The following is a 142,569-nucleotide window of genomic DNA, read 5'->3' as shown; positions in this document are numbered from 1 at the left end:
TGGTCCAAGTGATTCAACACACTCTAAGATAACTAAGTTTTTACTTCTCCCTCCACATTTTATGTATATGATGTCATGTTTTTCATCTTTTTATTTTGTGTATCCCATGACTAATTTTTGTAGATATAATTGATCTTACTACTTTTGTGTTTTAACCTTCATACTGGCTGTATGTGTGATTAACCTACCACCTTTACTGTATTTTGCTTTTACCTATGAAATTTTTTCCTTTCTTAATTTTTTTGCTTCTACTCATGGCCTTCTTTTTCCATGTAAAAAATTCCTTTTGATGATTTTTTTGGGGGGAGCGCCTGGGTGGCTCAGTGGGTTAAAGCCTCTGTCTTCGGCTGAGGTAATGATCTCAGGGTCCTGGGATTGAGCCCCGCATCGGGCTCTCTGCTTGGCAGGGAGCCTGCTTCCTCCTCTCTCTCTGCCTGCCTCTCTGCCTACTTGTGATCTCTGTCTGTCAAATAAATAAATAAAATGTTTAAAAAAAAAAACAATTTTTTTTCCTTTATTCTTATTAGGCTGGTTTAGTGTTGATGAAATTTAACTTTTGTTTTTCATCTCTCTCTCTCTCTCTCTTTTTTTTTTTTTTTTGGTTCCTATCCTGTTTATCTCTCCTTCTATTCTGAAACTTTCTAGATAGAATATTCTTGGTTGTATTTTTTTTTTCTTTCAGCACTTTGACTGTATCTTCTACTCCTTTATGGCCTTCAATGTCTGCTGAAAGACCAGCTGATACCAACTTAGTTCTTGATTGAACCAGAAAGGGGAAACATTTTCTGATATGAAAAAAATACAATCTTTTTTTTTTTAAGATTTTATTTATTTATTTGACAGAGAGAAATCACAAGTAGGCAGAGAAGCAGGCAGAGAGAGAGAGGAGGAAGCAGGCTCCCTGCTGAGCAGAAAGCCCGATGTGGGGCTCGAACCCAGGACCTGGGATCATGACCTGAGCCGAAGGCAGCGGCTTAACCCACTGAGCCACCCAGGCGCCCCGAAAAAAATACAATCTTAAGCTGCTATGATTCCCTTTTAAATAATTTTCAGCATTCTAAAAAAAATATGAGACAGGCAAAGAAGCAAAAAATGTAACCAATAAATAAGAAGAAAGGAACCAATATACGTAGACCCACAAACAGACCCACAATGTATTAAAGAAGATAGAGAAAACAGTGGGCCAAATTGGTGGAAATTTGGAGATTTCTACAGAGAAATGGAATATGAAAAGAAAAATCATGTGGACATTCCAGAAGTGAAAACTTTGACATCTGAAATTAATAATTCATTGCACAGCTTTCATAGAGATTGGACACAGAAGACAGAATTATTGAACTTGAAGACAGATTGATAGAAACTCCTCAAATCAGCATAGAGAGAAGGAAAGAAAGAAAAAAGAAAGGAAGAAAGAAAGAAAAAAAGAAAGGAGGAGAGATGAAATGGCAGATTGTGATTAATCTTATGAAGTCCTCTGCACCATATGATTGTTTAAGCACATGCATGATTTTTTTTTAAATGGGTGCAGTGCTCGCCTGTCCGATGAGGGGTTTTGTTGGACCTCAGTGTCCACACTGACCCTTGCACTCATTGCACAGGGTGATGGGAGGGGAAAGGACATAGGCTAGAAACCAGAAAACCTGGACTTCATGCTTAGCTCTCCCATTGACTTGCTGTGTGATCTGGGTTTGCTTAAAACTTACTTTCCTGGCCAAACCCCATGGAGTCCTCAGAAGGGCTATAGCTAGGACCAGGCCTAGCCCAGCACCTGCCAATGGAGCCTGACAAGGGGCAAGTCTGAAACTGGCTAACGATTGATCTATTCTAAATATTGACAGAGCCCAAGTAATACCATTGCCCAACCATACATGACTTCTCTCCTTCACCTGCAACCTGGCTCCATGTCACAGGGGACAGAACAGAGACTTTGAAGCTTACCACAAGTTCCACCTGACTCCCCCATTAGGGACAATTTAGGGAGTCCCTCTGAGTCTCTTTCCTCCTCATCAATATGAAGAGAGTCAGTAGTACCCTCCCTCCCAGTTGCTGTAAGACCACTGCCATCACAAGTTTAGCTAAGTGAGGGTGATCAATACAGCTACCCTCATCCCTGCCCTCAGGCTGCAGCCTCCCCTGAGACAGCTGGGGTTGGCTAGCCATCTCTTCCCTGGGGTCCATCTCCCTGCTCAGTTTTCCCTGGCTTCCCTTGGGAGTTGGTCCATCTATTCCTGAACTTGTGCCCACCAGTTCACAAGCCCCACCATCCTGCCACCTCCCTCCATCTCTCCCTGGTCCTCTTGGCCTTAGTTTAGCTAGCAGTTTCCCATCTGTCCTTCCACCCCTGCTCTGCCCCTGGTTAAGCTGGGTGGAGGACTCCTTAGGTGGCAGAAACCCCAACTCCTCAGCCCAGCAACCCCAAAGCAGGACTCTCTGCACATGGCTGGCTTCCACTGGAGTACTGAACTCCCACTTTCATAGATGACTTAGCCTGTGCAGAACACTCCCATCTCTAAAGAAGTTTCAGTTACTGTGACCCTCAGTTCCAAACTTTGCATGAAGGAGTAAGGACAGAAGGGGAGGGAGGAGCTCACTGATACCTCCAGGGACCCTGCAGATTTTTATTTTGTTTTATCCTTACAATCACTAGGGATATAGTGGATATGAACCCAAGTTCTTAGATGAGGATATGAAGGTTCCGGATAATGCAACAAGTCTTGGGCACCAACTGGGATGTATCTATGGCATTACATATGAAATGAGCTGGGAAGCTGTTGCTGGTTTTGCAGTTATTGTTGTTCATTTTAAAGTACGAACTTGTTTAAATTGGGAACTGTCTGTTCTTTAAAAGTTTGATAGAGGGGTGCCTGAGTGGCTCAGTGGGTTGGGCCTCTGCCTTCAGCTCAGGTCATGATCTCAGAGTCCTGGGATTGAGCCCCGCATCAGGCTTTCTGCTCAGCAGGGAGCCAGCTTCCCCCTCTATCTCTACTTGCCTCTCTGCCTACTTGTGATCTCTCTCTGTCAAATAAATATAATCTTTAAAAAAAAAAAGTTTGATAGAATTCACAGGCACAAAACAACACGTGACTGAGGTTTGGAAGGGGAGAAGGATGGCTTTCAGCACCACTTCAGTTTTCTTCTTATGTTTTCAGGAATGTATCTATTTCATTTATGTTTTCGAGTTTATTAGATTCTAGCAAAACAGTTCTTAATTCCTTCTCCTTGCTATTTTTTTTAATTTATTTGACAGAGAGAGATCACAAGTAGACAGAGAGGCAGGCAGAGAGAGAGAGAGAGAGGGAAGCAGGCTCCCTGCTGAGCAGAGAGCCTGATGCGGGACTCGATCCCAGGACCCTGAGATCATGACCTGAGCCAAAGGCAGCAGCTTAACCCACTGAGCCACCCAGGCGCCCTCCTTGCAATTTTTTTAAAAGATTTTATTTATTTGACAGATAGAGATCACAAGGAGGCAGAGAGGCAGGCAGAGAGAGAGGAGGAAGCAGGCTCCCTGCTGAGCAGAGAGCCCGATGCAGGGCTCGATCCCAGGACCCTGGGATCATGACCTGAGCTGAAGGCAGAGGCTTTAACCCACTGAGCCACCCAGGCACCCCTCTCCTTGCTATTTTATTTTTTATGAGATATAATTGACATTTAACATCATATTAGTTTCAGGTGTGCAAAATAATGATTTATTATTTGTATATATTTTTAAATGATTGCCACAATAAGTTTTGTTAACATCCATTGCCATAATTACAAATTTTGTTTTCTGTGAGGAGAACATTCAAGATCTACTTTCTAGCAGTTTTCAAATACAATACAGTATTATTAACTATAGTCACCATGTTGCACACTACATCCTCAAGGCATATTTATTTTATAGCTAGAAGTTCGTGCCTTTTGACCTCCTTTACCCATTTTTTCCATCCCCAAAATCTCCTACTCTGGCAACCACCAATCTGTTTTCTGTATCTATGAATTTAGTTGGTTGGTTGGGTGGTCCGTTAGTTAGTTAGGTTCCATATATAAGTGAGAAACTACAGTATTCGTCTTTCTTTGTCTGACTTATGTCACTTAGCATAGTAACCTTAGGGTCCATTCATGTTGCACAAATGGTAAGATCTTCTTTTTTTTCATATTTTCATATGTTTATTTGCCATCTATATGTCTTCTTTTTTAATTAACATATAATGTATTATTTGTTTCAGGGGTACAGGTCTGTGACTCATCAGTCTTAGACAATTCACAGCGCTCACCATAGCACATGCCCTACCCAGTGTCCATCACCCAGCTACCCCATTCTTCCCACCACCCTCTTCTCTAGCAACCCTCAGTTTGTTTCCTGAGATCAAGAGTCTGTTATGGTTTGTCTCCCTCTCTGGTTTCGTCCCACTTCATTTTTTCCTTTCTTCCCCCATGATCTTCTGCCTTGTTACTCAAATTCCAAATATTAATGAGATCACATGATCATTGATTTTATTGACTTATTTTGCTTAACATAATATCCTCTAGTTCCATCCATGTTGTTGCAAATGGCATGATTTCATTTTTGATGGCTGCATAATATTCCATTGTATATATATACACCACATCTTCTTCATTCATCTGTTGATGGACATCTAGGCTTTTTCCAAAGTTTGGATATTTTGGACATTGTTGCTATAAACATTGGGGTGCACATGCCTTTTCAGATCACTACATTTGTATCTTTGAGGTAAATACCCCGTAGAGCAATTGCTGGGTCATAGGGTAGCTCTATTTGCAACTTTTTGAGGAACCTCCACACTGTTTTCCAGAGTGGCTGCACCAGCTTGCATTCCCACCAACAGTGTAGGAGAGTTCCCCTTCCTCTGCATCCTCTCCAACACCTGTCATTTCCTGACTGGTTAATTTTAGCCATTCTGACTGTGTAAGGCGGTATCTCATTGAGATTTTGGTTTGTATTTCCCTGATAACCGAGTGATGTTGAATACTTTTCCATGTGTCTGTTGGCCAATTGGATGTCGTCTTTGCAGAAATGTCCGTTCATGTCTTCTGCCCATTTTTTTATTGGACTATTTGCTCTTTGGGTATTGAGTTTAAGTCCTTTATAGATTTGGGATACTAGCCCTTTATCGGATATGTCATTTGCAAATATCTTTTCCCATTCTGTTGGTTGTCTTTGGTTTTGTTGACTGTTTCCTTTGCTGTGCAAATGCTTTTTATCTTAATCAAGTCCCAATAGTTCATTTTTGCTTTTGTTCCCTTGCCTCCAGCAATATATCTAGTAAGAAGTTGCTATGGTTGAGGTCAAAGAGTTTGTTGCTTGTGTTCTCCTTAGGATGTTGATGGTGTCCTATCTCATATTTAGGTCCTTCATCCATTTTTAGTTTATTTTTGTATATGTTATAAGAAAGTGGTCCAGTTTCATTCTTCTGCATGTTGCTGACCAGTTTTCCCAGCACCATTTGTTGAAAAGACTGTCTTTTTCCACTAAATATTCTTTCCTTCTTTGTCAAAGATTAGTTGACTATATAGTTGTGGGTCCATTTCTGGGTTTTCTATTCTGTTCCATTGATCTATGCGTCTGTTTTTGTGACAGCACCATACTGTCTTGATGACTGCAGCTTTGTAATAAAGCTTTAAGTCCAGAATTGTGATGCCTCCAGCTTTTCTTTTTCAGAAGTGCTTTGGCTATTCAGGGTCTTTTGTGGTTCCATACAAATTTTAGGATTATTTGTTCTAGCATGGTGAAAAATGCTGGTAGTCTTTTGATAAAGATTGCATTAAACGTGTAGATTATTTGGGGGAGTATAGACATCTTAACAATGTTTGTTCTTCCAATCCAAGCTTTTCCATTTCTTTGTGTCCTTTTCAATGTCTTTCATAAGTGTTCTCTAGTTTTCAGAGTTCACATATTTTACATCTTTGGTTAGGTTTATTCCTAGGTATCTTCTGGTTCTTGGTATAATGGTAAATGAGACCAATTCCTTGATTTCTCTTTCTGCTGATCCATAATTAAAATGCAACAGATTTGTGTGCATTTATTTTATATCCTGTGACTTTGCTGAATTCATATATTAATTCTAGCAATTTTTTGGTGAAGTTTGTTGGTTTTCTACACGGAGCAACATGTTGTCTGTAAATAGTGAGAGTTTGACTTCTTCCTTGCTGATTTGGATGTCTTTTGTTTCTTTTTGTTGTTTGATTGCTGAGGCTAAGACTTCCAATAATGGTTAAAAAGTAATGGTGAGAGTGGCCATCAGTTTTTCCCCATTGAAGATGATATTAGTTGTGGTTCTTTCATATGTGACCTGCATGATGTTGAGGTATGTTCCATCTATCCCTGCTCTGTTGAAGGTTTCTATCAAGAATGGGTGCTGTATATTGTCAAATGATGTTTTGGCATCTATTGAGAGGATTATATAGTTCTTATCCTTTCTTGTAGTAATGGGGTGTATCATGATTGAATTGTGAATATTGAACCACACCTACAGCCAAGAAAAATCCCACTTGATTGTGGTGAATAATTCTTTTAATGTACTGTTGGATTCAATTTGCTAGTCTCTTGTTGAAAATTTTCGCTGTTCATTGTTAATGTTGGCCTGTAATTCTCCTTTTCAGCGGAGTCTTTGTCTGATTTTGGAATCAAGGTAATGCTGGGCTTGTAGAAGGAGACTGGAAGTTTTCCATCCATTTCCTTTTTTTTTTTTTTTTTTAACAGTTCAAGAATGGGTATTAACTCTTTAAATGTTTGGTCCTGGGAAGCCACCTGGTCATGCACTTTTGTTTTCTGGGAGTTTTTTGATTGCTGATTCAATTTCTTTGCTGGTTATGGGTCTGTTAAAATTTTTATATCTTCCTATTTCAGATTTGTTAATTTGGTAATTCTAGGAATTTGTCCATTTCTTCCAGATTGATCAATGGCTATAATTTTTCATAATATTCTCTTATAATTGTTTGTATTTTTGTGGTGTTGGTTGTGATCTGTCCTCTTTCATTTGTGATTTTATTTATTTGGGTCCCTTCTCTTTTCTTTTTATAAGTCTGGCTAGAGGTTTGTCAATTTTATTAATTCTTTCAAAGAACCAACTCCTGGTTTTGTTGATCTGTTTGTTGTTGTTTGTTTCTGTATAATTTATTTCTGTTCTTTTTTTTTTAATTTTTTTTAAATTTTTTTTAAAATTTATTTCTGTTCTAATCTTTATTATTTCCCCTCTTCAGCTGGCTTTAGTCTATATTTGCTGTTCCTTTTCCAGCTTCTGTAGGTGTAATATTAAGTTGTATATTTGAGAGTTTTTTTGCTTCTTGAGTTAGGCCTATTTTGCAGTATACTTCTCTCTTAGGACTATCCTTGCTGCATCTCAAAAGTTTAGGATGTCATATTTTCATTTTCATCTGCTTCCATACATTTTTTAAAAATTTCTTCTTGGGGCGCCTGGGTGGCTCAGTGGGTTAAGCCGCTGCCTTCGGCTCAGGTCATGATCTCAGGGTCCTGGGATCTAGTCCCACGTCGGGCTCTCTGCTCAGCAGGAAGCCTGCTTCCCTCTCTCTCTCTGCTTGCCTCTCTGTTTACTTGTGATCTCTCTCTGTCAAATAAATAAATAAAATCTTTAAAAAAAGAAAAATTTCTTCTTTAATTTGCTGGTTGAGCCATTCATTCTTTAGTAGGATGTTCTTTAACTTCTGTGTATTTGTGGTCTTTCCAAATTTTTTCTCGTGGATGACTTCAAATTTTACAATCCTGTGGTCTGAAAATATGCATAGTATGATCTCTGTCTTTTTGTATTGTTGAAGGCAGATTCATGACCCAGTATATGATCTATTCTGGAGAATGTTCTGCGTGCACTTGAAAAGAATGTTTATTCTGCTGCTTTAGGATGAAATGTTCTGAATATATCTGTTAAGTCCATCTGGTCCATGTGAGTTCTCTCTTTTAATTGGTAAGTTTAACCTAATTATATTTATCATTATTTCCAACTCATTCCATAGTTTCCATTAACTATACTTGCTTCTTGTCTCATTTTATAGTTTATGTTTGTTTTGATTTACTTTTTGTATAAGGTGTGAGACTTAGATTGGGTTTCATTCTTTGGCCTACAGATGGTCTACAGTACCAGCTTCATGTGTTGAGAAGTCTCTCCTTCCTCCATTGAATTACTTTTGCAGCTTTGTCAAAAATCAGGTGCCCATAGTTGTGTGTTTAATTTATATCTAAGTACTTCATTTTCTTTCCTTTTTAAAGATTTTATTTGTTTATTTGACAGACAGAAATCACAAGTAGGCAGAGAGGCAAGCAAAGAGAGAGAAAGGGAAGCAAGCTCCCTGCCAAGCAGAGAGCCCGATGTGGGGCTTGATCCCAGGACCCTGGGATCATGACCTAGCCAAAGACAGAGGCTTTAACCCATTGAGCCACCCAGGCTCCCCTAAGTACTTCATTTTCTTTGGGGTGGTTGTAAGTAGTATTGTGTTTTTAGTTTTGATTTGGACATGTTCATTGTTATCATATAGGAATGAAATGTATTTATGTGTACTGCTTATTTATTTTTAGTCTCCTTTTTTGTTTTCTGTTGGACAGATGCAGTTTTCTTGGGTGTGTTTAAAAGATGTACCTTTGTTCTTGTTTTGTTTGCCTTTAGGGCCATTTCCAGAGACTTTAAATGTTTGTTTGTTTGTTTTTTCATAATTTTCACTAGTTTCACTATGCTCCTCATGCTGTCATGCCCAACTTTTCTCATCCATGCTAGTTAACTGTCTTTATGGGAAGCTCACCTTGTGCAAAGGCATCCAGCATGCTGTCACTCTCTCAATCCATTATGTCCCACTACAAGTGTCAGGGATGCTGGCCCAATGCACTAATTGGGAGGTGGTTCCAACTCTGGGCCTGTCTTCCTCCCAGTTCCTAGCTGTGCCATCTACCCCTTTCCTGGGTGTGTTAAGAGATGAATCTTGCAGGCCCCTTCTCGGGCACAGCTCTTCTCTTGTGGTTGAATATGGATAACTCCATGGGTCCTGGTATCTCTCTGGTGTGTGATTAGCAGCTCTGGTCTGACAAGCTGGTTATAATCACAAGTCAAGGTCTCCTTCACTATTGACTCACTCGTGCTATCCTTTCTGAGATTGCTGCCTGAGGCTTGGAAAAAGTGCCTATCCAAGCAGAAATGGCCCTTAAAGACCATCTGTCTCGTGGTTTTTAACCTCAGTTACACTTTTAAATCACCTAGGGAGTTTGGGGTGCCTGGGTGGCTCAGTGGGTTAAGCCGCTGCCTTCGGCTCAGGTCATGATCTCAGGGTCCTGGGATCGAGTCCTGCATCGGGCTCTCTGCTCAGCAGGGAGCCTGCTTCCCTCTCTCCCTCTCTCTCTCTCTGCCTGCCTTTCTGTCTGCTTGTGATCTCTCTCTGTCAAATAAATAAATAAAATCTTAAAAAAAAAAATAAATCACCTAGGGAGTTTTTAAAATATCAATGCCTGGGTCACCTACTCTAAATCAGTTAATTAGAGTCTCCGAGGGCGCAATTCTAGCTAGATGCCTGTGAAAGTTCCCCAGGAGGTTCTAATGGACAGATGGGCTTGAGAACCACAGCTTTCATTTAATCCCTTTATTTTATGATGCCCAGATAAGAGAATGACTTGGCCAAGGCTACACAGAGTTAGATTCCTTTGTATGACTTTCAGCTAATTGTCTCAGCTTGTCTCACCTCTATCCCTTTTTATTGGGTACATCCTTACTTCTTTCTCTGTCTCATCCAGTCATTCTTAGAAGGCTGGGTCAAGACAGAACCTCTTGCTTACTGTTGTTCATGATTGTGTGAAATTGTCCTTAAACAGCTTCCCCAACTACACTGTGAGCTCGTGCTAAGCTGAACCAACACCTTCTGAGTCTCTGGCTACTTCCTCCACTGGATTGATAATAGTCTCTACACCCAGCAGGTGCTCAACACAGCTGCTCTCCAAGAACAGCAGAGAACAGACAGGGCCATAGGGGTTTGGGAGTCAGACTTAGACTTGAATCCTGATTCTACCATGTAAACCCTCCTGAACTTCAGTTTCCTCCTCTGTAATATGAGTTCAAAACCTCTGCCTTCATTGTTGGGTTGACTGTAAAGCTCTGGCTTCCAGATCTCTGTTTTGTGTGGGCTCCTTCCAGGACCCTGGGAGGGGCTCTCACAGTTTCATAGTCACATTTTTTATTCTTCTTCATATAGAGAGCCCCCTCCAAATGCTATCAGCCCAAGACCTCACCAAACTTGGATCTACTCCTCCCCACCCCACAGAGCTGCTCTGGAAGTTAAATAAGATTGTGTTCCTAAAGTGTGGGAAATGCAGTAGACGCTCCACAAATGTTACTTCTCTCCAGAACAGCCCAGAAAAATGATGCAAAGACAGAACTGTAGCTGATGTGCATGTCACATGTCTCTTTTAATGTCTCAAATATTCCCATTCAGCAATCCAGCCCCCATTCCACAAGTGGCCTCTGGGTTCAGACACAAGTCTGAGGGATGCTAAGGTACCTGGTTCTCAGGGAAGGCCTCCTCAGCTCTAATGTGGCCATGGATCCAGTCAAGGTAGCGGCTAACTTTTGTGTAAATGCCATAATTGTGGAGGCGCCCGCAGCCTTCGCCCCAGCTCACCAGGCCCACCAGGAACCAGGTGCCACGGAAAGATGCAACCATAGGCCCCCCACTGTCACCCTCACAGGCATCCCGTGAGTCCCCAAGGATGCCTGCGCACAGCATGTTCTCAGAGATCATGTTGTGCATGGCCTGGATGCACTCATTGTGCGGGGCCACAGGGATATTGATGAAATTGAGGACGAAGGTGCGGTTCCTTTTGGTCTCACTGCGATAGCCCCAGCCGGTCACCACGGTCTCCTGCCCAACCTGAGTGAGTTCACGCTCTGCAAGGCCACTGTCTGGGAGGCAGATGGGCACGATGGTCTGTGAGAGGACAGCGGGCTGGGCCAGGCGGAGCAGTGCGATGTCATTGTCCGTGGTGCTCTTGCTGTAGTTGGGGTGGATGAGGATCTCCTTGATGTCCACATCCATCTCCCACTTCTCCCAGCGCCGCAGGTCATACTCCCCTGTGGGGCAGAGGAGCAGTTAAGAGCAGTTTGGGGCTGCCAGTGGGCCCACACCTGGAGTGGTCGCTGTTTCTCCCAGGCAGTTACGAGTGCCGTAAGACTGTGCTTCATATCCCTGCCAGTGGTAACAGCTGGGATGTCAGTCCTAAAGGGGCAGAATTCTGGCTGGAATTTAATACTCAATTAAAGCAAAAGTCCCAGATAGAGCAGTGAGGCCTGGCAAGTAAGCAGCCGTGGGTAGTCAGTATGGCAGCCTAGAACACAGATCAGATCCACATAGGGAAGTGGAGGGACACAACTCTTCTAGCAGTGCTGGCCCAAGAACAAGGTAGTGACAAGCCATGATGGGGACAGGGCCAGAACAGCAAGACCCAGAGAGGACCCACGGGACACAGGCTCTGCCAGGGAAGATCTGGATCACATGCAAGGGACAAGATCCTCTCCAGCAAGGCTGATGGCTCCTGGAGTGGCAGGGGCAGTGCAGGGAGCTGGGAATTCTAAACTGAGTGCCACTGGAGGCCACAGGCCGTTGTTCATGCTGGAGGCAATTGTAGAGAATATGAATTTGGTCATTCTCAATATATCTTTTCCTTCTTTTCTGCATGAACAGTGGAGAGTCCCCTCCAGAAATTGGTAGAGCAGGGCCCAGGCTTGTGGCCCTGGATTACTACAGGGAAGCAGCCGGGAAGATGCTGGGGCCTCTGCTGCTCAGCTCTGTTCTGTCAGTCATATGAAGCATGGCCCTGAGCCCAAGCCATGTGGATGCCTTGTGGATCTCCGCACCTAAGGTGCCAGAGGCCCACACACACAGCCTGTTCATGTGAGTGTGAAAAAGAGGCGAGGGTATGTGTGTGTGTGTGTGTGTGTGTGTGTGTGTGTGTGTGTGTGTGTGTGACATCCCCTCACTCTGCAAACATGTGTATGTAAGCACTTGGGCACCAGATTGGAAGAGAATCCCCTACCTGCAGAACAACAGGTGCCACTGTATCTAAAATTCCACAAGAGTAGCTGGGGGGAGCACACAGGCCTCTTCTCCCCAGACACCTTCCAGGGGACTCAAGCAGCCTCTTGCTCAAGCACCCCAAAGACGAGGGTCCCCAAAGCTCACTAAGGCCTCTGGTGGCCCCCTCCTGCCTAGCCCCAGCCCGCACCGAGCCTGACGATGAGCTTCTTAGAGTCCTCCATGCAGTGGGCAGCTGTCAGCACCCAGGAGGTATGGATGAGCACTGCCCCACAGGCCAGCTTCTTCTTTGAGTCCAGCAGGATCACCTGGAATGGGAGTAGGCAGTGACATCACAACACTACCTCTGACAGCTCCAAGTCCGGGCCTACAGTTCTTGGCACAGCCACAGCATGGTTCTCAAGCCTGAGGCACTGGCTGCATTGGTCAGTTTTTCATGGACACAGCATAGACTGATGGTCCCTTGCTGGCATTTTCTGTCTTACAGAGTTGGACTGTTGTAGGGCATCTCCTTGCCTCTGCCCATGCTATTGCTACAGTTATCCTTAGCAGCACCCAGAAAGTTCTGCTCACCCTTGAGACTTAGGCTGGGACTCAAGTCCTCTAAGAAGCCTTTGAAGCCTCAAGGTTGTATTGAGTATCCCCCTCAGGATTCCATAAGCCCCTATGCCCCTGGCCATCCTGGCCTTGGTCCCACTGAGTGGCTATTTTTATGGGCCTGACCCTCGCAGGATCTATGAGCTCCCCAAGGCCTGCCAATCTTCTGCTTATTGATTTTCTGTACCCCTCCCTCCCATCCAGTGCCTGGGACCATTTAAAGTATTAGTTCCCATGGTAAGGCTGGAGAGGTATTTCAGGGTCAACCCAAGCAAGACCTCTGTCATAAGCCAGGCCTTGGCCTAATGTACCACCAGCAGCACATGATCTTTCCAGCTCTTTGTTAAAACTATAACTCACCTTCCTGCACATCTGCCCCCTGCCCCTGTGCCCAGTTCACCCTGCCCCAACCACTAATCTCCCATCAGGTACCCCTGGATTTCCCTTAAACTGCTTCGCCATTAGCACTGCCCCCCACCCCAAGTGAAGGCAGCATTTCCTCTCACCATCTGTGCATTCTGATCAGGAACTCCCAGTAGGGGCTCAGAGATTCCTGCCCCAACTGCAGAACAGCTGCTTCTCATCTCACCTGCCAGGGGCTCTCTCCCCATTTGGTCTCTTTCCCATTGACGAGCCTTGGATCTACTTGGTCAGTTTGGTTTGTGTCCCGTTTCAAGTGCTTGCGCTTCTTCTCCAGTCGCTTCCCTGGCTTCCCACAAGGGAACTTCACTGAAGATAGGGGAAGCAAGTGAGTTCCTGCCAGGCACTACTCCCCAAGACTGCCCTCCCATCTTTGTCTACTTCCTGCCTGCAGGCTAGTTTGCTCCATTGTAGGGTTAAAAGGCTAGGCACCCAGTTCTAGTAACCTGCAAATCCCCTTGCGTTAGTCAGTCAGTCAGTCAACAAACAGTGCCACCTAATGGTAAGAGCCAGACCAAGCAGCATCACTACCTATGTGTGTGTCCTTGGACAGGTTAAACTTCTCAGAGTTCAGTATCTGCTCCTCCAGAAGTTGCTGGGAGCAGTCCCTGAGGTACATAAAATAAAGTCTCATGCTGGGATACCACCAAGCTCTTAACACAAGTAAGAAATTATGGGGAGGAAGTGGTGGGCATTCCTGGGGAGCCCCCAAAGTAGCTCTGAGCACCGTTGTGAGGTCCCCTGCCAAGAGGAGAGAGAATAGGACAGAGAACCAAGGGCTGGGAGGGCTTTCAACATCTGCTCATGATGGACCATGCATGCTAGGTTGAAAGATTTAGACTTAGGATAGTTGATGGGCAACCATCAGCAGGAGAATTGCATAGTGGCAGAGAATAGAGACAGACAACAGCAACAAAATTCCAGAAGCTAGACATGGTAACTAACTTGGCTGACTGAGAAAGCAAAAACCTTAGCCAGTAATACAATTCCAGCAGCAGACTGCTTTTTATTACAGAACCATCCTGAATCCTCAGTGTTTCTGAAGGACACAGTGTAGGCTGGGACTACAGACAGGAACGCTGAGTTTAGAAATGAAACTGCCAAAGCCCTAGTCCTCTGTCTCAGGCCCCCAGTGGCTTGGCTCCTCTCTCATCCCTGAAAAAGACCACAGGTGCCTTCTCTGCACAGGGTGAAACAGAGACTGTGAGCTGGGCCTCCAGCCACAGGGAAGAGTGACATGCAAGGCTGGCCAGACGGAGTCACGCAGATATCTGCAGACTGGGCAGATGCCAGCTCCTCTTCTCTACTCTGCTCCAGGGGGGCTGGAAGGCAGGCTATGCCCAGTCAAACGTGAACCTGGAGAATTCCTCTCAGGAAGCGGCCTGAGGAGCTGGGCAGTAGGGATTCTACCAGTGACCTGGGTTAGTGACCTGGGCCTTCTGATGGCCTCTTAGAAAGCCTTTAGGCCAACTGGTCCACAGGCATTTCCTTGTAAGTTCCCGTGAATCATTATTTCAAAATAAAAAGTTAGACATTTCTTCCGAGCAAAAGGGTTGGAATATAACATTGTGGAAAGTTCCCTGAAAGAACACAAAGCCAAGTCAAAGAGATGGAAAACAGAAGTGATAATAAACTTAGAGAAGCGATCCCAAGGAGCGGAGATCTGAGTAATGGGAGGTCCCAGAGGTGAGAATAGAGACTGCAGTGGGAGGATATCAAAGAAATAACTAAGGAAATGTGCCTGAGGCAGTAAACAGGAATTTCCACATGAAAAGTTTCCATCAAGGGCATTGTACAACGAATGACAAAAGACCCATACTGGGAAACAATCTGCTGAAATTCATGATAAGAGTTGTAAAATTCTCACTTCTAGGACATATACAAAGTTGATAAAAATTAAAATGTTTTAAGAAGGAAAACAGAAGGGCGCCTGGGTGGCTCAGTGGTTAAAGCCTCTGCCTTTGGCTCAGGTCATGATTCCAGGGTCCTGGGATCGAGTCCCACATCGGGCTCTCTGCTCGGCAGGGAGCCTGCCTCCTCCTCCTCTCTCTCTCTGCCTGCCTCTCTGCCTACTTGTGATCTGTCAAATAAATTTAAAAAAAAAATCTTAAAAAAAAAAAAAAAAAAGAAGGAAAACAGAAAAGAAGACAGACTCAGGGTTCCTGTCTCTCCTCAGAGAAGCCAGAGGTAAAAGGGGAGCTGGGATGCCAGGCTGGACGAGGTGTCTTCAGAAAATAAAGTCATCCAAGGTGGATGGAGGAAGATGCTGGAGGCCTGGCCCCCAACACCCACTCAGAGTTTGGGAGATGAGCTACATATGGGCTCATGCTCCTCCGGAAGTTGTCTCCAAGGTGAGCTGGGGAACCTGGAGGAAGGCAGGCAGGAGAGGGAAAGCGACCCAAGGGCACCCACACAACTCCCAGGCTGACTGCACTACCAAGCACCCTGTCGGTGCAGGGGCGGCCCGTCTCCTCACCCACTCTCTGGAAGCCTCTCGTGCCGCCCCCACCGCCGGTTTTGGGGGCGCTCACCTGTGGGCTCGCACTGCAGGTGGTCGTCCCCCAGCTTGTAGCCCGGCGCGCAGCCGCAGCGGCGCCCGCCCTCCTCCTCCAGGCAGTGGTGAGCGCAGCCGCCGTTGTCCACCGAGCAGTTGAAATAGATCACCTCTGGGCGGACAGGGGAGGAGGCGCCAGGAGGGGGTGGCACGGCGCGTTCCGGCTCCCGCCCCGCCCCCCGGGCTCCCAGGAACCCCGTCTCCCGACCCCCACCCCCCCTCCGCGGCCGGCTCTCTCACCGCGCCTACAGAAGCGACCCTCCCAGCCCCCGTCGCAGTTGCAGCCGAAGGCGCTAATGCCGTCGATGCACTTGCCGTGCCCGCAACACGGGCTGTCGCACGGGTGCTCGGAAGGTAGGGACGCGCACTGGTCCCCGTCTGCGACATAGGAGGAGGGGCGTCACTGGTGCCGCCAGCGGGGGGGCCCCCCAAGCCCCGCCCCGTCCCTACAAAGGCTCAAAAAACCCGGGTGGGGGGGGGGCAGGGGCACCACAGCCTGGGGTCTAGAGCGCACTCACCGACGTACTTGGTCCAGTAGGCCAGCTGTGGAGAAAAGGGACAAGGTCAAAGGCCTCAGCCCATGTATAAGCATATAGGGAGCCCAGGGGCTGCCCCCTGAGTCTGGCCCAGGTAGAGCGGGGGAGGGAAGGGCTTCTGGACAAAGAGGGGTCTACCCCTGCTTGTTGCCAGCCGCTGGTGCAACTGCCCCCTGAGGAGGACCACACTCCTCCTTGCCCCCTGCTGCCCATCTCCAAGCCACATCCCAGGCACCACCACCCCGCGGTGCAGCTGGAACCCTGCTTTCTTTTTTTTTAAAGATTTTATTTATTTGTCAGAGAGAGAGAGAGGGAGAGAGAGCAAGCACAGGCAGACAGAATGGCAGGCAGAGGTAGAGGGAGAAGCAGGCTCCCCGATGAGCAAGGAGCCCGATGTGGGACTCGATCCCAGGACGCTGGGATCATGACCTGAGCCGAAGGCAGCTGCTTAACCAACTGAGCCACCCAGGCGTCCCTGGAACCCTGCTTTCTGTACTGCCTGCTACAGCAACAACCTTTACACTGGAAGCGACCCAAATCTCCCACCCAGCTGCTCTGCCTCCTTCCAGCCTCTGTCACTCTCAGGCTTTTCTGGACCTCTCATGCATGTGGTCTTTCCCTAAGCCAGTGTTCTCAAAGTGGAGACCTTGTTGGTTAGACTTGGATTGCTGAGAAGATCTGCTTGTCTGACCAAGTCCCTGTTGCTGCTGCTGCTGCTGGTCTGGGACCACCACACCAGAGAACCACGGCTGGATGCCTACAACATCAAACCCCTCCCTGTAGCAGTGGCTCTGCCCTGCTGGGCCTGGGAGACCTTAGGGTAAGGTGCTCAGATTGTGGCTGCACAAAGTCATTTGGGCGTCTGTCGAGGAGGTTGTTTGGGAAAAGAGCCAGTGGGGATCTAGGCAAGGAGGTAGCAGATGAAAGGGCAGACCAGAGTTTCCCACCCTAGTCTTGGAAGCCCTGAATAATAAGGAAGGGCATCCTTATAGACCTTATAGACCTGGACCCCAGGTAGCAGCACAATTTCTTGTCCTAGTAGCTCAAGTAAGCCCTTGAGATGGACTGGGTCTGAGCCTTTTATCAAAGAGCTACCTCCCTTACCAATCCATCCTTCTGCCTCAGGGCTGCCACCCTGGGGCCCCGGCAGCCAGAGAGGATGTGGACTTCCCCTCTGATCCCCTGAGCAATCAGATTTTGCCTCTTGAGAATTTGAACTGAGGCACAGAAGGAGTGTATGTAGACAGACATCAGGGAATCTTGGGTCACACACCCCCTGATAGGCAGATGTGTGGCTGGAAACAGAGAAGGCAGGATTTTGGTCACAGAGAACAGGGGAGGCAGGGGCCAGCTATGGGCAGAGGGCGGGCTGAACTTCCTCCAGTGGGGTTGTTGGGAATCCAAGCCTAAGATTTCCCCAAATTCCCTATTCCTGGAGCTAATTGCAGAGTTCTGTTCCTTGTAGTCATGTGTGACCTGACCAAGACTGTAGGGCCAGCATCCTCTTCATTTCACTCACCCTCCCCACTCCCTAGCAAGCTGAATGGAGAAGGGACTGTTGCCCATTGCCTCCCCAGACTCCCAGGAGGGCCTCAGCAGTGGGGCCCTAGCTTGTTCCTCCAGACCCCTGCTGGCCACCAGCCTGCCCCTGAGGCTCGTCCTCTGCACCCAGCCAGATGGCCTTACTGTGTAATCCACATTTTGGAAAATCTCCTGGGCCTCCTCGAAGTCACAGATCTCCTCTATGCACTCCCGCTCCAGGCTGCCTGGCCGGATCTCCTCTAGGAAGGAGTTGGCTCGCTTGCGGATCCGCAGAACCTGGTGGGCGCTCTCGCTGCTGGAGAACACTGAGTCTGGTTGGGGGGTGGGGGGAAGCTCATTAGGGAGAGGGGTCTAGGGTGGGGGCTACTCTGCAGTGAGCCCCAGGAGATATTTTTGTCTTGAGCCCTCAGGACTTAAAACTCCCCTGCTCCTCTGCTCTCTTCCTCCACACACAGCAGATGGCCAGCCTGGGAAGACAGGAGACTTGGCCATTCAGAGGACATGTGCTGGACAGACAGTCCTCCCTTTGGACCCAATCTGACCTCTGTGTGACCTTGAGCCAGTGCCTTTGCCTCTCTAAACTTCAGTTTAGTTGTACAAACATGAGGATGAGGTAATGGTGTCAAAGAGCGCAGTGCCTGACCTAGAAATGAGCACTCAGTGACACATGTTGGCGGGATGTTGTTATTACCAGGACTGCAAATGTCACTCTGTCTTGCTATTCTCCCAGTACCCCTGTGCAACCCTATCTTGCACCGTCCCGAGTATCTCCCCCCTCCCCACTCCTACCCCCATTGACCTCTCCTTAGTGGAGCATTTCCCCTGCCTTCCCCTCAGGGGCAGGGCAGACCTGGAAGACAGCAGACCTGTGCCTTAGGCTCTGAGAGATGTCTGTTGGGTATAGCTGGGATGGAGGGACCAAGTAAGGGGAGTGAGCAAGACAGGCAGGAGGAGGCAGTGCAAAGTCCAGGAAAGGAAGGCATCTGACCTGAGTCTGGATACAGGAGCCAAGTGAACCACAGGTAGGAGTGGGGACACCCCAGGCAGACAAGCAGCTCAAGACGGGGCTCAAATGCCAACAACAGCTGGTGTGCCTCAAGGAGACTGGGGCGGGGGGGGGGGGGCGCTGCTGCAAGGCACGGGCAGCTCTTTACCCCTCAGACCTCCCCATGCACTCTGGCTTCCTCCTGTTGGCTGGGGGTCAAGGGGGGGAAGGGGTGAAGCTGGGCAGTCACCATACATGTGCCTAGGAGTAGAGGCTGCCCTGTGGCAGTGTGGTTGCTGGCCAGTCCTGGCTTTCAGCTTTCGGGCTTTCACAGTTAAGGAAGTGAGTGGGTGGAGGGGAAAGACCCAGGGGACTCTGGCCCAGTCCCAGACTGGAGGTAGGAACTTCATGACATGCCCCCTGGGGCTCCTTGCTGTCACCACAGTACTCTGCCATCACAGTCCCCCCACCCCTGCCCAGGGTGGAGGGGTGGGGGCGGGGGCTACTGGATTCAAGTAGCTGGCCTGTAGGGACTGTCAGGTTGCTCCTCCCCATGGTGCCTCTCCTGTCACTCTGAGGCTCAGAGGATATGCTGCAAAGTATGAGGGCCTTGTGTGGGGCCTTGTGAAGACCCTGATGATCCCAGGGAAGGACAGTGGCCTTACCGGGAGGAACTGGTGTGCCGGAAATTCCCCAGATGATCACCAACAGTAAGAGGCTTGCGAGCTGCCACATTCTGGAGTTGCTGCCACCTGTCTGAGGAGGACTTTTGAGCTTCCAGCAGCCCCACCAGCCCCTGCTCTGCCTGCCACCCTTGCCCCAGATGGGAGCTGACTCCCAGGGCCGGGGCTTGGGGGGTCCTTGTTCACTACCCAGACAGCTACTAGCCCCTCAGTGTCCTGGCCTGTGTGGGGCTAGGATCACAGCAGCTGCCCAGCATCTGAGGGATGAAGAGAAAAGGTAGAAAGGACACAGATTCCTGGGGAAGATCAAAGGGACTCAACACAAAAGGGCCATAGCAGGTACCCTCTCTTGCCCTGTTATTTGAGGATCAGGGGGTGGTGACTTTGCTGATCTAAGGGCCAGGCTAAGAGTCGTAACTAATATTTATCAGACATTTATGGTATTTTTCAAACAACTTATACGTAGTTCAGAAAGCAGGCCACCAAGTCAACCACTTGGTGCAAATCCCAGCTCCGGGACACCAACACTGGGCAAGATACCTAACGGCTCCATGCCTCAGTTTCCTGGTTAGAAAAACTGTATTTCTGCCTTATAGTAACCCCATGAGAATTAAATTAATTAATCCACATAATACTCTTAAAACAGGGTTTGTATACAGCAAATGGGAATATTGGGAATATTGGCTTTTATTCTCTCAGTTAAAGCTCACAATGCCTGCGAGTGAGGTGTTAATGTCTTCACCCCATTTAATAGAAGGTGGTCACATCAAAGCTTAGAGGAGAGAAGGAGCTTACTGAAAACCCACAACTGGGACCTGACAGAGCTGGGACCCGAGCCCAGTGTCCAGGCCTGGAATCTTAACCCCTGCCCCAAACTACCGGGTGCCCCACGAAGCCCCAGAAGTACTCCTGTGGGCTGGAAACTGAGGAGCAATCCCTCCACCGCCTCCAAGCCCAAGCAGCAGGCCTGCTGGCCCCACCCGCAACCTCCCCCACTCCATCTGACCTCACTTTCTGCCTTCACTGACCCCCCACCCCCTGCCGGAGGCTGTTTGTGATGTTTGTTTGAATCCGACACCCTAGGTTTAGAGGAGGGGGTAAGGTGGGGAGTAGGGGGAGTCCTGGGCTCCAAGCTGCCCTTATGATGTCCCAGGTCCCTGGCGGCCCTCAGACCATTTCCACTCGCCTCCAAGTCTGGGAAGAAGGCCCGTGGGAACTGTGGCATCCAGGCCTGAGGAATGCCAGCCAGCGCCCTGGCCCGGCCTGTGGCAGAGCCCTGATGTCCCGTTAGCCCAAGCTCCAGCCAGCTTCTGGAACCCTGGCTGGAGCATTCAACCTTCACATCTGCTGTTCCCACCCCCGTCCCCCCTCACAGACCTGCCATGAAGGGGCCTTACTGGGGTGGGCCAGGGAGAGACTGCAAGGTCGCCGTCCCGCCGCCATGACAGCCTGAACCGCGTGTGAGTTAATCCATAACCTCAAATATTTGCTTGGCCCTCAGTGCTGAGACCTCCCCCTCCACAGATAAACAAACAGGCTCCCAGCTCCTGATGGCCCTGTTTGCCCAAAGCCCACTTTTGTCCACCAATTGGTGCCATCCAGGAGGGAGGGCGGGAAGGGATGGGCAGTGTAAAACTGTCTACCGATGTGGTCTCATTTTGGCCTCAAAGGTGGCTGGCTGTAGGAGGGACATCATGGTTGTGTTGCAGATGGGGACATTTTTACCCAGAGATACTAGTTTTCCCCAGATTAGCACTACTGGCGATGATTCTGTATTTCACCAAATCTAGGATGCCATTAATTATAAGATGCACCTATTTTATGTGGCAGAAACACTGTCAGTTACACAGGGACACTGTATCCTGATTTCCAATTTTCACTATGAAAAGACACCCCGCTCTGGGTCCCTCCCATGTGAGCACTGGCCACTGAGCTCCACCCTGGGCTCCAGTAGCTCCTGTAGCTGCCCCGCACAGCAGCGTGTGGCTGCTCCTGGAATCTCTACTTTGTAGATAAGAACACTCAGAAATCTCTTGTTAGTTGCTCAGATTCACCAAGCTGCTGAGTGGCAGGCCTGGCGTAGACTCAGGTCTTCCTGGCACCTCTTGGCCACCTTTGTAAACAAGTGAGAAAAACAAACCGGGTTCTGGAAAGGCTGCTGTCAGTCCATGGCTGGGATGCTGGGAATGAAAAGGGCAGAAGTACAAGGTCCAGCCTGAAGCCTTGGCACCAGTTCTTGAGTCTGTTGACATTTATGAGGCATCTTGCTTCCCTGGACCCACTGTGTAGGATCCACACCTATTTCCTCCCTACGGCACCTGCTCTTCCGCCCACCCTCACCCCTCCCCACCCAGGGCTTGACCACACCCCTCAAAGCCGGACCTCCTGCAGGGGTCATATGACCCTGTCCTGCTGGCCTCCAGGACTGTCCAGGAAAGTCACCTGACCCAGGGGTCAACCCAGTTCTCTACCCCAGCCCCTAGTAGTAGGGTCTGGATGCCCTCATTCCACAGTGAGCACTGGACTGGGAAGATTTTGAAGCCAGGGCCTGGGCATCCATGTTTGGGCCTAAAGCAGAGGAAGCTGATGAAGAGGAAGATACAAACTCAGGAGAGAGGCTGAGAGAGGAGAACTTAGACACTCAGGAGGGGGAGGGAGTGGCAGGGGCAGGCCCCTACCGTCCAGAGTGAGCACATCCTGGCTTTAGGCTCATGAGGGTCCCCTAGACCCTCCTAGAAACCCCCTCTTTCCTTAAGTTCCCTTAAACTGACTGGGGCAGCTTGCATTTCTTAGGACAGGATATCTCCTCCAGAGGCACAGCACCTTCCCTGGGCTGTGGGGCTACAGGCCCACAGCCCCCCGAGAAGGCAAGAGGATTGGGGAGACATCAGCGCGAGCTGGGGTGGCCCAGGAAGGCTGCCTGGAGGAGGTGGAGCTACACCTAGAGGTCAGAGAGCAGGAAGGACCCTGGGAACAGAGGAAGGCCCCTCAGGAGGGGAGGGAGTGGAGGCACAGGAGACAAACAGCGGCGGAAGCATTGCAGCAGGGAGGGGTAGAAGAGAGGGAGAAGGAAATAAAGGAGTATGGCCTGTGGAGTGGAGCCTCCAACAAGTGGGGAGCCAGTAGCTGTTTTTGGAGGGTCTGTGGCAGCTGCCTCTAGAAGGGGACATGTGTTCCTCAGAACTCAGGCAGGAAGCCCAGAGACCATGGGCATGACCACACAAGAGGGGCAGCTCAGCAGCCGAGGACCTTGTCAAATACCTCCAGCACCCATGTTCTTGTGCTAGGTGGCCTCCCAGTAAGTCCAAGTCCAAAGCAGCTAGTGGTCTGGGCTCTCCTCACTTCCACTTCTCTTCCTGATACCCCCTTCTCCTCCGTGCCTACCGAGTGCAAGGTATGGTGGCTATTCACTGGGACTCCGTCCTCCTTGCCTTCCCCACCAAGCTCCTCACCCACCACCTGCTCCCCAGCTGGCACTGGTGGTCAGTTCCATGTGATGTCTACATAGGTTCACACGCTGGTCCTGAATGTGGATGAGAGACTCTGCCTGAGGCACCCACATCCAAACCAGCCCTGACGCCCAAAGCCTGACCCCCTGAAGAGCCAGGGCAGCTGCAGTGGGAGAAGTGACCAGTGCCAGGGGTGGGCTCATCCCTTGAAGGCTGGCCAGAGCGGGGCAGGATGGTTCCTCTTGCTGAACTATTCATGCTTGTTGGCCAGCTGGGCACTGCAGTAGGGGTGCCTGCTTCAGGCCTCCTTGTTGGCTGGCAGCTCAGGGAACCAGAGTCATCTCTCTGAAGCAGGGAGGGCCCCCTCCAGCTGTTCCCCAAGTTTGCGCTGGCTGAACAGTTGCCATCCCCGGGAGAGTGCTGCCGGGAATCCCCGTGTCTGGGCTCACTGGCAACAGGTTTCTAGCAGGGGCCACTGCCCTGGTCCTCCCAGTTCGGTCTGGGCTGCTGTTCCAAGGGATGGCCTTGCCTGGCTTGGTGGCCGCTGCTGGTTTGCCTTGTCTGACGCTGGGGTGTTCCTTCCCAGTTGTGAGTCACCCTGTTGAGCCTGACTTTCTCCCTATGCCAGAGCAGGACTTTGGCGTCACAGCCAGCCATGATTCAGAGAAGGAAGGCCGTCCGTGCGCAGGGAACTGACTGCATTTGTGAGAACGTGGGCAGAGGAATAAGAAGCAAAGGGGTGGGGTTGGAGGTGAGGTGGGAGGAAGAGGACTTTGGGGGGGCTACAGAAAGAAAGCCAAAAGCAGGAGATGTCATCAAGCAGTGGGGGATTCAGAAACCTCACTTTTGTTGTCAGGCTCACACAAGTTTATTGTTTTTAAACTTTTATTTATTTATTTATTTTTAAGATTTTATTTATTTATTTGAGAGAGAGAGAGACCCAGCAGAGTGAGGGGCAGAGAGAGAAGCAGACTCCCCGCTGAGCAGGGAGCCCAATGCAGGGCTCAATAAGGGGCTCGATCCCAGGACCCTAAGATCATGACCTGAGCCAAAGGCAGCTGCTCAAGTGACTGAGCCACCCACGTGCCCCTCACATGGGTTTAAAAACTTCAACTTCTTTCCTTCCCTCAGCCTCAATTTTCCACACCTGTAAAATGAGAACAATAACTGTATGCACTCCAGGCTGATGTTATGAGGATTCAATTAAATATTTTCTATAAGGTGGACAGAGACTTAGGTAATCAACCAGTGGCAATGTCCTCTCTCGGCTTCCCAAGTATCCTAGAGAGGAAGCGAGGTGCCACCTGAAGCTTTGTTTTGATCAGAGGCCTCCTGGGGTGGGGAGGCAGAGTATGGGTACCCCTTCCCCTTTGTGAATGCCTGTGAGGGCTTGGGAGAGGTGGACCAGGAAGGGGAGAGGGGCCAGCTGCTGTCTGTACAGCTACAGGCTCAGACTCCGAGTCCAAGGCTCCTGCACTCCCCCAGGGCTGGGGTGTGCTTTTACCCAGCACTGGCCCCCACTCTCGAATCCCAAATAGAATCTCATAGATCCTGGGCTACCTCTCCTTATCAGAGCGGTGGGATGGAGGGCTCACAGGACTGTGGCTGGTGCTCACCCCAGGCCAGCTCCCCAGGGTCTTATCCATTCTCTCTGCTGGTGAAGGCCTGGAGCTGCTTCCCTGGAGGCCAGGGAAGAGAGAAACCAGCGGCCCTGGGGAGCCGCCCACCGTACCATACCATACCTGGTAAGAAGTGCAGGTGGGTGCATGCAGCCAAGGTCAACAGCACAATGACTCATTGACTTTTTTTTTTCTTCTCAAACCAGGTTTGAGGAATAATGTGCATACAATAAAATTGGCTTTTTAAATGTTCAGTTCTGTTTGTTTTGACAAATGTATGTAGTAGTGTAACTACCACCACGATTATGACTATGGGACATTTCTGTCACCCTCAAAAGTTCCCCGGTGCCCCACCGCCACCCTGGCAACCACTGATGTGGTTTCTGTTGCTTCTTCTAGAATGGCATATAAATGGAATCCTACAGCATAGAGCCTTTTAGGATTGGCTTCTACCACTCACCAGAGTTTCTGAGATTCCTTCACGTGGATGTACGTATCAGTAGTTTCTATAGCTGAGTAGTTTCCATTATATGGATGTACCACAATTGGTTACCCATTCACCACTTCTTGGCTATTATTAAATAAAGCTTCTGGAACATTAACGTACAGGTCTTTGTGTGGATATGTTTTCATTTCTCTTGGGCAAGTCTCCAGGAATGGGACTGCTGAGTCATGTGGCCAGTACATTTACTTTTATTAAAAAACAAAAACAAACTGTTATGTAAAGTGGCTGTACCATTTTGCATTCCCACAAGCAAAATATGAGTGGTCCAGTCATTCTTCATCCGCACCAGCACTTGCGTGGTTAGTGTTTTTGTTTCATTTTGTTATTTTGGGCTATCTTAATAGGTGCGTGGTAGGATCTCATTTCATTTCCCCAATCACTAATGATGTTAGACATCTTTTCGTGTGCTTATTTGCCATTCATATACCCTCTTTGGTGATGTGTCTGTTTCAATATTTGGTCTATTTTTTTAAATTGAGGGTTTTTTTAAAAAAAAGATTTTATTTATTTATTTGAGAGAGAGAGAGCGCACGTGCGCACAAGCAGGGGGAGCAGCAGACGGAGAAGCAGGCTCCCTGAAGGGACCCCAATGTGGGACCCAATCCCATGACCCCGAGACCACGACTCAACCTGAAGGCAGACACTTAACCAACTGAGCTACCCAGGCACCCCTAAAATTGAGGGTTTTTTAAAAAAGATTTTATTTATTTGGGAGAGAGAGAGAGAGAGCACAAGAGTGGGGTGTAGGGCATAAGGAAAGAGAGAATCAAATTCCCTGGTGAGCAGGGAACCCAATACTGTCTGGATCCCAAGGACTCCGGGATTGTGACCTGAGCTGAAGGCAGATGCTTAATGACTGAGCCACCCAGGTGCCCAGATCCTTTGCATTTTTATACACATTTTAGATTCAGCTTGTCAATTTCTTTAAAACAAAACAAAAAAATCTTGCTGGGATTTTGAATGGGACTGAGTCGATTCCATGGAACAATCTGGAGAGAAGAGACATCTTACTGGTTGGTCTTCTGAACTGTTAGCCTGGAATTCCCATTTAGGTCTTTGTTAACTTGTCTCCCCAATGTTTGGTAGTTCTTAGAATATAGATCTTGAACATATTTTGTTAAATTTATCCCTACTTATTTTATATTTTTTAAAAATGCTATTGTAAATGGCATTTTACATATTTTAATTACAATTATGTGTTGCTAGTATATAGAAATACAACTGATAGTTTTATACTGAGACTTACTTTTTCAGTTTTATTGAGATAAAACTAACATATAACATTATATTAGATAAAGGCATACAATATGCTTTAATATATGTATATATTGCAAAATGATTACCACAAAAAGTATAGTTGGTATCCATCACCTCACATAGTTACATTTTTTTTCTTGAGAATTTTTTCAATATACTGTCTGCATGACTTTCATAAATACAATACAGAATGATTAGCTACAGTTACCATGCTGCACCTTACATCCCCAGAACTTATCTCTAACTGGAAGCTTGTACCCTTTGACCTTCTCCCCTCACGCCCCCCACCTCTGGTAACCACTGATTTTTTTGTCTGTTTTTTAAGGATTTTACTTATTTATTTGTCAGAGAGAGAGGGACAGAGAGAGAGAGAGTACAAGCAAGGGGAACAGGTAGAGGGAGAACCAGGCTCCACACTGAGCAAGGAGCCTGATGCACGACTCGATCCCCCTGGGATCATGACCTGAGCAGAAGGCAGATGACCCAGGCGTCCCTACTAATCTGTTTTTGAATCTATAATGAACTCATAAATTTTTTGGTTCTACATGTAAGTGAGATCATACAGTACTTATCTTCAACTTATTTCTTGATTCCCTGGGGTAACTGACCCTCCAAGTTTGTCTGGGACTATTCTGATTTTAGCCCTTAAAGCACGTCTGGTAAACTCCACCCTGGGATGAGAAAACTCCCAGTTTTTAGGGGAAAGGTATAAAACACAAAGGTGAGCCCCAAAAGAGGGGCTGAAAGCAACACTGGTTTTAGTACCAAATGGACCCAGGACTTTCCCTAGTCCCTGTTGCTGACGATGACAGCCGTGATGGGCAGTTTGTGATCACTCATCATCCGTTATTACACCACCTGATGACTTATAAAGTGTGCTGTCGTCTGGAGGACGGAATATCCACTTTGCCTGTGGATTCACCATTGTGCTTTGTATCTAGACAGTACTAGTTTAATTTTTAACATGATAAATATTGCGACCATGTTTTTTTAAAAGTTCAGCTGATGAACGCGAGCATGATTATAATACCAATGCCAGCATGCACCAGACGCTATGGTCATTTAGAAAGCTAAACGACTGTGTTATTTCGGTGGCAGCTAGATAACACATACAATGGTGTTAGGGCTATAAATCATCAAAAAGGGGATCCTGGACCATATGCAGAGAAAAATTGGGGATTTGGCATGGAGTGGGGGAGGCTGGGGGAAGGGGGGCAAAGAAATGTAAAAGCACATGAAGAAACTGATTCCCACAGGTACCCAAGGAAACAGGCCAGTACTTCTAACTTAATCAAAATGTTTTTTGTTTTTTTGGGTTTTTTTGACACCAGTTCTCAGTTGAAGACCACTGAATTAGCGTGGGCCTACCGGATGGGTGAATATATTGCTCCTTTGATTGCTCTGACACTGAGAAAGTTACATGTCCTCAATCATACGCTGTACCTGAAATATCTTGTAGGTGGACCGAAGGTGAAATTTTGATAACAGATGTGTTGGCCCTTTATAGTGTGTAGAGCTGGTTCTGTCAGATCCTACCAACAATCATACTTTCTACAGGTTGCCAAGGTTGTCCAATCATGGCAATAAAGAAATGTTCTCCCGCCTCTCAAGCACTTTGATTTGAAAAGTGGAGCTCCAAATGGTCTTTTTGATTTCTGTGAGGATTTTATTTATTTATTTTTAGATTTTATTTATTCATTTGACAGACAGAGATCACAACTAGGCAGAGAGGCAGGCAGAGAGAGAGAGAGGGGAAGCAGGTTCCCCGCTGAGCAGAGATCCCAATGCAGGGCTCAATCCCAGGACCCTAAGATCATGACCTGAGCCGAAGGCAGAGGCTTAACCCACTGAGCCACCCAGGTGTCCCTCTGTGGGGATTTTAATGAAACTTCAGAAAAAATTTCTGAAGTATCGATGATATACAAATACAAAGGAGCCTTTGCTCACCCATCTGTACTTGCACTTGAAAGTGCAAGTGTAGGGGCGCCTGGGTGGCTCAGTGGGTTAAAGCCTCTGCCTTCGGCTCAGGTCATGATCCCAGGATCGAGCCCCCCATTGCATCGGGCTCTCTGCTCAGCAGGGAGCCTGCTTCCTCCTCTCTCTCTGCCTGCCTCTCTGCCTACTTGTGGTCTCTCTCTGTCAAATAAATAAATAAAATCTTTAAAAAAAAAAAAAAGAAAGTGCAAGTGTAAATTTTTGCAAATTCTTATCAGTCTATGAACGCTTACCAAAGAAAACGAAAAGATCTTACCTGCTAAGTGTCCTGCACACCTTGTATACCCATGGCCCAAGGGGTTTGGTTTGCTTCCTGTGAGACTGAGGCCTTCCCAATGACAGGTTTGTTCATTTCTCAGTTTCCTCAAAACGTGCAAGAGACCCCAATGAGCTATTTGATGTTCTAGAAATAGAAGGAGACAGTCTCCTTTAGACATGTGCCTCCAAGAGGCTGTCGTCCTTGCCAGCCATAAAAGAGATGGTAAAAAGTTAGGCTATCATCAAATCATATTTTCAAAGTGTAGTATAATTTGAAAATAATATTGAGAATGAGAAGGGAGACAAGGATTGCATTCTAATGGACATCTACGAATGGTTCTTCCAAAACTGATGATCTTTGAAGAGACCAGAAGGATCCTGAAAAAGGACGATCTGATGGCACCTGAGTTGTTCATTGTTCTGTGTAGGAAATAACAAAAACCCATGTAATAAAAATTGACTGGTGACATAAAACAAAATGTCACCAGAAGAGGGACAACCGATTTAAACAGGACTTTCTCACTTCTTTACTAAGACTGGAACTTATCTGTGATTCAAATTTGATATCACGAGTTCAAATACCTCTGTGCTTTAAAGCCATTTTCTCTGAGATACATATAAATACGATAGAGAAAGAGCGCTTTATGACACCCAGTGTGCTTCAAAATGTTTACAAAGGATGAAAGTTTAGATGTTGAATTTACTGATGGAAAGGAGCTAACAAAAAGCTGTTCTACCAAAACCAGCCTATAGCTACAAAGAGGATGGGCCTTTTTGGAGAGCGGGAAGCTAATCCCTACAAGTCTAAAAACCTGCTGTTGTTAGTAAGATCCTAAGTATTCCATGCTCAAATAATTTTGTTGAGAGAATCATTAGCTTGATGCCATTGCATTGGACTGACAGCAGGAATTAGTGTTAAGTGGACTTAATAAGAGCAGGACTGCAAGTCAAAGAATTTTATGTTTGGCCATATTTAGTTTCTTCACTACATCAAAGAAGGTTTCCTAAAGGCTACAGGCAAGGAAACAGAGAGGTAAAAATCTCCTCTGCATCAATGACAGAAATGTCATTTTTTTTTATTTTTATTAAATATTGGTACTATGTTTAATTAGTCCTACTGTATTTACATTCTCTTAGAAAGTCTTACATGTATGTATCTTAATTTTTAAAGACTTTATTTTTGTAGAGCAGTTTTAGGTTCACAAAAAATTGAGGGGAGTGTACAGAGATTTCCCATATACCCCCAACACCCCACACGTATAGACTCCCCATCATCAACATCCCCAACAGAGTGTACATTTGTTAAAACTGATGAACCTACATTAACACATCATAATTAGCCAAAGCCCGTAGTTTACATTTGGGTTTGCCCCTGATGTGGTACATTCTGTGGGTATGGACACATGGATGGACACCATCCATCTTTACCGTGTTATACAGAGGATTTCCACTGCCCTAAATTCATCTGTGCTTCATTTATTCCTGCCTCCCATCCCTGCCCCAACAACCCTGGCAACTACTGATATAGATATATATATATATATATATATATATATATATATATTTTTTTTTTTTTTTTTTTTACTGTCTCCATACTTCTGCTTTTTGCTGAATGTCATGGAATCATACCATATGTAGCCTTTTACATGTATGTATCTTAATACAAATTTTAAGTATCCAATGAGTTAAAATAAATTGCAGTACCAGAAAACAGAAACATTACCTATTTTTATATTTCTTTCTCACAAAGTAGTCCTACTAATTATTTGTCATGTTCATTACTAATCTTAATGTTCTGTTTAAATAATAGCATTTATGTAACACAAAAGTAAATAATACAGAATATAGAATTTTCAATAAACACCTATTTTTCATATTTAATGATATAATTCTGACATATATGATTTCAAATAAACCTTTTCATATTTCTAGGTTAAAGCAACATATACACATGTATGTGTGTAATTTTTAACATATTATTATGGGTTTTGGGAGTCTGGCATGGCTGTGTCCCAGGCTGGATCTCTAAAGTTGGTCACGCGAATATTTGTCCCACCTCCTCCTCCTCTGCCTGGGCTCTGTTTAAGCCAAGGGATGCAGAGCCCACGAAGACCTGGCCGCTGTTCTCAAGGGGCCCACAGTCTGGTGATGAAGCCAGACCCAAAACAGGCCGGCAGAGAGCAATACCGAAGGTGCCAGCACGTAGCCTCCCCCAGGTAATCCAGCCCGGAGGAGGTCTTCAGAGAAGGCTTCCTGGAGGAGGTGGGCCTCGGCTGGCGCGTGGAGGCGAAGGAGGACGGGGCCGGGGGTGGCGGTGGTGGTGCTTGGAGTTCAGAGAGAGGGCGTGCGAAGAGCAAGGCGGAGCGCGGCACTGGGGCCTCTCTGGCAGGTGAGCGGCCCAAACGGACCTGCAGAGCTGGGTCTCCCTCTGGCCGCCCCTCGCGCCCCGCGTCCTCCAGGCGGTCCTCTGTCCCGCTCCGCAGAGGTCGGAAGCCGGAAGGGCCGCTCCTGCGGCTGCGCGTGCGCTCGGGTCCAGAGCAGGGCCTCCGACACCGTTGCCAGCACTCCCGGCGCCCCGCCGCCCCCCGCGGGCGTCTGCTGGCAGCTCGCCTCCCGCTGAGTCAGCCTGTGAGTCAGCGCCCCCTGATTGCGCGGGCCCGCCGCGTCTGGGCGAGGCGCAGGGACGCGGGGCGGGGGCGGGGGCTGAGAGGGAGGGGAGGAGGAAGAGGAGGGGTCAGCTAGGAGCGACGGGGGTGGAGGGAGGGAGGGAGGGGAGAATGGGCCCTGGAAGAAAGAGTGGAGAAAATAGGGGAAGAGAAAAGGGAGGGGAAAAGGAAGGAGGGAAGGAGGAGTAATGGACAGGCGGAGGAGGAGGCGGGGGAGGCAGGAGGGAGGGAGATGGGGAGGAGTGGGGAGGAGTGGGGAGGAAGGGCAAGGTCCAAAGTAAGGGTTCCAAACCTTTGGCCTGCAGGGCAAATTTGGCTTGTCTTCTGTTTTTGTTCAGCTGAGGAGCTGAGAATAGCTTTCAAATTTTGTAACTTGGAAAATACAAAGAGACGAACATTTTGTAACAAATGAAAATTATTTACAATTCAAATTTCAGCGTCCAGGAGTTTTTTTGGAATGCTCATTTGTAATTTCTGTCCATTACTGCTTTGCAGAACAGCAGAGTTGAGCAATTATGCGAGACTGTATGGCCCCCAAAGCCTAAAGTGTTTACTACCTGTACCTTTCCAGGCTTGCTGCCCACATTCCAGGGGGTGCTCAAGTCCCTGGCTGTTAAGGAGGCAATTCTTTTTTGGAGAGCACGGCCTGTGGAGGGGGAGGGGATGCCGGGCCTCAGGCCTGATGCGGGGGTTCCCACCCTGGGGAGCCATTCCAGCTCTGCTAACCCTTACCCAAGGTTTTGTCATGACGCAGTAGAGCCCTCCTTACTTGCACCCCAGGCCACCCTCTGTCGTGGCTGAACTTCCTCCACTCTGGGGCAGGGAGCTACTCACTGCAGCCTGGGGACCCAGGTTTGTCCCACACCATCTTTGGGAGCCTCCCCGCCCCACACCTCCGTGTGGTGTGCTGGGGGCCCATGGGACCAAATACTCACTCCCAGCTAAGTGGTTGTTGCTCCTGGTTACCCATTAACCATCTAGTCCTTCCACATGGTTTCAAGGAAGTCAGGTCTGCACAGTTATTGCCTTGTCGCTCCCGGGAACGTGACAAGCCGGATCACCTGCACCCCAAGGCAAACCATCCTGGTGATCCAGGTTCTGGCCTGATGCCAGTTGTTGCTTAAGGCAGTGTTTTTGAAACTTTGTTTTTTTTTTAACCTCAACCCCCAGTAAGAAATACATTTTACATTGCAGCAAAGTTTCACAAAACTATTTACCCCTATTACATGTGATGCCCTCTTGCCAGTATCTATTCCTTTTCTGATTTTTGGAAATGATGATCATGAAACATGAAATTGATTGTATGAACTGCTAATGGGTTGCAACCAGCAATATGAAAAACATGTTTGATGGTATCCAGACATATCTGTCTTTTCTCTTTTTCAGTACAAAGCACAACAGCAGAAAAGGGCCTGCTTCACCTGTTGGCAGAGGCTTCCTGCCTCTCAGTCTTCTTGACTCTCCCTTTCACCCTTGACCTAAGACAAAGCCCTCAACCTGCAAGAGCAATAAATCTGCATACCTGTTTCTACCCTGTGGGTGCATTGAATCTTGGTAACCACTCCCCTAAGGTGGGGAGGACAGGAGGGATTGGGGATAGGAAGAGGATTTACTCTTCACGCTACTTAAATGCTGTGAATTCTGTCACATACATATTACTTCATATTTTTTATTTAAAAACATTTTGAGCCTATAGAAAGGTATCTGGAACACAAGAAACCATCCTGGGTCTGCAATAAATTCATGCATTCTACCTTCCTCCCACTCCTTTCTCCCTGCTCCCTCCCCACAGACCTCTGCAACCCACCCCCACCCCTCCTCCACCCTAGCATTTCTCCCTGGGAGCGAAGGATGCTTTAGAATGCTTAACATTCCCCAAGGTGGGCGGTGCTAACAACTGATAAGTCAGAATTCCTTTTGGAAGTTAGTTGCCACTTCAGGGGTGCCTGGGTGGCTCAGTCGGTTAAGTGTATGCTTTCCACTCAGGTCAGGATCTCGGGGTCTTGGGATCAAGCTCCCCAACCCCCCAGGGCTCTCTGCTCAGCAAGGATCCTTCTTCTCTCTGTCTGCCAGTCCCCCTGCTTCTGCCTGCCAGTCCCCCTGCTTCTGCTTGCTCTCTCTGTCAAATAAATATTTTTTTTTAAAGGAAGTTAGTTGCCATCCTGTAGACTGTCTACCAACATGCAGTCTTTTTAGACTTACAAAAAAGTTTCCAGTATAGCACCCTCTGCTCAGATTTCCCCTAATGTTTGCCACAGGAGGACCAAAGCCAGGGGATTAACAATGATATAACACTGTTCACTCAGCTACTAGCCTTATTTGGATTTTGCCAAACGTCCCAGCAGCATCCTGTTTCTGGTCCAGGATCCCATTCGGAATCCCACATGGCATTTAGTTGTCCTGTCCCCTTTAGCTCCCACCTGGGATAGTTCCTCAGTCTCTCTGTGCCACTGCAACACTTGGGCCAGTTATACTGTAGGAATAGAGCTCCCTGTTTTCTCCTTCCTCTATTGAAGTTATGCATTTTTGGCAAGAATACCACAGAAGTGATGCCCTTCTCCGGATGCCCTATCAGGTGGTGCTGATGTGTCTAAACTGCTCATAGTAATTTTGATCACCTGGTAAAAGTGGTCTCGAGGAGGTTTCTCCACTGTGAAGCCATCTGTTTTCCTTTGTCATTAATAAACGTTCTGTGGGGAGATGCTTTATGACTATATAAATATCCTGTTCTCTCATACTTTTTCCCACTAATTGTAGAATCCCTTGATGATCCTTGTTTGCAACAGTTATTGCTGTGGTTTTTACCAAATAGTGATTTTTCTATTTCTGCTATTCTTTCTACATTAATGGGAAATCTACTGTAAAAAGGAACTCTTTCCCCCATTTATTTACTTAGTGCATTGTATTTACATCTTTATGGATGGTCTCTTAGATATTTCATTCTGTGGGTTCTAATCCATTACTCTTCTTTTTTGCTCAAATTGTAACAGATTTGGCAGTTGGGAGCTCCTCTAAATTGGCTTCTGTGCTCCTTGACATGCCTCCATCATTCCTGGAGCACTTCCTTACTGTGTGGCACAAGATGACCCAGGCTTCTCTGGTATTTTCCCTGCCCTAGCCCTGGAATCAGTCATTTCTCTAGGAGCCCTGGCTTGTTTTATTGGAAAATGGTATTTAGGAATTAGGATCTAGGCACAAATCAGATTTAATTTGGTTAAATGAAAATGCAAAACTGGATTGGCCTTCGGAACAGCTTGGGAAGGAAAAGGGCAAGCTGTGCAGGTCTGAGGGAGGTGGTGAGAGGTGGGGACACAAATAGTGGAGAGAGAGTGGGCAGAGAGAGCAGAGTGAGCCAAGGCAGGGAGGGCAGTGTGACTGTTCAATCCTTTGCTGGGAGTACCTGTGGGAAGCATGGCCTCCATGCAAATAAGGAAGGATTCAGAAAGAAGCCATCAATAAAACAAGAAAAGGCAGCCTACTGAATGGGAGAAGATATTGTAAATGATCTATCCAATAAAGGATTAATATTCAAAGTATATGAAGAACTTACAGAACTCAACACCGGAAGGAAAAAAAAAAAAAAAAACACCATAAAAACCCAAATAATCTGATTTAAAAATGTACAGAGGACTTGAACAGACATTTCTCCAAACAAAAATACAGGTGATCAACAGACACATGAAACGGTGCTCCAAATCACTGATCATTAGGGAAATGCAAATCAAAACCACAATAAGCTATCACCTCATACCAGAATGGCTCAAAAACTCAAAACACAAGACTCAAAAACACGAGAAATAACAAATGTTGGTGAGGATGTAGAAGAAAGGGGACCCTGGTGGTGGTAGGAATGTAAACTGGTGTAGTCATTGTAGAAAACAGAATGGATTTTCCTAAAACAATTAAAAACAGGATTACCATAAGATCCAGTACCATATGATCCAAATACCCACTACTGGATATTTACCCAAAGAAACAAAAACACTAATTAGAAAAGATACATGCATCCCTATCTTTATTTTAGCACTATTGACAATGGACAAGATACAGAAGCAACCCAACTGCCCGTTGATAGATGAATGGATAAAGAAGATATATTACATATATACAATGGAATATTAGTCAGCCATAAAAAGAATGAAATCTTGCCATTGGTGACAACGTGGATGGATCTAGAGGGTATTATGCTAAGTGAAGTACGTTAGAGAAAGAAATACCATATGATTTTACTTATGTGTGAAATAAACAAACAAAGAAAAAGCAGAAATAGACCCATAAATACAGGAAACAAACTGATGATTGTTGTGGGGTGGAGTGGGCAAAATGGGTGAAGGGGGTGGGAGATACAGATTTCCAGTTATGGAATGAGTAAGTCATGGGAATAAAAGGTACAGCATAGTGCATATCACCAATGGCACTGTCACGCATTGTATGGTGACAGATGGGAGCTATGCTTGTGAGCATATACAGACTTACAGAATCACTATTTTGTACATCTGAAACTAAAGTCCCATTATGTATGAACTGTACTTCAATTTAAAAAAACAAGGAGAGGTGCCTGGGTGACTAATTTGGTTGAACATCCAACTCTTGATTTTGGCTCAGGTCATGATCTCAGTGTCCTGTGATCAAACCCCGTGTCGGGCTCTATACTCACGAGGGAGTCAGCTGGAGAGTCTCTCCCTCTCCATCTGACCCTCTCCCCTCTCTAAAAAATAAATAAATACATCTTAGGGGTGCCTGAGTGGTTCAGTGGGTTAAGCCTCTGCCTTCAGCTCAGATCATGATCTCAGGGGATTGAGCCCCGCATCGGGCTCTCTGCTCAGCGGGGAGCCTGCTTCCCCCTCTCTCTCTCTGCCTACTTGTGATCTCTCTCTCTGTGTCAAATAAATAAATAAAATCTTTTAAAAAATAATAAATAAATACATCTTGAAAAAATAAAAAAAAAAAAATCAAGGAGCACTAGGGCGACAGCAGGGATATGCACCTGGGGTATGCACCCGGCACCTGGAGTTGGGAGGGAGAGGATCACTTTTCATTTTTGTCTTTAACAGTGTCTGTGTTCATTGTTTCCTTTTCTGAAATGGAAGAACAATGAAAGGGGCGCTGATGGACAGTGTAGTGGGGTTCACCCAACGCAGACGGGTCTTTGCATGGGGGGCCAGCCACTTTGTAGTTTCAAATGCTGAAATCCTTGGGGCTGAGAGGGAGTGTGGCTTTCAAACTCCGCTGCTTGTCACCCACCACAAGAACTACATCTTATAACATGTTCTAACATATAGACACATAAATTCAACTTAAACCGATATCCACAAGCTGTTTTCTATTCCAGGAAGGTTATTTTCAGCTAGTTTGATTCCACAACATACTAATGAATGGATCCAAACCTGCAGTTTGAAAAACACCCCTCCAGGCCAACCTCTTATTGTACAAACAGGGTAACTGAGGTTCTAAGTAGGGAACTGAGTGCCCTAAATGCTGTGGCTTTTCAAGAGGACCTTTTTACTTACGACCTTTCAAACAATGCTACATTTGTATAGCTACTGGGGGGGAAATAGGTCTGGATAATGAGAGTAGATGTTTTGAAAGTGTGAAGAGTCAGATGAAATTGGGCTAAGGGTCTTGAACCAGGACTTTCTGGCCTTATTCAATAAGCCCAAATGCCTCACGTTGGAGGCCATAGGCTCTTTGAAATAAAGTAAATGTTTTGTCATTCATCTGTCCCTTCACGACTTACTCAGCAAAAGCTATGAGAAAGTACTACGCAGAGGCAGGCTTGTAGGATGAAAGTGTGTCTTGCTCTCAGGGTGCTCTCAGTGTCCTTGGGAAGCCCACAGACAAGCCCCCAGAGAGGACCTTGCGGTAAGAGATGTACAGGGTAGGAGTGGGGCAGACTGAGGATTTGGGGCCCTGAGAGTAAAGTGATGGGAAGGACAAGAAGGGGTTGGAGACACAGAGGCTCCATGGTGGAGGGCTTCTTTGCCTGCCACCCCATGGAGTTTAAACTTCATCCTATGGGCAATGGGAGCCTGTGACATGCTCTGAGAAGGGGAGTGACCTGGCCAGATTTGCATCCTTTACAATGATTCCTGTAGTCATGGGAAGCTGGTGGCCAAAATCTGACACTGCAGCTCATGTAGGCCACCTTAGGAGGTGACCCAGGTCGAGAAAAAGGGAGCTAGAGTTTGCAGGGAACAGCTGACAGCAAGAGCAGGCCAGCTGAGGTATGAAGGCAGCTTTGTACCCCCTGCCCCGCCCAAGTGCAGAGACCATGCACACTTTTCTAAAGACATGGCGCTGACATCAGAGAAAGTTCTCAGACCCTCTAACCTAAGGGACTGCCCTAGAGAATCACACCAGCCCGCACCCCAGAACTCAGTCCCTGAGTCCCTCGGTTGGAACACAAGGTGGGGTGTTAACAGTGAAAAGACATACAGTGCACTGTCCTGCAGAGACCTGGTTTCAAAAGTTCCTCTTCCACATACAAATTAGGTGACTTTAGGAAAGTTGGTTAACTTTGCCTTGGCTTATGTATAATTTCCTCATTGTCCGATGCGGGAGACAGGGGTAAGTGTGGATGAGTTAATGTGTTTGAGGTCTGTTGTAAACCCCAGTGAGGAGTCACTCTCATAATCTTTTAAAGATGAGGTGGTCAAGGTCAGAGAGGTTAAGTTACTCGCCCAAGGCTACCCAGCTGGTGGAACTAGGAGCCCAGCGGTGGTCTGACTGTATTCAGGCTGTGTTCTTCTAGAAGCTGGCGTTTCTCCATGCTGGGATCCCACAGCAAGCAAAGCCCTGCAGCCTGCACCTAGCCTGAAATGATGCGACTATTAACCTAATCCTGGGGGGGCCAGAGTGTATAACGATGAGTCACCCTGAGCAGCTCCAACAAAGAGACCCCCTCCTCCCCAGCCAGCACTTGGGCTGAGACCTGGTTGCCAAGCAACAAGACATAACATATATAAATACAACCCAGTCTCTCGCTGTAACAGTGAGGCCTATTTCTTACACTGCTGTCTTCCCCTTACTTTTGCCCTCTGTCCTGGCCGCCTTCCCTGCAGCTTCTCCCGGAGCAGTAGGTTTGATCCTCAAGGGAAGAGCTTCCAGATCAGAGTGAAGGCAGACTGCAGAGGCAGATTCCTCAGGGTGAATGTGGAGTTCTGCCTGGGCGACAAATGGGACAAGGCTGCGCAGGGCGGGGTGGGAGAGAGGTGCAGAAGGTGTGGGTGGTGGCCACAGACGGGATGGTAAGGGCGGCGGTAGCTGAACAGGACTTCCTGACGTTGAGGCAGGAGCATGGCAGAAGGAGGCACCTCAGATAGGGGTGTATGCCCATTTCCTCGGGGCGGGAGGGCCTTCTGCTGCTCTTGGTGCCCCAGTGGTGGAGACAGCCTCCTGTGTGGGTCTCGTGCCATCTCCTCTCGAACCTTTGCGTTTCTCATTCCACCTTGCATTACCAGTTTAGCTGCCGAATATCTTGGGAGGGTGGCTCCCCTGGGAGGGCCTCTTGCCTATGCACTTGTCCTCCTTGTGCCCAAGACAGTGTACATGGTAACAGATATTATTTTAGGACTCCTTTTGTGGTCAGGCAATGAACTTGGCACTGCATATAGATCATCCTAGTAACCCTCACAATGATACTATGGCGTTGGTATTATTTTTTCATCAGTTTTATTAGGCTTAATTTACACATAATAAAATGTACCATTTTTACCTGTACAATGTGATATTTTGACAAATTGATACAATGTTGTAGCCAGCATTGTGGTGTTCATGACCTAGAACATTTCCATCACCCGTCTGCAGCCTGTCTTCTTCCCTCGGCCCCTGGCAACCACACTGACACCAGAGTTTTACCTTTCCTAGACTTTCATTGAAATGGAAGGCAGCTATGCTAACCACCATACCACCAACGTGAAATGGAATAATGCCATATGTAGTCCTTTGGTGAAAGTCTTCTTTCACTTACCATAATGCTTTTGAAATGTTATCATTGTTTTGGTCCTTCATTAGTCCAGCTAATGAATATTTGGGCTGTTTCCATTTGGGGGCTATTATGAAAAAAGTAGCACCAAACGTATATGTACAAGCATTTCTATAGATGTGTTTTCGTCTCTCTAGGTGTGGAACTGCTGGCTCATTCAAAAGATGAAAGACTGAAGCTCAGAGAGGTTAAGAAACTTGCCTGAGCGGATGGACATACCTTGGCAGAAATTCACAGCCAAGCCTCACCTCAGTGGCAGGTGGTCGCCCAGAGGAAATAGGTATTTTTTTAGTTGAAAGTACTTCTTTGGGGCGCCTGGGTGGCTCAGTGGGTTAAGCCGCTGCCTTCGGCTCAGGTCATGATCTCAGGGTCCTGGGATTGAGTCCCGCATCGGGCTCTCTGCTCGGCAGGGAGCCTGCTTCCCTCTCTCTCTCTCTCTCTGCCTGCCTCTCCGTCTACTTGTGATCTCTCTGTCAAATAAATAAATAAATAAAATTAAAAAAAAAAAAAAGAAAGTACTTCTTTGGCCAGTAATTCCTGTAGTAGTGCATACCTGGGTTGGATTCAGCTATATTCCGGCTCTAAGCTGGCAGAAGCCGCCTGACGCTCAGCACAAGCTGCTGAGTGCATGGGGGCATAGGTCACGCTTCGGAGGCATTTCAGCAGGTGACTTCTATAAGCCTGGGTGGCAGGACTGTGAGCTGTTTTGTTTTCTGAAGGTGTTTGCCAGCCATCTCCACTCTGAAAGGGCTGTTTTCTCTAAGTAATTACTTGAGGGGAGAGACTTTGAGCGGAAGCACTGTGCTCCTCACCAGGCTTGTAACCAGTGGTCTGAATATCCATTGTGAATGTCTTGAGTCTGTCCTCACTTTCACAACTGTTGGTTGTTGGCATTTTTCTGAAAGGGAGGGCTTTCCCTTCTTCCTCATTTAAGTTTAGAACACTGTGCCTCATGAATGATTATGTGGGAGATAATCCTTTATTATCATCGCTTTCATGTTCCACACGTTCCAGATTTGGCCCTAATTAACCCCCTGACGCTGACTCTGGTGTCCTTTCCACACATGTACAATGCCCCAGTCTTTTGTACTTCTGCAACAGCCCCAGTCCCTTTTGGTAAAGACTGGCATTCAGAAACCTAGACTGAGACACTAGATAGACTCACTGTGGCTGGGATATCCCACTTCTAGGCCTCCTCAGGCTACAAGGTTTAAAGGCAGCAGGGTTATGTAAAGGCAGTGCTGTGAGACTAGATTTATAAGTGAGGGCTTGGCAAAATCGGGCACCAGGTTCTAAGGGAATCTACAGTAGGTGGCAGGTCCATTGCATGGCAGAACCCTGGCCAAGCCAACCAGGCAGTGACGTTTCTCTGCTCAGAAATCCCTCCACAGGGGTGCCTGGGTGGCTCAGTCATCACGTGTCTGGTTTCGGCTCAGTCATAATCCCAGGGTCCTGGGATCAAGCCCTGCATTGGGGTCCCTGGTTGGTGGGAAGCCTGTTTCTCCCTCTCCCACTTGCCCTGCTTTCTTACTGTGTTCCCTTTCTTGCTGTCCCTCTGTCAAATAAATAAATAAAATCTTAATAAAAAAGAAAAGAAAAGAAATCCCTCCACAAATTTCTTGAAGTTTGAGGCAACAACCTCAAGGGTTGAGGGGGCAGGTAACATCTTTTAGTGTTTCTTGCTTTGGCATGAATAACTTTCAGGGCAGAGGACATGATAGGCTGGTTCTTTTTCTTTTTCTTCTTCCTTTTTTTAATATTTTATTTATTCACTTGAGAGAGAGAGAGAAAATAAGAGTAGAGAGGGTCAGGGGGAGAAGCAGACTCCCCACTGAGCAGGGAGCCTGATGTGGGACCGGATCCCAGGACTCCAGGATTAGGACCAAGCAGAAGGCAGTTGCCCAACCAACTGAGCCACCCAGGCGCCAGACAGGCTGGTTCTTAAGGATGGCGGTGGAGGGCCAGGGAGTGGCAGGGGAAGGGTGGTCTTAGCGGCTCCAGAAGATACACTGTGTTTCCAGTGGTGACAGAAAACTACCCAAGTTCTCTGGGCATGGCCCCTCTGCCATGCTCAAGGCTGATGGAGCAGCTGGCTCATGAGAGTCTGATCAGAATGAACTCCAAAATTAGAGGTGAGGACTCATAATATGGGGCCACCATCTCAGAGTCGGTCTCCCTGAAAGTAACTGCCTTCTGGTGTGTTTGGGCACCCTCCATTCTCAAGGGGCTGCTGGCTCTACAGTCTACTGGGGCAGGTGTGGCGCTGGGCCTCTCACAGGCAGCAGTGGGGGCAAGGCTTTCTGTTTCCAGTGGCTTTCACATGCCTTGCCCCACTGGTGTCCAACACAATCCTGTCTTCTGTTCAGTGAGCCAGACCAAGAGGGTCAGGCACCAGTTCCGGCCAACTCCAATGTTCGTGGCTGAGCCTGGCCAGAGCCACAGGCTTGGCCACAGTAGGGCAGCCAGTGTTTGAGAGCACAGGGAACCCCACTCTCTGAGACAGGTCTGAGCAACCACAGCAGTCTGGAGGGGCCGAGGGGTCAGTGGCACTGCCGTCTCTCAGGACACGGATCCTTCTCCAGTGCAGCTCCAGACAGGCTGGCCTCTGATGAAGAACCAGACCTTCAGATGAAGAAAGAATGTCATCCCTTTGAGCAGACTTGCAGGAACCAGCTATGAAAGGAGCTGCAGCACACTGGGCTGAGGGGCGTCATAAGCCAGAAGGATGGAGATGAATAATTCTTCCCTGGTGTCTGTTGGTATCAACACCCACGATGGCTGATGGCGTACCTGGCTCTGAAAGGGAGCTTGGGGGTGCCCGGAGGGAAGGAAGCCAGTGGTTTCACCTGGGGCCAGTCTGAACCTGGAGGGCAGAGCCCCAGGTGCTGGGAGGGGCAGCTGAAGGCAAGACAGGGCGTGGTACCCTGTGGTAGTAGGCAATCAGGGAGGGGCTCTGGGACCTGGCATTAGGCAGGAACCCAGAGATACCAGGCGCTGGGGAGGGCTGGACGCTGGACTCCTTTCAGGGCTGCTCCATTAGGTGGCCCAGCAGCCTGGTAACAGCAACCCTGCTTTTCTCTGCCACATTTTCCTATGCAAAAGAGAATATGAATAGGAATATACATATGAAATGAGAATGTGCAAATGAGAATACTCATTCCCATGACGTTCTCTTGGGATGTTTGTGAGAAACACCAATAAAACACAGTGAAGAGAGTTGGGAAGAGGCAGAGAGAGAAGGAAATAAGAGGAACAGGAAGATAACCAGACAATATGAACAAGAGAAAGGGAAGAAACATATTCCTCATTCTGCTGTTGAGACACAGAGATTGGAGGCAACAATGGGCCATTAGGGGGGCTGCAGCGGTGGAGGCCACTGGGAGGCCCCAAGCAAATGGCCAACTTCTCAAAAAACCTAATTTACTATAAAGTCTTAGAATGTGTTTAGCTCAGATAACCCATGTGATTTAAACATCTCTAGGACCTTTTCCAAAACAGAAAGTTCTCCCCCAGTAACAGTCCGTAATTTCCTTTTCCACTGTATCATGTCCTATCTAACACCACGATGAGGGCTAAAGAAATGTGAAAGGGACAGTCATCTCTTGGATGAGTTTCACTTCTCAGATTTCAATTAGCATCAGTGTCTCATGTGGTCTGTCATTTTGTTGTAAATACCAAGGGCAAAAAAAAAAATCTCTATTATGTTCCCTGGCAGCCAAGAAGCTGTCCTTAGCTCTCTATTCATTATATGAACATCTTTCATTAAAAAGAAATTAGAATAAAAGTTAAAATTAAAGTATACATACCAGCTATCAAATTTGTAATTATAGCAGAAAGAAAGTAAAACTACTTAGGTTGCATAAATGAAAAAAAGTAGGATATAAAATTGCATTATAGGATTGCAACTGCCTAAAACTACCTAAAAATGTATAAAAGCAAAAAATACCATCACAACAAAGATCTTTGCAGGGAGAAAAGACTGAATGGGAATAGCTATAGATGGAATGAGAGGGTTTTCTTCCTTGTGTTTCCCACATTTTCCATCAATATGTGTAACATAATGGAAAATACGCAATACACAATTTCAAAGAGATACAGGTAATAGTAACTGATAAAGGAAAGAATTAGAGATAACCAAGATCACGGAAAATTCAAGACAAACCTCTGGGGGAAATCTTGTCATATGGCCTCTTTCCACACTCAGAAAGTTGCTTGGGCGATCCCAAACAGCGGAAATCCCAGAAATGATTTTTCTTGGCTTCCGGAAGTACTGTGGATTTTTATCAGGAGCTTTACCTTACTAATGTTTTGCTTTTTGACACAGCAAAGTGAGTGTCCACCCCAACTGCCTTGGGGATGATGATGACAATAATAAAAAATAAATAAAAATAAATAATAGACTTACCATGGATCATTTATTTATTTATTTATGTTTAAATTTTTTTTTAAAGATTTTATTTATTTGACAGACAGAGATCACAAGCAGGCAGAGAGGCAGGCAGAGAGAGAGGAGGAAGCAGGCTCCCTGCTGAGCAGAGAGCCCGACGTGGGGCTCCATCCCAAGACCCTGAGATCACGACCCGAGCCGAAGGCAGAGGCTTCAACCAACTGAGCCACCCAGGCACCCACCATGGATCATTTATACAGCAATGGTATACCTACAGGGTCCTGTTCTAGCTCCCCAAGTCACGGCTCTCCATGTGCTTCCCAGGGAGACACGATTGGCTGCCAGGCAACAGTCACCTGTCCCTCAGCTCTTGTAACCTCTAGCCTGGGTTTGTGGTCAGACGTGGCCTGGCAGTGTGCTTAGCCCTGGGGCACACCTCATGTGGGCTGAACTCATCATGGTAGTGCTGACTCCTTTGCAGACACAGGAAAGGTGCTGGCCCAGCACCAGTCAATGAAATGCTCTCAGGAGGAAGTTCAGCTACCAGTGACAGACACTTACTCCCTCCTTATGTCAAAGTACAGAGCCCTGTGGTACAGACTGGGATGGGGGTTGTGTTTCTAACACTTCTGTGTGTGGCCCCTTGTCCTCATTCTCCAATACAGCCTAGAAGGTATTCCAGGATGGAGAAAGGGATGAAGACAGAGAAGCCAAAGCAGTTGTCTCTTGAGGAAGGGTCTCTCAAGGTTCTTGGATGGACACTTCATTGATTTCCCTTTTACTAGTACCTAGTCACAGGACCACATTTAGGTGCAAGGGAGGCGGTTTATTATAGAAGGTCTATTGCTCAGCCAAAATTTGATTTTTATGGAAAAGGCAGAATGAACTCAGGGGCACCATTAGCAGATTTTTAGCAAGAACAAAAGGGGCAGTCTGCTGGATGGCAGATGTGAGATTGCCCTTAGTGAAGAGAATCACAAGCACACTTAGCCTCAGATTTTTGTTTTGTTTTGTTTTTATTTAAATTCAATTAACATAAAATGTATTATTAGTTTCAGAGGTAGAATTTAGTGATTCACCAGACTTATATATTACCCAGTGCTCATTACATCACAGATTTTGGTTTCTAGTGTTATTCTCTAATAAGAGAAAACAGAACTCCATGGAGAATGGCTGATTCTAGGACTGGGGTAGAAATATTCAAGATGAGTCTGGCACATTTGGTAATGCCAGAAAGTAAGGAAGTACTCAAAAAGTAGGAAAAGCAAAGAAAATCCCACAATTGTGGGGAAATGTCAAAGGGTCACAGGAACCAATGGAAAGAACTCCAAATGGCCAAATCTGGAACAATTTGAGCAACAAAGTAAATATATTATATTGGATTACAACCCAAAGTGTAAAATATCTGTAAGTCCATATTAATATAAATAAATTGATTGCATAAATAATAACTGAGAGAAGATACACATTTTTTATGGAGAATTCCAAGGAATTTATATATATACTCTGCACTTTTAGGAAGTGAAACACAACTCCCCACTCCTTAGGTGGGAGCACTGTGATTTCCTTTCAAAGAGCACAATATGGAAAGTGGGGGGGAGAAAAGAGTGTGAGAAATCTGACAAGTGAGGATTTAAACAGGCAACCAAGGTCAACCTCAACAGCCGTAAGTCATGCTGATGATGCGTACCCCTGATAGGTTGTGATAAGAAAGGCATGCTACCTCTGTGATAGTCACCCTCAAATTCATAACCCTAGGTTAAGCATGAGAAAAACATAAGACACACCACAGTGAAGGAAAAGTTTACAAAATACCTGACCAGTGCTTCTCAGAACTGTTAAGGTCATCAAAAACAAGGGACATCACAGTCAAGAGGAGCGTAAGTCAACAGGAGGACCGAATATAAAGTGGGATACTAGATGGCATTCAGACACAGAAAAAGGACATTAGGTAAAAACTATGGAAATCTGAATGAAGTGTGGACTTCAGTTAATTACAATTTATTAATATTGGTTCCCTAATTTGACAAATGTTTCAGATATTAATAATTGAAACTGGATGTGGGGTATATGGGGACTCTCTGTACTATCTGCTCAATTTCTCTATAAATATAAATCTGTTCTAAAAAATTAAAAGATTATGAGAAAGAGAGAAACAGAGAGTGAGAATGAATATATGAATCCTTCCCCTTTCCTGGGTAGGATGCCAAGCTATTTGGAGGTGAGGAATTCACCTCTGACAGCAGAGATGACAATTCATGGCCTAACCAACTTGGGCCCCTCTATTGGGTTTTCGCTATATAAGAAAAGAATCTTCTATAAGAAAAGAATCTTCGCTTTTCAAGCTGTTTTGGGCTAGGTGTTTTGATCCTTGCAGCTGAATGCATCCCAACTGATAGTCCTCAGATCACTTCCTCAGCTACTGCTGTGGTTTAGATCTTTATCTCCTTACTCAAGATCTTTAGCCTGCTTAAACACCTTTCCTTCCTCATCGGTTGCTCTCTTCTCTGGGTTTACCCCCTGGCTACATTTCTCCCAATATCCCAAGGCCAGTGATTCCTACCCTTCCCAGGACAGGGCTATTCTCTTATACTTCCAAGCTTGTGTACACTTGAGTCCTTCTGCCTGGAATGCCCATTCTTCCATCCTGATTCCTCCCAGCAAATAACTTCCTGAATTTAAGTTTCAGCTCACCATGTGTGACGGGCAGGATTCTCATATGTCCCTGAAGATCCCACTGGTAAAGATGGCCTGCATAGGGCGCCTGGGTGGCTCAGTGGGTTGGGCCACTGCCTTCTGCTCAGGTCATGATCTCGGGGTCCTGGGATCGAGTCCCGCGTCGGGCTCTCTGCTCAGCAGGGAGCCTGCTTCCCTCTCTCTCTCTCTCTCTGCCTGCCTCTCTGCCTACTTGTGATCTCTCTCTGTCAAATAAATAAATAAAATCTTTAAAAAAAAAAAAAAAAGATGGCCTGCATAGCCCTTGGTACTGTGAATATAATGAACTATACTTCTATGATTAGATTATGCGGTATGACATATTGATTTTTTAAAAAAGATTTATTTATTTTAGAGTTTTATTTATTTATTTAGGGTGAGGGGCTGAGGAAGAGAGAGCCCCAAGTAGACTCTACACTCCGCGTGGAGCCTCACACAGGTCTAGTCTCATGACTGAGCTAAAACCAATGGTTGGATGCCCAGCTGACTGCACCACCCAGGCACCCAACACAATTGATTTAAGAACAGGTTATCTGGGAGGGGCTGATTTAATCATATGAACTTTTTAAAAATCAGAGAGTTTTCTCTGACTGGTAACAAAAGAGGAAGTCAGGCAGAGATTCAGCATGTGAGGGGGATTTGATTTTCAAGAAATTCTCTGTTGCTGGCTTTGAGAACAAAGGGTGGGGTCACATGGCAAGGAATGCGGGAGGCCAGGGTGGGGGGGAGCTCTAGAAGTTGACAGCAGGCCCTGGCTGATTGCCAGCAAAGAAATAGGGACCTCAACTCTACAACCACAAGGAAATGAATTCTGCCAACAACAAGAATGAGGATGGAAGTAGATCTTCCCCAGAACGTCCAGGTAAGAACCAGCCCAGCTGATGTCCTGATGATACCGAACAGAGAACACAGCCATGATGCCATGCAAAATCTGACCTACGGAGCTATGAACTACTAAATAGGCGTTGTTTTAAGCCACTAAGTCTGTGGCAGTTGGTTATGCAGCAATAGAAAACTCATATACCATGCCTCTCCTCTGAAGTCTTCCCTCACTCCTCAGCGCACCTGTGACTTCTCTCTGCTGCTGGGGCACCTCATACACAGCTCTGCTACCGGGCAAGTCATTATTATAATAATCCACTTAGCAGTCTGCCCTCCTCACAAGATTCCAGAGTTCCTGAGAAATGTTGGAATCTATCACTTCATCATTGCGATCTCTGGCACAGAGCAAGAAAGCAAAAAAAAAAAAAAAAAAAAAAAATAGTGGTTAAATGAAGTTTCATCAAGAAAAAAAATCCCAAGATCACAATTTGTAATCATATATACTAAAATCGCCAAAGATGCAGGAGATTTAATGTCTTAGCAAGAGAAAAAGTCACCAATGTAAAAAGAGAATGGAGAAAAAAAAGTGTTAATATTCGTGTAGGGCTTTTCTGAGGAACCAGATGTGAATGAAGTCTCCAGGTAAGTTGATGAGGGAAGAAGTAAGCAGAAGTATGAGGAAAAATTCATCTCTACATTACTTAGTAAACAGGTATTTATTGAGTGTCTGCTATGCAGTCAGGCCAGGAACTGTGGAAAACAATACAAGATTTAAATCTTGCCCTCAAAAATACTAAGAACTCCTTTCTGTGGCATATCAGGCTTAGAATGTTAGAATCAAAACACTTAAAAACCTTGACTTTGGGGTGCCTGGGTGGCTCAGTGGGTTAAGGCCTCTGCCTTCGGCTCGGGTCGTGGTCCCAGGGTCCTGGCATCTAGCCCCACATCAGGCTCTCTGCTCAGCGGGGAGCCTGCTTTCTCCTCTCTCTCTGCCTGCCTCTCTGCTTACTTGTGATCTCCATCTGTCAAATAAATAAATAAAAAATTTTAAAAAACAACAACAAACCTTGACTTTATGTGTACTTAAGCTTTAAAATCCCCTATTTTCTAAACAAGTGGGAGCAAATTGACTTTCTGTTGAGCTCTGAATTTTTTTTTTTAAGATTTTTTTTTAAAATTTATTTATTTGACAGACAGAGATCACAAGTAGGCAGAGAGGCAGGCAGAGAGAGAGAGAGAGAGGAGGAAGCAGGCTCCCCATGGAGCAGAGAGCCTGATGCGGGGCTCGATCCCAAGACCCTGGGATCATGACCTGAGCCGAAGGCAGAGGCTTTAACCCACTGAGCCACCCAGGCGCCCCTGAGCTCTGAATTTCTGAGGTCCTTTGGTATTGGCCCTTCTTTGTGTTGGCTGCCTAATTCTCTGCAGAGCAGATGAACCATTATCAGCTCAGGCTGATAGTCATTTAGGTTGTTTTGAGGCTCTCTCTCTTACAAACACCTGTCAAATAACAACTTCACTCCTGTGCCTTTTACATCTCTGTGAAAGGGTCTGTAATGAGAATTCGAGGAAGGGGACTCAGATATTTTGTTACTACACAACACTCTCTCCCTCAGTTCCTGCCCCACGGATGCTAGCTCCCTTGAGGAGCTAGGACTCCCTAAGTTGGAGCAGTTGCTCACCTCCAGGCCTGGTGGGTGTGGCTCCCATCTCTCACAATTCAGTTGCTCGAATGGAAATGTGGTCTGGAATACGCAGGAAGGGGTGAGATCCATAATGTACCGAGAAACCAAGTAGACGCTGAGCGAGGGAAAAAATGGTACAGGAAGTTGTAAGGGGGGGAGTACTTGAGGAAAGAAGAGGTGGGGCGGAAAAGATGTTTCCTGGGTCAGAGTAGCGTGGGCTAAAAACAGAATACAGGTCACTTCGCGGTGGACCTCCAACGCCAACACGATTAATTTGTGTTTTACCCTGTGGGCGATGGAGAGTGAAGGAAGGAATTAGTGAAAAGAGATTCAGGTTTCAGATTATGCTACTAGCTCGAGGGGTGGGGTGTCAACTCATCTCTGAGCTGTTTCCACATGTGTTAAACTGGGAAAGTAGTACTTGCTGGACCGACCTAGAATGGTGATAGGAACTAAACAGAGAACAGCTGTAAAACTTAGAAGGCCGAGCCCGGGTGTGTGTTGGGGGGGCGTGGTTTACTGTTAGTTGACAAGCTGACAATAATTTCTAAAGTCCTTCAGTAAAAAATTCTGGGGGTGCCTGGGTGGCTCACTGGGTTAAAGCCTCTGCCTTCGGCTCAGGTCATGATCCCAGGCTCCTGGGATGGAGCCCCGCATTGGACTCTCAGCTCAGCAGGAAGCCTGCTTCCTCTCTCTCTGCCTGCCTCTCTGCCTACTTGTGATCTCACTCTCTGTCAAATAAATAAATAAAAACTTAAAAAAAAAGAAAAAAGAAAAAAATTCTGCAATGAAGTCCGAAAATCAAGAGGCAGATGGCTTGTTGCCTGCAAACAACATGCTACGGACTCAGAGTCGCTCGCAGTCTTTCATTGCTCTGCTGCTCCGCGCCGGGCTCAAAGCCCACGCAGGAGACACTCCCCTGGGTTTGCTTGGAAGTCTCCCGCGCCGAGGAGTCCCGCAGAAGGTGGGGGATATAGACGCGCGTGCGTGTGCCCGGCGCACCGGGACCCGAGCCGCGGCTGGGAGATAGGGGCGGGGCTCGCGCCGGGGCTGACCGGGGCTGGGAATCCCCGCACTGCCCAATGCTGCGGGAAGCAGAGCGTGTGTGGGCGCAGCCGGCCACTGCGCAGGCGCGGGAACGGTCCTCTCGGCCTGCGTGCGGCGTTGCAGGCTGGGCGCGCGCGCCCGTGGCGGGTTCCGCTCCCGGCGGGCGGAGGGCTGCGCGCGCACAGGCGAGCCGTCCGTGACGTGCGCCGCGCTACGCCCGACGTCACGGGTCCGTGTGTAGTGGCGGCCCGCTGCCCTCAGCGGCAGCGCCTGACGAAAGTGGTGCGGCCGCTGGGTGCGGTGTTCAGGGGTCGTGCGGCGTGCGGCGGCTACGAGGGCGAGGACGACGACGACGACCGGCAGGCCCGGCACCTCCAACCGCGGAGTCGCCGCTCCTGCCCCTTCTCCGGCCTCTGGCGGCGCCCGGCCCACGGCTTCCTCCTTTCCTGCTCAGCTTCGCGCGGGCCTCGGGGCCGCGGCGGCTAGAAGTACCGAGGGGAGCCGAGAGGCCCTGGTCGGCCGCGACCGTCCACGCGCACTCCACCCCGCCCGGCGCGGGCTCCATGTGAAGGAGGGATCCGGCCCGCGCCAGACTCCTCGCGCGCCCCTCCGGCCCCCGGGGGCCCGCGGCCTCCCCCGACAGGGGGGCGCGGTGACAGGCCGCGCGGGGGCGGAGGGGCGGGCTCGGAGGCAGTGGCTGCCCCTCCTCGGGCCTGCGGCTCCCTACGTCCCCGCGGAACGGCCGGTACGTGCTTGTGTTTGTGTGGGGCGGGGGCCGTGGCGGGCCTGTGCGCGGCTCCCCAGGCAGGGATTTCGCTAGGTGGTTGTCCTCCGGGTGGAGAGATTTCGGGGGTCCCTGCATCTTGTCCTGAACCGCAAGTCTGAGCGCAGTAGACTGCTGGGCTGTGTAGCTGTCAGACACGTACTTTGCATGGATTTTAGAAGGAAGATTGCAGGCTGCCCTCTGGGAGAAGTGTTACATGCAGTAAGCGAAAAAGTGCTTGTCTTTGCACTGTCACACTGTGATAATCTACTGATTGGGAAGGGGGGGGGTATGATTTTTCAAGCTTTAGGATTTACCGTTCGGCCGGCAGTTGTCTTGCTTTGTCTGACTTCGTCTTCTCAGCACAATGAGGTCGGTAGGGATCTCCCCATTTTACAGATGAAAAATTGAGTCTCGGAGAGATTAGGGAATTTGCCCAAGGTCATGCAGCTGGTAATTTGGGAAGCCTTATTTCCCATATATGTATTTTCTGTAGGACTGTATTTTTGAGTCTTGAAAAAAATTATGTGAGGAAAATGAGAGTTGGAGAGTTTCTTCCTAGGAGTAAATTCTAAACGTAGGTATATTTAGCTTTCTTGTACTTAGGCTGTTCAGTGTGTTTTGCTGCAGTTTAGCCAAATAATTTTCTTGGCTTTTTTTTTCTTTTTAAAAATTACTTTTATTTTTATTTATTTTTTTTTAAAGATTTTATTTATTTATTTGACAGACAGAGATCACAAGTAGGCAGAGAGGCAGGCAGAGAGAGAGAAAGGAGGAAGCAGGCTCCCCGCTGAGCAGAGAGCCCGATATGGGGCTCGATCCCAGGACCCTGGGATCATGACCTGAGCCGAAGGCAGAGGCTTTAACCCACTGAGCCACCCAGGCGCCCCTAAAAATTACTTTTAAAAGGTGGCGCCGGGCACCTTTACCCGTTTGCAGTAAAAAAAAAATTAACAGAACAGAAAAAAGAAATTAACTTTTATTAAAAAAAGAAATGTAATAAAATTAAAAAAGGATGACACAAAAAAATAAATATAATTGGTAAAATGCATATTTCCTGAAAAGTTAAATTTTACTTGTGCAGTTTGTTCGACAAATACAGGGAACTCTCAGTTAGGTTATTAGCTTGAGATTTCCTTATTGCAAAACTTGTTGCTGACTTGTGTGGCAATGGCTGAACATACTTAGTAATTGGTGCAGTCTTATGCAATATTTCTGAGTTATCAAAATTAGTGAGTAGAATATAGTAGAAAGTTATCTTGTAATGGTGTGATTTTTTTTCCCCTTTCATTGGTGTGTGGTGACTGATAAGTGCTTATAAACCAAAAATTGTCATTTTAGCATTGGCTCGTATTATTTCTTTGATTATCGTTAGGAAAAAGGGTATTTCTTTTTATAGAAGAAAATATTAATAGATTCCTTTGAATAGCGGAGGCTTAATGTATAGTTAGAAATGTTTAAGGAATGTATCCAATTACAGTACTGATTTTCTCCAGTATATTATCAGGTTTAAGAAAATTTGTAGTTGAATATTTTTGTGTTGTCTCTGTGGTGAAAAGGTCAAATTATAGAGTCGACAAGTGGTTAGTTCATAGATTGATTTGTTTGGTTAAAATGTGAACTATTTTGAGTCCTGTTGATTTATATTGACTGTGATACCATTATAGAATGGTTATCTTGGTGTGATACCCATGTGTCTCTTTTGAGAGAAGTAACTGTTAAAGGCTTATTTTTAAAAATTGGATTACATTATGGACTGAGTCTATTAATGGATCTTTCATTTTTAGTTCACCTTGCTGCTACCAAAGCGGTAAACTGTGCTTAATAGATGCTGTGTTAAAATGAAGCCACGTTAGGGTCCTGACAGCTTTGGTTTTGGGTTCATCTTTTTTTCCTTTGTAGAACTGGAGCTCTCTGGGCTCCTTCGTACCCTCCCCCAACTTTTTTTTTTTTTAATATGAAATAATTTCAAGCATGTAGGAAATTGCTAATAGAGTGAATCATGATCCTTTAGATTCAGTATTGACATCTTGTATTTACTTTATCTGTAAATATGTGTGTATTATTTTTGGTTCAGCCATTTGAAACTAAGCTGTAAACATTATGACACTTTATCCCTAAAAATGTCAGCATACCTTTCCAAAGGTGGACATTTCCTAACATAGTCAAAATACCATTATTGTTAATTTTTTTAGTTCATACTTTCCGATCAGTAATTAGTTCTTAGTTTCTTAATTGATAATTCCTTAACGTAACCTAACATTCATATTTAAATCTCATATTTAAATCTCTCTATGTATGCTGTTTGGTCATTTATGATTTTTTCACACCCAGTCACACCAGACAAGATACAAGATTTATTCACTGCATTTGGTGGTTAAGTCTCTTTGATCTCTTTGAATCTAGAACAGTTTCACCTCCCCCTTTTAAAATGAAGTTGCTTTTTCTTTTTTTTTTAAGATCAAGCCAGTGGTCTTATAAAATGAGTTACATTTTCTATTTGTCTGATTCCGAAACACCCCCCCCCCACCACCAATAGTGTCATTTAGTGTGTTCTTATGTTCCCCTGTATTAGTTAACTGTAAGCTAGCTTTAAAGGCTTGATTAATTTCAAATTAAATATTTTGGGCAAGAATAACCCTTAAGTGATACTGTGTAGTTCATATTGCTTCCCATCAGGTCATATACTGTCAAGTCCCATTATTTGTGATGCTGAGTTTGATCACTTGGTTATGGGGGTTAAGGTAAGGTTTATTTTCCCCACTGCAGTTAGCAATCTGTGGCATGATAAATTAGCACTGTAGTGCTAGCTGTTCCCCAATAATCTGTCACTGAATAGTTGTAGCATATATTGCTGACTCTTGTTAGGCTAAACTTTTGAATTTCAGTGTTACTCTTTTGTTGGTATATATATAGAAACAAAAATCACAGGAATTATAAAATATCCTATACAACTATATTAATCAGATTCTGATTTTGTGGGTTTAAAAAATTTTTAATCATTAATTAAAATTTATAAATTAACATTTTTAGTTGTGAATTCAAGGTATCTCCTGTTATGAATTTAAAAAAACCAAAACTGGCTTCTGAAAAATGGGAAAAACTCAATGCCTCTCTTTTCCTGGACTCTCACTGAAGGAGTGTGTTTAAGTTTTTCTTAGTCAATATTTGTTGACAGACAAAAATAACTAGAAATATAGTAAAGGAAGAATGGATTTACTAAAAACATTTTGAGAAAATCTCAATTTTCTGGTATAATGCAAGGAGCACTGGATTGAGGGTCAGAATATCTGAATTCTAATTGTAATTCCACCACTGTAAAGTTTAAGAATTAAAATTTTTTTGACTTCACTTAGTGTTCTCATTCAGAAATGACCAAGTTAGTAAACATTTATGAATTGATTTTTATTGAAATATAATTGATACACAGTATCCTATTAGTTTTAGGTGTATATCATAGTTATTTAATATTTTTTACATTACAGAATGATCTCCACAATAACTATAGATACCATTTGTCACTTTACAAAGTTATTATAATTTTGTTCGTTATATTCTCTATGCTGTATATTACCTTCCTGTGAGTTATTTATTTTATGAGTACTGTGATTTCTGATAATGAGGTATGTTGGCTACATTTAGAGGTGAACCTCATTTTAATTAAGCCAGGTAGAAATAAATCAAATATATGTAATATAAAATTGAATTTATTTCCCAACTAATTAACTGACATTTAATAGGTTATTATTATTATTTTTTAAGATTTTATTTATTTATTTGACAGACGGAGATCACAAGTAGGCAGAGAGGCAGGCAGAGAGAGAGGAGGAGGAGGAAGCAGGCTCCCTGCTGAGCAGAGAGCCCGATGCGCGGCTTGATCCCAGGACTCTGGGATCATGACCTGAGCTGAAGGCAGAGGCTTTAACCCACTGAGCCACCCAGGTGCCCCAGGTTATTGGTTTTTAAAAAAATTCTTTTACGTTACTGTTTTAGAGAAGTTTTGTAATAGGATTTACTTAAGTTACGGATTCTCTTATTAAAAATATGATTTGGGGCGCCTGGGTGGCTCAGTGGGTTAAGCCGCTGCCTTCGGCTCAGGTCATGATCTCAGGGTCCTGGGATCGAGCCCCGCATCGGGCTCTCTGCTCAGCAGGGAGCCTGCTTCCTCCTCTCTCTCTGCCTGCCTCTCTGCCTGCTTGTGGTCTCTCTCTCTGTCAAATAAATAAATAAAAAATCTTTAAAAAAAAAATATGATTTAGGGGCACCTGTGTGGCTCAGTTGGTTAGATGTCCCAATTCTTGATTTCCTCTCTGGTTGTCTGCTTGGGAGTCTTATCTCTCCCCCTCTGCCTCTTCCTTTCCCCTCCCCCACAGTTGATGGGTGCTTGCAGGGAAGAGTGCTTTTATCTCTCTCTCTAAAATAAATAATCTCTTTAAAAATATGATTTAATTCATTAAACAGTTTACATGAAGTTTTTTCACACCTTTTTGTAAGTCAGGATGAACTGTATATATAGAAATGAAGAATCTTTCCCCTTATTCTCAAGTGTTGTGTGAGGTATAGCTTTCTATCTGTACGCATACTTAGTTTATAAGAAACGCGTCTGTATAGTTTTTTGTTTTTTGCCTTGTAGATCCCTGGGATTTATTGGGAATATTGGTTGACTGTATTTTTTATGATGTTAATCATGAATTGGCTTTGTATTTTGTATTGTTGTCAGTTTATTGTTACTTAACTCTTAGATTGTTGTTTAATTTTTTGGTTACACTTTGTCTTCCCAACTGCCAGGATAGGGTAGAATTTTTGGAATCTTTTCTCTGACTTGCACACTGCCTTTCTTCTAAGTGCTGAAGAGTGTTTTGTTTGAGATTCATAGTACCATTAATTTTATAAGCATTATGTGGTTTATAAATTTTGGGAGGTTTTTTTTAAAGGTAATTTTCCCCATTTGTACAGTTAGTGATTTGTGTGGACTTTAATTAATAATTACTAATTAAAAAATAGGTTAAGATATGATTTTATCAGCATTCTTTGGTAATTCCCAAATTAAGTCCCCTCATCACCACTACCTCTGAATGCTCCTCAAGCACACTGCACCTGCTTCTACCATGGTACTCACCACATAGTTCTATAATTATTTCCTTGTCCTCTATTAGGAAGTTAGCTCTTTCAAGGACAGAGGCAGTGTTTTGTTGATTTTGGTGCACCTAGATGCCTGGAGCCAAATGTTTATTGAATAAATACAGAATTGACAGACAGAAGGGACCTCTTTTCATAGTGTCCTAAGATTCTTAAAAGGTGGTGCCTACCTAATCACTGATCATTTACAAAAGGTTTCTTCTTAATTTGTTGGTTGTTTTCTTTGTTCTCCTTTGTGGTATTGTTTATTTAGCAAATATAAGCATTTTGTACATTCTAGGCACTGATTTAAGATAGTCACTTAATCCCTGTTAACAACCCAGTGAATTAGTTACTATTATTATACTCCTATTACAGATTATGGAATTGAAGCACAGAGATAGTAACTGGCCCATGTTCACACTTCTTGTGCTTGGTGGAGGTGGAGTTTGAATGCAGGCAGCCTAGTTCCACAATCTGTGCTCTTAACAATTGCACCGTGTTGCCTCTCTGCTTTATCAGGGCAACCAGAAAATTAGATTTACTCGCCAGAGTACTGTCATTACCATTCATGGAGTGCCTGCTATGTACCAGGATGGGGAAAGCATTTTAGAAGACCTTGAAGAGGAGACAGTACTTGAAATGAGTTAACATTAGTAAACTCTACAGAGTTATTGAAAAAATTAAATATAGAAAACATAAAGAAGAAAAAATTAGTAATCAGTAAAGAGTTTGTACTTGGGAGTTAGATCTGAATATGAGCTCTGCTGTTTATCCTTTCTATGTCTCATTTATGTGTAAAATAGAGATAATGGGACTTGTAGGTTTGTCATGAGGTTTAAATGAGATAATATGTTTAGTATAGGGCCTTGCATATAAAAAGTTTTCAAAAAAATTGCCCATAGTTCACTTAGGTTATGTCTATTTTAATGTATGTAGAAACCATTCTTTTTGATGTGATTAGGAATGGTGATGGTTAGTTTAATTTTTAAAAAATATAAGGGGAATTAAAAATGACACATTTTTATTTTAAATATTTTATTTAAAAAAAAACATGGATATGTAATGAAGTCTGAGTTATGTGATCCATCTAGAATTGTATGATTATTCACTTTAGTCTTTTACAGTTTATTCACCTATTCTCACTTTAACAATAGTTTTTTTGAAATTAGCCTTTGAGTTTTTCCAAACACTCAACTTCATTTTCATGGAAACAAAAACTGTCTTCACAGTCACAATTTCATTGGTTTATATAATATTTAAACTGTATAATTATAACAAATACATAAACATATTTGATTCTTGGTATGTTGATGAGTGCAGAAATGTACTGGTTTGATAAAAAATAAGCTTAATTAATATTGAATGTTCCAATATTTTATCGGAAGACATTATAGAGAGGTAGAGAGTGTTGGTTAATTTGCCAAGTTGGTTTGTTAAGGAGGATGGATAAGAAAATGTTGATTCATTGCCTTCTATTTCTGAGTTCATGGATGTATGTATTATATAGATATTTAAGTGAATAGAGAATGTAGATTGAAAGCTAATAGTCATTATATCTCAATTTTATCTCAGTTCTTCCACTTCTTTCCCCCCCTAATCTGTGTCTTTGTTTTTTCTTTGTATTATGGTTCTTTGGCAATGTGTATAGTTTTCAGGTTTCCATTCTCCATCCTTCATGTTTGTCATAATTTCTCAGTATTTTCATCTCTATTATTTTACTTAGCATTCTAGGAGAGCTGCTTGTATTTGACACAATGTGGTTGCATAACCACATTCACAGTTCTGTTCTTTTGCCCTCCAATGTGTACTAAAAAATATTTTTCATCTAATGAGTATTTCTGTAGTTGAATTTCTATTATCTTGGTAATCCTTGGTCTTTCCCATTTCCCCCCCCCACTCACATCCTTGTTTTGGATCTCAGCCTGGTCTTTGCTTTAGCTTTTGTTTATGTTTCATAAAGGCATGTCTGTCTTCTGGCATTGAGGATATCACACAATTTTCTACAAATTTCAGACTGTATCTTGAGAGGAAGAAGTAACATTTGAATGTCTGTTACATGCCAGAAGCCTTACACACATTAATTTTATAGTAACCATGGTAGATCATATTCTGATTTTTACAGGCAAAGAAATTGAGGCTTAGAGGTGTTAAGAATCTTGTTCATAGTTGGGGATTTTGCTTTGCTCTTCTAGTTAGAGCAAGGGTTCCTTAGCCTTTCTCAGCCTCCACATTGTTTACATGAAGCATTCTCCTTGGAAGTCGCTTCACTGCAATTTTCTGGGGGTAGGGCCAACATAATTTTTGGAAAATACACTCAACTACAGATACTATACTTAACCTCTCATTCTTTATAATTGTTAAATCAGAGATTTCTGATAAATATTTGGGTAAATCTGAATGATTTCTTTGTATTAAGCATAATTTTCAGTGGAATGAGAATAAACTGGTCCATTTTAAGTAAATGGTATAGGGAGTATGTTAATATTTCTGGTATCTAGGAGAAGTGATTTGAAAGAGTTTAATGCACTTGGTCAGAGAATTGAGAAAGAGGATGAACATGAAGAATTTTCAGTCTAGTTTTAAATTAAGTTTTAGATTATCATTCTGAATAGGCTATGAATAATAACCCTCAAAATCAGGGGCTTAAAACAAAGATTTAAAAAAATTTTTTTTATTTTAAAGATTTTATTTATTTATTTGACAGTTCACAAGTAGGCCGAGAGGCAGGCAGAGAAGGGGAAGCACCTGGGGCCAGTGTCCTTCATTTCCCAGAGCCTTACTCCCACAGCACCTGCTCATTGTTCTGAGTCCCTGCCAGTGGCCCCTCTCTCTGCTGGCTTCACCAGCCCCTTTGTGTTTCCAAACTTGGTTTTATAATTACAATTATAAATTGTAATTGATGCGGGGCTTGATCCCAGGACCCTGAGATCATGACCGAGCCGAAGGCAGAGGCTTAACCCACTGAGCCACCCAGGCATTCCCAAAGATTTATTTTTTGCTCATGGTGTGTGTTCACTAAGGGTCAGTTGGACTGCTTCTGCTCAGTAGTGTAATCCTTACTTTGAATCCCACTTTGAATCCTTATTTTGGGGCCTCACTTGCTAGTAGCTACTATCTGGAACATATCTGGTTGCCATAGGTAAAGGAAAAATACACTGTAGTGTGTTTTTCCTTTATATTGTGCTTCCTGGGAAGGAAATTTGTTTGTTTGTTTGTTTGTTTTATCCTTCTAGGTTCTTTGGTAAATTGCCATAAGACTGATAAACTGAATTGCGTACGCGAGCCACATTAGAATATGAAACCTACAGGTAGTCAGGCAGTTGAGGCTTATGCTGTCCTGAGCAGAGGAGAAGGGGTAGGGGGTCTGATACTTCAAAGTGGGGGAGGAAGACAACAATTTATGGGAAGATGGTAAGAGCAGATGTTTGATAAACATGTTTGCCATGCTTTGTGCAGACAGTGGGCCAGAGGGGAGGAATTTGATCTCCAGGTCCTGCTAGTTCCCTTGCAATTACCATGGCTCCCCATATTCTTTGCAGTTATCTCTGGTGATAGTTTAGATAGACTGGCCCTCTATCTAAATTCTTTTAGGCAGTTAAGGGGAGGTAAAAAGCTCTTCATTAATCTTTTGGGCCTTGATTAACTTCAGTTCAAACTAATCCACATGCCAAAGTGGTATATTTGGAGGGGGCTTGTTCTGAACTTCTTCACACTCAATACTTTGACACCTCTTGTCACCAGAAATGTGTATGTGGGAGGGGTTTCCACACCTTTAACAATTCTGTAGTACCAGCCAAAGAAACTGTCAGATTCGACAGGTTAAGACTGCCCTCCCTTCAGACCCAGTGGCAAGGCTAGGTAGTTGCCTGTGCTTTAGACCAATGGGCTATAAATCAGAGGTTTCCATCTTTGGGATTTTTTGGGTTCGGTAAATTTGCAAGAGCAACTCACAGAATTCTGGAAAATATTAGATTACTGGTTTATTATAAAAGGGTATAACCCAGAAGCAAGCAGATGGAAGAGATGCATAGGGCAATGGTTGGGGAAAGAAGGAGGCCATGGAGCTTCCATCTTTTCTTCCAGTGCCACTCTTCCAACATTTCTGAGTGTCTGCCAACCCAGAACTTCTCCAAACCCCATTCTCTTTGTTTTTTAATGGAGGCTTCTTACCTCGGCATTTGTAGTTGACCTTAATCTTTTGCTCCCTTTCCCTCCCTAAAAGCCATGGCAAGGAGCTCAGAGTTCCAGTCCTCTAATCACATGGTTCCTCTTGGCAGCCAGCTTCCATCACTAGGTGCTTTTCAAAAGTCATCTCATTAATATAAACTGAGGTGTGGCCTAAAGGTATTTGTTATGAACAACAAAAGACCTCTACATTATTCTAGCTACACCTATGATGAGTATATCATAAAGTACAACTTGTTGAATCAATGTAGTATTCACCTGAAATTAAGGTAACATTGCAAGTCGACTATATTAAAAAACAAACAAACAAACTTGGTTTTTCTGAGCTCTTTGCCAGAAATGGGGACAAAGACCAGATACATATTTTTTTTTGTTATAAATTACAATCTCATACCAGGACAGAAGAAAAATAGAATGTGTGAAAAGCATACTCTGGCTTTTAAAGCTTTTACCTGGGAGAAACATTCACCACTTCAACTCATATGTATTGGCCAGAAGTCTCATGGCTGTATTTGAATTGAACAGGGTGGAAAAGTTCAATATTTCCAAATACCCAGAAGGAGAACATCAAGTATTTGTGAACATCTCTACTGCAGAAGCAGTGCTGTGGAAAACTGTTCAAAAATTATTTTGGGGAATTTTTTTTTTTTTAAGATTTTATTTATTTATTTGACAGACAGAGACCACAGGTAGGCAGAGAGGCAGGCAGAGAGAGGAAGGGAAGCAGGCTCCCCGCTGAGCAGAGAGCCCAACGTGGGGCTCGATCCCAGGACCCCGGGACCACGATCTGAGCCGAAGGCAGAGGCCCCAACCCACTGAACCACCCAGGCGCCCCTATTTTTTGGGAATTATTAACAGGAGCCGATGGAAAAAGTATGAATTGATTTTGTTTTTTTATAAGTTTTTGGGAACAGATCTATAGCTTAAAATGAAGTCAGTTTATAACTGCTTCTGTGCTGTTATTTAATAATTGCTAAATGTTCTCAAGTCATATTCTATTTTAGATTTGATCTAAAGATGCTTAATTATCATTATTTGATGTTTGTGATTACTATAATTAAGTTTGACTGACTTGGCTGCATTTTAATGGTATTTGTGGAGGTTTTTTTTTTAAAGATTTATTAATTTATTTTAGAGAGAGCATGTGCAGGAGGGGTTGTGGAGGGGCAGAGGAAGAGAGAGAGAGAATCTTAAGCAGTCGGAGCTGAGCATGGAGCCTGACATGGGGCTTGATCCCTGGACCCTGAGATCACTACCTAAGCCTAAAATCAAGAGTGGGATGCTTAATTGACTGAGCCACTCAGGTGCTGCTCCCTTTTTTAAAAAGTAGGCCCTATGCCCAGCATGGAGGCCCATGTGGGGCTTGAACTCGTGACCCTAAGATCAAGATCTGAGCTGAAATCAAGAGTCAGAGGCTTTGGGCGCCTGGGTGGCTCAGTGGGTTAAGCCTCTGCCTTTGGCTCAGGTCATGGTCTCAGGGTCCTGGGATTGAGCCCTGCATCAGGCTCTCTGCTCAGCAGGGACCCTTCTTCCCTCTCTCTCTGCCTATCAAATAAATAAATAAAATCTTAAAAAAAAAAAAAGAGTCAGAGGCTTAATTGACTGAGCCACTCAGGCACCCCTGTGGAGTTTTAATACAAAAATTTTTTGTTTTGTTTTGTTTTAATACAGCAGGAAATGAGACTAATGTTTCTGATTTAAGGGGAGATTAACATCTTGATTCATGTGATGGCTTTAATGTATTTTTAAATCAATTTGGGCATTTTAAAATAGCCTGTAGACTCCTTTTTAAAATTAGTAATATTATATGACATATATTTTATATATAGTTTGATGTACCCTTCTTAATACATAAGATATATATCATATATATAATACATAAGATATATCATATATATGATAGATATATATCATATATATAATACATAAGATATATCATATATATGATAGATATATATCATATATCTTATGTATTAATCATATATAATACATAAGATATATATCATATATACATATATATGTATATATATACATATATATACACAAATATATACATATATACATATATATACATATATATATACATACATATATACACATATATATGATATATATCTTATGTATTAAGAAGGGTACATCAAACTATATATAAAATTCCTGAGTTGCTTAGAACTAAAAGGAAACAAAAGATGTAGAAGGTAGCCCAGCCTTAGTGTTGATAAAAATCTGCGTTGAGAGATGGTGTGATGTTAACCATCTAGTCTGTAAGCAGTACATGGCTGCATTCTAACAACTTCACCCCTAAACCCACCTTGTCCCTGTTTATATAATCTTGTCTCATGATTTGGGAAAGGGTAGATTAGTTTTGCGTTCTGAGACCATGTAATGTGTATTATTAATTAGTATTACAGAGTTTGCCTGTAGTCATGGACTGTTGCATACTGCCTTACTATTGAGAGGTTTACTCAGGGAAGTGCCAGAGGGATTTCTTGCTAGAGTTTTCCTGAAGGGAGTACCACAAACTGTATTCCATACTGTTTGTTGAACACTGATGGTAAGTAGGAAAGCCCAAGTTCAGTCTCAAATCTGACATTAATTAGAAATAGACTGTGACAGAGGGCTTCAACATTTCTGAATTTGAAAAAGTTGCCTCGGTGATTTCTTAAGGACCTGACTAGCCTGTGAAACCCGTAACATAATAGAAAATAGTAGAGAATCAAGAGATTGAAGTTCTTCTGCTTGAGGCGGTTGTTAAGATAACAATTGTCCAGGGAAGATTTGTTATAGGGCAGCATCTGGAGCATAAAGAGCTCTCTTTAAGTGTGACTAATTTGTCAGAATGAGATCTCTTAAAGTTATGTTATAGCTGGATACCTTGAGTTGGACTTGACGTGTAGTAGGTTTTCAGTAAAATGCTTGTTGAAAGAGTGAATGAATCACTTCAGAACTAATGTGATAGAAATCAGAATCATCTGTGGACAGTTTAGTGATAAAATCCAGCATAGTAAACATTGATTCCTAGAAAATAACAAAGAACTGAATTATTTTCATGTTATGAATAGGGAACCAGGACTTTGGAGATACTGTAGCTGAAAAGGGAGGGAAGATTTTTTGGAAAGGGGGCAGAAAAGTATTGGAAAAATTATACATTCAGTCTTTAATGCCCACTAGAAATTTTTAAATAATTTATGGATATATTGGGATAAGCCCAAAATGATTACAGAAAAGAAAAAAAAAAAGAAGAAGAAGCTTCCCCACTTCCCAGTGGAAAAAACATTTGGGACAAACCACACATCAACAAATATTTTTCTTCTCAGAATCCTTCCATATCCTTGTTCTTTGTTTCTCCATCTTCACATCTCCGACCAGAGCATAGACATACCTAAGTGTTCTTAGCTTATTTTGTTCCTAGTTAATAAATTGATACTAATATGTTAATCTGATACCCACTCTAGTGTTTTCTGTCATTTAAATCTTGCTTTTTTTGTAAATGGGAGGATCAAATAGGGAGATATGGTTTCTTTTTCTTTTTTTAAAATATTTTATTTGAGGGTGAGTGAGAGAGCATGAGCTCTTGAGCATGGGGGTGGGGGTGCAGAGGGCAGGGGAGAAGCAGGCTCCCTGTTGAAGAGGGAGTCTTTACTCAGGGTTCAATCCCAGGACCCTGGGATCATGACCTGAGCTGAAGGCAGACACTTAACTAACTGAGCCACCCATGTGCGTCCTGATTTCTTTAGAATAAGGGACACTTCAGCTTGTTTGGAAGCAAGGATGGGCAGTGTAGAACAATAAAAGAAGGCTTGGTGCCTGGGGGGCTCAGTCTTTAGGCATCTGCCTTCTGCTTGGGTCATGATCCCAGGGTCCTGGGATTGAGCCCCGCTTTGGGCTCCCTGATTGGTGGGAAGCCTGCTTCTCCCACCTCCTCTCCCCCTGCTTGTGTTCCCTCTCTTCCTGTGTCTCTAGCAAATAAATAAAATCTTAAAAGAAGGCTTGATTAGAAGCTGTGAAAAGACCAAGTGACCTAGATTTGGTTATGCAGGAAGATTTCAGAAGGAAAGTTTGCAGAGATTTCTTGGTCATTGAATTGGGAGGAGGCTTGGGGCAGCTGGCTGGCTCAGTTGGTGGAACATGTGACTCTTTTCTTTTAAATTCAGTTAATTAACATAGTGTATTATTAGTTTCAAAGGTAGAATTCAGTGATTCATCAGTCTTACATAATACATAGTGCTCATTACATCAAGCATGTGATTCATGATTTTGGGGTTGTGAGTTCAAGCCCCAAGTTGGGTATAGAGATTACTTAAAAATATCTAAATGGGAGGCGGTTCAAGTGGTTGCATTAGTTAGGGTTCAGTCAGGGAAGGAGAACTGCTATTATTAGGGAATAAGAGATTTGTGAAAGGAGTAAAACCTTACACAGTTGTGGGAGAAACTCAGAAAGCAGAGTTTTTAAGAGGGAATTGGCAGATCAAAATCAGTCATCAGCTTTCTTAAGCAGTGGTACAATGGGTAAGTGAGAGTGTAGATAAATCTGAGGAGTCTGGTATGCCAGGTGGTGGAGTAGAACCATATACTAGAGCTGGTGGAAAGTCTGTGGAAAGCTGTTGCCTCTGCATAGCTACCTCTTCTGTGGTTTCCAGTCAGGTTTTTGGTGGTGGACCTGCGGGTGCTGTTTGGTCAGCAAGGTGCAATCAAGAAGAGCTTGTATGCAGAGCAGGGGAGAGCAGACACATGGTGGAATCTGCTGGCAACTCTGTACCTGTTTATCTAACCCTGATCTTCAGAGTAATTTCCTCTTCTGGCCAACTCTAACGTGGAGCCATATGGGAAGGGGATTCTGGGAAATGTAGTTTAAACTTAACCAGGTTGGCATAATACAAACTGCCACAGCAGTTGATTGTGGGGTGGGTGGGGAACTACAGTGTGGGCTGTGATCTAGGTTTATGCTGCTATAAGAGAGCAAGTTCTTTAAATTTTCCAAGACTTTTTCCATCTCTCTGAAGTGGGGAGATAATATCTACCTTATGGGGGTGTTCTGAAGATTAAGTAAAATGTTTGAAAACATTTAGCAGAGTGTAGGCACAGTGCAAGCTATTATAACAGTAGCTTTTATTAAAGTAGTAATTAGTAGTGAGAAGGGAAGAGTATATTTTGTTTTTGTTTTTTTTAAGATTTTTTTTTTTTTCATCAGAGAGAGAGGGAGAGAGAGCAAGCACAGGCAGACAGAATGGCAGGCAGAGGCAGAGGGAGAAGCAGGCTCCCCGCCGAGCAAGGAGCCCGATGTGGGACTCGATCCCAGGACGCTGGGATCATGACCTGAGCCGAAGGCAGCTGCTTAACCAACTGAGCCACCCAGGCGTCCCGGGAAGAGTATATTTTGAAAGGGGAAGGGAGAAGTGCAGGAAAGAGAGATGGATGGTGAGAAGAATAAAGTAGAAGACATGGTTCCTATATTTCAGCATGTTGTATGTAGTCTGGCTGCAGGGACACATGTACACACATAGACGAGTTAGGAAGCTATAATAGGAAATAATATCCTTTAAGGAGGATGGTTCTTTGTCGTGGTGAGTGGAGAGATAGCAAGTGCTGTCATGCTAGTGTATTTAGGTTAAGTGGTAATGTATGTGAAATGCCTAATATACTTAAAAAAAAAGAAATGCCTAGCATACTGTCAGTGCAGAGAGGATAATTATTTTCCACTTCTTTCGTTTATAGAGGGAAAGATGACTGGATGAGGGCGATAGGGAAGGCTTAAACTGAGTCTCTAAAAGATGGTTTGAGCAGGTAGAAAAAAGAGAGGAAGCATTTCAGAAGATATAAAAAGCATCAATAAGGGGTGCCTGGGTGGCTCAGTAGGTTAAAGCCTCTGCCTTCAGCTCAGGTCATGATCCCAGGGTCCTGGGATCGAACCCCACATTGGGCTCTCTGCTCTGTGGGGAGCCTTCTTCCTCCTCTCTCTCTCTGCCTACTTGTGATCTCTGTCTGTCAAATAAATAAATAAAATCTTTAAAAAAAAAAAAGCATCAATAAGACATGTAGCCCTTTATGAGGGGCGCCTGGGTGGCTCAGTGGTTAAAGACATGTAGCCCTTCATTAGCACAACTCAGTACCTGTTGATTCCTACTGTTTGCTTTTGGTAGTCTGTTAGTAATTTCTAGAGATTGTCTCTGTTTGCTCCTGCTTGAGTCAGTTCCTTACCTCTAGGCCATCAGTTTAGTGAGGGCTGTGGGACCACACTGTGCTAGTTTGGTGACACTTAGTAATTCAGTGGGTAATTGGAGGGAGGGATGGTCAAGGGGCAAGTTTCCAGAAAAAGACTATTATGATGGATGAATAACTTTAATCAGTCTCTTTGTTGTATTTCCTATTTCCCTGTTATAATTCTACCTTGTTCTTTTTTTTTTTTTTTTTTTTTTTTTTTTAAAGAAAGACAACATGGGCAGGGTGGGGTAGTTGTGGTGGGCAGGGAGGGGGAGAGAGAATTTTTTTTTTTTAATTTTTATTTATTTATTTGAGAGACAGAGATCACAGGTAGGCAGAGAGGCAGGCAGAGAGAGAGTAAGGGAAACAGGCTCCCCACTGAGCAGAGAGCCTGATGCTGGGCTTGATCCCAGGCACTGGGATCATGACCTGAGGCTAAGGCAGAGGCTCTAACCCACTGAGCGACCCAGGTGCCCCTGGCAGGGAGAGAGAATCTTAACACAGAGCTTGTAGTGGGTCTTGAGCTCAGGACCCTGAGATCATGACCTGAGCCAAAACCAAGAGTCTGGACTCTTAACTGAGTTACCCAGGCGCCCAGTAATTCTACCTTGTCCTGTTCAGTTCCTCGAATTAATCATTTTAATCTTGTTTCATACAATTAATATTTGTCTAGGTTTACCACATTTGCCAGGTTTTTTTTTTTTTTTGCTAGCATTTGTTCTCTTGGAATCACTTCCTTTTTTCTTGAAGTATATCCTTAATTAAGGATCTTTTGGTGGTAAATTATAATTGTTTGTTAGAAATCTTTAGCTCTTGTTCTTGAATGATATTTTAGTTGTGCATGAAAATCAGAATTGGCAGTTATTTTTCCCTCAGCATTTTGAAGATACCATTCCATTTAGTTTCTGCCCTATAATCAGACATAGAAGGCTGTATGGAGGTTTTATTAATGATAATGTATTTTATTGTGTCGTTAGTATATACTTGACTTTTGAATGGAAATATTTGTGTTGGTTTTCTTTTTCTTAGTGTTTTAATTTAAAAATTCATCGAGTAGTGGGGTGCCTGGGTGGCTCAGTTGGTTGGGTGTCCAAGTCGTGGTTTTGGCTGAGGTCATGATCTTAGGGTCAGGGAATTGAGCCTTGTAATGGGCTCTAGGCTTGGTGGTGAGTTGGTTTGGGAGTCTTTTCCTCTGCTTCCCCCTTTGCCCCTTTCCTGCATGCATACTCTCTCTCAAATAAGTAAATACTTTTTAAAAAAAGATTTACTTATTTATTTGAGAGAGAGAATATGAGCATGAGAGTGAGGGTGGGGCAGAGGGAGAGGAGAGACAGTCCCTAGCATACTCTGGCTAAGTGTGCAGCCTGACCCAGGGCTTGATTCTGCAGCTCACAAAATCACAACCTGGGTCGAAACCAGAGTAGGTTGCCCAGCTGACTGAGCCACCCAGGTGCCCCTAAACAAATCTTTAAAAAAATAATTCACTGGGGCACCTGGGTGGCTTAATTGGTTGGGCGATTCCCTTCAGCTGAGGTCATGATCCTGGAGTCTGGGGATCAAGTCCTGCATCGGGCTCCTTGTCCAGTGGGGAGTCTACTTTTCCCTCTGACTTTCCGCCTCTCATGCTCTCCCTCTCTCATTCTCTCTCAGATGAATAAATAAAATCTTAAAAAAAAATAATTCACTGGGCCACCTGGGTGGCTCAGTGGGTTGGGCTGCTGCCTTCGGCTCAGGTCATGATCTCAGGGTCCTGGGATCGAGTCCCACATCGGGCTCTCTGCTCGGCGGGGAGCCTGCTTCCCTCTCACTCTCTCTGCCTGCCTCTCTGCCTACTTGTGATCTCTGTCAAATAAATAAAAAATAAAATCTTAAAAAAAAATTCACTGAATATTTATTGAAAATCTTAGGAATGTCAAAGGGATGAGTATAATAAGCCTTTAAGCAATTTTTGTAAAAAAGATTTTGTTTGACAGACAGCAAGAGAGGGAACACAAGCAGGGGGTGTGGGAAAGGGAGAAGCAGGCTTCCCACTGAGCAGGGAGCCTGATCTGGGGCTCGATTTCAGGACCCTGAGATCATGACCTGAGCCAAAGGTAGAGGCTTAGGGAGCCACCCAGGTGCCCCACCTTTAAGCAGTAATACAGTTTTAGTTGTTTACATGCCCCAATTTCTAAAATGTTTGCCTACCTTCTCTGTTTTAGCATTGAATATATAGATAAACTGGTCATTATTTCTATAATTATGGAGCTTCATTTTGGTGAAAGTAAGGCAGTCACTATAGGGTGACTATACAATTTATTATCCATATTATGCTACTTTTGAGAGTGAAAGGAGACTGTGTTGTTAATTATCCTGGGGTGGGGCGCCTGGGTGGCTCAGTCATTAGGTGTCTGTCTTGGGCTGGGGTCATGGTCCTGGGGTCCTGGGATTGAGCCCTGCATCAGGTTCCCTTGCTCAGCAGGCATCCTGCTTCTCCCTCTGCTTGTGCTCTGTCAAATAAATAAATAAAATATTAAAAAAAAAATATCCTGGGGCAACAAGTAAACTGGGACTTTCCTTAGCAAACTGGGATGTATGGTTTACCCTACCTGTATGCAGATGAGTACATTACAGGCAATATGTACGAAGTATCATGAGAATGTTATAAATAATAAAATTAAAAAATAATATTGAATATGAAAACATAAGTAGTAGTATATAAATATCCAAATACTGAAGTTATATTTAATTAACGATAGCAGAAACACTTTTGTGTTCCTAGTAATGAAGCCTACCTTGATGTCAGCTTAGCCCAATTGAAAATATGACAAAAGCCACATTTGGCAAAAAATTTTAAGAAATCTCAAAATTGGATACATAGGAGACCATGCCCAGAAATGGAGGAAAATGGGGTGCAAGTGCTTATAGTGGCAATTAAGTTAACTAGAGAAGGTTTTCTGAATAAATTGTTCTGAGATGCATATTAGTAGGAACTCCTAAAGAGAGGGGAGAGATGGGCATTCAGGGAACAGGCAGAAGCCAGGCACCAGGAAGGTGGGATCTGTCAAGTCATTTGGGAAAGGCAGGTATTTGGATTGACTAAGATGTGTGCTGTGTCATGTTGTAGTTTTAAGGAGAATAAGATTTGAGATTAGTTTATTTAAGGTATTGCTAGTGGGCTTGCCATATATACAAAGTGCTTTTAGGTCCTGTGGGAGATATGAAGATATGTATGTAATATTTCTTGTCCTCAAGGAGCTTATTGTAATGAAGACACAGCCAGGTGCCCACATACAGCCTTTTTACAAAGCATGAAACAAAAAGGATTATGGGAATTAATTTGATTTAAATATCTAGCCTTGGAGTTTTATGTTGGAGTTTGAGAGGTACTATGTTTGATATTATTTGGTAGTTTTGATTTATATTATGAGCAACAAAGTGTTTAGCTCCTATTAGCAGAATGAGTATGTTTGATATAATCCTATTTTGACCATAACCCTGGTTGTGATTTTATTGTACCACTGTTAAAGTATTTGCCTTTCTAAGCTTTGGAAAAATTTTAGAATTTTAAAAAGACATTTCATCATTTTCATAATTCAGGTGATCAGTGAAGGGAGCATACACAGTAGGCATGTATTAAATGTTGGTTGAACAAATGAACAAATGAAAGACAATATAATGTAGCATGTAAGAGTGAGTGCGTTCTGAACAAGATTGTCTGGGTTCCAGTGTTGAACTTTTTTATTATTTTTTTGGGTGTTTACTGTGCTCTGGTATTTTTCTGGTAAGTGCTTTACAAAAACTTGACTCAAAACTTACAGTAGTCATATGAAGTGGGTACAGTTACTTTCCCCATTTTACATTTAAGGAAATGGGCACCAAGAGCCATTATTATTATTATTATTTTGTCAGTGAACCATTGAGTAATGTTTTTGGAAAATCAGTTATCAGTCTTTTCTTTCTAGTGCCTGATAGAAATATCAGGGAATGACAGCCAGAATGCAAATTATCTTATCTACATCAGCCTGTAGTGATTTGAGAAAAGCTTGAGTTCATTAGAGTTATTGATTTAAGAGTTACCCTCTTCAAGGTAATCTAATGTAGGAAAGAAATTAAAGTTTGTATGCATTTAAAATAAATGTCCAGGTATTCTCAGTACGGTTTAGGAAGTAAGAGAAAAAAAATTTAAGTATTTCAAATTATTTTTAACAAATGTTTATATAATTATTACCTTATGCCAGGCCCCTCTAAGCACTATATAGACATTAACTTGTTTAATTCCTATGGCAATCCAGTGATGGTATTATACCCAGTATACCAATAAAAGTCTTTGTATTATAGATGAGGAAAGTAAGAGAGTATGAGTCATTTGCCTAATGTCACACAGCTAGTGAGTGGCAGATGCAGATTTCAAACCCAGGGAATTTGGGCTCTGCAGTTTGAGGTCTTAACCACTGTGTTTGCTGTTCTTTTTTTTTTCCCTTCTTTCCTTTTCGTAGTTTTGTTTTTATTTAAATTATAGTTAGTTAACATACAGTGTAGTATTAGTTTCAGGAGTAGAGTTTAAATGATTCATCACTTACATACAACACCCAGTGCTCATCAAAACAAGCGTCCTTAGGGCACCTGGATGGTTCAGTCAGTTAAGCGTCTGCCTTGGGCTCAGGTCCTGATCCCAGGGTCCTGGGGTCCTGGGATCCAGCCCCACATAGGGCTCCCTGCTCAGGAGGGAGCCTGCTTCTTCCTCTACCCCCCCACTCAGGTCTCTCTCAGCCTACAAATAAATAAATAAAATCTTAAAAAAAAAAGTGTCCAGGGGCGCCTGGGTGGCTCAGTGGGTTAAAGCCTCTGCCTTTGGCTCAGGTCATGATTCCAGGGTCCTGGGATGGAGCCCCGCATCGGGCTCTCTGTTCAGTGGGGAGCCTGCTTCCTCCTCTCTCTCTCTCTGCTTCTCTGCCTACTTGTGATCTCTGTCTTTCAAAATAAATAAATAAAATATAAAAAAAAAGTGTCCATAATTCCCATCAAACATTTAACCCATCCTCCTGCCTACCTTCCCTCCAGCATCTCTTAGTTTGTTTTCTGTAGTTAAGAGTCTCTTTTATGGTTTGCCTCTCTCTCCTTTTTTCCTATGTTCATCTGTTTTGTTTCTTAAATTCCACAGGAGTGAAATCATATGGTATTTGTCTTTCTTGTAGTTTGCTTAGTGTAATACTTTCTACCTCCATCCACATGATTTCACATGGCAAGTTCTTTTTATGGCTGAGTAATATTCCATTGTGTGTGTGTATTTTTATATATATATATATATATATAAACACACACACATATAAATACATATACAAATTATAAATACGTATACAAATATACAAATTATAGAAAGACCCCAAATGTCCACTGGCTGATGAATGGATAAAGATGATGTGATATTATATATATATATATAGTTTTCACCCATTTTAGTTTTGTTGCTTCCTTCACTGTGCTTTTTATGTTGATGTAGTCCCAGTAGTTTATTTTTGCTTTTGTTTCCCTTGACTTAGGAGACATGTCTAGTAAGAAGTTGCTACAGCTGATCGCAAAGAGGTTACTGCCTGTGCCCTCTAGGATTTTGATTGTTTCCTGGCTCACATTTAAGTCTTTCACCCATTTTGAATTTATTTTGTGTATAGTATTTTTGTGTAGGACATAAGCGTGCGATCCAGTTTCATTCTTTTGTGTGTTGCCATCCAGTTTTCCCAACACCATTTATTGAAAAGACTTTTTCCGTTGGATATTCTTTCCTGCTTTGTTGAAGATTAGTGACCATAGGGTTGTGGGTCCACTTCTGGGTTTTCTATCCTGCTCCATTGATCTCTGCTGTTCTTATTTTTATAGGGAACATGACCCACTGAGAGAGAAAATGTGTGTGAAGTAATGTTAGAGATAACAGATATATTCAGTTTTTGTATAATACTTTAAAAAGAAAAATCAGGGGTGCCTAGGTGACTCAGTCATTTAAACGTTTGACTTCAGCTGAGGTCATGTCTCAGGGTCCTGGGATTGAGCCCCATGAAAGGCTCTCCACTCAGCAGGGAGTCTACTTGTTCCTCTCCCTCTGCCCCTCCCTCTACTTGTACATGCATGCTCTCTCTTTCAAATAAATAAAATCTTTTAAAAAATTTAAAAAGGAGAAAAATCAGAATTACACATAAAGTTGCTGCGAACATTTGTGTACTAGTATTGTGTAGACATACGCTTTCAGTTTTTCTTTTGAGTAAATGCCATTTCTTGAATGGGTGGATTGTAGCAAATTGCCAGACTCTTTTCTGAAGTGGTTGTACCATTTGACATTCTTACACCAATGTGAACATTTTAGTTGCACAGCATCCTCATCAGCACTTTAGATTGCCTATTTCCTTGAATCTCACCATGGTTTTTCTCCCTGCCTTCTTTCCAAAGATGGAAAGGTGGGAATTTTACTTTTTTTTTTTTTTTTTTTGGAGCAGTTTAGGTTTACAGTAAAATTGAGGGTAAAGTACAGATTTCCCATATACTCTCTCACCCCCTCCTAGTTCTCCTGTTTATTAACATGTTGCATTAGTGTGACACATTTGTTATAATCAGTGAGCCTATATTGATAAAATTGTTTTTAACTATAGTTTACATTAGGGTTCATTCCCTGTGTTGAATACTGTGTGGGTCTTCACAAATGTATCATGACACATACCTACCATTATTACAATATCATGCTGTAATGTGAACAGTTTCACTGCCCTATAAATCTGGTTCACCTATTCATCCCTGCCTCCTGTCTCCTGAACTCTGGTAGCCACTCACCCTTTTATTGTCTCTGTAGTTTTGCCTTTTCCAGAATGTAATATTCTTGGAATCATTCATACAGTAGCCTTTCCACATTGGCTTCTTTCACTTAGCTGTATGCCTTTGAGGTTCCTCTATGCCTTTTTGTGGCTTGATAGCTCTTCTTTTTTTAAAATCACTAAATATTCCATCTTTTGGACATCCCATGGTTGGTTTCTCCATTCACCTATTGGGGAACATCTTGGTTGCTTGAAAGTTTTGGCTATGAATCAAGTTGCTGTAAATGTCCGTATGCAGGTTTTTATGTGAACATAGTTTTCATCTCCTTCGGGAAAATACCAGGAAGCATGCTCAGTGGGTTGTATGGTAAGAGTATGTTCACTTTCATAAGAAATTGCCAGACTGGGGCGCCTGGGTGGCTCAGTTGCTTAAGCGTCTGCCTTTGGCTCTGGTCATGGTCCTAGGGTCCTGGGATGGAGCCCTGAGTCAGGCTCCCTTCTTACTGTGGAGCCTGCTTCTCCTCTTCCTCTGCCCTCCCACCCTGCTGGTACGCATGGTCTCTCTCTCAATTTAATAAATAAAATCTAAAATAAACCTGGTTTTAAAGTGACTTTACCATTTGACATTCTCAAAGGTGGTACTGTGAGCATGTTAGTTGTGTAGCAACTTTTCCAGCGCCTCAGATGCCTAGTTTTTTGGAATCTCATTGTGGTTTTGATTTGCACTTCCATAATGACTAATGATGTTGAGCATCTTTCATGTGTTTATTTGCCATCTCTGTCTTTTTTGGTGAAATATATGGCTGAATTTCCTACTCTTTTCTTCATTTGGTTGTATTTTTTAGTGGGGTTTTAATAGTATTTAATATTCTACTTACAAGTCCTTTGTTGGATACAGTTTTATACATATATTCTCTTTCTGGGGCTTGCATTTTCATTTTCTTCATAGTGTCTTTTGAAGAACAAAAGTTTCTAATTTTGATGAAGTTCAATGCATTTTTTTCCTTTAAAATTTATATTGTTACTCCTCAAAGAAAGTGAAATCTTGGGGCATCTGGGTGCCCTAGTTGGTTAAGCATCTGCCTTAGCTTAGGTCATGATCCCAGAGTCCTGGGATCAAGCCCTACATTGGGCACCGTGCTCAGTGAGGACCCTGCTTCTCCCTCTCTGCCTGCCTGCCACTGCTTGTTCTCTCTCTTTCTCACTCTCTCTGTCAAATAAATAAAAAATATTTAAAAAAAAATCTTTGCCAAACTCAAGGTTTCAAAATTTATTTCTAGTGGTTTTGTAGTTTTAGTTCTTATATTCAGATGTATGATCTATTCTGAATTAATTTTTGCATATGTGAAAGAGCCGCGTTATCCAGTTGTTCTGCCACCATTTATTGCAAAGATTTTTCTTTCCCCATTGAATAACTCTCTAGCACCTTGTCATTGAGCTATAATTCACATATACAGTTAACTCATTTGAAGTGTATAAAATTCATTGTTTCTTTTTTTTTAAGATTTTATTTATTTGACAGACAGAGATCACAGTAGGCAGGGGGGGCGGGAAGCAGGCTCCCTGCTGAGCAGAGAGCCCAATGCGGGACTTGATCCCAGGACCCTGGGATCATGACCTGAGCTAAAAGCAGAGAGGCTTTAACCCACTGAGCCACCCAGGCGCCCAGTTCATTGTTTTTTAGTAATATTTACAGAGCTGTGCAACCAGAATTGTAATCAATTTTAGAACTTTTTCATCATAACAGAAAAATACTTTGTACTCTTTCACCATTAACCCCAGTTCTCTCATCTTCCTAGCCCTGGGCAACTACTTCTGGCTCTATAGCTATGCATATTCTGGGCATTTCATTATAAGTGAAATTGTATGATTTGTGGTCTTTCGTGATTGGTTTTTTTGACTTAGCATAATGTTTTCAGCGTTCATCCGTGTTGTCTGATGTATCAGTACTTCCATTTCTTTTTATGGCTGAATAATACTCCATTTTGTGGATATAAGACGTGTTTATTCATCAGTTGAGGGACATTTGGGTTGGAACATTTACTTACAAATTCTTGTATGGACATATGTTTTTAGTTCTCTGGGGTAGTAATTGTTGGACCCTATGTTTAACCTTTTTAGGAACTGTTGGGCTGTTTTCCAAAGTGACTGCACCAATTTAAATTTCTGCCGGAAGTGTGTGGATGTTCCAGTTTTTGCACATCCTTGTCAACACTTGTTATTGTTTTTTATTATAACCATCCTGGGGTATGTGAAGTAGCATCTGATTGTATTTTGGTTTGCTCTGCCCTGATAGCTGGTGATGTAGAGCATATTTTCATATATTTATTGGCCATATCTGTAACTTCTTCGGGATCCTTTGAGCATTAAAAAGTGGGTCTTTTTTTATTAGTGAATTATAAGAGTTCTTTATATATTCTAGATATAAGTCCTTTATTATGTATATGCTTTTTTCAATTTTTTTCCCCTTTCTGTGGATTTTCTTTTCACTTAAAAAAAAAACTTTATTTTGGTTGTTTTGGAAGAGAGTTGTTTCCTAATCTACATTTTCAGTAAGAGAAATTTATTTAGAGTATTAAGCTAGTTTTAATCAAATACATTAACTCGACTGTAAAAGTTAAAATTTTATCAGTATGTTAGATAAGCATTTTAAAAATTCCTCTGTAAGAGATGGTATAACATTGTAATAAAGAATAGGATATAGAGTCAAAACAAATTGGGGTTTGATTTCAGCTTTCTTTACTGATAGCTTCAGGACCCTGGGTACACACTATAAGTATTAAACATCTCTATTTTCTTTTTCTTTGTTTCTTTCTTGTTTTTTATTGAGATATAATGGACATAAAACATTACATTTCAGGTGTATAACTTAAAGTCTTGATATTTGTATATATTGTGAAATGACAATCTAGTTAACATCCATCAACACAGAATTTTTTTTTCTGGTGATGGGCACTTTTAAGATCTAGTCTCAGCGACTTTCAAATGTACAATGCAGTATTAGTAAATATGGTCACCATGCTGTACATTATATCCCCAGGATTTATTTATTTTATAACTAAAAATTTGTACTTTTTGGCCACTCTTACTCATTTCACTCACCCTTCAACTTTCTAGCCTCCAGCATCCACCAGTCTGTTTCTGTACCTGTGAGCTTGGTTTTTTCTTCCTTTGGATTTTGTAGATTCCACATATAGGTGAGATCATACGTATTTGTCTTTCTCTGATCTCAAGATAATGCCCTCAAGGTCCATCTGTGTTGTTGCAAATGGCAAGATTTGATTCTTTTAAATGACTAATATTCGTGTGTGTGTGTGTGTGTGTGTGATCTTCTTTATCCATTCAGCTATCAAGGGACACTCAGGTTGCTTCCGTATCTTGGCTATTACAAGTAAATAATGCTGTAATAGACATAGGGATGCATATATCTTTTCAAGTTAATGTTTTTATTTTCTTCAGGTAAATCCCCAGAAGTAGAATTATTGGATCATATGGTATTTCTATTTTTACATTTTTTGAAGAACTTATATATTGTTTCCCATAGTGGCTATACCAGTTTACATGTTTACATTCCCATCAAAAGTACACCAGGGTTCCCTTTTCTCCACATCCTTGCCACACTTGTTATTTTTGTCTGTTTGATGATAGCTGTTCTAATAGGTGTGAGGCGATATCTCATTGTGGTTTTGATTTGCATTTTCCTGCTGATTAGTAATGTTGAGGATCTTTCCCTGTGTCTGTTGGTCATCTGTATTTCTTCTTTGGAACAATATTCACCCACATTTATGAGTTCCTTAGTCCCTTATCAATACATGATTTGTAAATATTTTTTTCTTTTGGTAGGTTGCCTTTTCATTTTGTTGGCTTCCTTTGCTGTGCATCTTTTCATTTACTTGATGGTATCCATTGGAACACAAAAGTCTTTACTTTTTTGTTTTTTTTTTTAAAGTCATCTGATGAAATCTTATATATTATTTTTTCATTTGTTGCTTGTACTTTTGGTGTCATGTCTAAGAAACGATTACTTAGCTCTAGGTCATAGATTTACTGTTATTTTTTTTTCTGAGAATTATCCAGGTGTAACTCTCACTACATTTATGTCTTTTATCCATTTTGAGTTAATTTTTGTACACGTCAAGGCAAGGGCTTAACTTCATTCTTTGTAAGTGGCTATCTAGTTCTCCCAGTACCATTTGTTGAAAAGCCTATTCTTTTCTCATTGAGTCATTTAAACCCCTTTTTCATTTGCCTTGTTTTTGATCTTGAGGAAAGCATTCAGTCTTCCATCAGTGAAACAGATGTTGGCTGTTTTTTTAGATGCCTTTATCAGGTTGAGGAAGGTTCTTTTTATTCATTGCTAGGAATCTTTTTTTTTTTTTTTTTTAATCAGGAATGGGTGTTCAGTTTTGTCAAATGCATTTTTTTTGTGTCTGTTGAGCTGATGGTTTTTCTTTTCTTAGTTTGCTAATATAGTGAATTACATTGATTTATTTTCCGGTGTAAACCAATTCTGCATTCCTGGAATACTGTTTGTCTTGATATATTATTATTTCAAATGTGCATGGATCCAGTTTCCTAAAACTTAGTTATATATTTTTGCATCTATGATAATGAGGTATATTGGTGTCCCAGTTTTTTTTTTTTTTACATCTTTTATTTTATTTTTTAAAGATTTTATTTACTTATTGGAGAGAGAAAATGAGAGAGGGTTCAGGGGTAGGGGGAGGAGCAGAGGGAGAAGGACAAGCAGTCTCCACACTGAGCACAGAGCCTGATGTGGGGCTTGATTCCATGACCTGGAGACCATGACCTGAGCTGAAATCAAGAGTTGGACACTCAACCAACTGAGCCATCCAGGCACCCCATATTTACCTTTTTAAAGAGATTTTTAAAATAGGAGAAACATTTCTTTTTTTTTCCCCCCAGAGATTTTATTTATTTGAGAGAGAGAGAGTACAAGTAGATAGAGCAGCAGGCAGAGGGAGAGGGAGAAGTAGGCTCTCTGCCAAGCAGGGAGCCCCTCCGTGGGTCTCGATCCCAGTACCTGGGATCATGACCTGAGCCGAAGGCAGCCACTTAATTGACTGAGCCTCCCAGGTGCCCATTTTTTTTTTTTTTATCATGTTTTGTTAGTCACCATGTAGTACGTCATTAGTTTTTGATGTAGTGTTCCAAGATTCGCTGTTTACATATAACACCCAGTGCTCCATGGAGTATGTGCTCTCCTTAATACCCATCACTGGGCCAACCCATCCCTTCACATTTCTCCCCTCTAAAACCCTCAGTTTGTTTCTCAGAGTCCATAGTCTCTCATGGTTCATCTTCCCCTCCGATTTACCCCCCTTCGGTTTTACCTTCCTTCTTGTAATGTCCTCCATGCTATTCCTCTTGTTCCACAAGTAAGTGAAACTACATGATAATTGACTTTCTCTGCTTGACTTATTTCACTTAGCATAATCTCCTCCAGTCCCATCCCTGTTGATGCAAAAGTTGGGTATTCATCCTTTCTGATGGCTGAGTAATATTCCATTGTATATATGGACTATATCTTCTCTGTTGAAGGGCATCTTGGCTCTTTCCACAGTTATTGTGAACTTTGCAGCTATGCACATTGGCGTGCATATGACCCTTCTTTTCACTACATCTGTATATTTGGGGTAAATACCCAGTATTGTCATTGCTGGGTCATAGGGTAGCTAGCTCTCTTTTAATTTTTTGAGGAACCTCCAAGGAAAAACATTTTTTTTAAAGACTTTATTTATTGATTTGTTTGACAGAGAGATAGAGAGCACAAGTAGGCAGAGTGTCAGGTAGAGTGAGAGGGAGAAGCAGACTCTCCGCTGAGCAGGGAGCCCAATGTGGGGCTCAATCCCAGGAGCCTGGGATCGTGACCTGAGCCGAAGGCAGATGCTTAACTGACTGAGCCACCCAGGTGCCCCGGAAAAATATTTCTTTATGTATATCTACATAGTTAACCATTTCCTGTGGTCTTTATTTCTTTGTGTTGTGCCTGACTTCTATTTGATGGCATTATCCTTCTCCCTTGGAGACTCCCAGGGAGTCTCCCTGACTCCCTTTTAACTTTTTTTTGCCTTATGGAGCAGATCTTGTGGTGATTTCCTTCGTTTTTTTTTTTTTTGTTTTGTTTTTTGTTTTTTGTTTTTTTAATCTGCAAAAGTCTTTTTTTTTTTTCCTTTATTTTTGAAAAGTATGTTTTTGGGTCTAGAATTCTAGGTTGATTTTTTTTTTTTTTCAAGGCAGATGGTCCCCTAAAGTTCTACTTAGGATATGTTGACTTTATGAGTAGTTTGAAAATGATATACATTAAGTAGAAACTGTCCTTTGGTATTTGAATTTTCATGTTCTCCCAGGCTAGTGATATGTGGTACAGTAAATACTCTCTTGATACTGGTCAGCCAGCCACAACTCATGGTCAGACACACAACTGTGAGAGTAAGCAACCAGTACACTCACAACCATTGTGTATATACAGCCATTCTGGTTTTCACTTTCAGTACATTATTTAATAAATTACCTGAGATATACAACACTATTTTTATAAAATAGGCTTTGTGTTAGATGATTTTATCAAACTGTAAGCTAATTAATGTAAGTATTCTGAGCATATGTGAGGGAGGCTACACCAGGTTACATTGTTTGGTAGGTTAGGTATATTAAATGCATTTTTGACTTACAGTGTTTTCAACTTACGATGTATTTATGGGAACATAATCCCATTGTAAGATGAGGATGATCTGTATTTTAAAGATGTTGTACCCCTCTCTTCTGGATTACAGAAGTCTGCTGTCATCATAGTTTCCATGTATATAATGTGTCTTTTAAGTAATTTGATTGTGATTTGCTTTGGTATAGTATTCTTCAGATTTCTTGTGTTTGGAGTTTGTTGAGATTTTCAGATCTATAAGTTTAAAGTGTCCATCAGTTTTGGAATGGTTTTGATATTTCCTCAGATATACTTTGCATCTTGCCCTGCTCTCATTTAAAGATTTCAGTTACATGTTTCTTAGGCTGCTTCCATTTTTTTTTTTTTTTAAAGCATTCATTGATGTTCTCCATTTTTCCCCACTCTTTTTACTTTTTCATTTTTTAAAATAATCTACTGGTTATGTCTGCACTAATTTTTTCCCCACGGTTTGATATACTGTTGTTAATCCTATTCACTGTATTTTTTGATCTTAAACATATTTCTCATCTATCAAAATTCCGTTAAAAAATAATCTTCTTGGGGTGCCTGGGTGGCTCAGTCATTTAAGTGTCCAACTCTTGATTTGGGCTCAGTTGTGATCTCTGTGTCCTGGGACAGAGCCTCACTGTGTGCTCAGTGCTCAGTGGGGTGTCTGCTTGCTATTCTCTCCCTCTGCCGTTGCACCTCCCCCCACTCGTGCTCTTTCTAAAGTAAATAAATCTTAGATACATAAATAAGTAGATATCTTCCTTGTGTGTACTTTTTTTTTTTAAGATTTTATTTATTTGACAGAGATCACAAGTAGGCAGAGAGGCAGGCAGAGAGAGAGGAGGGGAAGCAAGCTCCCTGCCGAGCAGAGAGCCCAATGTGGGACTCGATCCCAGGACCCTGGGATCATGACCTGAGCTGAAGGCAGAGGCCCTAACCCACTGAGCCATCCAGGCACCGCTCCTTGTGTGTACTTAACATCTTTTCTCTCTTTAAACATGTGGTATGTAGCTATGACAATTATTTTAATGACTTTATCATCTGTGTTATTTCTGGATCTGTTTGTATTGATTGGTTGAATCATGTTTTTCTCCTTTCTATACTTGGTACTTTTTGATTTGATATTGCAAATTATGAATTTTACCTTCATGGGCCCTGCAGTTTTGTGTTCTTACAAATATTCTTTGTTCTGGGATTTAGGTAAGTTACTTAGAAACAGGTCCTTTTGTGGTTTTTGTTGTTGTTGTTGTTATTTGTTTGTTTATTTATTTGACAGAGGGATCAGAAGGAGGCAGAGAGGCAGGCAGAGAGAGCAGGGGAAGCAGGCTCCCCGCCAAGCAGAGAGCCCAATGCGGGGCTCCATCCCAGAAACCTGGGATCATCACCCAAGCTGAAGGCAGAGGCTTAAGCCACTGAGCCACCCAGTGCGCCCCCGTGTTTTTAACTTTTAAGCTTGTTAGGTGGAACCAGAGCAGCAGTTAGTTCATCACAAAATTTTTCCATTGTTGAGGCCAAACCCTTTAGAATACTTTGTCCAGTACCCTGTGAATTATAAGGTTTTCCAATCTGATAGTCTGACAGTTTTATGAGGGAATTCCCTATGTAAATGGTAAAATCAGGGAGTGATTGCCCAGAGCCTCCTCTTCTCAATATCTCAGTATATCAGGGAATATATTTGGCTTTGTGTAATAAATACAAAGGTTACCAAATTAATTTTTTGATATAATCAGCCTGGAGACTGGGGGAAGTAATCAAAGCCCTATTTAGCTTATTGCTTGCCATCCTTAGCATATGGCCCTGGATTGAAATTTCAGATTATTTTCTGTAATTTGAAATGTGAAGGTGAGCTATAGATTGGAGATAAAGATTTGAGGGTTATTAGCTTATAGGTAGTAGTTGTTTTAATCAAAGGAAAAGATGATGTTGCTCCAGTAGAGCCAATAGAATGAAAAGAGCAATAGTGTGAGAATGGAACCTCAAATAACACTGACATTTAACATCCAGATATTTAACATGGAGGAAGGGATGCTAAAGAAGACAGATGAGATATGGGGAATGGGGGATAGGAGATGGAGAATCAGAGTGTATTGCTGTGGGTATTTATGTTTTCAGCTACCAGCCTTTTTTTTTTTTTAAGATTTTTATTTTCTTATTTTGAGAGCGAGAGAATGTGAGCAGAGGGGAGGAGCAGAGGAGCAGCAGACTCCCCACTGAGCAGGGAACCTGATGCAGGACTCCATCCCAGGATCCTGGGATCATGACCTGAACCTAAGGCAGACGTTTAACCAACTGAGCCACACAGGCACCCTAGCCCCCTTCTTTTCTTTCTTTCTTTTTTTTTTAAATTTATTTAAATGTATCTTTTTTTTTTTTTTAAGATTTTATTTATTTATGTGACAGAGAGAGATCACAAGTAGGCAGAGAGGCAGGCAGAGAGAGAGGGGGAAGCAGGCTCCCCGCTGAGCAGAGAGCCTGATGTGGGTCTTGATCCCAGGACCCTGGGATCAGGACCTGAGCTGAAGGCAGAGACTTAACCGAGCCACCCAGGCGCCCCAAGCCTTCTTTTTTGAGAGGAATCATCCAGTCGTGTCATTTAATGTAACTTTTATTGTAGTAGAACATAATGACAAGAAGTAGGGAGTCAGTTACATCTCCATAAAACCAGGGTGGAGGTGGTGCAGATTGGAAAGACAAGATTATGTATGGGCATGTAACCTCTGGCAAGGACTATTGAGTTTATTAAAGATTTGATGAGAAACTACTGAAAAGTTCTGAGCAGAGAGAGAATTAACATGCTTTGATTTATTTTTTCCTTTGTTTTTTAATTAAGACCTTTTGTTAGAGCAGTTTTAGTTCCACAGCCAAATTAAAGGGAAACTACAGAGATTTCACACATTTTTTCTGTCCCTGACCCCCTTATGTATAGTCTCTTCCATTATCAGCATCTCCCACCAGTTTGGTACATTTGTTAAAATTGATGAACCTAGATTGATACCTCATAATCACTCAAGTTCATAGTTTATATTAGGGATTGCTCCTAGTATTATGCATTCTCTGGATTTGGACAAGTGCATAATAACTTGTATCCATTTTGATGGTGGTTCTTATACATTTCTCTCCCTTCCCTCTTCTTCCAACTCTGGGAATCACTAATTTTTTTTTTTTTTTTTTTTTTTTTTGGGTCACCAGTGATTTTTTTTTACTGTCTCTAGATTTTTGCCTTTTTCAGAATATCATACAGTAGGACTCCTATAGTAGCCTTTTAGATTGGTTTCTTTCACTTAGTAATATAAATTTAAGATTTCTTCATGTCTTTTCATGGCTTGATAGCTCATTTCTTTTATTAGTGAAGAGTATTCGATTGTCTGAATGTGTTACAATTTATTATCCGCTGGCTTTTATCCACTCCTGGATGGGATGTGGTGTGAGTGCTTGGAGAGAAAACAGCCTAGTTAGATAGGAAGTGTTTGCAGTAATTTGTACAAGAGATGATCATGAGTTGGAATAGAATGGTGGTGGCAGAGATACATATTTTTAAGGAAAAGCTAACAGGATTTGGAATGTAGAGTGAGAGAATGGTAGGAATTAAGGATATTCCAAGATTTTTGTCTTGAGCAACTGGAAAAATAGTGTTTTGGTTTTTTTTTTTTTTTCCTATTTTTGATGTGATGGAGAAGAGAGAAAACTGGAAATGAATGGGTCATGTTTGTGTTTTTTTCAACTTTGTTTTGTTTTGAAATTTTTTTTTTCTTTAGAAATAATTTTAAGCTCTGGAAGTTGCAAAAATGGTTATAAAGAAGTTTCTTTTCTGACCATTTGAGAGTGAGTTGCCAACAGACGAGGCCTCATCATTGTAGAATACTAGTTTGAAATTGGTATCAACAAGGTCATTTTCTTCCTTCCTTTTTTTTTTTTTTTTTTAAGATTTTATTTATTTGTCAGAGCACAAGCAGGGGGAGCAGCAAGAGGAGGGAAAAACAGGCTCCCACTGAGCAGGGAGCGGATGTGGGACTTAATCTCAGGGATCATGACCTAAGCCGAAAGCAGATGGTTAACTGACTGAGACACAAAGGTGCCCAACAAGGTCGTTTTCTTATATACCCAGAATATATTAATCAAAATCAGAAAGTTAACATTGACAGTAGTATCATCTAATTCACAGAACACATTCATAGTTGGGTAGTATCAAATAATACCCTTTTTGGCAAAATAATTCAATCTAGAATCTTATTTTGTGTTTTAGTGTTATAACTCTAGTATTTTTCCATCTGGAACAGTCCCTCCATTATCCTTGACTTTCATGATCCTGACAGTTTTGAAGTTTATAGAGCAGTCAATTTCAAGAATATTTCTCAGTTGGAATTTGTCTAATAACGATTCCCCATGGTTCAGTTGAGGTTATTTTATTTCGGCAGAAGCATCACAGAGGTGAATATTCTTCTCAGTGCATCTTGTCAGGTGGTAAATGACTTTAATTTGCCTATTTCTGGTGATTGTAGTATCGATCAGTTCACTAAGCCTTCTGCCAAGTTTCTACACTAAAAATAGTTAACGTTTGGGGGGGAAGGTATTTTGAGACTAAGTATTTCATTCTTCATCACACTTTTACACATGAGTTTCAGCACTCATTGATTTTTCTTGGCTGAATTATTACTATGATTGCCAAATGGTGAGTTCATAATATTATATAATTTATTAGTTTACATTCAAGCACCCATACTTTGAGTGTCAAAAAAAAGTAAAAACTTCCTCTTCTCCCATTTATTGATTTGTTTTCAAAATAATGTTTCTGTGGACTCATGGATACCTTTTTTATTCAGTGGTTGTAATCTATCATTTGTTTCTCTCTTCAAACTGGTTCCCGTGGCCTTTTGACATGTCCCATGACTCTGTATCCTTTCCTTCTGACACAGTAAGATATTCCAGGCTTATCTTGTAGTTACCTGATTCATACCTGAGAACAACATTTTCAAGGAGCCTTTGTACCTCTTAGTGGAAATTGGTATTTAGAAACCAGCATCTAGCAGGTGTACATCTTGAGAGTAGAATGTTAGTGCTCCCAAGTCTCAGTAGACAAAACTATAAAACATTTATAGGTGCAAATGTGTGTGTTTGTGTGTATGTACATCTGTATCTGTTTGTTTATCCACACATATTTTTAAAAAAACATTTCATAATGAAACCTCTCATCCCAGTCCAGTACAACAGGGTTCATTTCTGCTTTACCCCTTTCCATATTTTCAAGAGCCCAAAGGACATTAGGTAGGACATCTGTTGGGGGCGGGATGTGTGGTACAGCTGCAGCCTAGCATGATACTATAATTTTTCCTCTTATCACTCATTTATCTATGTTTTACATGGTTTTACATATTTTAGTTCCATTTAACTCTGTATATTAAACAATTTTGAGACTTTGTTTTTTAGCTGTAGATTATTTTGAAGTATATTGTTTTATTTCTGGATATTTGGAGATTTTCTGTTGTCTTTCTATTTTTATTTGCTTGTATTATGATCAGGGAACATAATTTGTATAACTTCAATTTTTTAAAAATGTGTTGAGACTTACTTTGTGGCCCAGGATATGGCCTAAGTCCCTCTTGGTGAATGTTCCATGGGTGCTTGAAAAGAACATATATATTTTTGTATTGGGTGAAATGGTGTGTGTGTGTGTTTGTTAGCTTTATTCAATCATGTTTCTTAAGGAGCTTAAGAGAATTAAAAAACATTTTAGGGACGCCTGGAGGGCTCAGTTGTTTAAGTGTCTGCCTTTGGCACACGTCAGAATTCCAGGATCCTGAGATTGAATTCGGCATCAGGCTCCCTTCTCAGTGGGGATCCTGCTTTTCCCTCTGGTTGCTGCTTCCCCTGCTTGTGTGCACTCTCTCTCTCTTTCTCTGACAAATAAATAAAATTTTAAAATGAAAAAATTTAATCTTTTAAACTTATCCTTGTATTTACCATTTCTAGTGTTTTTCATTTTGTTTACTGGATTTGATATTAGGTGTGGGCTTTTCTTATATATATGATCTTTATTAAGTTTAGGAAGTTTCCTCTTACCGCTTCTTTCTTGAGTATTTTTTATCGTGAAAAGGAGTTGAATTTTGTCAGATGCTTTTTCTGTATGACATGAGGATATCTTGTGTTTTCTCCCCTGTATTATGTTAGTGACATATTAAATAGATTTTTTGTATGTTGAACTGTCCTTGCCTTTCAGTAATCAATCCCACTGGTTATGGTGTATAATCTCTTAATATGCTGCTGAATTTGGTCTGCTAGTACTTTGTTGAGGAATTTTTCATCAGTATTCATAAGGAGTAATTGGTCTGTAGTTTTCTTGTAATGTCTGTCTCGCTTTGGTATTAGGATAATGTTGGCCTCATCCAGTGAATAAGGAAGTACTCCTTACTCTTCAGTTTTTGGAAGAATGTTTCAGAATTTGGAAGAATTCCAAACAGAAGAAACAGTCTGTCAGTGTTTGATAAAATTCATTAGTGGAATCATCTGGTCCTTGGCTTTTCTTGTTGGGGGCTTTATGATTACTGGTTCAATAGCTTTATTGATCATAAGTCTGTTCAGATTTTCTATTCATTATTCAGCCTTGGTAGATTTTATGTTTTTAGAAAGTTGTCCATTTCACCTAGGTTATACAGTTTTTCATGTACAGTTCATACTGCTCCCACATGTATTTTATTTCTGTTATGTTCCCTTTTTCATTTCTGATTTTAGTTTATTTGAATCTTTTGTATTTTTCTTGGTCTTAGCTAAAGGTTTATCTTTTAAAGAGCTAACTCTTGGTTTTATTGATTTTTCTTTATTGTTTTTCTTTTCTCTAGTTTTATCTCTTGTCTAATCTTTATTATTTCTTTGCTTCTATAAGGTTTATATTTAGTTTTTATTTTACTAATTAAGATGTACAGTTAGGTTTTTTTTTAATTCAACTAGCCAACATATAGCACATCATTAGTTTCACATGTAGAGTTCAGTAATTAGTCAATTGCATGTAACACCCAGTGCTCATCACATCATGCATCCTCCTTAATGCCTGTCCCCTCATCCACCTCCCCTTTAGCAACTGTCAGTTTGTTTCCCTCTCTGATTTCTTCCCATTCAGTTTTCCCTCCCTTCCCCTATGATCCTCTGTGCTATTTCTTATATTCCACATATGAGTGAAACCATATAATTGTCTTTCTCTGATTGACTTACTTTGCTTGGCATCATACCCTCCAGTTCCATCTACGTCAATGTAAATGGTAAGATTTCAGCCTTTTGATGGCTGAGTAATGCTCCTCTGTGTGTGTGTGTGTGTGTGTGTGTGTGTTGTGTATACTATATCTTCTTTATCCATTCATCTGTCACTGGACATCTGGGAGAATTCATACAGGAATTCAGCAACATTGGCAGGATTATAAAGTTAATGCACAGAAATCAGTTGCATTTCTATATACTAATGATGAGACAGAAGAAAGAAAAATTAAGGAATCAATGCCATTTACAATTGCATCAGAAATCATAATATACCTAGGAATAAACCTGATCAAAGAGGTGAAGGATCCATATTCTAAGAACTACAGAATACTTACGGAAGAAATTGAGGAAGACACAAAGAAATGGAAAAACATTCCATGCTCATGGATTGGAAGAATATTGTTAAATGTTAAATATTGTTAAATATTGTTAAAATGTCTATGCTACCCAGAGCAATCTATACATTCAGTGCAACCCCTATTAAAATACCATCAACATCTTTCACAGAGCTGGAACAAATAATCATAAAATTTGTGTGGAATCACAAAAGACCCCAATAGCCAGGGGAATGTTGAAAAAGAAAACCAAAGCTGGTGACCTCACAATTCTGGACTTTAAGCGCTATTACAAAGCTGAAATCATCAAGACAGTGTGGTACTGGCACAAAAACAGACACATAGATAGTGGAACAGAATAAAAAACCCAGAAATGGACCCTCAGCTCTGTGGGCAAACTAAGCTTTGGCAAATCAGGGAAGAATATCCAATGGAAAAAAGACAGTCTCTACAACAAATGGTGTTGGGAAAATTGGACAGCCACATGTAGAAGAATGGAACTGGACCATTTCCGTACACCGTATACAAAGATAAACTCAAAATGGGTGAAGGACCTAAATGTGAGACAGGAATCCATCAAAATCCTGGAGAACACAGGCAGCAACCTCTTTGACCTCAGCTGTAGCAACTTCTTGTTGAACTTGTCTCCAAAGGCAAGGGAAACAAAAGCAAAAATGAACTATTGAGACTTCATCAAGATAAAAACTTTGCACAGCAAGAGAAATAGTCAACAAAACTAGTTAGGTTTTGAAATTTTTTTTTTTTTACTTCAATATTTATAGCTGTAAGTTTCTCTTTTAGTATTGCTTTTGTTGCATCCTATAAGTTTTGGTATGGTGTTCTCATTTTCATCTTTTTCAAGATATTTTCTAATTTCCCTGTTATTTCTTCTTTGAAACATTGGTTAAGAATTTGCTGTATAATTTCCACATCTTTGTGAATTTTCCAGTTTTCCTTTTGCTATTTGTAGTTTCATTCCACTATGATTGGAAAAGGTACTTTGATTTCAATCTTAAGTTATTGACTTTTTTTGTGGTCTAACATACGGTCTATCCAGAAAAATGTTCCCTGTGGACTTGAGAAGAATATGTATTGTGCTGTTTTTGAATGGAGTGTTCTGCATAGGTCTGTTAGGTCCAGTTGGTCTATAGTGCTGTTCGTGTCCTCTGTTTCCTTGTTGATCTGTGTGGTTGCTCTATTATTGGAAGTGGAATATTGAGCTTTCAATTGTTAATGTATGTAGGTATGTCTTTCTCTTTAATTCTGTACATGCTTGCTTCATATATTTTGGAGTTCTGTTTGATGCATATATGTTTATAATTGTTACATTTCCTTCATGAATTGACCATTTTATCAATATTTAATGCCCTTCCTTGTGTCTTATAACAGTTTTGACTTATAGTTTATTTTGTCTGATATTAGTATAGCCACTCCAGCTCTCTTGGTTACTATTTGCATGGGATACCTTTTTCTGTCCTTTCACTTTCAACCTATCGTGTCATTTGATCTTATAGACAGCATATAATAGGATCATGCTTTTTCAATTCTTTCTGCCATTCTGAAATGGTATTCAATATCATTAATTATCAGGTGATTGTAAATTAAAATGGTAGTGAGATACTACATAATCACCTGAATGACTAATAGGATCGGTGAGGACTGGGAAAAACTAGAGCTCTTTTACATTGCTGGTGGGAGTATATAGATTAACAGCTACTTTGAAAAAACATTTGGCCATATCTGCTAAAGTTAACTGTATATGTCTTAGTGACCTAGCAATTTCTTCTGGGTGTATATCCAACATAAATATGTGTTTGTGTTCACCAAAAGATATGTTCAAGGAGGTCTGTAGTATTTGTAATAGTCAAAAACTGAAAGCAATATTTCTGTCCATCAGTAATAGAATGGGTAAAATTAATTGAGATATAGTCATATAGTGGAATATTACACAGCAATGTAAATGAACAAAATACTCATATGGGTAATGGGGAAGAATCTCAGAGCCATAACAGATATGGAGTGAAAATAAATACAAAAGAGTATGTCTTATGTGAATTAATTAATATGAAATTTATGAACAGACAAAACTAATCTATGGTAATAAATGTCAAAATGACAAACATAGAAAAATAAGTTGTGGATAAGAACTTTCAGGTACAGATGTAATTCACCTTTGTTTAGTTTTTTTCTATTAACTTGCTGTGTACTTAATTTCATTATTTTCATGGTTTTGCCAGTTTTAGCCTCAGAATATTGGTCAAAGTATCATAGTTGTTTATATACGTGCAGCCTTGAGCTGATTTCTAGGAGATTTATGCCTCTTTGACTTAACTGTTGTGGTTTGGGGAATTTTAATTTTTTTTCCTGAAAGGGATGTTTTGGAAAAAAAATTGTGTTCACAATACTTTATTTTTGAGGTTACTCAAGATTTGATTTAAACATTTTAAGTTAAAAACTAAAAAATTCATTTGAGAAATTAAATTTGTAGAAAGACAATGTACTGAATAAACCCTCCTCAACCATTTTGTGACATTCTGTATGTACATATATGGGGTAATAGAATTTCCCATGCTAGCGTTTTTGAAAGGTGAATTTGAGTTACATACACAATGTTATGGAAAGTTTATTTTAAAAGATTTTACTTATTTATTTGACAGACAGAGATCACAAATAGGCAGAGGAGCAGGCTGGGGGGCGGTGATAGTGATGGTGGTGGTGGAAGCAGGCTCCCCACTGAGCAGAGAGCCCAACGTAGGGCTCCATCCCAGGACCCTGAGATCATGACCTGAGCCGAAGGCAGAGGCTTGACAGACTGAGCCACCCAGGAGCCCCATGTAGAAAGTTTGAGTGAGAAATAAGAAATGAGCATTCAGGTCCTAACTTTGTGCAGCTTTATGACTTTGAGTGAATTATATTATCTTTTTGATCCTCAGATTTCTTATTTGTTAAATAGGGGGTTTAGCCTAGATCTTCGTTTCTCAGCTATTTAAAATTTAGCCATCTACTTGCCTTAATTAAAATACCCTAAAAACTGAGGTAGCATAGTAATTGCCCTTGAGTATAGTATTGCTAAGGTGACATAAAGGGCATTTTTATGTTTTTTGTTATATTCCACGTGTTAATATATATTTAAAATTTTCTTTGACAATTCTTTACTGTTATTTGACATTTCAAAATAATATTAAAACTAAGAAGAAATTAAAGCAGTTGTAATGTTTAATTTTTTTCAAACTGTATGTATGTATGCCACCCCCAATAGAGAATTACTAAAATAATGTCAGTGGTTGCAAAGTGGCAGCATAAAACAGAAATACACACAATTTTTAAAAAAATTTGAATTAGCTGCTAATACTTGAAAATGAGGATATCTCACTTTAAAATTTGGAGCTTTTTGAAAAATCAGCATATCTGATGATAACTGAGCATGAATTCTTGTAGGCATCTGTTGACTGGAGCTGAGTACCTGTTGCTCTTCTAGATGGGCAGATGATCTCTAGTTATTAACAGAATCTCCCACTTCTGTTACCTGTTTTCTTCCTCTCCCTTTCTGCCTCCCTCTCTCCCTTTTCTCTGTTCTGTTCTTCCAGGATATAATTCATATACCATGAAATATACTTTTTAAAAAGTATACATATAACTCAGTATTTTTTAATATATTCACAAAGTCATATAACCATTACTACTAGTTCCAGAACATATTATGACTTACAGTCATTTCCTATTTCCTATAACCCCATCCTGGGAAACCATTAATCTTTCTGTGTCTGTAGATTTGCCTATTCTGGACATTTCATATAAATGCAGTCATATATATGTGACATTTTGTATCTGGCTTATTTCACTTAGCATAATGTTTTAGGATTCATCAATGTTGGAATATGTATCAGTCCTTCATTCCTTTTAATGACTTAATACTCTGTTGTATGGATATATATTACTTGTTTATTCATCCATCAGTTGATGGACTTTAGAGTTTCTGCTTTTGGACTCTTCAATGCTTCATTGAATATTAGTGTACATGTTTTTGTGTGGTTATATGTTTTTAGTATTCTTGGGTATATATGGATTCTGTTTATTTCATTGTCTTGCCTCATCTTCTGAATAGAACCTACAGTTCAGTATTAAAAAGGAGTGGCAAGACTGGCCATCCTTATCTTGTTTCTAATTTCAGGGGGCATGCCTCTAGTCTTTGACCATTAAGTATGATGTTAGCTGTGGCTTTTTCATAGGTGTTATTAATCAACTTGAGGAAAATTCCCTTCTGTTCTTAATCTTTTGAGTATTTAAGGCAGTTGGATTTTGGCAGATGCATTTTCTTTGTTGAGATGATCATTTGGTTTTTGTCCTATATTCTATTAATATTATTTGTTACATTGATACTTGTATGCTGAACCTACTTTGCTTTTGTGGGATATATCCCACATATTCATAGTGTATAATCTCTTTTTTTTTTTTTTCACGTTCTAGATTAGGTTTTTCTAGGTTTTGTTGAGGACTTCTATATTTATATTCACTTGAGTATCTAGTTTTCTTGTAATGTTTTTGTCTGGTTTAGTTATCAGAGTAATACTTGGTTTCACTACTCTTTCTCTCTCTTTTAATAACTAGTAGTAATTTTTCCTTAAATGTTTTAAGGCATCTGGTTTTGACTTCTATTTGCAGAAAGTTTTTCATTTCTAAATCAATCTCATTAGTTTTTATATTGAATTCTGATTTCTAAATTTCTTCTTGAGTTAATTTTGGTAGTTTCTAATAATTTGTCTATTTCATCCAGGTGATCTAATTCATTGGAAATATAGTTCATAGTATTTCCTTATTTTTATTTCTCTAAGATTGGTAGTAATGCTCTGTCTTTAATTCCTGAACTTAGTTATTTGTATCTTTTCTCTTTTTTCCTTGGTTAGTCTAGCTAAAAGTTTGTTAATTTTCTCTTTGTAGAAAACCAATACTTTGTCTCATTGATTTTAAAAATTTATATTGTGTTTTTATTTCCTAGTTTATTTCCACTCTAATCCTTATTGTTTCCTTCCTTCTGCTTACTTTGGGTTTACAGTGCTCTTCTTTTTCCAGGGTCTTAAGGTAGGTGTTTAGATTACTGATTTAAGATCCTTGATTGAAGACTCCTGTTTACATGGTATCTCTTTTCATCCTTTTACTTTCATTCTGTTTTGCCTTTGAATCTGAAGTGTGTGTCTGTTGTAGACAGCATATGGTTGGATCAGTGCTTTTTAGTCTCTTGTGCTAATCTCTATTCTTTAAATGGTTTGTTCATTCCACTTATGTAATTATACATGGGTAGAATTACATCTACTTTATATTTGTGTTTTTTGTGTGTTAGGTCTTTTTTTTTTTGTTTCTCATTTTTCTGTTATTGCTTTCTTTTGTGTTAGATATTTTCTAGTATGCTAATTTATTTCTTCTGTTTATTTTGTAACTTTTTCTAGAATTGACTTGGGATTAAAATTAATAACTTAAAACAGGGTAGTTTGGGTTGATACCAACTTAATTATAGTGGTATACATACACTTTTTTATGTAATTCCATTCTCCTTTTTGCTATTGTTATACAAATTATATTATTATATATTATGTGCACAACAAAACACTTTATATTATTGCTCTATGCAGTTTTCTTTAAACCTGTGTATATCTTGTTGCTTGTGTAGAAGAGAATTAACATAGTGGGCCTCACTGCGTATCATTAGAATAAACTGCTCTAAGAGGTCCACCCTTGGTTAGCATCTGAGAATTTACCAGAGTCCACAACTGCCTAAATGATAATAATGATTTACCGTGCTTAAGCTCCTTATACAAACAATATAGTTTATGCTGAACACCTGCTTTTCTTCTGGGAGTTAGGAATTTTGGTATGTGCTAGGCAGAGGATACCTATTGATTAGCTCCTAATAAGACCCTTGGTGCTGAGTCTCTAATCTTTCCTGATTGGTGACGTTTTACGTGTGTTGTCATAACTCATGGCTGGGTGGAGGGCAAGAGGAATTGTGTCCTATGTGACTATTAAAAAAAGATCCTTAAGAGCTAGCCCTAACCTTCCCTGGACTTTGTCCCATGTGCCTTTTCCCTTTGCTGATTTTGCCCTGTATCTTTTTGGCATAATAAATTAAGCTTGTTAGTGTGAACTGTATTGCTGAGTCAGTTGAGTTCCCTGGCAAGTCATAGAAACTGGGTGTGGTCTTAAGTACTCACTCCATACTCCTGTAACAGATTACCACAAATTTGGTGGCTTAAAACAACCTAAGTTTATTGTCATAAAGTTTTGGAAGTCAGAAGTCTGAAATGAGTCTAACTGGGCTAAAAATCAAGGTGTCAGCATTGCCAGACTGTGCCAGACTCCTTCTGGAGGCTAAAGGGGAAAAATCCATTTTTCTTGCCTTTCCTACTTTCCAGCAGTTGCCTGTATTCTTTAGCTCATGGCTATCCTAGTCCATCTTCAAAGCCAACAGTGACAGGTCAAGCCTTTATTATGCAGCATCACTCTGACATTCACTTTCCTGCTTATTCCTTTATTTATAAGGATCCTTGTGATTATGTTAGGTCTGACCCTAGTAATCCAGGATAATTCTCTCATCTTAAATTTGTTAACATATCATATCTTCAAAGATCCTTTTGCCATGTAAGGTAATATATTTGCAAAGGTTCTAGGAAATGGGATATGGGGTGGACCATTTTTGTACCTATTACATTCACATATAGAAGAAATGAAAAGAAACAAACATTTTTGTGGTCTTTTTTAATCTTTAGATATGTAATTACCATTACTTTCTGCATGTGGATTGGATTTGCCATCCAGTGTCCTTTATATTTTAGCCTGAAGAACTCCTTTTGTATTTCTTATAGTGCAGGTCTAGTTGTAATGAATTCTCTGTGTTTGTTTGTGTAGGAATGTCTTAATTTTGTTTTCAGTTTTGCAGGATGGTTTTGTTGGATATAGAATTTTTGATTGATAGTTTTTTTTCTTTCAGTACTCTGAATGTTACCCACTGCTTTCTGCCTTCTTATGTTATCAACAAAAATCAGTTAAGCATCCCTGGTAAATGATGAGTTCCTACTTTATTGATGCTCTCAGATTCCTTATCTTTTTTTTTTTTTTTTTTTTAAGATTTTATTTATTTATTTGACAGAGAGAGATCACAAGTAGACGGAGAGGCAGGCAGAGAGAGAGAGGGAAGCAGGCTTCTTGCTGAGTAGAGAGCCCGATGTGGGACTCGATCCCAGGACCCTGAGATCATGACCTGAGCCGAAGGCAGCGGCTTAACCCACTGAGCCACCCAGGCGCCCTAGATTCCTTATCTTTTAACAGTTTGAGTGTGATGTATCTAGGTCTAGATCACTTTGATTTTTATCCTTTTTATAGTTTGTTGGACTTCTTGGATGTGTAAGTTGTTTTTTACCAAATTTAGAAAGTTTTTCACTATTATTTTTTTAAATATTCTTTCTGCACCTTTCTTTTTCTCCTCTTCTTTTGGGACTCCCATTATGCATAAGTTGGTGTGCTTAATGGTTTCAGATATTATGTTTTCCAACTGAAATTTCTGTCTGGTTTCTTTTTAAAGTTTTTGGGGTTTTATTGATATTCTTTGTGATGAGTCATTCTCATACATTCCCTAGTTCTTTGGACATATTTAAAATATTTATTTATTTATTTAAAATTTTAAAAAAATTTTTATTTATTTTTTAAATTTCTTTTCAGTGTTCCAGAATTCATTGTTTATGCACCACACGCAGTGCTCCATGCAATATGTGCCCTCCATAATACCCACCACCAGGTTCACCCAACCTCCCAGTCCCCTCCCCTCCAAAACCCTCGTTTCCTCAGAGTCCGCAGTCTCTCATGGTTTGTCTCCCCCTCCAATTTCCCCTAGCAACCTTCTCCTCTCTCTGTGTGTTAAATAAATAAAATCTTAACTTTTTTTTATTTTTTTAACATTTTATTTATTTATTTGACACAGAGAGAAAGATCACAAGTAGGCAGAGAGGCAGGCAGAGAGAGGGGGAAAGCAGGCTCCCTGCTGAGCAGAGAGCCCAATGCGGGGCTTGATCCCAGAACCCTGAGACCATGACCTGAGCTGAAGGCAGAGGCTTAACCCACTAAGCCACCCAGGTCCCCCTAAAATAGCTAATTTAATCTCTCTGTCTAGTTAGTTCAACATTTGGGCTCCCCTTACAGTCAGTTTCTGCTGATCCCTCCCCGCCCCTCCAGTGTATGGGTCATACTATATTTATATATCTCATAATTTTTTCTGAAGAAAAAAATTGTATGCCACCTCTGGAAATCAGATTCTTCTCCAACTCCAGTATGTTTTGTTTAATTGTTCTTACTTGTTTAGTGACTTTTGGGCACTAATTGTTTAAAGTTTGTATTTTGTGTTGTATGTGGTCACTGACGTCAGTTTAGTTGTTAGGTGGAAGCCTAGGGCCTTCTTTGGCCTATCTTTATTTTGCAACAGTTCTGGGCATATATGTGACTTTGAGTCCCAGGAATCTGTTGGAGCTATTCAGAGCTCCTTTCTGAAATCTCATTCCTCAACTTGGCTAAAACCTATTGTTTGCCCCAACAGTTCTTTTACATTTCATGAAACACTCCAAGCTCTTTGAACTGGAAGAACTTTAGTCAAATTAAATAAATTCTGTTTCAAGTTGGGTCTATTGAACAACCACTAGATAAGTTATATGGCATTTTTTTTTGAATCAGACATTGAAGAAGTTCCAATTCCATTCTGCCCTCTCCAGTGGTAGTCAAGCTGCTTATTTTCACAGTGACTGTAGACTGTTGGTTTACATTGCTGTTTTGGAGCTAGGGATAAGGGTGGGAGATACGAATAGGGAAGGTCAGAGGCTCTCTTTTTACCAAGATTGTTAAGTGCTGCCCAGATTGCTACAAGCCTTTTGGGTAGTTCCAGAGTTCTGAAAAAGTTGATTATGACATTTTTTTCTTTTTTTGGAAGAGAATTTTTGTAGATATTTACTATATTTTTAATGTTCTCCTTTTTTGTCTCTAAAGGTAATGACTTTTCTACTCATTTTATATCTGCCTTGTAGGAATTTATGGGGTTATTACTAAGATTTTTGACCTTGCTGGGATGCCTGAGTGGTTTAGTTGAGCGTCCAACTCTTGGTTTTGGCCCAGGTTGTCATCTCATGGGTTATGAGAGCAAGTCCCAAGTCAGGCTTTGCACTCAGCGCAGAGTCAGCCCGAGATTCTTTCCACCTCTTCCTCTCCTCCTCCCCTGCTCTCTCTCTCCCAAATAAATAAATAAAACCTTTCAATAAAAAAGAAAAGATTTTCGACTTTGGGCAAGGGGAAGAAAAAAAAGATTTTTGACTTTGAAAAATTCTGTTGTTTTTTCTAGCTTAGACAGGAGCCTTAAAAATACTGAGTTAAATTTAATATGGACTATGATAATGATCCTTAGTTCATTCTCAGTAATTATCTTGCAAAAATAAAGCACCTTTCCCCAGTAAAATATATAAAGTATTAAGATTGTATTTTTCTCATTAGTGTTATTTATTCTGACTTTTTTTAAAAAAGATTTTTATTTATTTATTTGACAGACAGAGATCACAAGTAGGCAGAGAGGCAGGCAGAGAGAAGGGAAGGGAAGCAGGCTCCCTGCCAAGCAGAGAGCCCTATGTGGGACTCAATCTCAGGACCCTGGGATCATGACCGGAGCTGAAGGCAGAGGCTTTAACCCACTGAGCCACCCAGGCACACCTTATTCTGATTTTTGTGTGTGTGTGTGGCTGCCTCTTCTATTTCTTTTTACTACTAATGTGTTCATCTTTTTTCTCCTCAGGAAGTAAAGAATGCTGATGGAAGAACCATTTTCTTAATTTTCAAATTGTTGAGCTGGTTGCCATGATGGGTGAGTTCAAACCAAAAGCAACTTTTGTCTGTAATTAAGGGATAAAATGGGGAAGAAAAAATTTTCTCTGTGTATATGAAGAACATTTTTATAAAGAAGTTTTATGATGTAGACTTGTGTAATTGTTTTATATTTATTTACTTAATAGATAAAAAGTGTGTTTTTTTTTTTAAGATTTTATTTATTTATTTGACAGATAGAGATCACAAGTAGACAGAGAGGCAGGCAGAGAGAGAGAGGGAAGCAGGCTCCCCGCTGAGCAGAGAGCCCGATGCGGGACTCGATCCCAGGACCCCGAGATCATGACCTGAGCCGAAGGCAGCGGCTTAACCCACTGAGCCACCCAGGCGCCCGATAAAAAGTGTTTTAAAACACTCTTTGAGTTAACTTACAGATTTGGAATGACCATGTCATGCAGGATATCCTAGTAGGGACATTCAAAATAAACTGCTAAAATAGATTGGGACTTACTTAGATTCTGATGTCCAGAGAGAATAACTAGATGAAGAAACCTGAATTTTTAAATTGCCCTTCATTCGTATGTCATCTCACTAAGAAATTACTTTTATTCAAATGGTCCTTTTTACTTTTTTACATCTATAATAGGAAAAATGTACTCATTTTTTTAAACAAGGAAATTAGCATATATAAATGTGATAAGAGATTTAAGCCAGGGATGAACTTTTCCAGAGTGCATGTAATTGTTATTACTAGGAGATTCATGCTTAAAAAATTGATATATTTGGGGACGCCTGGGTGGCTCAGTTGGTTAAGCAGCTGCCTTCGGCTCAGGTCATGATCCCAGCGTCCTGGGATCGAGTCCCACATCGGGCTCCTTGCTCGGCGGGGAGCCTGCTTCTCCCTCTGCCTCTGCCTGCCATTCTGTCTGCCTGTGCTCGCTCTCTCTTACTCTCTCTCTGACAAATAAATAAAAAAATCTTTAAAAAAAAATTGATATATTTGGAAGAAATTTAAAGTTCATGGTTCATGATCCTTTCACTCAGTTTTAGGGGTTCACCACTATGGATTCACCACATTTTTTCTAAGGAATGCATTTTTCTTACATTATTACCATTTAAGTTGTTAATGACTGAGATCATTAAATAGTCTGTTAAATGTTTGTAGTCTTGTTGAACTTCATGGTGAGGAAATTCAGGAAAACACTTCAAATATCATTAGGTCATTATCCACAGATAAAGCTTTTTGTTTCTCCCTTGAAGTACTGATGAAAAACTCTAAAAGGAATTTGTACTTTGAATATAAATGCCAAATAATGATGAAAGTCTTTTATTTTTCCCCCACCCAACTTGCTTCAATTAAAATTTTAGGTGTTCTACTGATGTTTTATTTAGGAGTCGTAGAAAGTAATTTGTTATGATGGGACTGTTTTGACACTATACTCGAATGTTACATTGTTAGAAGAATCAGAATGGCTTTATCTTGCCTGTAAATGTCACACCTAGTGTGATACTAGTACTTGAGTCTAGGGCAGTTTTAATATTATTTGTCTTCAGTTTTTAAATAATTAAAACTTTATTTCACCAAAATATCAGTGTAGGCATTGAAAATGTCCTAGATGCATTTTTTGTGTTAAATTAATGCATTTTGCATTAAATTTCATGATCAATTTTGTGTTTGATATATATGATAAATAAATATCGAAATTACAATTCTGTGTATATATTATTTTGAAAATACTCAGATGATCAGCAAGCTTTGAACTCAATCATGCAAGATTTGGCTGTTCTTCATAAAGCCAGTCGACCAGCCTTATCTTTACAGGAAACCAGAAAAACAAAAGCTTCATCACCAAAAAAGCAGGTATTAGTTTTAATATTTTAATAAATACATATTGTTGTTAAATGAGTTATTTGTCATGAATATCCCGGTCTTAGGGTTTGTTAAAGTGTCTTCTCGTTTACACTTTTAAGTCAAATATTTTGTTGTTTGTCATACATTTTTTTTCCAAATGGGTATGCTAGCATTTATCTTGGTAATTGCTCTCTAATGATGATATTTCATCCATTCTTGAAGCATTTAAGATAAGCAAATTGTTTTTATTTTAAAATAGTGTATTGTATTTATAAATGAGCATTATTTTGATTTTTATAAATAAAATTTGTTTGGGATGTTCAACACAAAAAGTGGGAATATAGTATTCTATATTTCCCTTTAACAGACTAGCAAGTGTCTCATACCCTTGGTGCTAACACCAAGAGATTGTGGTGTTCTTTGCTTTCAGCCCAGATTCAACAGCACAATTCTCAGGTCAGCTCTTTTGTGGACACAGTCAGTTAATAGGAGTTCACACTGAAAATGAAACATCCTTTCCTCCTCCTCTATTTTAAATGAGTGACCAAGGCAGGGGGCAGGAAAGGGGTGACTAAGAAAAAAAATGACCTAGAAATTCTAGAAATATTATCTGATCTCCGAAATGATTTATCGTTTCATTACAGAATGATGTTCGAGTCAAATTTGAACATAGAGGGGAAAAAAGGTAAGGAAAGAAACATTATATCTTAGTTTATTGATTTAATCAAATGAGTCATAATTAAAGCCATTAGGGGTTTTTTTCTGGACTTTAGTGGAGGTTCATGGCTTACAAATTGAGAGTGGAATAGTCCTTTGTAATGTATAACATGCACTTAGACTTAAAATAGAATCTCTCAGAATTTAGGTTAAACATTAGTAATGATTAATGTTTTTATTTTAAGAAATAAAAAAGGTCATTGCATAATGCAGCCTTTAAATATTACCATTCCTTTTATTTTTACTCGGAGGAAATTAAATATATTTCTGCTCATTGTAATTGTATAATTCCTTCAGATATTATATAGAATTTATGTACATGGAGTTAACATTCATAATTTTGTTTGAGAGACCTCAATCATATGACATGTATTTAATTAGTAACTTTGAGAAATAGAGTTGGCATGGTGGCTATAAATTAATCAGCAAAGGTATAAGCCTAGCCTTCTCCTGGGTATCTCTATCTTAGTGTAGTGGTGGTGGGCGGTGGTGGTAATTGACAACAAAATTGCTAACAAGGTCTAGTAGGAGTTAAAGAAGATGGGATTTCATTTCTGTTATTAGTGTCTCATTAAATTCATTTAATGAAAGAGCTATCCATTTTAAGGACTTTAAAAAGGCTCATAAGTCCTATAACCTGAAGATGTAAATGTGCTTTACACAGAGATGTCTACAAAAATGGGTTATACCAGATATTCCATCCTGTTGTCCAATCTACTTTTCCCCTATTTATTGTTCTTTTATGGATATTTCCTCAGTTCTTTTCCATTTACTGAGCACTGTTTATTAAGTATTGTAAGTACTGGACCGTGAAGGAATAAAGACTAAAACAGACATGGTCCTTCCCCCTTACAGAGTTTACAGTCTGGTGTAGAAATCTACAAGCTTAGCTGCATGCCTCCCCCATGGGCAGTACAGGCCAGTCCTTTACTACGTAGGAAGGAAATATTAGAATTTAAAATTTTTAAATACTTATTTGGGGGATATACTTACATGATATATAGGTGATCAAAAATGTTGAGTTGATAAGGATACAGAAATCAAAATTTAAGTCCCTAAGGAGAAACTTCATTCTTTTTAACCATTTCATTGCATTCCATTATATAGAAATCACATAGTTTAATTTTAATCACGTTCTTCAGTGAACATTTTACAATTGCTTTTTAATATTCATAAAGCGGTTTCAGATTTCATTTTATATTTCTCTACCAAAGAGATAACTGTTTTAAATATGTTACTTAACTATGCCTAAGAAAATTAATTATCTTAAAATTCTGTCTGTATAGAATCCTTCAATTCCCCAGACCAGTTAAACTGGAAGATCTGAGATCTAAGGCTAAAATTGCCTTTGGACAGTCTATGGATCTCCATTATACCAATAATGAGGTAAACTTGTACAGTTTAACTTTCAGTTGCTCTTATTTTGGGAAGTAGTATGTTCATGTAAGAGACTTTTTTTTTTTTTAAAGATTTATTTATTTATTTATTTATTTATTTGACAGATAGAGATCACAAGTAGGCAGAGAGAAGAGAGAGAGGAGGAAGCAGGCTCCACGCAGAGCAGAGAGCCCAATGCGGGGCTTGATCCCAGGACCCTGGGATCATGATCTGAGCTGAAGGCAGAGGCTTTAACCCACTGAGCCACCCAGGTGCCCCTAAGAGACTGTTTTAGGAATATTTATTTAGGGACTGATAAGGTTATGGTATGTTAGAGAAATAAAATATTATAAGTAAATTTGTAAAGTTTATCTAATTGAAATGTTTTTTTTTTTACATTGTGTAAGGCATGTAAAGATGCTATTGTGCAAATAATTGAATGAGAATATATTGAAGCGGGAAACATGTATTATTTAGAAGTTTGCTGCTGGGGCATCTGGGTGTCTCAGTCAGTTAAGTGTCCAACTCTTAATTTTGGCTCAGGTTGTGATTTCAGGATTGTGAGATCAAGCCCCCAAGTCTGGCTCTCTGTTTGGTGGGGAGTCTGCTAGAGATTCTCTTACTCTCTCTCTGCTCCTCCCCAAGTTTCTCTCTCTCTCAATAAATAATTAAAATCTTAAAAAAAAAAAGTTTACTGCTTATCTATGTTTTATTATCACTGTGTGTACTTTTTGGTGAACTGTCTTTTTTTCTCATACTCTACACTCGGCTATAGAGACAATAGAGCTTTAGTAGTTTAGTTAAAACTTTAAAAGGATTATTTTTGTGTTAGGGCATGATTAGATCATTATGTTTATATTTGTGAGTCAATACATGTGATCTTAAGGGCTTGCTCTGGCATTGAGGAGCTCTGTGTTCTGGAAAATCCGCTTTTGTACTTTCTGTAAAACTCAGATTGGATTAGGTAATCTTTGAGGTTTCTTTCAGATCCTATGAGATCTCAAGATCTTTAATCTTAAAATTTTCAGGGACCCAATTTGGTTGATCGGTTAATTTGTTGTTTTCCTCAGAAAATACTTGTTGATTTGACAGGCATAATACTGTGATTTATGAATTGCAGCCCTTCATGGAGTTTATAGACTTGTGGTAGAAGCAGACAAATAATGAGTTATTCAAATATATGAGGTTCTTTGAAGGCCATGCATAAAATACTGTGAACGTGAAAAAGAATAAAGGCAAGGCAAGTAGGTGTTCTGTTTAGATAGTACTAAGAACTGAGGTGGTAATATTTAATTACTGAGACTTGAGGTAAGAAATGCCAAACTTGCAAATAGTTTGAGGGGAAGAACATTCCTGGTAGAAAGAGCAGCTGAGAAAATTGCCTACAGAGATCCTAAATAGAAAAGACTACTATGTTTTAGGAATAGAAAAAGTGCCAATGGGAATGGAGTAATGGTAGAGAGCTTAGTAAAAATTAACTTGAGAAAACATGTGAAAGTGCTTTGCAAGTGTTCAAGAATTGTGCAAATAAAATATTTTCTAATATTAGCTTTTTTTTTTTAAGATTTTTATTTATTTATTTGACAGACAGAGATCACAAGTAGGCAGAGAAGCAGGCAGAGAGAGAGGAAGGGAAGCAAGCTCCCTGCCGAGCAGAGAGCCCAATGTGGGGCTCGATCCCAGAACCCTGGGATCATGACCGGAGCTGAAGGCAGAGGTTTTAGCTCACTGAGCCACCCAGGTGCCCCTAATATTATCTTTTCAAATGAATTATTATTTAAATCAAAAGTATGCTAATTAGTTTTCTAAAGAAACCACTTACAGATGAAAGCAGAAAATATTTTGATAAAGTAAAAATCTGTATTCAAACAACATTCTTGAACAAAGTGATGAGTATCATACTATAGTAATACCTTAAAATTTTCAATTTTCAAGTACTTTTTGTGTTTTCAGTTAGCCAAGAACACCTCTTGTTGCTTGGCCCTATGTTGGCACTTACTGTTTCTGTTGTGCTGCCAGCCCCTGAGACTGAAGGCTATTCAGAGGTATAGCTGTAGGGTCTACACAAAAGTACATTTGGGGTGTTGGGGAGGTGATGGGAGAATGAGACTCAAGAATGGGGTGAGGGGTGGGGATGGATGGGTTCCACTTAACCACAGTGGTAACTTGCTGGATAACACACCCTATATGGGCCTCCTTCCCTGACTTCCCCATTCCCCTATCAGTGTTTCCTAGAATCTTTTCCTGTATAAACAGGCTTGAATTTGATTTCTTTATTTCATGGTATGATTTTAGGGGAACCAGGTTATATCTTTCTTTTTGTTTGGTCTAAAATTATATCATGGGAAACTCTAAAATATCAAGATATATTAAGACTACAATATTGTATTGATCTACCATTCTAGTAGGTTTATCAAGAAAAATGTGATTAGTTTGACATAATTTGTTCGTATTGTATTTGTTCTAGCTCCTACAATTGCTCTTTCTTTTCCTTTCAGTTTGTTTCAAATAATTTTTTCTTGAGTTTTCTTGAGGATTGACATCAAGCTAACTAATCTGTAGTTTGAGGAACCTTCTTCTATTTTCTAAAAAATTGGAAAATTTCTCCATTTTCAGTTTCTTTTTCTCATGCTTTCTGAAGGATTTCTGGTCAGTGGTTCTGCTATTCTGTATGAGTGGCCTCTTGGCAGAAATGTATTAAAAGAGACATTAGGGTAAGATTACGTTGTTTAAAAATTTCTTTGATTAAGAGGTTCCGTGAGACTGACTTCTGTGAGTTAACCATGACAAACTCCATGCATGTCCTTCAATGCTGAGGGACATATAAAGTCTTGGTTTTGTGGACCTGTGAACAAGCAAAAAACTAATTTATACTGCTTGTTATCCCAGTTCTGTAGCTGTTTTTTTCTAGTATAGCATAAATCCCTGTGTTCTAAAAGAACTATTATTCTGTAAACTTGTAGCTTGCCAGAATTGGAACAGTGTGAAAATGTAAGCTGGAATTTGTTGGATTTGTTAGTTGGGCTTCTCTTTATTTAATAGTGTCGAGGGAGAGAGAGAGAGGGAGTGTGTGTGTGTGTGTGGTGTGAGGGTGTTCGGGCAAGGTAAGTGGATTTTCTAAGATCATTCCCATTTTAGATGGTTAGAGTTGAGGGAAACCTCTTTATGGACTATTACCATGTTTCACTATGTAAAATCACATAAACAAATCACTTCTTTAAAATTTAGGTTCTATTTAGTGGCTTCTGGGACTCAATTTTTAGTTTCCAGAAAGGATTTATATTAACTGACAATATATCAATGTTAAAGTAGAGGGAAATAGATTTCAAGAATGAGGCTGGAATGAATTCACTAAGCAGGAAAACGTGTGACTTATTTAATATAATTTAGACAAGCTGGGACTTGTTCTTAACTCTTAGTCCTCATTATAAAATTGATAATAGGTGACCCTAGAACGTTTAAGGGATCACATCAGAACCATAGGTGGTAGTCCAGGCTACCAATCCACATACTCCTCCAGATTGCCCAGATATCACATTAACAAACTGAAGAAGAACAGAATCATTTATGTTACTGAGATTTAAACTAGTGTCTTTAACCCCGAAAGTAATAGTATCTTGGAGAAGTAAACAATCCAATTATTAATGAATATGTAGTTAAAATAGTCGGGTTTTCCCCTCAAATGGAAAACTGGAAAAAAAAATCTTCATTGCTTTAAAATGTTTTCTAGTGCTTAAAATATAATTAAAAAGAATACTAAAGATGGGAACAGGGTATATTATTATGGTTCATAATTAATAGGAAAATGAAAGGATATTCTTTTTCCTTTTATGTTTACTCTATGATACCAGTTATTATTATTTTTCTATTATTAATTATATATTATTATATTTTTATTATTATTTCTATTATTTTCTATTTGAGAAAAATTCTCAAAGAGGAAAAAAACGCCTGGTTAGTGGGTAAATTGGAATAGTACAAAATGACTAAAGTAGCTAAAAAAAGAAATTGGGAATATAATTTCACATACACATTAAGTAAATTTAAGTGGATTGCATGATAGAATTCACATTAGTCCAGAATTCACATTATTTGTGTTTGGCAGCCTTTATTAAAACAAGGGCTATTTTCCATAAAGAAATCAGCAGAGAATGCATACCGTGTCAGCTAATAGGTTTGGTTACAGATGAAGCTTTTACCTTATGACATCCATTAAAACTGTTTACTCTTTGCCATGTTCTTTGTCACTTATTAGTGTCCTTGTCCTAAAGGAATTTATACTGTTAAGGACCCAAACTAACTAGGCGTTTACATTTGTGAAAGGCTTCTATACTGTACTTAAATAGAGCTGGGCAGCAGGTATGGCATATGTTCATTTTTATTCTGTCCATCCTTCAGTGAGATGGAATATGCAGTTGAAGATTATTGATAGTTGTCTTTAGGAACTAAGTTTACATTTTTTTTTAAAAGTTTTAATTCTTAAGTTGTATAAGCATGTTTTTTCATAGACTTCTCAGGTGCTTTTGTCCTTTATTTATTTTAAAGATTTATTTATTTTAGAGAGAGAGTGAATATGCGTGCATGTGAGCAGGGGGTGGGCAAGAGGGGGAGAGGGAAAGAGAATCCTCAAGCAGATTCCCTGCTGAGTGTGGAACCTGACATGGGACTTGATCCCAGGACCCTGAGATCATTACCTGAGCTGAAATCAGGAGTCTGGTGCTTAACCCACTGAGCCACCTAGGCACCTCTGCTTTTGTCCTTTATAACATCTGACCCATTAGAGAACTAGTGAAAGCATGTACCCATATTTAGGGTTTACTTTGGATGGCTGACCCATTTAGCTTATCTGTTTAGAGTTTAATGGTCAAGTCACCAGGGTCAGATATGAGAGCCCCTGTGGACTGTAGATTGCAGATACATTGCTAGTGGCCCCCTCCATGGCATCCGCTATAGATTGATTGTATTTGTGATGTTGATAAGCACTGTAGTTGAGAATGCAAATTCATAGTTGCTATAGGGAAAAATGTGAGTTTAATCAGTGCAGATGAAGATAGTTCTTTTATATAGTTTTTCCTCTGTGTTCTTTAGTGCTGTTTTGGAATGCAGCCTTATGGGAATACCTTAAAAAATTAATCTTTAAATGTGTTTTCTAGAAGAATTTAATTAATAAAGCAAAAAAAGTTTTATTTGTCCTTATTTAGTCTATGATTTTAGTGGGATTTAGGATGGGAAGAGTGAAATAATCTAAATACATTATTCATTCAGAATTTCATTACACTGACAATTCACAGAGCCAGGGTATTTTGAAATTTGTAATTCCATGGTAACAGAGATGCTCTTGAAAGGACTTGACCTGGTGGGATGGTTGTATGATACATTATGTTCCATTTTGTTTAGTTGGTAATTCCATTAACTACCCAAGATGACTTGGACAAAGCTGTGGAACTGCTGGATCGTAGTATTCATATGAAGAGCCTCAAGATATTACTTGTAATAAACGGAAGTGCACAGGTATGAATTGATACTTCTTTCAGTAAGGATTATAGCATTAATGCCAGTGAAAGTCAGTATATGAAACATAGTTACATTCTATAATCATTGGTTCTTTTTAAGTATAATGAAATGTAAAGTTACATACTGAATTGCTATAGCTTATCCTTGCTCCTCAAAACTATGTAGCCAGAATTATAAATAAGTATAATATACTGTACATCTGGAACTAATAGAAATACTAAAAATTTAGGAAGAATTATGCTGGAACTAAAATTTCAGAGAATAGATTTGGTAAGACCTATAAATAATACAGAATATCTGGGTTGTATTTGGTAGGGGAAAGGATTCCGTTTGAAGCCCCAAAGGGGAAGAATAGCATTAATCATCCTTTTTCCTTTCTAGGCTACTAATTTAGAACCGTTGCCATCACTAGAAGACTTAGATAACACAGTATTTGGAGCAGAGAGGAAAAAGCGACTTTCTATAATAGGTAAGAATGCTAGTGTCTGAACCATAAAATGGGCAGTTTCTCAGTTTCTTCTCCATCCTTTAATGTATGTAACACCTAAACATAACCATGATAAATAGCAGCCTGCCTCTGTACTCTGTAATTTTTCTCAACTGTGTTCTAGTTTCTGATATTCCGTGAACAGTTATATCAAGTGTTACAAGATTAGCAGTCTCCAACTTAAATATTTGTTTTCTTTATGTACTTAGGGTATTTTAATATTTAAAAATCCAAGTAAAACCTCAAAGAGGTTTTAATTACACAAATAAATTGGAGGGAAGAAATTAAAAGAAGTAATTCTAGTATACTGAAATTAATGGATGGACCAAGTTCATAAGACTTTCTCTAAGTTTTAGTCATTGCAGTCCTATCAGAATGAATTGCTGAGAATTTCCAGATTATTGCTTTATTAGTATTCAGTATTCATCATTAATAATAGATTGTTAAAATTAAGCTTGTAGTATACAAAGAAACGATGGATTTTCTGTATTGTCAGTTTTGAAGGAGGTCTAGTAGAGAGGTGTGGGCAAGGCAGAGGAGCTCTAAACTCCCTAGTTCTGTGGATCTTCTTCAGTTAGTATAAAACATTAATTATCTGCATTTTTTATGTTAAAAATATTACATTGCTCAAAAACCACTGGTGTAAATGTTTTTTAACAGGGCAGTGAGTGTGATCATTTAAGACAGCATGAAAACAAATGTGAGGGATGGATTTGAAAGGGAAAAGTAGAAGAGGAGGTGAAACAGATAAGAGGGAGAAAGCAGAAGAGGGGGCAGAATAAGAGATGTGGTTGGGAATCCAAGACTAGTAACAGAAGAGGATTGTTAATAACAAAAGAAAAGATTAAATTGGTGTGTGGGACCCTCCAAAATCTGTTATTCATCTTCTGTTCCTTTCTGATAGGTGTGAGGTGATATCTCATTGTGGCTTGATTTGCATTTCCCTGATGATGAGTGATGTTGAGCATCTTTTCTTGTGTCTTTTGGTAAAGAAAATGAAATGCGACGAAATTCGAAGAAAAGCTAATTTGAAAAGATATATGCATCCCTGTATTTATTGTAGCATTATATATAAGCCAAGATATGGATACAACCTAAGTATCCATTGATAAATGAATAGTTAAAGATGTGGTGTGGATATATATACAATGCTATATTACTGGGTCATTAAAAAAATTAAATTAAATAAAAAATTAAATTAAAAAAATAAAATTAAAAACAAGTCAGAGAAACACATATACCATTTGATTTCACTTATATGTTGAATCTAAAAAACAAAACAAATGAATTAACAAGCGAAAAACCAGACTATTAGACACAGAGAACAAATGAGCATTTGTCAGGGGAGTGGGGAGTTGGGCAAAATAGGTGAAGGGGTTTAAGAGGTACAAACTTTCAGTTATAAAATAAGTCACGGAGGTGAAAAGCACAATGTAGGAAATATAGTCAATACTATTGAAATAACATATGGTGATAGATGCTAACTACACTTAACCAGTGGTGAGCATTAGAATTGTCAGATCACTATGTTGTATACCGTAAAGCTGTTTTAACATTGTATATCAACTAGACTTAGGTAAAAATTAAATGAATAAATGAAAAGAAAGATGGGTTATCAAGTAAGGAGATGAAGAAACTTTCTTCACAGTTTTTCTTCCCTATCTCCTTTTAGTAATGAGTATATTGATCTTCTTTAGGGTATATGGAAGGAATAAAAATACTAGGGACAGTGTGATCATAGGTGTTACAAGGCTTAAGTAAACCTCTGGCTCAGAGTTGAGTTCCTAATTTCAGAATCAAGTGGAAAGTTATGTTTTCTGTGCACATTCCTTGGTAATCATTTTGTTCTCTTTCTCCCTATCTCCTCCTCACTAACAAATGCTGACATATACTTACAGTGACCCCTTTTAATAAGGCAAAGCCTTTTTGCTTTAAATCTGACCAAAACTTAAATGCTCATATAACTTTCCTATATCTTTAGTAGTTTAATTTCAAAATATTCAGAGAAAAGGGGGGAGTTGTGTTAATAAACATAGTGTTATTTCTATAAAATCAGGTAAAAATAAAGTGGATTGTTGTCTTATAAGAAATGATATGATTTGTTAGATGAACTACATTAGATTTTCTCATTTTCAGAACTGTGAAGAAATTTAAATGCCAGGAATGTGGCTTATCATAAAACTCAATTTTAAAGTATCCCAGAATAAAAGTCAGAATTCCAATTTGAAAATAACAGGGCCTAAGGAATTTAAGAGTAATCTCACTTTAGGTTTCTGTGGGGTTTAAAAAAGATTTTTTTTTTATTCTGTTCAGCTAACCAACATACAATACATCATTAGTTTTTGATGTAGTGTTTAGTGATTCGTTAGTTGTGTATACACTTTAGGTTTCTAAAGATTAAGGAAAGGGAACAGGAAGAGCATCATGGAGCCAAATATGCAGAGCATATGTTCAGTATGAGGGATTTTACCACCATAATACCCTTGCAAAGGAGGATTTAGTCTTTTTTGTTTGTTTAACCTAAGTGCTGGCTTTATGTATTTTTTAATCTATTTTTTTAAATTAAAGTATGATTAACATACAGTATTATGTTAGTTTCAGGTGTACAATTTAGTGATTCAAGTTCTGTACATTTCTTAGTGCTCATCAAGATGAGTGTACTCTTTTGTTTTTTTTTAAATATTTTATTTATTTATTTGAAACAGAGAGAGATCACAAGTAGGCAGAGAGGCAGGCATAGAGAGAGAGAGGAGAAAGCAGGCTGCCCGCTGAGCAGAGAGCCCAATGCGGGCCTCGATCCCAGGACCCTGAGATCATGACCTGAGCCGAAGGCAGAGGCTTAACCCACTGAGCCACCCAGGCGCCTAAAATGAGTGTACTCTTAATTCCCCTCACCTGTTTCACCTATCCCCCCCCCCCCCACCTTCCCTTTGGCAACCACCAGTTTGTTCTGTGAGAGAGGAGGGATTTAGTCTTGTGTTGACAGCTGAGGAAATGGGTTGGTGGGGATTGGGCAACTTCACCAAAGACATACAGTTGGTGAATAACTTAGAACTGAGATTTAAACAGGTCTAAAGCCCACATTTTTTCTACTACATTATGATGCTTTCCATAAATCCCCTTAAAGGGTAACATATATCTAGTACAAATGACCCTTAGAAGTTCAGAAGCAGTGGCATCTAAAAATCTTTATTATAATATTAGCCCCATAATACAGTTGTCAGCAGTTAGAGGAATATACCACCTAATAAGTATAAATAAATATTACAGTGAGGTTAATTATTATAGTAGGGTGGAAATTTTAAAAAAAGGTATAAATATATTTGCAGATTTATAGAAATGTTTGGATAAGTTTTAATAAAAACTGAATTTTAGTGGCTAAAATTATTGGTACTGCAGTCCAGAAATCCTGTGTGCATATTTAATTGAAACAAAAATTAGTTCCCAGTTGATATTTATAAAATTGTATAATTTTTTTCCTTTGAGGTCCCACTAGTAGAGATAGAAGCTCCCCACCCCCAGGATACATTCCAGATGAATTACACCAGGTTGCCCGGAATGGGTCATTCACCAGTATCAACAGTGAAGGAGAGTTCATTCCAGAGAGCATGGACCAAGTAAGCAAAAGTTGGATGTCATTTTTCATTTCACTTAAAGAGATGTTGTCAGGATTTGTGTGGTTTGGCTGGTATTTTGTATGTGTGTGAGTGTGTGATCTTTTCTCCCATCCCATATCTTCCCTCTTAAGTGAACAAAATAGTAAAACACATAGGAAAATGCCAACTAAGTTACATGAGCCTGTGTGCATTCATGTATAAAAAAAGCTAGAATAAGGCTGGTTTTCTTACTCTACTCATCTATAAATAAATGAATGCATTTATTTGTAATTGTGGGGTTAACATTCAGATTTTTGACATTTGAAAGATACAGTAAAACTGCAGATATTTAACTTTGTGAAGCTTAGGCTTGTCAACTTTGTAAAACATTTTTAAGTGTTTAATTATGTAGTAGTCATGGTTTCATTATTCTCAGTTTGAGTGGGGCTGTTCAGTGTTCAGTGGCAGTTATGTGAAATCTTTTAGCTTTTAATTATTATTATTTTTTTAATTTTATTTTTTATAAACATATTTTTATCCCCAGGGGTACAGGTCTGCGAATCGCCAGGTTTACACACTTCACAGCACTCACCATAGCACATACCCTCCCCAATATCCATAACCCCAGCCCCCCTCTCCCAACCCCCCTCCCCACATCAACCCTCAGTTTGTTTTGTGAGATTAAGAGTCACTTATGGTTTGTCTCCCTCCCAATCCCATCTTGTTACATTTATTCTTCTCCTACCCCCTTAACCCCCCATATTGCATCTCCTCTCCCTCATATCAGGGAGATCATATGATAGTTGTCTTTCTCCGATTGACTTATTTCGCTAAGCATGATATTAGCTTTTAATTATTTAGCTAATAGTCTATAGAGAAAATATTTTTCTCAGGAAATTTTGAAGTTGCCTACCTATAAGGGATCACTTTTTAAAACATTAAAAAATTAGTAACTCGGGGAGGTGACTGCTATTGGATAGGGGGTCTTTTGGGTACTGAAAGTGTTTTCAGATACTGGTGAGAGTTGCACAGCTCGCAATATACTAAAAACCACTAAATTGCGCACTTTAAATGGGTGAATTTTATGTTATATGAATTATATCACAATAAAGCTGTTTAAAAGAAACAGTAACTTTTGGTTATATCACATTGAATCATGGAGGAACTCTTTATTTTTCTAGATGCTGGACCCATTGTCTTTAAGCAGTCCTGAAAATTCTGGCTCAGGAAGTTGTCCATCCCTTGATAGTCCTTTGGATGGGTAATATTGATTGTAGTTTTTATATTTTAATATATACGGGTAAACGTGTATATATAGTATGTCAGAGGAATGTAATTGATACTTGTTTATACTTAGGACAAATGAATTTTTTCACAGTTTGGACAAACCCCTTAACCTTCTGGGGCTCAGTATCTTTATTAGGTAAAATGATAACTTAATTATAATGAGTATTTCTGCTTACCAGAATTCTATGTTTGAAGCTAAATGCAAACTTAGAATTTATGGAGTTTACTTTTAAAAATCTGTTGGTGGGATGCTTGGGTGGTGCATTTGGTTGAGCTTCCAATTCTTGATTTGGCTCAGGTCATCTGTTACCCACCCCCACCTTTTCCATGCGTGCGTGTGCAGACATGTGCTCTCTCTCTCAAATAAATAAATCTTTAAAAAAATACTTTGAGTTTTGGAGGTTTCTTGAGTTGTTTCACCTGTTCATAATTAAGTTCATTCTGGCACCAAATTAGTAGCTTACTTTCTTGGTAATTGTGGCCCAGTATGTTGGCTGTCATTTAAAACTTAAGTACTTTTGTGAAATAGCTATTCGGAATTATAATCTGGGTGAAGTTGCAACTATGAATTTTTTGTTACAGGTGCTCCTCCTCTCCTGGTATCAATAAACAGTGTTTACATGTAGCACACAGAGTCCATAAAATCTTTACTTATTTGCTCTCCTCTGGGATTTCTTTTTGGAGCAAATTCTGAAAATATAACTAATACTTTATGGGAATACACATTTAATTTTCTTTTACCTGTGCACATGAAACCTTTGTCTGTGCCCCTGTCTACCTCAAGATAGATATTGAAACATTTAAGAAATTCAGGAAAATAATGTGAAAGCTGTATATTGAGCACTTAATATTTCAAAGCACTGTCCTTAGCACCATGCATCATACATACCCACTTGATGAGTTGGAAATTATTATCTTGTTTTTATAGATATGGAAGTCTCAGTAAGTTGGCAGGTATTCCAAGGTTGCAACTGCTAGTTAAGTGGTAGAGCTAGTTTTGAAACACAGGTGTTTGCCAACAATCATAATTCCAAAACTTATACTTTTACTGCTATACCCTATGGGTTAATTTTAAAAGCCAGGCTTTTGCCTCCATGGACCAAATAAGTGTTAAAAAAGAAGTCTCTTTTTTTCAGTTAACATTTCAGACTGAGCTCCTTTATTCTTATGTGTATGTATATAGGTATAATTTCCACACATACTGATATTTTAAATGTCTTATTTACATACTTTCTGTTCATTTAATGTGACATTTTTTATTTTTAGAGAGAGTTATCCAAAATCACGAATGCCTAGGGCACAGAGCTACCCAGATAATCATCAGGAATTTTCAGGTTAGACTATCCATATTCTATGTGTTTAAATATTTATGTCATTAAACAATGCTTTGGCTGGGAGGAGGAGGGGAATTTAAAAAAATAATAATAAAAAGTGTGTAAATGTATCTTTATTTAAAATTAGAGATATTGGGGGCACCTGGGTGGCTAAGTGGTGAAGCCTCTGCCTTTGGCTCGGATCATGATCCCAGGGTCTTGGGATCGAGCTCCGAATCAGGCTCTCTCTGCTTGGGGGGGAGCCTGCTTCCCTTCCTCTCTCTCTGCCTTCCTCTCTGCCTACTTGTGATCTCTGTCTGTCAAATACATAAATAAAATTTTCTAAAAAAAAAATTAGAGATATTGGACTTTTTAAATTAACATATAACTTACTTATATTTCAATAGACTATGATAACCCTATCTTTGAGAAATTTGGAAAAGGAGGAACATACCCAAGAAGGTATCATGTTTCATATCACCATCAAGATTATAATGATGGTAAGTTTCTGGCAATTAGACCACAGAACAGGATCTTAAAGACTCAAAATTGAAATTTTAATAAACCATTAGAAATAAATTTGTTCCTAAATCATTTAGTTTTTTGTTGAAAACAGTTTTTAAAAGGAATTAGGTAACTAAAACTATAATAACATCTTAGGTTTATGCCACCTTATTTCATAATACTTACCTTTCCCTTAAAGGTGTAATTAAAAATGATATTAACTAGAAAATTACTCCTTGATGATGAAATTCATACTTGATTTGTACTTTTAAGGAAAAAAAATGCTACCTATAAATTTTCTAATTTTCTTATAATTGGAAATAAGAATAAAGTAGATTTTTTTTTATCCAGAAGTAAGAGAGCACAATGATTTTATGAATGTGTGTGTATGTTTTAACAAAAGAGATTGTTTGAATTTATATTCAGATCCTGTTTTTCCCCACTTTTCATTTCTGATTTTTTTTTCTTCCTTACCTTTTCTCTTCCTTATACCTTGTATTTTCATTTTTGACTTCATGATTCAGTGTTAAGGATATTTTCCTTGACCTTTAAAAGAAAAATACTACTCCTTTTTTTTTTTTTAAATACTATTCTTAAGTTTAAAACATGTAATCAAATAAGCATTGCTAGTTCTATTTCTTAGCCTTGTCAAGTCTAGTCACAAGACAGACATTTGTACCTTATTGTACAAATTTTAAATACTTTCAGTTAGAACATGAGTAAAATTGTAAGATAATTATATTTTGATTTTGTAGGTCGTAAAACTTTTCCAAGAGCTAGAAGGACCCAGGGGACCAGCTTCAGATCTCCTGTGAGTTTCAGTCCTACTGATCACTCTTTAAGTACTAGCAGTGGAAGCAGTATCTTTACCCCAGAGTATGATGATAGTCGAATAAGAAGAAGGGGAAGTGACATAGACAATCCTACTTTGACTGTAATGGACATCAGCCCACCCAGCCGCTGTAAGTAATAGAAATTGGCACAGTGAATGTTTAGTAGAACCTCAGCAGAACTTTATAGTATTAAAAGGAATAAATACCAAATCAGTCCTCAGGGTGAGGCAGACTTCTCAAAAAAGGTAAAAAGCATGTTTCTAGTTGGTTGGAATATCAGGTATAAAAGCACAGTATTACTGCTAATTACTTTGGCTGATTCTTTTCTCTTTGTTAGTAAAATTGTTACTAACTTGTCATTTATTTAAATATGACCATTAAGATGTAATCTAGTGGGGAGAATGGTGTGTAGAGAAATGATTATAGTACAGTATTTAATCTAGATCTTAAATGTGAGTAGGATTCACCAGTTCAGGAGGTAGTATCTGCAGGAAGACATGCCATGTTCTGAGAATGGGGAATAGTTCATTTTTGGCTAAAGTGGAGAATATCTTACTTGAAACAATAGGAAAAGGACTAGGATGGTAATTAAGGCCAGATCGTGGAGTATTTGGACTTTATCATATAAGTAGTGCATACCAAGATTTGTGCTCAAAGGTATTTATTGCAGCAGTATTTGCATACTTCACATTCGTCCCTTTTGTGCTAGTCTTGTCATATTTGACTTATACATTTGTCACCTTGCTTTAGACAGCTATTTTTTGAAGTAATTAAAAATAAGAGAAGAACATTATTTCTGTAAAGATGTGATGTAAAGATGTGATGTAAAGACCATCACTTTATTTCTGTAGACCCAAGATATAATAGATATAATCTATTATCTGTAGATAATAGATTATGTAGATCCAGGATTCTACCAGGTATCAAATTCTTAAAAGAATTGCCTTTAACCTTTCTTGTGATTTAACTCTGCTGGTAATTAATTCTTTTAGCTTTTATTTGTTTGAAAAAGGTCTTTTTCTCCTTTATTTCTGAAATATTTTTTTTTTCTGGGTATAGAATGCTGGGCAGTTTTTTTTTTTTTTTTTTTTCCTGTTAGCACTTTAAAGCTATTTCTCCATTTTCTTCTGGCTTGTATGCTTTTTGAGGAAAGGTCTGCTGTAATTCTTATCTTTATTCTTCTGTATTTATTTATAATTTATGTACGTATATTTATGTGTGTATGTATTTTTCTTTATTCTCCCCTCTGGCTGCTTTCAAGATTTTCTCTTGTTAGAATGAGACTGATACTCTTTCCAGCTTTCTACATTGTAAGCAGATGGAAAAATAACTACAAATATTGCTGCAGTAAAGATTAGAAATAGTGCACCTGACAATCAGTGGTATTCTGGATTGAGTGAAAGATGCTATTACATTTTTAATTGTGGAAGGAATATAATCTCATTGGAAAAAATAAGACATGGGGATATATGAACTTGTTTGCACTTCAAACTCTCAGAAAATTGACTAAGGCAAAAAATTTTCAAAGTGATGATCATTGTGAATTAGGATGATCATGATTTTCCCTTATTATATCTAAGCTTATTCAATTAAGGATATCACTCATGCAGTTATTCATTTAGTCCTTAACCATTTGTGTGTTGTCTGGCTGTTTCATTTTAAGATGATATTCTTTTTTAGCGCCTCGTGCTCCAACCAACTGGAGATTGGGCAAACTGCTTGGCCAGGGAGCATTTGGCAGGGTCTACCTCTGTTATGATGTTGATACAGGGAGAGAATTGGCAGTTAAACAAGTTCAGTTTGACCCTGATAGCCCTGAGACCAGCAAGGTAAGAATCACTGCACAGGCTGCTTTGTCACATTTATAAGAAGCATTTTTACTAAATAAATATAACATTAGAATTTTTGATTTTTCTTCATACAAATTATTTGCAAAATAAATCAGTCTGTAATTAGATATATTTATCTACTTTGTACTGTGAATTGTTTTTCTCGTTAAGTGCTCATATTCCTAATCTGATTTATTTTTGCTTTAATATACCATCAAGGACTGTTACAGAAGTTACTGTTTAGAGACTTTAAAATGTTTATTCCTTGGGAAGTAAAAATTTCAGAATGAGATCACCTTGATGGTCCATGAAGTTCAAATGTTTTGCTTTTACTAGCAGTGCTTTAAAGACTTAACAGTGAGTTCTGTCTTTCAGGAAGTAAATGCACTTGAGTGTGAAATTCAGTTGTTGAAAAATTTGCTGCATGAGCGAATTGTTCAGTATTATGGCTGTTTGAGGGATCCCCAGGAAAAAACACTTTCCATATTTATGGAATATATGCCAGGGGTAAGTTAGTACATCATTTGAAAATAGACATCATCTTTTTAAAGTCTTAAAATGAGGAAAGAAAAACAAGAACTTTGATTATAAAATGTAAAACTGTAAGGACATTTTGGAAGTTTTGAATTACAGCTGGGTAATATAATTTTGTTCAATATCTTCATTTATCTTTGTATTTTTAAACTCATTTTTATTTTTATATATTTTTTAACTCATTTAAAAAAATGCTGAAGTATACTAAAATAGGTTATATATACCACAGCAGTACATCCTCAGATTTCTCTAAATGCTCTTAAAATAACCATAGTAGCTAGTTTAATGAAACCAGGATCCAGTCCAGGATCACACATTACCTTTAACTGTTATGTCCCTTACTTCTTTTTTAATCTAGAACATTTTTACATGACATATATTTGACAGAGACTAGGCTAGTTCTATTGACAATCTCATCTCATAGATTTCTCTGATTGCATCCTCATGGTGGTGGTTAATTTGTTCCTTTATCCTCTTACTTCCTATTAACTCCAAGTTAGAGCTAATATCTAAATTAGATTAGGAGACATACTGGTTGTTCACTGTTAGTGATACGAAGAATGAATACTAGATTAGGATGTTTGACATCCGGATTTCTCCAGTGTAAAGTTTTGTTTTTTTCTGAAGACCAGAAAGTAATCTGAGCTATGGTACATAATGGCACATAATGGCACGTAATGGCACATAAGAATATCTAGTTCCTGGGGTTCCTTGGTGGCTCAGTTAAGTGTCTGACTCATGGTTTCAGCTCAGGTCATGATCTCATGGGGTTGTGAGATTGAACCTTGTGCCCTACATCCAGCTCCACTCTCAGTGGGCAGTCTGCTTGAAGATTCTCTGCCTCTGCCCCTCCCCCACTCGTGTGCTCATGTTTTCTCTCTCTTTCTCTCTCTCTTACCCCCATCTGTCTCCCTCTGTCGCTCAAATGAATAAATCTTCAAAAAAAAAAGAGTATCCAGTTCCATTTCAACCATTTATCTAAGGTTTTTTAATACAGATTGGTAATCATTGCCTAAGTCAGTAGTTTCAGTAGGCGTTGCAAAATGTGACTTGTCAACTGTCATTCCTTCTATGTTATTTTTAGTATTTGTAGGGTACATTTTAATAATTGATTTTCAAGATGGTGTTATACTTACCCATTTAAAAATACATGTATTCATATAATTTACTCGGTTGTATATATAAGGAAAAGATTTGATTTATGGGTCTTTAAGTGGATTGTTTATTAGAATTATATGTTTCCGGGCACCTGGGTGGCTCAGTGGTTTAAGGCCCTGCTTTCGGCTCAGGTCATGATCTCAGGGTCCTGGGATGGAGCCCCACCTCGGGTTCTGTGCTCAGCTGGGAGCCTACTTCTCCCCTCTCTGCCTGCCTCTCTGCCTACTTGTGACCTCTCTCTCTCTGTCAAATAAATAAATAAAATCTTAAAAAAAAAAAAGAATTATATGTTTCATGTATCAGGTTGCAGTTTAAGCTTATGGGTCAGTAAAAACTGTGGATCAGTATCTGGTAGTCGAGGTCTTAATCATCCTGTTTCACAAGATCAGCAGTTAACTTTCTTATCATCATGAATAATTAATTGTTTATTTCAAAGATCCTGTTGACAAAGTAAATTAGTTTTTTTAATTCCTTTGGAAAACAGAGGGGTGGGATGTATTAAATGCCATAGAAATTTTGAAGACTTTTGACCAATATATATTTAAATTAGAAACAAAAGGATAATTCTGAATAGGTGTGAATAGGGACCCAGATTGTTGAAGATAAGATTAAATGGTTAATTGGCTAGAACTGATTTACATCACAAATGGAGATGGGTAATGTTATAGATTTATCAATCTTAAAACTAAGGACTATTCAGGAAGAGGTATTAGATCATGTTTCTCATTAGCTCTGCTTGTTTTTATAAGAGCAACTATCTCTTCAAAGTATAGGTTGTCACTGAAATAATTTTACTGAAATAATAATAGTTCATCAACAATCTTAAAATGAATTATACATATGCCAAATCTCATATATGGGCCAGACGTACATGATCTTAGACTTTACTGAATTTCCAAGTTTGTGAATGATGCTACATATTTTCTCTCATTAAATTTAGTATGATGGATCTCTTTGTGCCCTAAATTTCATGCTTTGCACAGATTGTTGTTCTGTTTTTCAGTTTTCCCAAATGTAGCATTCTCTTCCTTAGTTTATCTAGAACTACTTTCAGAACAGAACCATAACTTTATTTTCTGTCCCTGGACTATCAGTTGATTTCTCTGACACAGAGTTTTTTGCTGGCACAGTACTTGCAACACATTCTGCGTGTCACACTGAAGAAGAGAACTGTTTTTTTGGTACATGGGAGTAAATAGCACCAGTGGAGCTGTTAGCAGCCAGAAGCCACTGGCCCAACTGCTCAAGGCCCAGAAAAGCCTTAAGTCTGTCACTCATTTTGCAGCCTACAAGTATTTAGGGGCTTATTATCTGGACAGCTCAGTTCTAGGCGTGTTATTTTGTGTATTATGACAAGTAGAGACACAGTAAATAGACTGAACAAACAAGCCACATTGACTTACAGGTGCTTGGCTGCCTAAGGCTTTCCACACATGTGTTTGCAGGTGTGAGTCAACAGAATTGCATCTTGCTGTCCTGTCCCTTCAGGGATTGCTCATGAATAGTGGAAACAGCAAATAGTTAAACCTATAAAGTCTAGGGATCTACTTTCATGTAATACAGTACACCGCGGGCTAGAACTCAAGGAAAGGCAGAAACATTTGGATATATTCTCTGTTAAAAAGAAAAGATTTTGTCCTTCAGGAAGCATTTCATTCCCATCTTTTAAAATGGTGATTAGTCATCAGATTTTCACGTTGGAATCTAGAGTAGGGAAGGTTTTTCAAAATTCAAGTGCCAGTGTCTCACCTCAGAGTGATTCAGCATTCTCAGAGATGGTACCTCATCCTGCCTTAAAAAACATGTAAGAAAATTTGAAATTCTTCTTTAATACATTTTCACATGTTTTAAACTAGAATGTTGAGTATAAAAGAAAAACTTCAAAAATCTCATATGTGTGTTGACTATTTAATCATATCCATTCTTTCTCCTAAGAAGTAATGTAGCAGATATCAAACAAAATAAGATTCAAGTAGGGAATATGGAGAAGAGCAAGCAGGAAAAACAAAAATACATTCAGGGCAAAAAAAGCAAGATTTTAAAAAACATGATTGCAAGGAACAAGAGATAGAACCAACATAATCATGAAAACAAGGTCATCAATCAAAAAAATAGTTTAAAAGGCTTCTTTCAACTATGACCATATTCTTCCACAGTTCTAGTCAGGGAATATAGTAGAGTTTATGTTGAATTAGGTGGCCTGTAATGTCCTTACTGAGAATTCCTGTACTCTCCAGCTAAAGCCTCCCACTCACAACTGCAGATCCTTTAAAAAATAAAGATTTAATAGTAGTTTTTATTTCAAACCATACTATAGTTTTCTTTTGTTTTCTTTTATCTTAGGGTTCAATTAAGGACCAATTAAAAGCATATGGAGCTCTTACTGAGAATGTGACTAGGAAATACACCCGTCAGATTCTGGAGGGCGTACATTATTTGCACAGTAATATGATTGTTCATAGAGATATCAAAGGTAAGTAATGAGATATTTTTTATTTTACTTACACAGTTTTTTTTTTGTGACTCTGAATGAAACAAGTGATATGAGTGAGAAATTTAGCATTTAAATTACCACGTCTGCCTTTAAAACATCTTAGGAAACAATTCTGCTTTCTCACTGACACGGTCAATATTCCGACTTGTCCTGATGTTCACATCTCCACAAGTGAGTAGATCATCTATGGGGGGTCCACAGAATCAGTAAAGATCAGATGATCATGAAAATGAGAGTATGTTTTCATACATAGGACATAGGCATTAGAATATAGTGGTTAAGAGTAGGGGCTCTTACATCAGCTGGCCTGATGCAGATTTGGACTTTATCCATCATTGTATATAACCTTGGACAAGGCACATAATCTCTCTATGCCTCAGTTCCTTGTTTTTAAGGAGGATAATAATAGTGTCTCACTCAGGGATTTTGTATGGATTAAATGATTTAATCTATATAATATGCTTAAAACATTGTATTTAGAAAACCCTCAAAAGTTAGCTATGCTGGGGCGCCTGGTTGGCTCAGTGGGTTAAAGCCTCTGCCTTCAGCTCAGGTCATGATCCCAGGGTCCTGGGATCAAGCCCCACATCGGGCTCTCTGCTCAGCAGGGAGCCTGCTTCCCTTCCTCTCTCTGCCTGCCTCTCTGCCTACCTGTGATCTCTGTCTGTCAAATAAATAAATAAAATCTTAAAAAACAAAGATCACTTTATTTAATCAGTCAGTAAGAATAAATACGCACACACATGCAGTTGACCCTTGAACAACACAGGTTTGAACTATGTGGGTCCTCCAATTTTGGATTTTTTTTTCATATATAAACTGCAGTACCATAAATGTATTTTCCTTATGACTTTAACATTTACTTTTCTCTAACTTATTTTATTATAAGGATATAATAGATAATACATACAATATACAAAATACATTTTAAAGGTATGTTATCAGTAAGGTTTCCAGTCAGCAGTAGGCTATTAGTAGTGTCACATCATAAATATGGTCATATTCAGGCCAAAGAGACATTTCTACCCAGTTTCTGGTGACAAAGTAAAATCTGCTGCAGAATGCCTGAGCCAAATTGCTTGTATGGGATGGAACTTGCTAGTGAGTCTGAGAGAATGAGGACATGGCTTGTGTTCTAAAAGAAATAGGAACCTTTCACCTCAAGTTCTGCCCAGCTTAGACCTTACTAGTCAAGTGGTAGCTTAAAGAACCACAAAGGGAAATTGTTTGATTGTGAATTATTCTATTAGGAATAAGCTCTATTCAAGCCAGTTTCTCTTGCTTTCATAATGAGAAAAGGTACAGGAACTGAGGACAGCAACCCCTCAGGGGATCCTCATCTAACCTTGCCAGAAAGAGTGATAAACTATTCTGGTAAATGAGGCTGGAAGCAAGCAGATTTATAAGAGAAAAACAAGATATAAAACTGGATACGCAATATGATCTCAAGCTTGCAAAATTAAAGTATGACCTAGGAGAAGAATTTCCATATAATTAAGTGATTATTTCCAAATAGCAGGATGAGTTATGGTTGTTTTCATTTGTGTACTTTTTACTTTTTCTGTATTTCCCAAATTTTTATAATGTGCAACTTTTTTTAAGTAATTTTTTTCTTTAATTTATTTGACAGACAGATCACAAGTAGGCAGAGAGGCAGGCAGAGAGAGGAGGAAGCAGGCTCCCTGCTGAGCAGAGAACCCGATGTGATGCAGGGCTCCATCCCAGAACCCTGGGGTCATTACCTGAGCCGAAGGCAGAGGCTTTAACCCACTGAGCCACCCAGGTGCCCCATAATGTGCAATTTTTATTTATTTTTACTTTTGATTTATTTTTCTCATTGCACAATTTTTTTTTTAAGATTTTTTAAAAAAATTTATTTGACAGGAATCACAAGTAGGCAGAGAGGCAGGCAGAGAGAGAGAAGGGGAAACAGGCTCTCTGCTGAGCAGTGAGCCTGATGGCGGGGCTCCATCTGAGGACCCTGGGATCGTGACCTGAGCTGAAAAGGCTTTAACCCATTGAGCCACCCAGGTGCCCCTCATTGCACAATTTTTATATGGTGAGGGAAAAGGAAAGATAGTTGGTTGCTTTTAAAGTTTAAACCCATGAGTTTGGGGTGCGTTGGTCATGATCCCAGGGTCTTGGAATCAAGTGCTCCATCAGGCTCCCTGCTGGGCAGGAAGCTTGCTTCTCCCTCTTCCACTCCCCCTGCGTGTGTTTCCTCTCTTGCGGTGTCTCTCTGTCATATAAATAAATACATAAAATATTTAAAATAAATAAACCCATGAATTCATAATGAAACTTAAGATAAAAACTATTGATTATTGTTGCTAGGGAACCAATTTGTTATTTCATAATAAGGTTCCTTTACTCTGCTTTTGTGTTACAGACTGTACTACGGAGGACTAAATCCTAGATGAAAGGAGACTTACCTTTATAGAAGTATATTGGCTAACAAATGAAAAAGGAATAATAGAGTAGTGCCATTTTGCAACCACTAAGGAATTACTAGATACAAGTACTAAATATGAACAATTGTTGACATCACTAAAACTGAGATAGTCCAGCATTATGTACTTCTTATTTGTAGAATAATAACATCATCTACGTAAACATTTTTGCCAAAGAAATTGGACCTGAATCTGATAAAGCGTGTAGGTTCAGCTACTGAGTTTTAGAACATATATAGGACAGAGGAACATGTTAAATGACTCCTTAGGATGGAGTCAGCAAGATCTAGACCATAAGAAAGCTGTAGGAAACAACTTAGATTCATCATAAATTATAAAGAAAAAAAGACATTAGAGGGAACGTTAGATTAGGAAAGACTTAAAAGGTAATTCAGTGAATCTCAGTGTATGGACTTTATTTGGATTCTGATTTTTTTTTTAAATGTTAAAAATAGTATATGCTTAATAATATTAAGAAGTTATTGTCCATTCTTTTAGGTGTGATAAGTTTATATTTTAAAGACCTACAGTAAACTATTTGTTGATCATACTGTGTTGAATTTGCTTCTGATAATGAGAGGGAGGAGGGAGTGGCTAGCAGTATGTGTGGTGGGGGAAGATTGTCCTGATGATTGTTGGGGCTGCATTATGGGTACATATACTATCTTGTCTGCTTTGTATGTTTGAAAAGTCTCCTTAAAAGCTTACTTTTAATGTAGTTAAAATGAGCTTTAAAAAATTAGAAAGTTATTTTGGGAGCTTGGCTACACATTTTCTCTTCAGCCCTTCATATGAGTAGGCTCAGGACTGCTCCTTCCCAGCTCACAGCCTGAAAAAACTGGTTTGTTTGTTGTTCTTCCTTTGGCTAAATATTTTATAGGCAGTGGCTTTTTTTGACAGAATCTTTTCTGTAAGTTTTGGATGATAGGAGATATTAAATAGGCAGTACTTTTTTTTGAGGGTCTGGTACCATGGCATGCTTAGGCTTATGGCATGCAGAGAATGGATCCAGTATTCTCTCTAGGAGAGAGGCTTTGGGGAACCATGTTAACTAGCCTGTTAACTAGGCTGGGGAATTTGCTGGGAGAACAGAAAGACAAGTATAGAAGTCCATGGTGGGGATGAACAGTCTGTATCCTCTCTGTTTTGTAATGCAGATTTTTCTCTACTATTCACTCTGCTTTTTAGAGGCCATTAAAAAAAAAAGGATAAAGGGACAAATAAGTTTAACAAAAAATATGGTTAAGCTTATGTAAGACTTAAGAATAAAAATAATTTATGTAAGATGGAAACCAACTTTATAATCCTAGAAGACTGAGTTCAAAAAATGATAAAAGGGAGAAACAAGAATAAAAAGTAAATGAATCCAGCATCCAGATCTTGATTTCTGATACCAATCACCACTAAAGGGAACCAGGGCTTCTTGGAGGAATGACAGATTCTAGGACTGGTGGAGGAAATATACAGGTTGAAGCCAGAGCATCTTTAAGCGCCAGAAAGTAAGAAAATGCTTAAAAACAACAAAAAACCCAAACCAAATAAGAATGCAGTGATTCAGGGTATGGCAGAGGGACACAGAAGCCAATTCAAAGAGCTCCCAATGGCCAAAGCTGGAACAACTTGAATAAAAAATAAAGTCATATTTGATTATGACTCAGAGTATAAAATAAATATCCATGTGGTCATACTGATATAAATGAAATGTTGAATGAATAAATGCAAGAAAGGAGACAAATATACCATACAGAATAATTACAAATAATTTATGCAGCTACTCAGCCTGGAGCACAAATCCTCACACCTTGATTGTGGGCTGTGCGTAGTGAACTTCTTCCAAAGAGTGCTGTATGGGAAGAGGGGAAGGGTAACTCACCGTGGGGAGTTCAGCAAACTCTACCTCACACCCTGTGATCAAGGTCCATTTATAGTAAATAAAATTTAAAAGTTTATTGTAAAACTAAACAAAATTTTAAAACAGAAAGCTCAAAGCTTACTTAGAAGAGAGATTAAATATAGAGACATTGAGCAACAAAATTAGTATAAAACAAAATCCAATACTAAGAAAAACTGGAATGTAAGATAACTAACATTAAATTACAGTAGAGGGCCCCTGGGGCTAATAATACATTATATGTTTATTTAAAAAAAGATATAAAAAAATTACAGTAGAGGGGAAGGTGCTAGAAGTTGTTGATTATGAAGGTCCCAGAGGAAGTTCCTGAGGAGAAGCTAGCTTCTCAGGGAAATGAGCTGCAGAATGGGCTTTGTCACAGAGAAACTGGGGCTGAGAGCCTCTGTTGCTTTCTGTATCCTCCTCTGAGCTTCACATTCTTAGCCCTTTTCTCCTTTTTCTTCTTTGTCATCCTTACCTCCTACTGGCCCCAGCCCTTACCACTGATGAGCCTTCTTAGGTGCTAAAGCATACACAGCTGACTCTAAAAATTTAGTGTTTGTGCAGTAAATTCTTAATGAGCCCTGGTTGTGTGACTGGCATTATACCAGGTACTGTTGGGAAGACAAAAAGCAGCCTCATTTTGGAGACAGACTGATGAGTCTACTAAGTAATTATTTGCCATTGTTTTTTTTTAAATTGCAAGCAGCCAAAAAAAGTAATGAATTGAGGATGTTTTCATATTTTTAGGTGCAAATATTCTGCGAGATTCAACAGGCAACGTCAAACTAGGAGATTTTGGGGCCAGCAAACGGCTTCAAACCATCTGTCTTTCAGGGACAGGGATGAAGTCTGTCACAGGCACACCATACTGGATGAGCCCCGAAGTAATTAGTGGAGAAGGCTATGGCAGAAAAGCAGACATCTGGTAGGTTTTGATGTTAAGTTTGCCTATGTACTATGGTGAGTGCTGTGAATTGGGTAAGACGGATCAATCACAGACCTGTACCCCTGAAACAAATAACACATTATATGTTAATTAAAAAAACAAAAAACAAAAACACCTGCCTTCTTACATAATTCCACCCAAAATGGAAGTTACTGAGCCAGATTTAAATGATCTTTGGTGCTTTTGAAATAGGATGCCAGGAATACTTTTGTTTTAATTTTTTCTCTTTATGGCTTAATAATTAGCTAAGTAAATGGAGTTCTTGAGTCTGTCTTCCTTTCTTCGGGAAGGGTTTCCTCTAAAGCAGATTTCAGCATTAGAAAACCATCTTTGTTTTATATCCCTGAGGAACTTTAAGAGTTACTAATCTTTTCTGTTAGTATCATGTAATTCAGTTAATCTTTAATTAATAACTTTAAGTTAAAACATAAAATGGCTGTTTCCTACTTCCCACTCAGAACTGTGTTTAATAGATATTCATTTTAGGCACCTAATGGCTAAAAGAATTTCTAGTGTTTGTGTTCTTTGTAAGATAAACACAAAAAATTATGTTTAATGTCAATTTAGAAAATTATATAAGGCAAAAATTATAAAATGAATAATGTTCTTTGCCTAACCATTTGAGTTAGTCTCCCATTGATTTTATGTTTATAGTTTTATATAATTACAACCTTTTAATGAAACTTTAAACTTGAAGTTGTATTTAAATGTAAATGGATGTTAGTTGTGTTTCTCATGTTGTAGTTAAGTGACTTTCCTTCATGATGATACTATTTGTGTAATTTTTCCCCCCCTAGGAGTGTGGGCTGTACTGTGGTGGAAATGCTAACTGAAAAGCCTCCTTGGGCAGAATTTGAAGCTATGGCTGCCATCTTTAAAATTGCCACTCAGCCAACAAACCCAAAGCTGCCACCTCATGTCTCAGACTATACTCGAGATTTCCTCAAGCGGATCTTTATAGAAGCCAAACTGAGACCTTCAGCTGATGAACTGTTAAGGCACATGTTCGTGCATTATCACTAGCAGCCAGTAACCTCTCCTGTGCCTCTACCCAGCTCCCATCAATTCATTCACCTTCTCTCTGACTGCACTTTTCTTTTTTATAAAAAAGAGAGATGGGGAGAAAAAAGACAAGAGGGAAAGTATTTCTCTTGATTCTTGGTTTAAATTGTTTAATAATAATAGTAACCTAAATTTTTTATATTTAATCTTTTTTTTCCCTTACAAGAACTTGAAACTCCTTTTTTTTTAAAATTTTTTTATAATGTACTGATGTGGTTCAGAGAGATAAAGCACTTTAGTACATAGTTGCTCTTTTTAGTACAAACAAATCATTTAGAATACCTAAGGATTATAGAGTCTTTCCCCATGTCACTGACAGATTGGTGGTGATGGGGAGACGTGGAAAACAAGGAGAAGAAAATGATGTATGATTTGTAGTTTTTAGTGATTAGTATTTAAAATAGATCCTCATTTATGGGGTTGAGCCCTAAACTTGAGTTTAGGGTAGGTACTCAACTTAAAGAATATAGGTTCCTTCTTATATCTGTATTCTTTAGATCCTAACCTCTGTCTACCAGGCTTTTTGCTCAGTAGGAGTCTTGATAGAAAATATGAATCTCTAAGAGGTATGTTTATTTGTTAATCTTAACCAGTATAATAAGCAAATACACTATAATAGATCCATGTTACTGGAATCTGTATACCTTGAGGGATAGCTTTCAGCTTAAAAAAAAAAAAAAAAAAAAAAAAAGAAAGGTACTATTTTAGAGTAAAGCAGATATGAGAAGTCAGTGAGCAAATCCAAATTAAAAGGCAAAAAGAGATTGGTGTGAGTCAGTGTGTGGGCAGAAGAATCCACATTTAACAGTTAATAGAAATAATGAAAAGAAGAACTAAATATTAGTGTATTTTAAACTATGCTCTTTAGTGGAGGGAAAAAGGCCCAAGATTAAGGGAAAAGAGAAATAACCAAATCATGTATCTTCCATGTATTTCTAGCTCCAGATTCCTCATAGATAACATTCTTTGGGAACTAAGAATTTAACTTGGGGCATCCACATGTTAAAGCTAGTCTCATGAGATAAAAATCCTTGTTCTTGGGATCACAGAATACTAAAGCACCTCACAAAATAAGCTACTATGTAAAACAGTGGTTCTCAAATGTCGGGTGGGAATAATTTTGCCTTGCATTCGGCAATGCCTGGAGAGTTTTTCATGTCACAATCACAACTAGAAGGATCATAGTGGCACTGGGTAGTCTGAGGCCAGGGATGCTGCCAAAAAAACTACACTATACAAATACAGCATCCCTATCTGCTAACAAAGAATTATCCTGACCAAAATGTCAAAAAGTGCTGAAGTTGAGAACCTGATGTAAAGACCAGCCCCAGTTATAAACTGAAAATAGCCATTTACAGAGTAGGTTCCTTGCAAAAAGTATACTTCAGAGAGAAAGTGATGCAATGCAGAAAAAGGGTTTTACAAGAGCCGATACCACTACTTCACATCAAGGGTGAACAATCTCAACAAACATCAAATAGCAGTCCTTTCCTTTACCAGCTGTGTATTACACCCAGATCAGTAACTTCCATTGTAGAAACAAAATGAATTTAAACATGGAACCTATTAAACCCAGCCATCTGTATATATTCTTTCCTCAAAAGTCAGTTTGTAATTGTGGGAAAAGACAAGCATATCAAAACAAAGTATTAACTACTTTATAAGAATGTTTAAAACTGCCAGGTATTACTAGTATAACATATCCGCTAAGAGCAAGGACATCCAGTGGAAAGAAGCATCTGGGAAACTCCCACTATCTCTAATGGACTTGTGCTACTGAAAAATATGAGTAATAGCAGTAATTTAGCTACTTGCAGTTTGTTTCAGCATATTAAAGCAAGTGCTAAGTACTTTATTTTTAAAGGTTAGGAAATAGTAGTCTTTCTGGAGGCCCTAAATGTGAAGCCTTTCGTGGGACTCATAAGGGGCTCTAGTATTTTATTTTCTGCTAAAAGATACGCTCTTCTAGGGGCTGTTTTAAAATACTTTGTTTCTGAAGTTGGGTGGATCTTGGTTTCCTGGATCAAGGTCCTATCTGGCATTTTCTCTAGGAATATTTGAAATTCTTCTAGCTAGTCTGAGAAAAAGTCAAAGCACAAATACAGTTGTCAAGGCTTCTCCCATACGTTTATAATTAAAGGAAGCAGCTTGCAAGGAAGAATATGAATTAGTGGCCTCTTCCCCCTTGAAAATCAGCTGCCAAATCTTGTGCTATAAATGTAGTCCCCAAGGATGTGGATCTATTATAATTTCTTTAGCTTTTATGAGTGAAGGCATCTCTTCTGCTTGAGCAAGATCATGGTATCTGGACCAGTGGGCTTTTCCTTCATTCCTTCATATTGTGTGGTTTTGATTTTGATTTCCTTGTAGCTCATTTTTGGTTTGCCAGGGTAACTAGCAGTGCAGAATATGAGAGAAATGCTCTTTAGAGAGAAATCTTGGGGGGCTGTGAAACCCAAGGCAAAATCGTTTGCTTTTTTTCTTCTCTAAATGCTATGGAAGATAAAATCACCTGAAAAGAAACTACTACTTTAACACTGCTGCAGAAGACCTTTGTTTTATAAGAAAAATATGGAAAAGTATTGTTCTTTATGTAAAGACTTAAAAATAGACTAATAGTTTACAGAATTATTATATAAAATGTGATGTGAATTTATTTCAAACAAGTTATAAAGGTACCAAAAACGACAATAAAAGTTAATATATATAAAAACTACTGGAACAAAAAAGCTTGAGATGGGATGAAAAGACTAAAAGTAAATTTTAGAAAAAATTTTGAAAGGAAACCCATTAGGGGCAGTTAAATATGACACTCCAGTTTTTTTCTTTCTAATAATGGTATGGATCAACAAATGAAATTTGAACTTTTAAATATTACTCTAAATATATTTTGTTTTTTAAATGCACAACTGATTCTTCTATACTGTAATGTTTCTTTGCTGAGGCTGGAAAATGGCCAGACTGCTGACTTTGTGCCTTTAAAATGCATTCTGCTTTGATAGTGGCAGACTTTTTGGTGCTGGAGAAGATTCACTAGCAGTCTTATATGTGCTTTTCAGGAAATATCTTTCTCCTTAGGCCTTGAGAGATTCAAAATGGCATGAGTTAGGCTTGGACCAAATATAAGATCTTTTACATTGCAAACAAACTGTATTGAATAAAAGGGTTGAAAAAATAACATAATGACTAATGGAAATTTTGATGGTTGGTAATTCTTTAAAATGTACTTAAAAGTATACAGACTTTGAAGTTTTCAGTATGACTATCTTGAAAATTTTTCAGTTTTTCTCTTACAAAACATGTTTCTAACTTGAAAATGGTTAAAGATGATTGCCTTAGAAAATTCTCAAAGGCAGTCAACCTTACATAATTTATATAAGAGCTTGAAGTGTTAATGCACAGTCTGAAATGTAAAAGAAAAGTTAAAACTTATTTCCAAGTAAGTTGAATTGGCTTTCAGTTGAGAGAGCCTTTATCTTATTCCCAATAGAAAGTACAATAAAAAGGTGGATTTTTTTTTTTTTTTTTACAAGAGTTTTCTGCTACTAGAGCTCTTATATATATCAGGTCTGGTCTGTAGTACTTCTGAGATGGTGTTGTAAGATATGTGAAGTCACTAAGAAAAATAAAATCTGGTTAGTTTATAGGGACGACCAAGCTTGGGTGCAAAAGCCAAGATACTTGTCAGATGCAGACTCTTTGAACCACAGCAGAGCTCTGTGCCAGTGGTTTTGAGGTCTAGAGACCAGTAACTTGATACAGAATACCTGGTGTCAGTTGAGTATAGAAATCTATCAATTTCTTTTAAAGAGAGTGAATCTTTTTTACTTGCTTATTCAATAATTGTGGCTTATTATGTCAGGTACTGGATTAACTTTCTTTTTTAAGTAGGTCACGGTCTAGGAGGAAATTAGGCAAACAAATACACTTATTTTATGGTATACCCTAACTCTGAAAGTTCAGCAGTGATGTTTTTAAACATCACTGGATTTTATGAAATGAGAGGAAAGCAATTTGGGGCAATCATTGGCTGTTGTAAACTAAAATGCCATTAACAGGGAAAAAGTATCCCCAAATTGGAGGGACCACATAGGTCAGGTGGCCTCTGTCTCAGGACTCCCTCTTATATAAAAAAGTCCATCCCCTACTCAATTCTAGCGGTGAGGGGCATATATCCCAAAACATAGGTTTTTTCCTGTTTTTTCTTTTAAAGGGAAAACAGTTTTTAAAGTCTAAATTATTAAATGTCCAAAACATTTGATAGAAGTTGTATTCTGTCAACAGTGTTACATATGCTAGGGTCAGGACAGTTTCTTGAGCCCTTATTGTTATATTAAGTTTGGCCTTTTTACAAATGTAATGCTCATATTTATTTGAATTTTAAGATTAAGTGTTAATGAAAAGCAATTTAATTGTTCATTTTTGGTAGTGCCTTTTTCTCTGTATGCCTTAATTTTATTTTATATCTATAATAATTCAAGTTACCCACCACAGGAAGTTTTTTCCAAAATCAGTAGGCTTCAAGATGTTCATTTGGCCTTAGGACTGTGTGTTGGCCCATAAACCTTTCTTAATGCCTGCTTCCTCCTCCTACCCTTTTCTACCTCTTTTTATTTTACATATATATATTCTCCATATTTTACATATATATGTTCAAAGAGAAACATTAGCATTAGTCTGTGATAGACACACTGCAGTCTCCACTAGACGTGAATGCCTACAATAAGAATAGAAAGAGGTATTCTAATTCTAAGAGACGTAGAGAATTGTTTCCTAGTTTGGTGACTTGACTTTCAATCACATTGGCACTGTCCAAATTCTTTGTATATCATGGTTCAGTTATGATTTTCATAGCAGAGCTAGAATGGTTAATTTTGCCCTAAAGAGGTCATTTAAATGGTTTACGAATGTTAAGGCAATGAAACTTAGGGCAATGTGCAAGGAATCCAGGGATAGCAGTTCTGATCCTTACTTTTAACTAACATTTTGACTAAATCTCTAGCTTACTTTTCTGTGAAAAGAGAAAGTGAGAGAGTGTGTGTGTGTGTGTGTGTGTGCGCGCGCGCGCATGCGTGTGGGTGTGAGAGAGGGAGAGAGAGTGAGTTGGGGCAGGGGTGGGAAGGAAGGAAAAGTATGAGTGTTCAATTAGATTAGTCTCTGTTACTAGAAGAACAACTGAAATGTGTATGACCTACTGATGATGGATGAGTGTAATCGTCTTCAGATAGGAACGCCAGCACATTTTCCACAAGTAGCTAGTACAAATGATTGTTTAATAAAGGTATTTATTGTAAATTGCCAAGCTCTTGGTTGGTAAAAGTAGATTAAAATTGAATTTGTATGTGTGTATAATAGTGAGCTTATATATAATTCTGAAATAGAAAATAATTGATTTTGCGTAGTTCTTCATGAGCTCTTTGAAATAGAAATTCTTCCAGACATTATGAAAAGAAGCTTCCTTAGCTTACCAAGTGTTCAAAAGGAAATTGTCTTATACCTCTTTTTGGTTGGCTAGGGAAGGCGTGCTGTGAAGCCACTGTTCCTACTTCATAGTTGTCTTTAGCTTTGCTTTGACTTCTGCCACAGTCTGGACAGGATGCCATAATACGTATGAGAAGTATCAGGGCCAGCCATCTCTCCATACTCACCTTTCAGAGCTGTAGATGATGATGAGCTTTTAGGGGAGTCTAGAGAATCTTCTCGGTGATAGTGAGAGCAGACCTGGTTCAGTTTCAGAAAGTTGAGGGAGGAGTCATAGTTAAAGAGAATGAATTTTAGTATATGTGCTGCCGAAGCGAGCACAAGAGAATGAATTTTAATTTGTTGCCTGTATACAGCCTCATGTAATTCATCATATTTTTCATAATTATGCATTTTAATTGTAATATATTTTTGTTAATAACAGCAAAGGCATGGAGTCAGTGAGTACTTTTCTTCCCTATGCCTGATGACTCCTTGTTTGTATTTACAATCTGTATTATCAGAATCACTTTAAACCAAAGCTTTTATATTCCCTGCACACATAGCCAAAATGATTATCACTATTACTTCTGCCCACTTGTAAGCTAACAGTAAAAACATGTTAAAGCAGGTACTTGTAGAATTTGTATCTCAACCTATCCTTCAAGTAAAAAGACAGGTGCTCAGTATTTGCATTTAGACATACAGAACTTATTTCAGCTATTACAGAACTACATAAACATTACAAATTTGAGCTTGTACATGTGCCAATTTTACTGTCATTTGATCATAGATGCATATACATATACGTTGACATATGATGCCTCAGGTTGGTGGCATAGTTTCTTCCTAGTGTCTTAACATTTATGAACTTGTGTTTGACTTGAGAGGCATTTTAGGAAAGCTGTGAAGAAAAGTACGTTTTGGGCTGATGTCTGCTCTGTGCCATAGACATTTTGGAACATAAGGAAGAGCCTGCTCTCTAGTATACATGCAGAATTTGTCCCCAGATAAGGATTTCTGAGTCCCCTCATGCCAGTTGAGAACGGTAAAGTTTGTGACTATACTGAAAAGCACTTTTGTGTTCATTTATTTATATATTTTTATAATTAAAAAAACCCAACATGTAACTAGTGGTGATTTTAGCATAAGCATTACTTGGAGGGGAGAGATAAGTCACATTTTAAACTCTGTTAGCTACTTGGGCTCCAAAATGGATTTGACATATTCTTATTTTTCCAAAGACTTTTTTCCACCTGGAATAAGAAGAACGACTAGTGGAAACATTTGAGTTGGGAAGGTTTATGGGCAAAGGAAAGTAGGCCAAACCCTTGCAGTACACCCTGTTCAAGTGCAAGTACAGTGTCTATGGATAAGAATACTTCTTTAAAAACAAACGATTGTTTGTAATACAATCTTAATTAGTAAGTAAAAAGTTTACATTTTTTCTATTGCTATTGGTTTTAAAATTTGCTACCCTGCATTCTGAAATATTATAAGAGTTAATACCAAAAATACTTTTAATGTCTGACATCTCTTACATTTCACATGGTTCTTTTTATTCAAATATCATTGTAAATAAAAGGAAACTTGGATAAATTTGAAAATAAACTTTTAATTATTGCAAACTATGATTATCAATTTGTAAATTTACCCTTTGACCTAATATACATTTTTTAATGTAGCCATTAAATTGTCTATATTTAATCTATTAGTTTCTCTCTGTAAACATTTTTAATCTCAGTTGAATGCTGGGCAGTTTATAATTATGTACAAAGGTGTTTTTTTCATATCAAAGTTGACTTTTGCACATTTTTGGAAATGTTTAATTTGTACACTGATTTACTACTCTGACCAATAATCGTTGATGGGTGTATGAGTATCATGAATGCGTGCATTGAACTACTGTCTGTGTCTTTATGTTTTAACTTCTTTCAAGATGTAGCCATCAGTAACTGCACTGCTATTACTGACTTAAGTGGACCTTCTTGCTTTTACAAAGTATACTTATCTATGGTTCTATCTTTGTTGAAGAACTCAGGAGTTCAGCATCACTTTCTGATTTTATATGTATTCTAAAATCCATAACTAAGTTGAAAGTATGCTTGTAACTCTGGGTATCAGGGGATGTGTGTGTGGAGATGTCTTTGTCTGTAGGCACATGTATATAGCCCAATAATTTCTTATTTTCATTTCATTTCTACATTTTTATGAACTTGTTTTATAAGGGTACTGTTTAGTTAGAATAATTAAATATATATAAAAGCGTTCTGAGAGATTATTTACTATATGAATATATTTTCAGCTGGCTGATCAAAAATATTTTTTTAATTTTGTTTTTAACCATTTGAAATGTATTTGTATCTCCAGAATTGGATGCAAATTTACTTAGATATCAACTAAAATATTCTTGCAAGGAAGGGCATTGAATTCTCTTTTGAGAATTCTGTGAAATGCAAATTAAGAGGAAAAATGGGTTTTAAAGCAGTAGCAAAAACACACTGCCCATTAAAATGGCCTTTGAATTCTCAAAGCTATGAAAAAATGTGAGAAACTAAATTGTCTTGAAGAGATGTCAAGATTTTTTATATCTCCATTGCTGTTGGCCTGTCCTGATGTTTTTGAATATTTCCTATATCTGACCCTAAAGATTTCAACTTTTAGTTTTTCTCTTACTGGGCAAAGTCAGACCGCATTATAAAACAGTACATTGACATATTGTGATCCTCTGTAATTGACTATAAATTGGTTTAGGAATATTTGAACATACATTGTTGTGTCTTTAGACTGTACTGTGTATTTTAAGTAACTGGCAGAGAAAGAATTGGAAATTAAATTTCCAATCTGACAATGTTATTGTACTAAAGGAAAACCTTGTTTTTAATATGCGGTACCACGTAAAAATTATTTGTATTAGGAATAAAGTCCACTGTTGAAGTCGAATGTCACTAAGTGTATTATGTTACAAGGAGCCGGTATGATTAGAAAAACCTACCAGAAGCCAGATACAGTGTGGTATGTGCCACATTTCATGCACATTTTGACTTTGTGTTGTTCATTCAAAATTGTGCTTGTAAAAATGTATAAAATTTCTGAGTTTTACAATTTTTTGTACTTATTTTTTCTTGCTGGTAAATAGCTTTTTTTTTAAAAAAAAATCTAATGTGAAAGAAACCATGTTTATATTTTGTTAGTGATCAATGACTTTGTTTATATGGAAATTTGTATATTGTTGGCTCACATCTTTGTTTAGATTTATCGTGCATGAAGGCCTGCAATAATTAGCACAATGAAAATTGCTTTTTCTTACATGTTAGTTCATCTTTTTTGAAAGATTGTGGTGCAAAGGCTTACTCTGAGTAACCTTCTGGACTTTGGAATGAATATAAATGAATGGCACTTTGAGTGTTAATAAAGCTGATATTTATTTCCACTGTGATTGATTTGTTATAATCTGTTCTTGGACACACTGTGTTCTCCTGTTCCCTCCTTTGCCTGAGTTGATCACTTTCTAGGAGACCAAGCACAGACTGACCTGGGAAACATTGCAACCGAATCTTCCTAGGGTATGTCTGTAATAATCCTACCCAACATGCTCTGGCATATCTTTTAATGGACACTTAAGTTATCCAGATCAGAAATGAACAGTGATTAAAAACAGAAACAAAGCCTATTATAAGAGTATAAGCAATGGATGCTCCCATCGTATTATAGATCATTTAAATTAATACCTTCATATAGATGACATTTAGTGGTACAAGTAAAAAACCTCAGAATCTTGTATATCCTCTAAGAATTAATCCTGTGGAAATGATTGCAGATGTGCTAAGGCTTATCTATAAAAGCCCCAAATTGAGGCTCTGTATGTCCCAACAATAAATGTTATTATAACAAAGTATTACAAAGTGGGCAGCTTATAACAAATTTACTGTCTCTGCTCTGGAGGCTAGAAGTCTGGCATCAGGGTGTTAGTAGGACTAGGCTCCTTTTGAAACCTTAAGGGAATCCTACCTTGCCTCTTCTAGCTTCTGGTAGCCCCAAGTATTCCTTGGCTTATGGCAGCATCAGTTAGTATCTCTATGTGGTGGTGTCCCTCTGTGTGTGTTTCCCTTTTTTATAAGGACACCAGTCATAATGGATTTAGGGCCCACCCTAATGCCCTTATTTTAACTTGTAAAGACCCTACTTCCATCAAGGTCACATTCTGAGGTACTGGAGATTAGGACCTCAAAATACCTTTTTTGGGGGAAACCCATTACAGTCTCACCCTGTGGCCCCTGAAAATTTATATCCTTCCCACATGGAAAATACATCCAGCTAATCCCAACATCCCCCAAAGTCTTCCATCATTCTAGCATCACCTTTAAAGCCAGTATTTCATCTACACCTCACCAACTCATTTAAGTCATCCGTATCTGTTACAGGGAAGACCCAGGGTAAGTTTCATGCCTGCAGCAAGATTCCTTTCCCTCTGGGAACCTCTGAAACCAGACTAGTGATCTGCTTCCAGAACACAATGGTGAGATAGGCAGAGGATGAACATTTCCATTCCAGACGGGAGAGGTCAGAAGGAAAAAGAGGGCATGGGTCCCAAGCAAGTATGAAACATAGCAGGGCAAGTTCCACTAGATTTTAAGACTTGAGAATAATCTTCACGATCTCCGTGCTGTGTTCTGAGGAGCCTGCTGGCATGGTGACCTTGCCTCTCACAACCAAGGAGTGGTCCAAAGACTTAGTTAGCCACTTGTGTCCAGGGCTTGGCCCCTCTGGAGGGTCTCAGAGCTGCCCTCAAATCATTCTTCCCTCTTCTTGAAGGACAACATGTCCACAGCCAAATAGTTTTATCAGTTCTTTTCCTGCCTACAGAATCACAAAAGTCACAGCCTGCCTTTCATTCCATTTCTGTCCCCTTGCAAACCATCAGCATTTCTGCTGAGATAATTTACTGGGTCCATGGATCACAAGCCTAATATCTTCAGCAAATGGTTGTCCAGCCACAGCCTTTGTTGTTTTCTCCAGAACATACTTTCTCATTATTTGTGATACTGATAGGCTGAGACTTTTCCAAATCTTCAAATTCTAGTTCCTTTTTGCTTCTTTTTCCTCTCGCATTTTACTATTATCAGGTCACACCTTCAACCTTTGCTAAATATCCAACTTCATTGCTTTCAAGTTCTACCTTCTACCCAAAAGAACACAATGCAGCCAAGTTCTCTGCCACTTTATAACAAGGATTGCCTTTTCTAGTAGTTTCCAATTCATCTTCCTCATTTCCCTCTGAACCCCACCAGAATCCTATTGAATGTTTGTGTTTCTATCAACAGGCAATCTAGGCTTTTTCTTATCCTGCATCTCAAAATTCCCCCATCCTCTATCCATTACTCAATTCTAAAGCCACTCCCACATTTTTTAAAAGATTTTATTTTTATTTATTTGACACAGAGAGATCACAAGTAGGCAGAGAGGCAGGTAGAGAGAGAGAGAGAGGAGGAAGCAGGCTCCCTGCTGAGCAGAGAGCCCGACTTAGGACTCGATCCCAGGATCCTGAGATCATGACCTGAGCTGATGGCAGAGGCTCAACTCACTGAGCCACCCAGTCGGCCCCACTCCCACATTTTTATTTAAAAATATTTAAAATTGAAATGTAGCTGACAGAAAATAATATGCTTCATGTGTGCAACATAGTGATTCAACAATTCTATACATTATGAAATGTTTACCATGATAAGTGTAGTTACCATCTGTCAACATACAGAATTATTACAATGTTATTGACTGTATTCCCTATTGACTTTGCATTCTTGGGACTTACTTATTTTGTAGCTGGAAATTTGTACATCTTAATCCCCTTCACCTGTGTGCCCTCCCTCCACCCTCTGCTCTGCCAATCACTAGTTTTCTGTATTTGTGGGTTTGTTTCTGTTTTTGTTGGTTCATTTGTTTCATTTTTTAGATTCTGCATGTAAGTAAAATCATAAGGGGTTTGTCTTTTTCTGTCTGACTTATTTTATTTAGCATAACACCCTCTAGGTCCCATATTTAGGTATGGGCAGCACCCCACTTCCCTTTACCAAAATCAGTATTAGAGTTCTCCAGAGAGGCAAAACTTCTGTGTTGCAGAATTCCTTTTCCCTTGGGAAACCCGTCTTTGCTTTATTGAGCAAATAAACTAATATGTCCATACAATGGAACTCTTCACCATGTATTACTAAAAGAAAGCAAGTTACATGAGATGTATAGTATAATCCCACTTTTTGCTTAAAAATAGAAAAAATATCGGGAGGATATAATATGTCACTCAAGTGGTGGAGTTATGAGTGGTTATTATTTTTGCTTATATGTAATATTTAAACTTTTATGATAAATGTGGGTGTTTTTGCCTATAACACAATATCTCCCTGCCAGCTTTATTGAGATATAATTAACATATAACATTGTGTGAGCTTGAGATACACAATCTGTTGACCTGATACACATATATTGCAATATGATTACCACCATAGCATTATCCATTATATCATATGACTTCCATTTCTTTATTTTGGTGAAAACAGTAAGATCGACTCTTTTAGCAACTTTCAAGCCTATAATACAGTATTATCACCTATAATCAGTATCTTATAGATTAGCTCCCTAGAACTTATTTATTTTCTAACTGGAAATATTATTCCTTGGCCAGCAACTCCCTATTTCCTCCAACCCCCTCAGGCCCTGGTAACCACCACTACCCTATTTCTATGAGTCCAGGTATTTTTTAGATTTCATTTGTGATATAATATTTGTCTTTCTTCATCTGACTTCCCTTAGCACAATGTCCTCAGTCCATCCATTTTGTTGCAAATGTCAGGATTGTACTCTTTCTCATGGCTATTTCATTGTGTATATATATGCACCACATCTTCTTTATCTATTCATACATTGACAAACACTTAGGTTGTTTTCATATCTTGGCTATAGTGAATAATGCTGCAATAAACATGGGAATGCAGATATTTCTTTGAGATCCTGTTTTCATTTCCTTAGAATGATACCCAGAAGTGAGATAGCTGGATCATATGGTAGTTCTATTTTTAATTTTTTGAGGAACCTTCGTACTGTTTTCCACAGTGTCTCCAATTCATGTTCTCATCAACAGTGCACCAAGGTTCCCTTTTCTCCACATCCATGCCAAAATCTGGCATATCTTATACCCATTCTAACAGGTGTGGGGTGATAGCTCATCAGGGTTTTAATTTGCATTTCCTTGATGCTTAGTGATTTTGAGCATCTTTTTATGTGTTAGTTGACCATTTGTATGTCTTCTTTGGAAAAATATTCAGGTCTTCTGCCCATTTTTAAAATTGGATTGTTAATTTTTATGCTATAGAGTTGAGTTAATTCTATAAAATTTTTTAAATCTATTTTGGGATATTAACCATTTATCAGATATATAGTTTGAAATGTTTCCTCCCATTTCATAGATTGCCTTTTCATTTTGTGATTGTTTCTTTTGCTATACAGAAACTTTTTAGTTTATTGTAGTCCCATTTATTTATTTTTGCCTTTGTTGCATGTGCTTTTGGTATCACATCCGAAAATTGTTGCCAAGAGCAATGTCAAGGAGTTTTTCCACTATGTTTTCTTTTAGGAGTTGTATATGGTCTCAGATCTTACATTTAAGTCTTTAATCCACTTACAGTTGATTTTTGAGTAGTGTAAGGGGTCCAATTTCATTCTTCTGCATGTAATTATCCAGTTTCTCTAACACCATTTATTGAAGAGATTATACTCTCCCCATTGAGTATTCTTATCAAATATTAGTTCACAAAATATTTTCTTAATTATGAAAACATTATATTAGTCATTTTTCTTCATCACCTCCTTCACTAAAATTAAGCAGGTTTGGCAGTAAGAACTTTTAAAAAGGCCATATGTTTAACCCAGTATTTCTATTTCTCAGAACTTCACTTGGGAAAATAATCCAAGATACATTTAAAGATTTATACACAATGTTAGTCATCACAGAACTACTTCTATAATAGGACAAATTGTAACTATGCCAGTGCCCCCCAAATTTGGGTTTGGCTAAATAAATCATGATACTGTGATACCATGAAAAATTAAAGTCATTAAATACTCATTCTAACAAAGGGTGAAAAAAGCTTAAGTTAGGGGGATTATAAAATCATATGTCCAAGTAACATCTTCTTGGTGTAAAAACAGCTACTTACAGAAGAAAAAGCCTGGAAGAAAATAGACCAAAGTGTAAATACCTAAGGGTGGTATATGTATGATTTAAATAGCCTTCACAATGCTTTTCTGTTTTCCAAGACTTTTACATAGCATGTAGTATTTAATCAGATGGAAGATAGAAAAGTGGAAAATCAAGTTTTAAAGCTATGGTTCCTCCACTTCTTGCGTGAAATTCATTTAGAACAGGGACCAAAAAACCTTCAATTTACTGAAAACCATTTAGCTGAGAACTGATCTCTGCGTTGCAAATTCTGTGGCTGAGTTTCAGCTGCTCAGCTGATCAGCAGTGTTTAACACAGGGGATCACTTCCTCTACCTTGAAATGCCATCATATGAAAGTAGTACTTCTAAGTCTCCTTATTTCCCTAACTCTCTGACTGCTCCTTGACTGGTGTTGCCCCAATTCTCCACCTTCGAGCCTCCTCACTGTAAAACGTATCCCAAACTTATCTTTACGTACATTCATTCCCTAAGTACCCTCCAACAGTTCTATAGCATCAGTACCATACATAGGTTGCAATTCCCAAACTTACATTTCTAGGTCCCTGTAATTCAGGCTTACATCCAACTGCCTTCTTGACATTTTATTTAATTGTCTATTAGCACACTGCTATGTTTTCCCCAAACCCTGTATGTTTGAAGCCCTAACTGAAATTGTGAACTGTATTTGGAGACAGAACCTGTAAGGAAGTGATAAAATTTAAACGGAGTCATAAGGGTGGGACCCTAATCTGGAAGGGCTGGTGTCCTTAGGTGAAGAGGAAGAGACACAGTTCTTGCCCTTCTCTCAACCCCACAATGAGGACACAGCAAGAAAGCAAGAAGGTGATAATCTGTAAGCCGGGAAGAGAACAGGACTTGATCTTCAACTTCCAACCTCCAGAGCTGTAGGAAGATAAATTTCTGTTGGTTAAGTCACACAGTCTGTGGCATGTTATTATGGCACTCAAGTGGACTAAGATAGCCACTCACATTCAGTGTGTATAGAACCCACCCTTGAAACCTGTACCTTCTTTAAGGTACATCATTTTTACAGTTGCAGAAGCCAAAAATCTTGGGAGTTATTCCTCTCTGTCTTTCCATAACCGCTCAGTCAGCAACTCCCACTCTACCTTCAAAATACATTCAGACTGGAACCACTGTTCATCACCTTTACCCCACCACGCTGATAAAGCCAGCATTTCTCAACTGGAGTGCTGCAATGGCTGCCCTTGACCTTGTAAAGGCTATCTTTAACACAGCAGCTAGTGTAGAGTGACTTTTTAATATTGAATCAGATTGTTATTTCTCTGCTCAAATATCTCCAGCAGTTTTCTATTTCATAATAAAATTCAAAGTTTTTGCAATAGCTTACAAGGCTCTACATCAGTGGTTCTCAAACCTGACCATCAGCATCTTGCGGAGGACAAGACTGTTGTGTCCCTAGAGTTTTTTTTTTTTTTTTTTTTTTTTAAGATTTTATTTATCTGACAGAGAGAGATCACAAGTGGGCAGACAGGCAAGCAGAGAGAGAGAGAGGAGGAAGCAGGCTCCCTGCAGAGCAGAGAGCCCGATGTGGGACTCGATCCCAGGACCCTGAGATCATGACCTGAGCTGAAGGCAGAGGCTTAACCACTGAGCCACCCAGGTGCCCCCTTAGAGTTTTGATTCAGTAGGTCTGCGGTGGGGCCTGATACTTGCATTTGTGCCTCTCTAATCAGTTTGAACGTTTCCATCTGATGTTGATGCAGGCAGGGGACCCCACTTTGAGAACCACTAATCTACATGTATAGTAGTAGGTACTGGGTCTTCTCCCCCACTTCTTGCAGCCACATGGCTCCCCTCTCAGCTTCCTGTTGGAGACCAATCTGTGTGGTCGAGTCCTAGGCTCACACTGTTCTCCTTTGGGATTTACATAGGACACTGCCTCACTTTTTCAGAACTCTTGCTCCAATAACACCAGCTGAGAGAGGCATTCTTTTTTTTCCCTGTAACTCTAATTTTTTTATTTTTAAACATTTAAATTCAATTAACATATAATGTTTCATCGGTCTTATATAATTCAAAGTGCTCATTACAACACATATCCTCCCCAATGTCCATCACGAAGTTACCCCAGAGAGAGGCAGGCGTTCTGAGGTCACTCTGAGCCCTGTTTTAT

The 142,569-nt window shown here is 40.1% G+C and overlaps 3 protein-coding genes across 4 annotated transcripts; 2 read left to right on the top strand and 1 right to left on the bottom strand.

Moving 5' to 3' along the window:
* Positions 1-10,366: 10,366 nt before the first annotated feature.
* PROC (protein C, inactivator of coagulation factors Va and VIIIa) lies at positions 10,367-20,824 on the bottom strand. 2 transcript variants are annotated; one of them, XM_047722712.1, is made up of 9 exons: positions 20,733-20,824; positions 19,318-19,404; positions 17,812-17,978; positions 16,108-16,132; positions 15,830-15,967; positions 15,567-15,701; positions 13,205-13,344; positions 12,209-12,326; positions 10,367-11,057 (listed from the first exon to the last, which is right to left on the bottom strand). In XM_047722712.1, the coding sequence occupies exons 1-9, from the start codon at positions 20,776-20,778 to the stop codon at positions 10,480-10,482; spliced, it is 1,434 nt and encodes a 477-aa protein (XP_047578668.1). In that variant the 5' UTR covers positions 20,779-20,824; the 3' UTR covers positions 10,367-10,479. The 2 variants fall into 2 exon arrangements, with proteins under 2 accessions (XP_047578668.1, XP_047578667.1); XM_047722711.1 differs by having other exon boundaries at positions 19,318-19,408; positions 20,713-20,818.
* Positions 20,825-29,182: 8,358 nt separating this feature from the next.
* LOC125095592 (uncharacterized) lies at positions 29,183-32,620 on the top strand. The gene is made up of 4 exons (XM_047722040.1): positions 29,183-29,238; positions 30,644-31,046; positions 31,580-31,936; positions 32,471-32,620. Exons 1-3 carry the CDS (start codon positions 29,183-29,185, stop codon positions 31,883-31,885), a joined length of 765 nt encoding a protein of 254 aa, XP_047577996.1. The 3' UTR covers positions 31,886-31,936; positions 32,471-32,620.
* Positions 32,621-49,896: 17,276 nt separating this feature from the next.
* Positions 49,897-132,386, top strand: MAP3K2 (mitogen-activated protein kinase kinase kinase 2). The gene is made up of 17 exons (XM_047722710.1): positions 49,897-50,469; positions 96,862-96,930; positions 98,633-98,751; positions 99,387-99,427; positions 100,746-100,845; positions 106,234-106,347; positions 106,732-106,819; positions 110,324-110,454; positions 111,615-111,694; positions 112,987-113,054; positions 113,441-113,533; positions 114,293-114,499; positions 116,051-116,199; positions 116,575-116,706; positions 120,235-120,364; positions 125,477-125,654; positions 126,473-132,386. Exons 2-17 carry the CDS (start codon positions 96,924-96,926, stop codon positions 126,696-126,698), a joined length of 1,863 nt encoding a protein of 620 aa, XP_047578666.1. The 5' UTR covers positions 49,897-50,469; positions 96,862-96,923; the 3' UTR covers positions 126,699-132,386.
* The last annotated feature ends 10,183 nt before the right edge of the window (positions 132,387-142,569 follow it).

The sequence above is a fragment of the Lutra lutra genome, chromosome 3 (assembly GCF_902655055.1).
Source record: "Lutra lutra chromosome 3, mLutLut1.2, whole genome shotgun sequence".
Taxonomy (NCBI): domain Eukaryota; kingdom Metazoa; phylum Chordata; class Mammalia; order Carnivora; family Mustelidae; genus Lutra; species Lutra lutra.
This window is presented reverse-complemented; position numbering and strand designations above follow the sequence as displayed.

Excerpts from the sequence above, each read along its gene's own strand:
- PROC (XM_047722711.1), bottom strand. The coding sequence starts at position 20,778 with ATGGCGGCGGGACGGCGACCTTGCAGTCTCTCCCTGGCCCACCCCAGT. Across the intron at positions 19,409-20,712 it reads GTAAGGCCCCTTCATGGCAG|ACAGGTGGCAGCAACTCCAG; the intron begins GTCTGTGAGGGG and ends AGTCCTCCTCAG. Across the intron at positions 12,327-13,204 it reads GGGGAGAGAGCCCCTGGCAG|GTGATCCTGCTGGACTCAAA; the intron begins GTGAGATGAGAA and ends CTCCCATTCCAG.
- LOC125095592 (XM_047722040.1), top strand. The coding sequence starts at position 29,183 with ATGGGCCTTTTTGGAGAGCGGGAAGCTAATCCCTACAAGTCTAAAAAC. Across the intron at positions 29,239-30,643 it reads AAGTCTAAAAACCTGCTGTT|CCCGGAGGAGGTCTTCAGAG; the intron begins GTTAGTAAGATC and ends CAGGTAATCCAG. Across the intron at positions 31,047-31,579 it reads GCCTCCCGCTGAGTCAGCCT|AACAGCAGAGTTGAGCAATT; the intron begins GTGAGTCAGCGC and ends ACTGCTTTGCAG.
- MAP3K2 (XM_047722710.1), top strand. Across the intron at positions 110,455-111,614 it reads TTCCAGAGAGCATGGACCAA|ATGCTGGACCCATTGTCTTT; the intron begins GTAAGCAAAAGT and ends TTATTTTTCTAG. Across the intron at positions 116,200-116,574 it reads ATAGCCCTGAGACCAGCAAG|GAAGTAAATGCACTTGAGTG; the intron begins GTAAGAATCACT and ends TCTGTCTTTCAG.